Raw genomic sequence first — 144,179 nt, 5'->3', positions numbered from 1 at the left:
AAAGATCTCGCCATTTTGCCCCTGCTGACTTCGAAGACGTGAGACAGCACCTACAAGACCTGCAGAGTAGTGGCGTTATATCCGAGTCCCGTAGCCCCTACGCATCGCCCATTGTCGTGGTCCGCAAAAAGTCAGGGAAAGTTAGGATGTGTGTGGACTATCGGACTCTCAACCAACGGACTATACCAGACCAATATACTGTGCCCCGCATTGAGGACGCCCTCCATAGTCTTTCTGGAAGTAGATGGTTCACTGTTCTTGACTTAACAAGTGGGTACTATCAGATACCCCTGAGTGATGCTGACAAGGAGAAGACTGCGTTCATTTGTCCAGTGGGGTTCTATGAATTTGAGCGTATGCCGCAGGGAATCAGTGGGGCCCCAGCCACTTTTCAAAGAGTCATGGAACGCACTGTAGGGGATATGAACTTTTTGGAAGTGCTCGTATGCTTGGATGATCTAATCATTTTTGGACAAACTGTAGAGGAACATGAAGAACGCCTTTTGAAAGTTCTTGACAGATTGAGGGATGAGGGACTAAAGATTTTCCTAGACAAGTGTAAATTTGGCAGGACTTCCGTAAAATATGTAGGGCATATTGTGTCAAAGGATGGAATATCCACTGATCCTTCAAAGATTGAAGCTGTGGTATCCTGGCCTAAGCCCCAGACAGTGACAGAGCTCAGATCTTTTCTGGGGTTTTGTGGATATTACAGGCGTTTTGTAAGGGATTTCGCAAAATTGTGCCAACCTCTAAATGAATTGCTGCAGGGGTACCCCTCTTCTGCTGCAAAGAAGAGAAACCGAAATTCACCTGTGAGTAACCCACAGCCCTGTTTTAAGCCATCTGAACCATTTGGATCTCGATGGACTGCTCAGTGTGATAAAGCCTAAGGAGTTCTGTATCAAGAACATCAAGAAGGATTTCGCCCAGTAGCTTTCATCAGTCGTAGCCTTTCCCCTTCCGAGAGGAACTATCCAGCTCATAAGCTGGAGTTTTTGGCTTTGAAATGGGCTGTTGTGGATCGACTGCACGATTATCTTTACGGGGTTCCTTTTGAGGTTAGAACTGACAACAATCCTCTAACATATATATTAAAATCAGCAAAACTTGATGCTGCTGGTCACCGTTGGTTTTCTGCCTTGTCAACTTACAACTTTAATTTGAAATACAGACCTGGGCGCCGGAATGTTGATGCAGATGCATTGTCTAGGCGTCCACATTCTTGTCTAAGTACTGATAATGAGTGGCAGGAAATTCCAGCTGCAGGGGTGAGAGCTCTTTGTCAGGCTTTGTCTGTGGAGAGGAGGACAGGGGATAGGTTTTCTCCGGGTGTAGTGCAACAGGCAGGGGCACATATGTCCGCGGTTCCCAGGGCTTACTCTCATGCTGCTGAAGTGACTGCAGATCACTTACCCGCACTTAGTTCAAAAGACCTTCAAATGGCCCAGAGAAATGATTCCTTCCTTGGAGAAGTGTGGAGGGCAATTTGTGATAAGAAACTAGCTAGTGATCTCCAAAGTAAGCATCCTGACATGAAAATCATAAAACGAGAGTGGGAAAAATTATCCGTAGATAATGGATTACTTTCCAGAACAGTTCGACAGAGTGATCACAAGGTGAGGCGACAGCTTGTACTACCAAAACAGTTCCACAATGTAGTGTTGAAGTCATTGCATGACGAGATGGGGCATTTAGGGTTCGAAAAATCTTATGGCCTAGTTCGTGATCGATTTTATTGGCCATGCATGAAGCGTGATGTAGAAGCTTACTGTCAGACATGCGAGCGCTGCATAAAAAGGAAAACGTTACATCAACGAGCTGCTTCGTTGTCTCGCATGCAGAGTACAGGACCCATGGACCTGGTATGTATCGATTTTCTCTATATTGAAGCTGATTCCCGCAATGTGTGTAATGTTTTGGTAGTCACTGACCATTATACACGTTATGCGCAGGCTTTTCCTACAAAAAGCTTCTACCGTGGCAAAGACTTTGTGGGAAAAGTATTTAATTCATTATGGTCTTCCAAATCGCATACACTCAGATCAAGGCAGGGATTTTGAGAGCCAGTTGGTGGTTGACATGCTGACTATGCTAGGAGTGAAGAAATCTAGAACCTCACCTTATCACCACCAAGGTGATCCCCAACCAGATAGATTTAACAGGACCCTGTTGAATATGCTGGGCACTTTTGAGCCTAGTCAGAAAATTAGATTCAGCACATAGCCCAGTTGGTGCATGCGTACAACTGTACTTCCAATGAAGCTACTGGTTTCTCCCCCTATTTTCTGATGTTCGGCAGAGAGGCTAGATTGCCTGTTGAGGTTTCTTTTGGTGTCTCTGCTGATAATACATCACCTGAGTCATACTCTAAGTATGTGTTCAAAATGAAGCAGGAATTACAGACCGCCTATCAGTTAGCTCGAGATGTCTCTGAAAAGATGAATCAGAGTAATAAAGCAAGGTATGATCAAAAAGTTCGCTATCATACCTTAAATGTGGGTGACAAGGTTCTGATTCGAAACCTAGGCCTCAAGGGAAAACACAAGCTCGCAGATAGATGGAGCTCAAATCCTTATGTAGTGGAGAGTAAATTGTCTGGTATTCCAGTGTATCGCTTAAAGCCTGTTGATGGTAATGGACCAGTCAAAGTCATGCACCGCAATAATCTCTTGCCTTTGGGACAGGAAGCGAGGTTAAGTGCTCAGGTAGATATTAGCCCTACTCCATCACCTCGAGCTTTGAGGCGTAGGAGAGCAAAAGAGGAGCGTAAAGCTGCGCAGTCAGATAACTCACTGCTTGTAATTGAGGCCCTTCCAAAAGAAGGTAATTCTTCAGATTCAGAGTCTGAATTTGGGTTTTATGCTGAGGACGTCTCGAACCTTCCTTCTCAAAGGACAGAGGAGATGCAGAATGAATATCCCGTACAAAATGAAGAAGGTTTAGGAACTGGTGAAGCTCACACTGTTACAGAAATTATGGTACAATCTGATGTTCAGCTGGTGGCTGAAGATAGCGATACTGAAGTAGTTGATGATGTGGTTGAAGTTCATCACAGCACCTTACAGACTGCGGTTCCTACTAATAATGAAACTCAGGCAGAGGTTGTACCTCCTGAAGTACGTAGATCAGGTAGGGAGAGAAGAACTAATACCAGATTTAACTATGATAAGATGGGTGTGCCATGCATACGGTCTGTATCCTCTCAATACTGTGGTATTCAAGTAGCAGATTCTGGAATACCAAAAGTTTCTGGGGGTTATAATAGCTCTCATGTTTGGTGGTATAAACCTAAAAATGTAACAATCTGCCTCTACTGATGCCTTGTAAATAATGTTGTAACCAGCATGGGGACATACTGGATATTATTTTTGGTGCGGGGAGTGTGTAGGAACCCCAGGAAGCACTATCCAATGAGATAATAAAGGGGAAGTTCGTGCGATATGGGGTGACTGATGCGGGCCAATCACTGTTGAACTTGAGGTGGCCTGATTTTGGTCACGAGATGGGGCGGGATTGAGTCTAGCTGGTTAAGAGGGTGTGTAACCAGCGATAGGGGTTTCTCTTGTCGTGACAAGGGTTAAGAATAGGGTTACATATAACAGACAATAACTTTGTATAATGTTAACGTTTACCCCCTGGGTGGAACTGAAGAGTCGCATAGTGTGGGGTCTCCTCAGTCTGTCAGTGGAGCAGGACGGTGACAGCAGTCTGTGGCTGAAGCTGCTCCTCTGTCTGGAGATGATCCTGTTCAGTGGATTCTCCATGATTGACAGGAGTCTGCTCAGCGCCCGTCGCTCTGCCACGGATGTCAAACTGTCCAGCTCCATGCCTACAATCGAGCCTGCCTTCCTCACCAGTTTGTCCAGGCGTGAAGCGTCCATCTTCTTTATGCTGCCTCCCCAGCACACCACCGTGTAGAAGAGGGCACTCACCACAACCGTCTGATAGAACATCTGCAGCATCTTATTGGAGATGTTGAAGGATGTCAGCTTTCTAAGGAAGTATAGTCGGTTCTGTCCTTTCTTGCACAGAACATCAGTATTGGCAGTCCAGTCCAATTTATCATCCAGCTGCACTCCCAGGTATTTATAGGTCTGCACCCTCTGCACAGTCACCTCTGATGATCACGGGGTCCAGGAGGGGCCTGGGCCTCCTAAAATCCACCACCAGCTCCCTGATTTTGCTGGTGTTCAGGTGTAGGTGGTTTAAATCGTACCATTCAACAAAGTCCTTGATTAGATTTCTATACTCCTCCTCCTGCCCACTCCTGATGCAGCCCAAGGCCTATCTATCTATCTATCTATCTATCTATCTATCTATCTATCTATCTATCTATCTATCTATCTAAGAGTGCAGTTTGCCAGGCATTAAGTAAAGTCTGTTTTGCTCTGAAATATTTCCTGGACACCTGCGTGTGTAGACAATAAAAGAGGCATTTCATGCCATTGCAGGTAGGTAATACACAGGCAAAAACACCCACAGTTCTATAAAGAATCTCACAATCAGCCTAACATTCTCATTACCCAGGATTTCCAAATGTGATTGGGGCACATGGGACTGTTTAGAGTGGAGTTTGTTCAAACATTTGGAAAATATACCTCTCCTCCTGATGAATAATCAGACACAGTGTCTTCATCAAATATTTGACCTTCATCAATATCTCATTGGTCAGACACAGATTCTAGGGATATGACATTCCCTACAACTGACCCAACAAAAAAAAGAGGGCTATATGGAACATACCTATGGCACACATGGAGCACATATATATGCAATGACCATCCTTTACCTGAAATGAAGTAACCACTGCATCCTGCCACTGGTTCTGAGGAGGAGCGTTCCCCTGGAATGCCCTCAGAAACAGGGTGATAGGCATTTTGCTGGAGAGCCAACTCTTCTGCAGGGGTTAGGTTTGGACCGCGTGGACCTCCACCTGTTTTTTGCTTGTCTGCCTTCTTATTAGCTTTAAAATTAATGTTTTTTTTATATTATATATGATTCTTTATGTCAACAATTCATTAAATAATCATATACCAATATTTACCAGTTTGAAGTATATTCTTTTACTTCATTTTAACCTGTTCCCATTTTCTCCTTATGCTCACGTTTGATCTGGAATTATGACATATTAAATAACAATGAATCTGACACATAGGAAATGAAACGCTGCATTCAGTTAAGTACAATGCACACTACTTACACGTTTAATTTGTCGGCAACTTTTTGCCAGCCATCTTTTCTGGTTTGGGCTGCTTTTGCAGTATTACCCCTTGTGCATATTAAATCTTGAAATTCTTCATATCCTTCGAGTAAAAGGTCCTGCTCCGCGTGTGTGAAAAAAATTCGCCCGTTCTTTCGTCATTTTGTTACAGCCTATCAAAGACTTGCTGATCGTGTTTTCTAGACTCAATATATATGGGGCCCTGCGGTGGACTGACGGCCTACCCGGGGTTTGTTTCCTGCCTTGCGCCCTGTGTTGGCTGGGATTGGCTCCAGCAAACCCCCATGACCCTGTAGTTAGGATATAGCAGGTTGGATAATGGATGGATGAATATATATGGGCTTTTCAATCAGCGCGGGCACGCGCATTCATGTACATGGCTGCGTTTGAAAATCCGACTTATCCCAGATGAGTTTCACTGGTGTTGTGATGTGAGATTTTGCATATAAATTGATAAATGTTTTGTATGTCTTTATTTGTAATCTAGGCGAAGCAATGTAATTTAATGTTATTTTAGTGAGAGGCATTCTTGTTTACCCCCGTCCCCCGTTTACGACTTTTCTTTGTAATTTTACGACAGGATTTGGGGGATGTGTCTTAAACCAGTTTGATGAGTATTTCTTTGCTAAAGTCTTTTCTCCCATTCCCCACACAAAGCCAGGTTAGCTTAATATATGGTCTTGGGGGGTTGCAGGTGTTAAGGTGTACTATTTCCCCCCATTGGTCTGAGATATGGCTGTCTGGATTGGCTGGAGGGGTTGGACAGAAAACCTATACATTTGCTTGCTCAACCACATTCTCTCTCTCTCTCTAACCAACATATGATGAAGAAGCATCTCTCTTGCTAACCTGTGATGATGTAGAAGTATCTTTCTCTTGTTAACAACTGATGAAGACCATCACACCATGAACTGAAGACAACACAATGAAGAGTACAGCTTCAGCCATTTTGAACAGACATGTGGCTGAAAGCTGAGCACCAATGATGCCGACATTTTAAGTAACTGCAAGTCTGTGTGCCACCTGAATTACACACCACCATTTTATCAGGTTGTATGGTTGCCAATATTCAAATGTACTTTGCATTCTGTTATTATTTATGAATATTATCAGTAATACATTATTTTATGTGTAACTTAACCCCTGCTTGTCTTTTTACTACATCTAATTGCCTGAGGTTATAGATATAGAGGGGAAGGTGGGGATAAGTTACAGTGTATACAGTGGTAAGTCTGTGAGATTAGGCATTCTAAGGCTACATATTAATAATGCAATAGGGGAAAGTAGAGCAATATATATATATATATTACTCTACCAAGATAAAACAACCAGCATTGACTCATCCAAGATGATACATCTGATCTCAGATGATTTAAGCGACATACGGAAAATACCCCCCTGGTGTCGAAAGTACAATATCTGAAAATAAAGAAAGATGACGGTATCAGGAATGTCGATCTCCTCAGGTCCCCAAAACATTTTAACAGAGCTCTTAGAAAGAGAAAATCAACAATTTCAGAAATGTCTGCTAATGGACCACGAAGCAGCAACAAAGCCACAAAATGAAAGAATGAGTTTGATTAACAACAAGAATTGGCCCCTCATTAATCAGCTGGTCGGTGTGAAATTGGAGTTTGAAGCCCTCACTTAGTTGGTCTTCTGTTGGCTCCCTCACATCACATTCATTTCTGTTTGGGTACCATTTAAATGTAGAGAAAAGCCAAGCAAAATGACCCCTTTTATTGGCCAACTAAAAAGATTACAATATGCAAGCTTTCGAGGCAACTCAGGCCCCTTCTTCAAGCAAAGATGTAATACAGAAACTGGAGTTCCCTGTGTTTATATACACACTAGGACAAGAAACAACAATGGTAAATCTTTAAATGAGAAATTTTTAATGTAAAAAATTAATAGATTAATTCAGGCTGGGGTTAATTTAACAAGAGAGAGTAGAACAATGTCTGGTCAAGATCTTTGGATAAGACAACTGTCCAACAAAGTCTTTTGACGTTTCTGATGAGTTTTTCAAAACAATGTGGGTCTGTAGTCAGGTTGTCTGTCAGTTTGAGAGATGCAAACAATCCTCATACCTGGCCATAAGACCCATGTCTCTATTTACACCATATTGTCATGTGTTCAGTTTTAGCCTGAGTTTGACTTTGCATTTTTTTCTCTCTTGTCGTGTTCTGAAGTTGCCCATAAACCTGGTGACTTTAAAGTCGCTCTCAGTGTCCATGGCTGGTTAAAGTGGGCCACTACAGGAATATCTGTGTTTCCATGTTTAATGTGGACCCTGTGGAAATTCATTCTCTGGTGAAGTGTTTGTCCAGTTTCTCCCACATAGAGTGCAGTGTCAGGACATTTCATGCAGAGAATTAAGTAGACCACATTAGATGATCTGCAGGAAAATGATCCCCTTATGTGATGTTCAAGTCAGCAGTGTGGCATAACTACATGGTCAGTACTATAAATGTGGGCACACGTTTTACATCTTTTCTGTTGGCAGGGAGATGTGCCATATTCTGTTGGTTCACTTAGGGAGCTTCGGACAATTACTTGCTGAAGGTTTGTTGGTTGTCTATATGCCAGGAGAGGAGGTTCAGGAAATACATTTTTCAGTTTTTGTTCTTGTTTAGCATTGGCTGGAGTTAATTTTTCAAAGTGTTTCAAGATGTGGTACCATTTAAAGAAAGAAATGAAGTAATTCAGAGGAACGAGGAAGAAATTCAGGAGAGCAAATCTTAAAAAGGCAATTAAATTAAAATGAATTCACAAGAAGATAATTAGCAGCACAAACAGGGCACTCATTAAAAAAACTTGTTAGAATGAAAATCTGCAAAAATTCCCTGGCATTGGAAACAATTGCAGAGCACATGCGGCCGTCTCAGTTCATGAAATGAGCCCAGTGGATTGGGCGTAACGCATTTTTATTTCAGTTCTAATTACAGTGGAACCTCGGGTCACAAACATCTCTGAACACATACAAATCGGGTTAGGACCAAAAAGTTTGCCAAACTTTTGCATCTGCTCACGACCACACACTCGGGTGACAAACAAACCAGTTTCCCTTCCAGTTCATACATGCTGATGATTTCCGCACATGTTCAGTCTCTTCCTGTACAGTACGTTGTTCTCGGTCAGACGTGCATCACGCAGAGGGACTTTACCTCAAAACTGTAATCTCCTCTCCACTCAGTTCCTCCTCACTTCCTTCATGCCTGAACTCGACTTATGCACGGTTAGTTTTCTTGGTTGTTTATGGTTAGTTTTTATATAAATTACGGATTTTTCAAATGTTCATTTTTTTTCCTGTGCTTAAAACTTGTTAAAAAAAAGTGTTTATAATGAGCGGTTCGTAAGTGTTATTCAATGTATTTACATTTAGTTTACTATTACATTGTGCAATCTATAGTAAAATTAACTATTTTTGTGCTTAACAATTTAAAAAATATATATATATTTACATACAGTTTGTGCGGTCTGGAATGGATTAATTGTATTTACATACAATCCAATGGGGGAAATTAGTTTGGGTCACGACCAAATCAGGTGGTAAACAGAGTTTTGGAACGAATTACGGTCGTGACCCGAGGTTCCACTGTACTGTATATTAAAAAAAATAAAGTTTACCTCTCAAAAAATGTACAGAGGCACATAGAAATCTCTGTGGAGTACAAAAATGCAAAAAGATGTTGCCTGAAAGGCTTAGGCAAATCCAAAATAATCAAGCCTCAGTACAGATCTTCCAAGAATAGTCAAAGAAGGGAGGAAAAGTTTGAAAATAAATAAATAAGTCACAAAAAAAAACCACAAGCAAAGCCACTAAAATTCATTAAACTCCCAACCACTTTGAACTGTGGGAAGTCCCTGATGGTAATGGGCAGGTGGTCCCGCGTCCTGGGGGACAACACACAAGGCGCACGAGAAAGGAATTGATACAGAGACAAACTTAAATGCAAAGAAAAATGCAAATAAACATAAATGAATGAAATACAAATAAAAGAATCAAAAATGAATGAAGAAGACAGAAAACAAAGATACCCCTCCCAGCGGAAGAACCCTGGCTCAAACATAATGTCTGGCCTCTTTCATTGGTTAAATGGGTTTTCTTTCCCACCTCCCAGACATGTGCAGGGAAAACCCTTATTACTGGATTGTGGTGGGGTCTATTAGTTGTTGGCCGGTCAGGGAGTTTTCCTCCTGATATACTCTGTCCACCCACAAACCCAAATTATACACATTAAAAAATGGGTGAATAACATAAATGAAGCACAGATTTTTGAGGTAAATGTGCTTCATCTCATTAGCACCATAAACACAAAGACACCTTCCCAGTGTATGCATAAAATGCAATTAACATGGGAATTGTTTTCGGTTTACAGATTACATTGCAAGCTTTGTACAGAACTCTCTGAATGAGGAGTGCATTTCAGTGTCCATTGTGTAAATCTGGGATTGTCAAAAATTTACAAAAAAACTCAACAAATCAAAGTTTAAATGTTTCCGCTCTTCTCGTGCTGCTGCCTTGTGCCGGCCAGCTTTTGGAGTCTCTCGTGATTTGTAACATGATCAGACCAAAAATTTGATTTTCCTTATGCAAAGGACCTTGCCTCACTTGTTAACATGGATTCTCTATGGTGATAGTGCCCAAGATTTTAACAGGGGCTCTGTTTGTTTTGTGTTTAAAGTTTAAGCTTTGTATCCGATTTCTGATAAAGGTGTGACTACATAAAGACTTAGGTATCCTGACAAGTGTAGGATTTCTATGTCCTGATATGCTCTTGACATCTCTTTGTTCTCCCACCCTCATCCCAAGTCATAAATCATCTGACCCAGCGTTTATCAACCTTTCAGTATTTGCGACCCGAGTTTTCATAACAGTTTTAATCGCGCCCCCCTAACGTTTTTTTGAAACCCTAATAAAATTTATTCCTATATTTTTTGCTGCTGATACACCGCTACAAGTTTTATTATACTTACTTAACTTTTATCGACATTCATCTAACTCTATATTTATTTTCCCAGTATCAGAAAGTAGTTTAAGTAAATTTGTTTTGGTTTCAATAGAAGTGATTTTCGTATTTTCAATTCTTGTTTTCTTTTTTTCACATCTCCGCTGACATAACCCTTGTACTCGACACCTTATCAGGTAATCTGCACTTTCTCGTTTTGTTTTTTTAACAAATTTGCAGAACCTGCTCCTGTTTGTGCTTAGAATAACTCATCCAAGCTATTTTCTCTAAAGGCATCAGTTAGAATTGTTTGTAGTTGATTTAACGTGACAAGATCTCGTGGAACAAAGCAGCTACACACAAAGGATTAACAGAAAGTGAAAGAAGAGTGTCACAATACACACATTTTTGTACCAATAATAATAAGAAGGTTAATAGCAATCTAATAATAATAAGGTTATGGCTGTAGATGGGCCCTTAAAGGGTTGGGCTTCCATGCCCTCAACCCATGGCCCCCAAAAAAACCTGGGTGGCGGCCCCCACATGATCCAAGGTGGGTGCACGCTCTCTTCCGGTCCCTCAAGGCGTCCCGGCCGGGTTGTCGCCCCTGGAATCCCTGACAATATATATATGTAAAAGAAAGCACAAACACAATCTTTAAGAGTTGAGAAATCCATCACCACATACTGTAAGAACCGATTTGTTTTAGTTATCTGGTCAGTCATGAAATACAACACAGACAGTGAATATGATGATCAGTGGATATTTTATGCTGTGAGGTTGGAAATGGAAAGGGAATGCTGGGAAAGGAGCCGCTGAGGTAGATGGGATGTGATGACCTCATCATTGGGGGACTAGAGGGAAGGAAGGAACCCGGAAGTGGCTTGTTTTGCTGTCTAGGGTTTTTAGGTGAATTCATGGCGGCGTTTTCTCATCTCTTCCTGTCGGAACAAAAAGAGAGCAGTTAGTACACTGCCATCGTCCCCTGAAGTGCAATATTGTGCTGCTCGTTGGGTCTTTAAGCTGCTCCCTAAACGCTTGCGTGTGACAATAGTGACTGTCACACTATCTATCTATCTATCTATCTATCTATCTATCTATCTATCTATCTATCTATCTATCTATCTATCTATCTATCTATCTATCTATCTATCTATCTATCATATAGTGCCTTTCATCTATCTATCTATCTATCTATCTATCTATCTATCTATCTATCTATCTATCTATCTATCTATCTATCTATTATATAGTGCCTTTCATATCTATCTATCTATCTATTATATAGTGCCTTTCATATCTATCTATCTATCTATCTATCTATCTATCTATCTATCTATCTATCTAGGCTGTTTTACAGTCAACAACACCATTAGAACACAAGTTAAATGTTTGAAAACACCAAATATGATCAGGCTTCCATTGTATTTTAGTACCAGTACAAGTGTGGTAGTGTGACATAATACACAATGTGACTCCCTTGTGGCACAGTTAGTGTTTTTTTTTTCATGTTTAATTTCACATTTACTCCTTTTTTATTAGCCTGTTATTGTTGCGTTTTTGGGATGAATCTTGTTAGGCTGATAAAAATTGGAATTGTTTGAAGGAGGTGATTCTCATTTATAGAGCAGGTCTGTCTTCATTGGCTTTCTTAAAGAAGTGCTCTGTGTATCGTAACTGAACTCAGGTTAGTCATTTTAATCTTGTACACATACCTGTGACATTGTGTTTACAGATCCCAAGGGGTCACCTATACAATGTGGACATGGGTTCCCAAGGTATGCTTCATTCTTTTCAGTCAGTCAGTCAGTCATTGTCCAGGACAAAGGAAGCAAACCCAGGTCTCCTTACTGCGAGGCAGCAGCGCTACCACTGTACCACCATGCCACCCACCATTCTTTTCATTCATACCAATTTACTGACAAAAATATGTTAAAGTAGTTTATAATTATTTTATTATGATAATTTATTTACAGGATCGCTAGTGACCCCAAATGCATTAAAGTGTTAGGATTGTTACATGCACATTTTAAGGGCTACTTTTGTAAAGAACACAACATGCTTGATTCAGGATTTCTTTGTGTCTTTATATGATCATTCCAGTTGTGTCTCTCTCGTTGCTTATTATTTAGGTATTTACAAGTTTAGAGAGGTGAGAGATAAGAAAAGGAATGCCATCATGCTTATCAGCGCAGCAATTCCTTGAAACAGTCCTGTCGTTGACAGCAGATGATAAATTAGAGGCAGGTAGCAGGGAGACAAACAAAGAATGAAAAGGTATGGCAGAGAGAGATTTCTGATTTCATTATGTCCTTGTTTTGTTTGGGCAGAGAATTGTAGAAGGACAAAGCTTCAACGAGGAGGACGAACTTGAAGAGGAGGATGAAGCTGAAGGGGAGCAAGTAGCTGCACACAGTGGTGATACTACACAGACGCTTCACCTGAAACAGAAGCAAAAGTAGACAAAAATACACAGAAAGTGCCACACATATGTTTAATATCATTGGACTAAAATACAGTGTGTATTACAAAATAAATAAATAATAAACACAGCAGTTTGTGGTGCCATGTTGCAGTGATCACAATGACATAACTTTGATCTGCGATTATTGTACTGAGTGGCACAATATAATTGTGTTTAATTCATTCTTTGAAAGAAATACTAAAATATTGATAACTAACCGATGCCTGCCGTAGCATACGGTGGTGTAAGAATAGGAATGGAAAACGGTGAGAAAGGAATTCAGAAATTAAGAAGAAAGAAATACTTCTTGAAGGACGCTGTTGTGAGTAGGTGTTTCTCTGGAGACGACAGATAATGAGTCGAAAGATCTAACCCTAGAAAAAGCCACGTACAACTGACCGTGCCTGAAGACAGGTTGTTGTACGGTAGATTAATGCAAATCTTTGCAAATGTTTCTCCTTGGGACTTGTTGATAGTCATGGAGAAGGCGAGTCTGAGTGGGAATTGTGTGCGTTTAAATTTAAAAGGGAGATTGGTGTCAGAAGGAAGGAGAGAGATTCTGGGAATGAAGATTGTTTCAGAATTATGGATAGCAATCAGTTTGCGCTGAATAATATTTGTATGTATTCGGGTAACGATGAGTCTTGTTCCGTTGCAAAGACCTTTTGATGGCATAATAGTCTTTGGGTATCCGACGGTGCATGTAGAATTTCCGGCCAAGCAGGATTACATGTGAAAGTGATAAATAAATCAGGCTTTCTGAATTTACATATTATGGCCATGGCATCGTGATAGTTTTGTTGCATGTATCTTGGACTTCCTGGAAATGTGGAATGGTAATACGATCATTTTTGCCTACAGGTACATTGTTATTTTCAGCCTTTGCTTGCAGTGCGTCTGATAGTCCTTTGTATTATTCTATCCGCAGATCTTTTTGATGTAATCCAAGATAGTTTTGAAGAAGAGCCGCAGGCAGCTTGGGGAAGGGTTTGGAAGAGGACGAATAGGAATCGAGAAATGCCATGTCGGCTGCGTGTGGGTGGGACCGGTTTTGAAGTGGAAGCAGGACGAACCAATCGAGAAATATATATAAGTCTAAAAAGATGTATAGTGTGCAGGGAAGGGCAGGGTATTCAATGAACACTTTCACAATTTTCGCTGTTCGTGGCTTGATTTTTATGTGTTGCTATGCCGGGTCTCTAAAGACCTGAGGTACGTACAGTAACAGTGTTTCCTTAAAGTCCCACACATACAAAGGTTAATTAACATCATTTTACCTTCAATGGTCACTTTCCAAAGCACAAGGTTACTCTCAAGTGCTTTACTACTTTACATATATTAGGTGAGTTAAACCTTTACAGTTTAAGCCAACAGAGATTAAGAGGGAACATGACTGAAGTGTATAAAATTATGAAAGAAATTAGCACAGTAGATAGAACTTTTTAGATAGAACTTTAATTGTCCTGTATGGGACATTTAGTTATTTATAGAAGCTCTTTAACTAATGTGGAAGAAATACCACAAACGAAAAGGAATCTTCTTCACAAGATAAAGGTTTGGGGAGCGTCCCCGTATATTGTGCTGCGGACAAATAAAAGCAAGAGATGCAAAAAAGGTTGATCAAAAGTTACATATATTGTACCAGATGACAATGTGGCATTGACAAAATGGCATTTTTATAGAATGGTGGATGATGGGAACAGGAAATGTTTGTCAGGTAACGGCATCATGGGGGAGGAACCAGAAGTGATGTTCAAGGTGAGAGTCAGAGGTGATGCCATATGGAGCTGCCGGAAGAGACATCACGGCGGCCATTTTGAAGCCCGGAAATAGCCACAATTATTTTTCTTCGGTTCTCCTGTGAAGACAAGAGGTTCAGGTAAGCACCAGGTGACAATCCTTCCTCTCGCGATATTTCACTCACCTTCGAGCTTTATGACTGCCTCCTAATCGCACGTGTGTGACACTAAATAAACGCATAAATAGACAGATAAATAAATAAATATACACATACCAGAATGACTAAGAATTGTAAAAATGTAAGAAAACATCAGACTTGGCAGTCCCAGTCCCAGTGAGGTGCTATACAGGCATATTGATCTATACTAATAAAAGGCAAAGCCCTCACTCACTCACTGACTCATCACTAATTCTCCAACTTCCCGTGTAGGTAGAAGTCTGAAATTTGGCAGGCTCTTTCTTTACAGCTTACTTACAAAGGTTAAGCAGGTTTCATTTCGAAATTCTACACGTAACGGTCATAACGGTCGATAACGGTCGACAACATCCGCTATGTTGAACTTTCTTATTTATGGCCCCACCTTCACGAAATTTGGTAGGTGGCTTCCCTGTGCTAACCAAAACCAATGTACGTACTTATTTCAGTGGTATGATGCCACTGTCGGCCTCCATATTGAACTTTCTAACATCACTAATTCTCCAACTTCCCGTGTAGGTAGAAGGCTGAAATTTGGCAGGCTCATTCCTTACAGCTTACTTACAAAAGTTAAGCAGGTTTCATTTCGAAATTCTACGCGTACCGGTCATAACGGTTGACAACGTTTGCCATGTTGAACTTCTTATTTATGGCCCCATCTTCACGAAATTTGGTAGGTGGCTTCCCTGCGCTAACCGAAACCAATATACGTACTTATTTCAGTGGTATGATGCCACTGTTGGCCGCCATATTGAAGTTTCCAACGTCACTAATTCTCCAACTTCCCGTGTAGGTAGAAGGCTGAAATTTGGTACTTATTTCGGTGGTATGATGCCACTGTTGGCCGCCATATTGAGCTTTTCAACGGTATTTGTTACTTATGGGCCCATCTTCAAGAAATTTGGTATGCGGGTTCCCAATGCTAACTGAATCCTACTTACGTACATATATACGTCCATAGCTTGCAGCCCGGTCTCCGTGTGAGGCGGCGTTGGATCCCCCATCCCAACGCCTCTCACGTTGTTGGCTGCCTGCCTATATAGGGCCGTCCGTCGCTCCAGTCTCTACATTCCCTTTATTTAATCCACGGCTTCTCTGCTGTTCTATTGTTCATTTATTACGATTATAGTTATTGTGTAGGTATTTTAGACTTACTTTACATTGTTCAGGTACCCATTTCCTTTATCATTCCAACCGTACCCCCATTAACATGTCTATTGAGGTGATCACCATCGATCAAAGAACTGTCACTTACCGAGTGGTTTTCATGCCCAGAGATGGCACCTGCCTTTTCCGTTCTCTTTCTTATGTATTGCACGGCCATATCAGGCTCACTCTTGATATCCGGAGGAACATTGTGTCTTATGTATTGAATGACTGGGACAGGTTCAAGGTGTGGACTGATGACGTACAGGAGATAATTAGACTACACAGGAGCACTAGAAGAGTGAAATGCTTAAGCCCTTCACCTATGGATCTGCATGTGAGTTGATGGCTGCCGCTGAATTGTTCGGTTGTCACTTTCAAGTGTACCGAAATGGCCAAATATTTTACACCTTTGGACAACCGCCAATGCCTCTTAAACATCTTAGATTGACAGGTGACAATTTGAGTAGTGGACACTTTGATGTTTATGAATGTTTAAACTCTCAAAAGCTGGATGTGAAGTTATCGATGAAGCCAGTTGTATGCTTACAATGCTTGACAGATGCCGAATGTCACTTCAACACAAGTCCTACAAATACTGTCGTAATTGAAACAAACCATGAAACTCAAACCGATTATGACAGCAGCAATCCAAGCTGTGAGATTTGAAGCAAGATTACTGTTCACATGGCCAACTGTACATTGTATGCTCAAGAGTAAGCTCAGCACACAGCTTGGTCAGATTACAACCGAAGGGCCGAACTCAAAACGACAAGTGCGATGAGCAGCTAAACTGGGGCTTCAAACTCCAACCAATTTCACTCCAATCACTTTCTTAACGAGAAGCCGATTCTTACTGTTAATTAAAGCCGTTCTTTAATTCCCCGGCTTGTTGCTGCTCTCATTCTGCCACGGCACACATTTTGAAAACTGTTGTTTTTCTGTTCTTTCTAAGAGCACCGTCAAGATGTTTTGGTGACCTGAGAGATCAGCCTTACCGAGACCACCACCTCTCTTTAATTTCAGATACTGCTGTGTGATGGGCACAGGGGAGCTGGTCACGTGGTGGCTTGTTTTGTGTCTTATTATTGTTTGGCTGCTACTTAAAGAAAAAGAAACAACTATGGGGCCTTTTGCAATTTCATTTTTAAACTCTATGTACAAGAATGCTGTATAAATTTAGAATAAAATGAAATAACAGATTTTGCAATTTCATTTATAGCCTGTACAGCAATGAAGCACCAAAAAAAATGAAAAGCAAACCATAAATAAGCACTGGAGCCACTAGCAGCTCACTGAATTTGTATGTTTCACTTTGCATTTTCCACTTTGCATTTTTGTTTTCAAGTTCTCAGCAGACAAATAGCATGAATCAATGGGGGATTTGTTTGGCTTGGTGTTTTGTTTCTTTGTCCTTAGTAGCTGGAGGTACTTTCACTTCCATACTGCAAGCTTTAAATCAAGACCATCTTGCAAAATCTGAAGACCACCCATAATTGTAGTTCAGAAGTAATTAATCCATCCATCCATTATCCAACTACAGGGTCACAGGGGTCTGCTGGAGCCAATACCAGCCACCACAGGGCGCAAGGCAGGAAACAAACCCTGGGCAAGGCACCAGCCCACCAGAGGGCACACACTAGGGCCAATTTGGAATCGCCAATCCACCTAACCTGCATGTCTTTGGAGTGTGGGAGGAAATCCACGCAGACACGGGGAGAACATGCAAACTCCACGCAGGGAGGACCAGGGAAGCGAACCTGCGGGTCTCCTAACTGCAAGGCAGCAGCACTACCCACTGCGCCACCTTGCCACCCCAGAAGTAATTAATGAGATATATAATTACAATGTTTAACAAGACATAAATAAGCCTTTATTATACCACAATGTACATTTATTTATACTGAAGTGGAAACAAGACATTTTGTATTTTTGTAGCGTTGTAAAATAAATTTACCCCTTTATAGTTTCCACCACCTCCTCCTCCTCCATCCCATTCTCCTGTAGTTGATTGACAACTCAATTGGACTCTTTATTGTTGTAACCTTTTAAAATAAGGTGATATGGTAGTGATTATTTTATTTACTATGAAGACCTTCCATAATCTCTAATTTTCATTCAATTCATGCTTCTTATTCCATCATATGATATACGATTTTTTTATAATCCACCTCATTAAGAAATACATGAGCAACAAATATATATATTTGTATGTATAACTGTATTATCTATCATGGCGGTTCTCAACCTGTGGTTCGCGTAACAAAAAGTAACAAAAAAGGGGGCGTGAAGATGTGAAAAAAAGAAAACAAGAATCAAAAATATGAAAAAGTTAGAGTTACATAAATGTTGATAAAAGTTAAGTAGATATAATAAAACTTGTAGTGGTGTATCGGCAGCAAAAAATATTGGAATAAACTTTACTGGGGCTTCAAGAAACGTTAGGGGGGCGGATTAACACTGTTATGAAAACTCGGGTCGCAAATACTTAAAGGTTGAGAAATGCTGATCTATCAATTAATTTCATCTCTATGAACTAAAATAATGAAATTTAAACAAACAGTTTTCTGGCTATTCTAGAAAGTGCTGAACATATCATTCCAAAAATATAATTCCAAAATATGCTTGAATACGTGCAAAAATGTTTGCATTTTTTTTGTATAATTGTTTCATATTATATTTATACTTGTAGATAGAAAGATAGATAGATAGATACTTTATTAATCCCAAGGGAAAATTCACATAATCCAGCAGCAGCATACTGATAATAACAATATTAAATTAAAGAGTGATAACAATGCAGGTATAACAGACAATAACTTTGTATAATGTTAACGTTTACCCCCCCTGGTGAAACTGAAGAGTCACATAGTATGGGGTCTCCTCAGTCTGTCAGTGGAGCAGGACGGTGACAGCAGTCTGTCGCTGAAGCTGCTCCTCTGTCTGGAGATGATCCTGTTCAGTGGACTCTCCATGATTGACAGGAGTCTGCTCAGCGCCCGTCACTCTGCCACGGATGTCAAACTGTCCAGCTCCATGCCTACAATAGAGCCTGCCTTCCTCACCAGCTTGTCCCTCTTCTTTATGCTGCCTCCCCAGCACACCACCGCGTAGAAGAGGGCGCTCGCCACAACCATCTGATAGAACATCTGCAGCATCTTATAGCAGATGTTGAAGGATGCCAGCCTTCTAATGAAGTATAGTCGTCTCTGTCCTCTCTTACACAGACCATCAGTATTAGCAGTCCAGTCCAGTTTATCATCCAGCTGCACTCCCAGGTATTTATAGGTCTGCACCCTCTGCACGGTCACCTCTGATGAACATGAGGCCCATGAGGGGCCTGGGCCTCCTAAATTCCACCACCAGTTCCTCAGTTTTGCTGGTGTTCAGGTGTAGGTGGTTTGAGTCGCACCATTTAACAAAGTCCTTGATTAGGTTCCTATACTCCTCCTCCTGCCCACTCCTGATGCAGCCCATGATAGCAGTGTCGTCAGCAAACATTTGCACGTGGCAGGACTCCGAGTTGTATTGGAAGTCTGATGTATGTTGGCTGAACAGGACCAGAGAAAGTCCAGTCCCCTGTGGCGCTTCTTTGTTCCTGGCCACAATGTCAGACCTGCACATACTGAGGTCTGTCTGTAAAATAGTCCACAATCCATGGCACCAGGTGTGATTCTACTCCCATCTCTGTCAGCTTGTCTCTAAGCAGCAGAGGTTGGATGGTGTTGAAGGTGCTAGAGAAGTCCAGAAACATAATTCTTACAGCACCACTGCCTCTTTCCAAGTGGGAGAGGGATCGGTGTAGCATACAGATGATGGCATCCTCCACTCCCACATTCTTCTGCTATCCGAACTGCAGAGGGTCGAGGGCATGGTGGACCTGTGGCCTCAGGTGGTGAAGCAGCAGTCCCTCCATGGTCTTCATAACATGTGATGTCAGAGCGACAGGCCAAAAGTCATTCAGCTCACTAGGATGTGATACCTTTGGGATTGGGGTGATACAAGATGTTTTCCAAAGCCTCGGGACTCTCCCCTGTTCCAGGCTCAGGTTGAAGATGCGCTGTCGAGGACTCCCCAGTTCCAACGCACAGGCCTTCAGCAGTCGTGGCGATACACCATCTGGACCCACCGCTTTGCTGGCACAAAGTCTCCTCAGCTCTCTGTTTACCTGGGCTGCTGTAATTGTGGGTGGGGATGTTTCTCCTATGCTGGTATCAGCAGAAGGATGGGTGGAGGGTGCAGTACCCTGAGGTGAGAGTGGGTTAGGTTGGTCAAACCTGTTGAAGAAGTTGAGCAGGTTTTCTCTCTCCACGTCTCTCTCGATGGTGGCACCCTGCTTCGAGCTGCAGCCAGTGATGATCTTCATCCCATCCCACACTTCCTTCATGCTGTTATTCTGCAACTTCTTCTCCAGCTTTATCCTGTACTGCTCCTTTGCCGCCCTGAGCTGGACTCGGAGTTCCTTCTGCACGCACTTCAGCTCATGCTTATCACCACCTTTAAAAGCCCTTTTCTTCTGGTTCAAAAGGCCCTTGATGTCACTTGTAATCTATGGCTTGTTGTTAGCATAGCAGCGTACTGTTCTTACTGGAACTACAATGTCCATACAGAAGTTGATGTAATCAGTTGTGCATTCAACAGCCTCCTCAATGTTCTCACTATGTGACCCCTGCAGGATATTCCAGTCCGTAGGTCCAGTCACTCAGGGCCTGCTCTGCCTCAGGGGACCACTTCCTGAATGAGCGTGTGGTTGTCGGTCACTCCGTCACTCTCGGTTTGTAGTGAGGCTGAAACAGAACCAGGTTATGATCTGCGGTGTGGCGTTGTATGCGTCTTTAACGTTTGCATACAGTAAGTCAATAGTCCTATTTCTCTGGGTGTAACAGTTCACATACTGAGAGAAGGCAGGTAATGTTTTGTCCAGCGTTACATGGCTGTGGGTTATATGTGTTGTGTATTTGATCAGATAATTATGGCGGACCCAGGTAGAAGGACACTTGAAGTGACATCAGTGGTGTTATTAGCTGTCAATCTTCCGGTCTGCAAAGGGAGGAAGAGAACAGATATTAGAACACGTCACCAATCCCCGGAGCGGAGGGGAATTACAATCATAAGAGCCCTTAAATATCCCCTATGTGCACAATGTTAGTCAGTCAGTCATTTTCCAACCCGCTGCATCCTAACTACAGGGTCACTGGGGTCTGCTGGAACCAAACCCAGCCAACACAGGGCGCAAGGCAGGAAACAAACCCTGGGCAGGGCGCCACACCCACACACCAAGCACACACTAGGGACAATTTTTAGGACTGCCAATGCACCTAACCTGCATATCTTTGGACTGTGGGAGGAAACTGGAGCACCCGTAGGAAACCCACACAGACACGGGGAGAACATGCAAACTCCACGCGGGGAGGACCCGGGAAGCAAACCCAGGCCTCCTAACTGTGAGGCAGCAGCGCTACCCAATGCCCCACCGTGCCGACCATGCACAATATTTAAAGTCTCAATATTCTATATTGTAATGGAATTTTGTCATTTGTCACTCTCTGATAGAGGACCATAGATGCCTATTAAAGGATCAGAAATCAAATATAACCACATATTCGTCATCAGTGACCCTGTTGTAGTGCTGGGCGGTATGACCAAAATTCTATATCACGGTATTTTTCAAAATTGTACCGGTTTAACGGTATTCGACGGTATTTTTTTCCCCCATGCATGAGTTAACCACATTTAACACTTCAATTACTGCAGTAGACTAGCTAAGAATAATTTATTCCTCTGTCATAAGAACTGTGGATTGTACAAAAAAAAAAACATTTAAATGTGCACACAAGTATTAATACTGGTTTGCATGGCCCCATAAATTGAAAGTTTTCAAGGAGGAGGGCCACTAATGAAAAGAAGGAATCACATTGCATGACAGTTTGCAGTCAAAATATAGAACCTTTTTATTGAACAACTTTTGCAAACAACTTAAACTAAAATTTTGGCAACATATTGTCAACCATTCAAAGAGGCATTTAGACGTAGTAAAATATCCAGAGGTGCTTGTTAAAAGTTGTATTGCACTGAACAGGTTCTCAAACTATGGGGCGCGCTGAAGCTGTACAAGGGGGGCATCCAAACAAGACATCAAAATTGTTTTTTTACATTTTTATTTCAAATTTAAATTTCCAAGCATACAATCACAACAAATGCATTATAACTAATATTAAAATAAAACATTTCTAAGGCAGAGATCTAATGACTAATATGTGCCTGCTTTAAAGTACACAGCCTGTCCAGGTTTTGGTTTTATTCGAGATACGACACTCTGAGCTCCTTTTCTTTTTGAAGTTTGAGTTTCTATGACGAACGGCGCCGCCGCTGCTGCTGCTTTTATAGTCGCGTATTTTCAATCCAGAAAGTTCGAGACGTATCGGTGTCTGACGCGAACATTCAGGTAACAGCAGATCAGGTGATAATGCGGCACGACTGCAGCACATTGGCAGCGTAGCCAATATTGCCAACTTGAGTTAAATGATTTACTGCCTATTGGGTTATTTTCATGATACAACTAACAGCGGCATAATATTTGTCGGACGAAAATACGTTTGTCTCGAGCAGACTGACTTCATCGGTGTCCTCATTTACGAGATTTTTAAAAATTAAAACATATTTAATCGTTTCATTACATTAAAAAAATAATTAAATAAGAATAAATAATTCTTTGTTTTTGGGATCTGAATTACTTTCAAGGCATTTTAACAGTTATTAAACCACTTTAAAAAAAAATAAATTGCAAGTATTTCATCGAAGTTAGCCAAACACATGCAAATCTTATGGAAATAAAAATGATAGGATACCGCGACACCGCACGAGTATCACACTTTTGTTGGTTGTATCAGGGGTTATTCTCATCTATCTTATGTTATGCAGAATTATTCCAGGTAGAAAAAGGATGGGGGACTCGAAATACGAAAGTTTGAGAATCACTGTGTTAGAAAAGGAATAAATAGTAAATATTTTTTTGTAAACCTCCTACACTTTCTGTTAATGTTAATCAATCGCTGTCCACTGACACGTTAAAGTGACTTTTTAAACAACTCCACCATCATTAAACTGCATAATATTTAAACTAATAAATAATAACAATAAAATAAATAATAGTGCAACTTCCAGTAACAATACTATTACTTCAAAACTTCAAACTCAGGTACATTACATAGTATTATAAAAATAAAATAAAGCAAGTGCAACTTGGTGATGACATCTTTACCAACTGAACCGTCATTAAGGCAAGTTGTATTAATATGCCCCTGGCTTCAAGCTAAGCTATATACATAAATATTAAAACTGAAACTTGTATTTTTAATACTATTTATGGTGGGTCCGCGGCTTAAAAAAATAAATGTGGTCCATTTTTCAATCCAGTTCGCCGTGTCCGTCTCCGTGCTTCATCAGCTTACTGCGGCGTGTGAATAAGGCGCTGCGCCCACAGAGACGTGTATTTATGGGCCGGAAGAATAGGGGGAAGGAAAAAAGAAAAGACAGAACACAAGGAGGTTATAGAAGGGAAAAGGCAGTCATGGGCGACAATCCAGATACCAAGAAGGAGAAGGCAGCACGAGCTGGGGCTGCGTGAGGGAGCGCAGGCTGAGGCGATCTAGGGGCTTCTGGTTCACCCCACTGACATAGCGTGTAGAGTGGGGCGAGCGAAATGTAAGACCTCCCAAAGCACGGGTGTCGAACTCCAGGGCCGCTGTGGCTGCAGGTTTTCATTCTAACCCTCTTCTTCATTAGTGACCAGTTTTTACTGCTAATTAACTTCTTTTGCTTTAGTTTTAATTAACTTGACTGAGACCCCTTAGTTGTCTCTTTTTCCTTAATTAGCAGCCAAACAATAACGAGACCTAAAACATGAGCAGCTCACCTCTGCCAATCACACAATATCTGAAAATAAAGAAAGGTGACGGTCTCAGTAAGGTTCATCTCTCAGGACACCAAACCATTTTGACGGTGTGATTAGAAAAAAACAGAAAATCAAGAGTTTGGGAAATGTCTGCTGTGGCAGAATGACAGCAGCAACAGGACACAGAATTAAATAACAGACTTAATTAACAGCAAGAATCAGCTTCTCATTAAGAAGCTGGTTGGAGTGAAATTGCTTGGAGTTTGAAGCCCCAGTTTAGCTGGTCACCTGTTGGCTCGTTTCACATCTCCTGTCATTTAATGAATAAATGAATCAATGCAGAGGACTGTATCCTTAAAAACAGTGATTAGGAAAAAGTGGGGTGGCACAGTGGCACAGTGGGTAGCGCTGCTGCCTTACAGTAAGGAGACCTCGGTTCGCTTCCTTTGTGCTCGCTGCGTGAAGTTTGCATGTTCTCGCCGTGTCTGCGTGGGTTTCTTCCCACAGTCCAAAGACATGCAGGCTAGGTGGATTGGTGATCCTAAATTGTCCCTAGTGTGTGCTTGGTGATTGGGTGTGTGTGTGTGCGCCCTGCGGTGGGTTGGTGCCCTGCCTGGGGTTTGTTTCCTGCCTTGTGCCCTGTGTTGGCTGGGATTGGCTCCAGCAGACCCCCGTGACCCTGTAGTTAGGATATAGCAGGTTGGATAATTAATGGATGGATGGATGGATAGGAAAAAGTGTTCGAATGAAAACCTGCAGCCCACCAGGCCTGGAGTTCGACACCCCTGTCCCAATGAATCTGAGGAGTGACTGAGTGAGTGCGAAGGATGACGGGAGGTGTGCCGACCTCGGATGGTCTGGTTGCGCAGTGTGTGTGGCGGCAGCCAAGACAGGGGTTGGCAGAAAGCAAAGCTCCGCCAGCAACGCCAGTGAAGGGTGAGCCGGGGAGACAGATGGTGGTGTGCTGCGATCGGGCAAGGAGAGAGACTGCATTTTATCCTCTATTTTAACGGATTTGTTAATATTGGATTTTATCCCCACGTTTCACTGGTTTTATGGATTTGCTATTTATTTGGGTACTGTATTTTTTCTGAATACTACACAACGGACACTTTTGGTTTTACTTTTGTTTTTAAGAAAAGCACTTGAGCACTTTCCACCATCCAACGGGCTTCAATGAGATTTCTCAGCTCATCGCGGTCATATACCTATCGACGGTGTTGGTTCAACAGACTCCCATGTGGGAAGAAGGAGTTTGTAGGGGACTGGCATCGTCACACTGTTACACAGTAACCAGGTAAATCACAAAGTATTAAAAAAAAATAAAATAAAACAAGTACAACTTGGCTTGCAGTATTATCCAGTAGTATAGAAACAGTATTCACAGATTTAAACATAATGGTCCATATCCAACCTTTTAAAACCAAAGTATCTCCAGACAACAGACACGGCTCCTTTTTTCGTCAAAAGTTCTTCTGTGTCATCATGTTCAACTTTATCGTCTGCTACAGCTTCAGTTTCAGAATGTTCTCTGTCCATTTTCTCCGCTCAATACCTCCATTAACGCATGTACTCCGTTGCATGCGTGTTTAGCGGTGCAGCAGTGAAAAAGGTCCCCCCTTGGACAGTTTCCTGCTCCGCCACATTCCGAACGTTGTTTAGGCTCTTGTGTTCTGTTATAAGAAAACTCCATATCATAACAAAAATAAAAATCAGTTTTTTGGTATGAACCGGTATACCGCCCAGCACTACCCCGAAGTTGTCTAAAACAAATCCCCACATGCGTGTGTCTAAAGTTTGTCATTTTAAACCTTTGGAGAGTGGCTTTAAGAGGGTTAGGACCACCAGTAAAGAGTCAAATATTAAAAATATGATCATTTTCTTGATCAGCAATCTTGAAGTAGCATAAAATGACCCTCTACATGTCAGTGCTCAAGCTTTATAACACACTGGTAAGGCCTCATCTGGAGTGCAGCTAATCATAAAGCTGGGATATTTGAAATGGCAACACCCCATGACCTGCTGTCATCTCCATCCAAGCACCTTCCAGTTGCCAGTTTGTTTCATCTGAATACTTCATCACCATGTGATCAACTCACTTTCTTCTGACGAGTCAATATTAAATTAAAAAAAAAATAAATGGTGTCCGAGATTTTCTGGGGTGGCGATCCGGCTGGGATGACAAGGAGGACCGGAGAAGGGCTTGAGCCTTTCCCAGACCATGTTGGGGTGACCACCCTGGTTGCTTTGAGAACCACGGGTATGGAGCTTTGAAGCTCAACCCTGTAGGGGCCTGTGCTCACCGCCAGGGGGCGCCCCAATGCCCAGAGAGCCCTGGACCTCAGCACTTCCGTCACACCCGGAAGTGCTGGGGTGAAGAGGAACGGGGACACCCGGAGTGCTTTCGGGGATACAGCTGGCACTTCCGCCACACAGGGGAGTGTCGGCGAAGGAGTGTCGGGAAGCACCTGGAGCTCGTCCAGGTGTGGATATAAGGGGCTGCTTCCATCCATTCGACGGCTGGAGTCGGGTGGAAGAAGAACAAAGTCTTGGAGGAGAGGAGTGGGGGCGGACCTGAGAGAAAGGCATTGGACGGTGAGGCCTGGACTTAAAGGGGTGATTGGTACTGCGGCACTGGGTTGTGCTCACTTATTTGTGTAATTATTGTGAATAAACATGTGTGTGGTGAAACCATCATGTCTACCTGTCTGTGTCTGGGCTGTACCCCACAATTGTTTTAAGAAAAAAATAACAATGCAAAAATACAGGCTGAGTCTGATGTAATTGGGTCTTTGTTTTCTTTGCACACACTTCTCCTGGGTCTTGTTCAGAAAGCGGATGCCATCTTCTTGTTGTTTGTTTTAGACTGGCTCACCCCTACTACAAACCCTAAACTTAAGGTTCATGCGGGTAAGGCCAGGTACACCAGGGTCCCTAATCTTAAAAATTTAGAGTAGGTGCCTAATCTTAAAAACAACTGGCATATTAGGCGTCCGCTTTCTGAATAAGAGCTGGATCAAACACGTGTATCTTCTTAGGTTACAACTACGCAATAAATGGCCGCGGTTTGGTCGAGTGAGGTCTGTTCCTGCCTGTTGACAGCTGTCTCCCAGTATCCGGGTGATTTCTCCCAAAACTCCCACAACATGCACCTGCTTCTGCTTCTCGCGACTCTGAGTGAGGAAACACACTGGCAGAGAGAGGGTCCTGAGTGGGTCTGTGGGGCTGGAGCCCTGAAGCTTTGTTGATTTGACCTCGATTCCCTGCGTGTGCATGAGTAGTGAAGTGCAAACAGCCTCTAAAATGGCATTGACATCTGGCAAGACTAAAGCAAATGTGCAAAGCAAAATTCTCCATGGACGTTTTACATATTATCACTGAATTGGACTCTGACGTTTCGAACACCAAGTTTGATGCAAGTGATCTGGATGAAAGTGAGGTACTAGCATCAGCCTTTCGATCCACAGCTGATCATGGTGCTGAACACGTTCGTGTAGCTGATACGCCTATAACTGCGTTCACCTCGGAGGACCACCACTTATGATGACAAGAGGTACAAACCATATTGCGTCACACTGTGACTGTTGTGCGAAAACAGAGAGGTAGCCGGCCCACCGTGCATTTCTACTGGCCATCGAGCCGCCCCTGCGCAGCCTCTGCTGCCAGAGATGCCAAACAGGCGCCAACAGCAGCCACACCACATAGCAACAGATATTTTATGTTGATTTATGTGTGACACCAGTGCATTGCGTGCTTTTCAGAAAACTGAGTTTTGTGGAAAAAATATTCAGACCTCAAAGAGTTAAATTTAAAAAATATATAATAGTCTTAAGAAAAAAATAACAATGCAAAAATACAGGCTCAGTCGGATGTAATTGTGTCTTTGTTTTCTTTGCACACACTTCTCCTGGGTGTTGTTCAGAAAGCTGACACCATCTCTTTCTTGTTGTTTGTTTTAAATAGATAGATAGATAGATAGATAGATAGATAGATAGATAGATAGATAGATAGATAGATAGATAGATAGATAGATAGATAGATAGATACTTTATTAATCCCAAGGGGAAATTCACATAATCCAGCAGCAGTATACTGATACAAAAAACAAAATGAAATTAAATAGTAATAAAAATGCATGTAAAAGCAGACAATAACTTTGAGTAATGTTAGCATTTACTCACCCGGGTGGAATTGAAGAGTCGCATAGTGTGGGGGAGGAACGATCTCCTCAGTCTGTCGCTGAAGCTGCTCCTCTGTCTGGAGATGATCCTGTTCAGTGGACGCAGTGGATTCTCCATGATTGACAGGAGTCAGCTTAATGCTCTGTCACGGATGTTAAAATGTCCAACTTTACTCCTACAATAGAACCTGCCTTCTTAACAAGTTTGTCCAGGCGTGAGGTGTTTTTCATCTTTATGTAGCCTCCCCAGCACACCACCGCGTAGAAGAGGGCACTCGCCACAACCATCTGGTAGAACATCTGCAGCATCTTATTGAAGATGTTGAAGGACGCCAACCTTCTAAGAAAGTATAGTCGGCTCTGTCCTCTCTTGCACAGATCATCAGTATTGACAGTCCAGTCCAATTTATCATCCAGCTGCACTCCAAGGTATTTAAAGGTCTGCACCCTCTGCACAGTCACCTCTGATGATCACAGGGTCCATGAGGGGCCTGGGCCTGCTAAAATCCACCACCAGCTCCTTGGTCTTGCTGGTGTTCAGCTGGCTCACCCCTACTACAAACTCTGAACTTAAGGTTCATACGGGTAAGGCCAGGTACACCAGGGTCCCTAATCTTAAAAATTTAGAGTAGGTGCCTAATTTTAAAAACAACTGGCATATTAGGCGTCCGCTTTCTGAACAAGATCTGGATCAAACACGTGTATCTTCTTAGGTTACTTCTACACAATAAATGACCGGGGTTTGGTCGAGTGAGGTCTGTTTCTGCCTGTTGACAGCTGTCTCCCAGTATCCGGGTGATTTCTCCTGAGACTCCCACAACATGCACCTGCTTCTGCTTCTCGCGACTCTGAGTGAGGAAACACACTGGCAGAGAGAGGGTCCTGAGTGGGTCTGTGGGGCTGGAGCCCTGAACGAAAGTCTGACGAGTGCTCGGGATTGCAAGGAAATCACATCAAGTTTGAAATGTTAGCCTTTGGCCCCCGTGTTGTTCAACATTATTATTATTATTAATATTATTGACGTCAATATGGAGCATAAATAAAATTGTTCACTGCTTAACCTTCAACTCAGCCAGCGCCGGATTAAGGTGGGTGCTGTTGATGCTGCAGCATTAGGCCCATTCCTGAAATCGGCCCAGATGAAAACAGACGAGAATTTTCCCGAAGCTGAACAGTTTTCCTTGGCTATATTAACCTCAAAATAATTCTTATAATGAAATTTGGAATCCGACTTTCGAACACCTAGACACAGCATTACTTATTATATAGTTACTATTGTTCTTTGCGCCATGATGTAAGTATAACGTCATTGTGTTTATTGTTAACCAAAGATATCAAGTTAATGCTATCAATTTTACGTTAAACAGTTTACTTAGTAATTTAGTTGCGTTTTTTGCAATATCTTGGGCATTCTTGCCATTTTATTATTGTTCGGTAAGTGCGACGTAGTAAATTTTTCACCTTGGAAGTTAGTTGTACAGTAAAAATCGATTTCTATTTAAATGGTTATCTGTAAAGGTAAAAATAAAAGACGGCCTGCGGGCCCGGTGTGGATGTTTAGAATTTTTTAAAATCCTCGACAGGATTCTGGTCTATTATAAAATTAAAATCGTGGACAAATTTTGACCCTCAAGAGCCTGAACTGAGTCACTTTGACCCAATGTCTCTGCAAATTCATTTTTTCTCACTCTGTTTCATAAGAGAATTGTGAAAATTTGTGTATTTCATTGTTAAGTTTTCGCAGTTTTCAGACAATTGCTATTGAATGTTGATGTTACATAGTTTGATGTCCATCTCGAGTTGTTACAATACTACGTCGTTATTATTATTCATGTTCAATAAAGGCTGACTGGTTGAGTCACAAGCAATTAAGGCTCGTTGCTCAGTCTGAGTGCGCGTGTACGGTGAGTGTTGAATGCACAGGCGCCAATGGCGAGAACAAATAGGCCATTTTTGCGCTGCAGCATCAGGTCCAATTTCGTCTTAATCCGGCCCTGAACTCAGTCCCAGATGATTCCACTCAGTTCACCAAGAGGGACCACAGCCCCCTTACCTTAGTCTCATCAATCAATCAATCAACATTTATTTATATAGCACATATTCATACAAAAAAATGTAGCTCAAAGTGCTTTACAAAATGAATAGAAAAATAGAAGACACAATAAAAGATAAACATAAGTCAACATTAATTAACATAGAATAAGAGTAAGGTCCGATGGCCAGGGTGGACAGAAAAAACAAAAAAACTCCAAAGGCTGGAGAAAAAATAAGATCTGTAGGGGTTCCGTCCCCTCTGGGCAATCTACCTAACATAAATCAAACAGTCCTCTTTGTATTTAGGGTTTTCATGGAAGGACCTGATGATGATGGTCACGTAGACTTCTGGCTTTCAGTCCATCAATGTTGGAGCATCATGATGCTTTGAGTAGGTGGTGGTGGCGCAGGCCGCCACCACAAAGAAACCGGAAAAAGAAACAGAAGAGAGAGTAGGGGTCAGTACGGATTTTAGAGCCACCATGAATAGTTATTATGAAGAATTGAACATACAGAGTATCAGTATTAAGTTAAAGTGAAGTTATAAAAGGCCATGTTAAAGTAATGTGTTTTCAGCAGTGTTTTAAAGTGCTCTACTGTATTTGCCTGGCGAATTCCTATTGGCAGGCTATTCCAGATTTTAGGTGCATAACAGCAGAAGGCCGCCTCACCACTTCTTTTAAGTTTAGCTTTTGGAATTATAAGGAGACACTCATTTGAAGATCTAAGGTTACGATTTGGAATATAACGTGTCAGGCATTCCGATATATAAGATGGAGCGAGATTATTTAAGGCTTTATAAACCATAAGCAGTATTTTAAAGTCAATCCTGAATGACACAGGCAACCAGTGTAGTGACATCAAAACTGGAGAAATGTGTTCGGATTTTCTTTTCCCAGTTAGGATTCTAGCAGCTGCATTCTGCACTCGTTGCAAATGATTTATGTCTTTTTTGGGTAGTCCTGAGAGGAGTGCGTTACAGTAATCTAGTCTACTGAAAACAAAAGCGTGAATTAATTTCTCAGCATCTTTCAATGATATAAGAGGTCTAACTTTAGCTATGTTTCTTAAGTGAAAAAATGCTGTCCTAGTGGTCTGATGAATATGTGATTTAAAATTCAGATTACAGTCAACGGTTACCCCTAAATTTTTTACTTCCGTCTTAACTTTTAATCCTAGTGCATTAAGTTTATTTCTGATAACCTCGCTGAATCCATTATTGCCAATTACCAAAATTTCAGTTTTCTCTTTATTTAGTTTGAGAAAATTACTATTCATCCATTCAGAAATACCAGTAAGACATTGTGTTAGTGTATCGAAAGAGTCGGAGTCATCAGGTGCTATTGATAAGTACAGCTGTGTGTCATCAGCATAGCTGTGGTAGCTCACGTTGTAACCTGAGATAATCTGACCTAACGGAAGCATGTAGATTGAGAAAACAGCGGACCCAGGATAGAGCCTTGTGGAACACCATATCGGATATCATGTGTCTTTGAGATTTGATTACCACAACTCACAAAGAATTTTCTCCTGCCAGGTAGGATTCAAACCAATTTAAGACACTGCCAGAGAGGCCCACCCATTGACTAAGGCGATTTCTAAGAATATTGTGATCAATGGTGTCAAATGCAGCACTCAGATCTAAGAGGATGAGAACAGATAAATGGCCTCTGTCTGCATTTACCCATAAGTCATTTACTACTTTAACAAGTGCAGTTTCTGTACTGTGATTTGTTCTGAAGCCTGACTGAAAGTATCAAGAATAGCATGTTTATTGAGGTGGTCATTTAACTGCATAATGACTGCCTTCTCTAGAATTTTACTTAAGAAGGGCAGGTTAGAAATGGGTCTAAAATTTTCAAAGGCAGAGGGGTCAAGATTATGTTTCTTAAGAAGGGGTTTAACTACAGCAGTCTTAAGACAGTCTGGAAAGACCCCCGTATCTAATGACGAATTTACTATGTCCAGAATATTGTCAATTAGCACGCCTGATATTTCTTTGAAAAACCTGGTTGGTATTGGGTCAAGGACGCAGGTGGAGGGTTTCAGTTGAGAGATTATACTATGTAATTCAGGTAAATCTATCCTGGTGAAAGCATTTAATTTGTTTATAATGGAGTACCGGGGCTTTGGAGGTTCTGCAGTGTTGGGGAGATATACTATGTTATCTCTAATATCATTAATTTTTTGAGTGAAAAATACAGCAATGTTCTCACAGGTTTCACTGGAAGTATTCTGGGGGCATTCCTTTGTGTTACCTGGGTTTAACAGACGATCAATTGTAAAAAATAAGACTCTGGGATTACTAGCATTGTTATTTATAATATTAGAGAAATAGCAGCGTCTCTCAAGACGGACAGTGTTATTGTATTCTGTTATTTTAGCCTTCAATATATCATAGTGGATAGTTAGTTTAGTTTTCCTCCATTTACGCTCAGCTCTACGACATGTTCTTTTTAAATCAGACACTCTTTGGGTCTTCCATGGAATAACAGTACTAGAGGATTTTTTAACTGTCTTTTCAGGTGCAACTATGTCAACAGCAGTTCTTACTTTAGAATTAAAGTTTTCCACTTTACTATTTACATTATCCTCGCTATTATAGCTGGCATTATAAACGAACTGATTGCTTAGAATAGTTGTAAGCTTTAAAGTAGCTGATGAGTCAAAGAAGCGTTTTTTAACAAAATGCTTCTCATGAGCGTTTTCTATCTTGATTTCTATATTAAATAGTAGAAGGAAATGGTCTGATAGACCGATATCAGTGACCTGCTTTATATCAACTTTAAGTCCTCATGTCACCAAGGGGGATCAAACTTCTGATGTTTATGTTCAAGATGGACAGCACAATGACAATCACACTTGTGCTTGAGTCACCAATGATACATTTTACTCATACTGTGCCTTTCCCATTCAAGGGGGAGCCCCTCTCCCCATGACGATCTGAAGTTTGTGCTAAATTCACCAAGTGGGACCCCACCATTCTGTTCCGACAATCGTGTTTGTGCATGATTGACCAACGAGGAGCCTTCTCCCACCCTGCAATGACTGCTTTCGATTCACCAAAGGGGATAACCGTCACCCGCTCTGATGATCACACTCTGTTCAACAAGGGGGGACGGACGTAACCTCGAATGTTTCTGCTTGTTTCACCAAGGGGTGAGGGTCTCTGACTAACCACTGCACCATCATGCTGCTAGTGACTGTGGAAAAAAAAGATCAGTTAATCTTTTTTAATGTATTCATTGGAACATTTGCAAAACATAAAAGAGTTTTTTTTATTCATCAGCAAGTAGTACATCTTTAACAATCCTGTGTCTTTAATGGCTCTTTACTGGGTTGTGGGGTTCCAAGTAGCTCTGCTGCTCGATAACAAAAAACATTTAATTCCTTACAGGGTTCTTTGATTATAAAGTTGCTTTTTTGGGCTTTAAAACAGATCCTCATCTGAGGATAAAACAGAAATCTTGACTAATAAGATACTTAATACCAAGAAAGAAAGCTTGAGCTTCACCTGCGTTATTATCTGTCAAAAGAGTCCTTTTCAAATCCGGATGCCTATCATATTTCATAAAATTGGAACTTGTTACATACTAATTGAAGTTTTTGTTTTTTTCCTAAGAAAATGGTGTCTCTCTAGCATTACTCTGAGCAACAAGCTTTTCTTTTTAACGAAACCTTGAGGAAGTCTTTATAGACCTGTGAAGATTGTGCAATTCATAAAGCGTGCGCTGCTTCCTTGTTGACGTCTGTGTTTACATTGATTGATGGCTTCGAGTATCAACTCCACTTGCCTTTGCCACTAATTACAAGACCTTCATTTTGTTTGGTTGATGTTTTCATCCATTTAAATAAAATACATGATAATGTTCTCATAAAAGTCAATATTAAATTAAAAAAATATTTAATAGTCTTAAGAAAAAAATAACAATGCAAAAATACAGGCTCAGTCGGATGTAATTGTGTCTTTGTTTTCTTTGCACACACTTCCCCAGGGTCTTGTTCAGAAAGCTGACACCATCTCTTTCTTGTTGTTTGTTTTAAATAGATAGATAGATAGATAGATAGATAGATAGATAGATAGATAGATAGATAGATAGATAGATAGATAGATAGATAGATAGATAGATACTTTATTAATCCCAAGGGGAAATTCACATAATCCAGCAGCAGTATACTGATACAAAAAACAAAATGAAATTAAATAGTAATAAAAATGCATGTAAAAGCAGACAATAACTTTGAGTAATGTTAGCATTTACTCACCCGGGTGGAATTGAAGAGTCGCATAGTGTGGGGGAGGAACGATCTCCTCAGTCTGTCGCTGAAGCTGCTCCTCTGTCTGGAGATGATCCTGTTCAGTGGACGCAGTGGATTCTCCATGATTGACAGGAGTCTGCTTAATGCCCGTCGCTCTGTCACGGATGTTAAACTGTCCAACTTTACTCCTACAATAGAGCCTGCCTTCTTAACAAGTTTGTCCAGGCCTGAGGCGTCTTTCATCTTTATGTAGCCTCTCCAGCACACCACCGTGTAGATGAGGGCGCTCGCCACAACCGTCTGGTAGAACATCTGCAGCATCTTATTGTAGATGTTGAAGGACACCAGCCTTCTAAGGAAGTATAGTCGGCTCTGTCCTCTCTTGCACAGAGCATCAGTATTGGCAGTCCAGTGCAATTTATCATCCAGCTGCACTCCCAGGTATTTATAGGTCTGCACCCTCTGCACAGTCACCTCTGATGATCACAGGGTCCATGAGGGGCCTGGGCCTGCTAAAATCCACCACCAGCTCCTTGGTCTTGCTGGTGTTCAGCTGGCTCACCCCTACTACAAACTCTGAACTTAAGGTTCATACGGGTAAGGCCAGGTACACCAGGGTACCTAATCTTAAAAATTTAGAGTAGGTGCCTAATTTTAAAAACAACTTGCATATTAGGCGTCCGCTTTCTGAACAAGATCTGGATCAAACACGTGTATCTTCTTAGGTTACTTCTACACAATAAATGGTCGCGGTTTGGTCGAGTGAGGTCTGTTCCTGCCTGTTGACAGCTGTCTCCCAGTATCCGTATGATTTCTCCCGAGACTCCCACAACATGCACCTGCTTCTGCTTCTCGCGACTCTGAGTGAGGAAACACACTGGCAGAGAGAGGGTCCTGAGTGGGTCTGTGGGGCTGGAGCCCTGAATGAGTCTGACGAGTGCTCGGGTTTGGAAGGAAATCAAATCAAGTTTGAAATGTTAGCCTTTGGCCCCCGTGTTGTTCAACATTATCCATCCATCCATATTCCAACCTGCTATATCCTAACTACAGGGTCTCTGGGGTCTGTTGGAGCCAATCCCATCCAACCAAGGGCGCAAGGCAGGAAACAAACCCCGGTTTGTTTCACTGCACACACACACCAGGGACAATTTAGGATTGCCAATGCAACCTGACCTGCATGTCATTGGACTGTGGGAGGAAACAGACACGGGGAGAACATGCAAATTCCAAACAGGGAGGACCCGGGAAGCAAACCCAGGTCTCCTAACTGCGAGGCAACAGCATTACCCACTGCACCACCGTGCAGCCCTTCAACATTATTATTATTATTATTATTATTGAAGTCAATATGGAGCATAAATAAAATTCTTCACTACTAAGCCTTCAATGACCTCTTGGGCACTGCCATCAGCAGTGTGTCTGTCTACAGAGAGAGTGTCGACCTTTTCAAGAGGTTTACTACCTCAGCTTTACTAAAATGAAAAATATTGCAATATACCTAAAAAATATGTAGGCATTTCTTACACTATGATATAAAAACAAGCAGTTCATATACTTTTTTTCGCTTTTTTAATTTATATAATCCAACATACATTTCCATTAATATATTTTAACAGACATATTTGCAACTGCATTGTGTATGACACATACAATTTACTGTGCATTCGGTTCTTTCTGAACGATCATCCACTGCTTATACTCTTCCCTGGACAATTTTAAACACAGGCTTCCTAATAATCCCTGTTATTGCTGTCAGCACCTTTAATCCACGCTGAAACATTTACCGTATATGCTTGATGTGTTTTGGGAAGTCAGGAAGAATTTTTAACAGAGTTATAGGCAGTCAGTCATCTTCTAACCTAACACAGGGTCACGGGGGTCTGCTGGAGCCATTCCCAGCCAGCAGAGGGCGCAAGGCTGGAAAAAAATCCACCAATCCAACTGCAGGCTACACACCCACACACCAAGGACACACTACGGAAAATTATAGGATCGCCAATGTACCTTTGGACTCTGGGAGGAAACCCACGCAGACACGGGGAGAACAAGCAAACCCAAGTCTCCTTACTGCGCGGCAGAAGAGCTACCACTGCGCCATCATGCCATAACACCATAATAGAGTTATAACCCTTGTGAAATGTATATTTCTTCAATATTAGTTTTAATCAGTTTTACCCAGAAATACTGCATATCTGGAATATAGAGAAACCATTCTGAAGCAATTTTTCTAGTGGAAAATTACAAGAACAACAAAAAAAGCATATTAAAATATATTGAAATGCCTGTATATACTCTAAAATATATTTTATAGTATAACTATTGACAGTATTTTTAAAAAAAAAATACTTTGTAATATATATGTTTTACAGTATATTATTCCAAATATTTTTAAACATTGAGAAATACATTTTTATATTTTGAAACATGCATGCATTATGCAAAAACAGCAATAATGTACACATTTCACAGTGTATTTAAGTACACTGCAAAATTTTGTAATCCATATTTATCCTTGAAGTATTTTGTAACGTATTTTAAAATATGTTCAAAATATAATAAACGTTTATTTCAATTACGTTTAGTTTTGTAAACACGACTGGCGATTTTCCTGTGCAGCGGTGCACATCATTGGTTTTAATGCACCCAACAAAAACCGTGTGGCTCTTTCATCCTCACTCTTTGACTTTTCCATAGACATTTTTGCCTATTTATTTATTTATTTATTTATTTATTTATTTATTTTCACGCCAAGAAACCTCTGTTGTAAAGGTTCGCCTCACCTTAAACTTTCTGTTTGTTATGGAAAAGATATAACAGACATACATTTTCTTGTTGGATTTGTTGGCTAAACCGTGCTTAAAAGTGGAAAATGTCTGTCATGGAATTCAAATATACAATTCTGATTCCTTTTTTCCCTATATAATAGCTATAATAATAAATTCTACTTCAAAATATAGAACTAGTGAGATTTGATTCCCGAACTGATCATTACTTTTGTTTTATGTATTTCCAGCAATCCGTCCACTTTCTATACCAGCTTTACTTTGAGCAGGATCGTTTGAGCCTAACCCGGGCTGCAAGGTGGGAACAACAAGTTCTGAACACACACACACACAGATGAGCTTCGCCGATCAACGAGCTACACGTCTTTTGATTGTGGGAAGAAACCTACTAGACACTGGAAGAACACGCAAACTCCACATATATAAGTCCAGCGATGTGAAAACCCTGAATCTCCGGAGGCCGAAGCTCCACCACGGCGTCACCTCGCTCAATGTTGCTAAGATACCAGCAACCTTAATAAGCGGCCCATGCAGAAAGCGAAACATGAGGCCGCTAGAATGCGTGAACTCCAGCAGACATACTAACCTCCAGAAGAGCACCGCAACTGTAAAAAGGAAATAAAAACAAGAGAACTCACTCAACCACAATCGTGTAGCATTAAAGAAATATTACATAAGAACGTGCGGTTTCGAAGCCGTTCTGCAATATTTCTGTTTTTACATTAGCTTTTTTTATTATTATTTTTTTTATATATATATATTCCCTGGGCGTTACCGCTGCACCTCCACCGAACTGTTGCCGCCTCCCCTTAACGCTCCGTGGTTAAATGAGCTTAGTCGTTCACATCTTCAGTCTACCGTCACATCCAATATCATCCTTCTCATAGGGAGTCACGGACCTTCCAAGTGACACGCGGGAACGCCCATGTTGGCATAACCAACAAAGGCATCAGGAAGGAGCCTCGGGGCCGTTGCACCTGTCCTACTTTTTTCAGTGTCGATCTGGGTTATTTGCAAAGGGCACCAACACACCTTCTGCCGCGTCCCGGGTGAGTTTCTCATTATATATTTTCTTCCATTATATTTGACAACGCGCTGAGTCCTAACAGGTGCTACAGGATACATGAACCAAACCTCGGAACATTTAGAAAAATAAAAGAGGTCAGCCATTACCTGGAGGCTCTGAATTGGCTATGTCGGAGTGATGTATGCGGCAACGTCCAATCGTAAACGATAAATCTGAATTACTGGGGGGCAGGGGGTCTAGGGGAGCGGGTGTTGTGGAAGGTGGATTGGGGTTAAAGTCTTCACGCCCACATGCTCAATAAGATCAAAGTTATTACCCTACTGGAAATATCATCTGCAATTTGGCCCTTTACTGGAAATATCACCTGCAATGACCGCAATAGTCGGACCATAATAATGAAGCAGAACAGAACGGAACGCGCCAGTACACGGTGCAGATCTCCGAGAACTAATAGGAATCATTTCATTTTTAACATTTTAGAATAAGATATTCAAGTCGACAGGACTGATATGATGAGAATTTAGCAAACGGGTTGATGTGTTTAATTACTTTGATTATTATTATTGACTTTCTGTTGGAGTTACTTGTTTTTGGAGCAGGCTCTCCCAGTTATGCTTTTAAATAAGTTGTTAAAAAATTCTAACTTTGTTTAATTCTCTTCAAACGTTCTGCTGAAGAGAGTGAGTAAGATGCACATACAGGACAATCGTTTATAAACATTAAGGCTTTCTCTAGTGCTCGATGCAGTAAGATTACCCGCCTGGTTATCTCAGGCGACACTTTCCTTGATGACAAACAGATAATTGAGGACATTTAGGTTCGTCTTTATGGATCCAGTGGTTTCATTGAGATTACAAAATGAAAATATTCAGACGTCATCCCTATAATAGTGCATCTTCTCAGTGGCAGGCAGTATAATGTAATGATTAAGGCTTTGGAATTTAAACGCTGAGGTCGTGGGTTCAAATTCCACCATGACACTGTGTGATCCTGAGCAGGTCACTTGACCCGACTGTTCGCCAATTGGAAAACCAAAAGGAATGTAACCAGTTGTATGGTAAATGTTGTAAGTCGCCTTGGTTAATGGCGTCGGCCAAAATAAGTAAATGTACAAATCTAAAGTGATTTGAGCGAAGGGCCAACGGTCAAATCGGTTATATAGTGCCTTTCATATCTAACTTTATCAGTTTTAGTCAGGGTGGAAATGTTAAGCTCAATGTTTTAAGACATCCATCAATTTCCTGCCTGCTCCGCGATCTGACGAGATGTTGTTCTAATTGGTAATAATCAACGGACAGGGCTCCGCTCCCTGGACGTCTCAAAAATGGCATTTTGCTGTTATATAGATTAGCGAAATATATCGAAAGATATATATGTTGAAAATATATCAAACGATAAAGTTTATCCATCCATTCATCTATTCATTATCCAAACCGCTAAATCCTAACTACAGGGTCACGGGGGTCTGCTGGAGCCAATCCCAGCCTACACAGGGCACAAGGCAGGAAACAAACCCCGGGCAGGGCACACATACAGACACACACACACATCAAGCACACATAGGGACCATTTAGAATCGCCAGTGCACCTAACCTGCATGTCTTTGGACTGTGAGAGTAAACCGGAGCAACCGGAGGAAACCCAACTTTTCCCAGATTCAAAATACATAACACACAATAGCGGAATCTAAAATGTGTCGGAATTGCATTAAATCAGTTAAACGCGTTTCAATAAAAAAGTTAAAGCAGGCGGCTGTTTCATTTGAATGTATATCAGAAAGCGCATAAATGTCGTATTAATTGCTGTACCTGTCCTTATAGCGGCACCTCCAAGGGACCCCAAAACATTTGTTCCGCGCAGTTGGATTTACAGATAAGGCGGCTAATGAGGCTTAAACCGGACCAGCTGGAATCGGTGGCTATTTTCTCCTTCAAGATGACATTCTAGACCCAGTTTCGCAATGAACATGAAGCCTTTAATGGAAGAAATGGGTGAAATATTCAGATGCTTCTTTTTGAACGAAAGGAAAAAAAATCGCCATCCTTCTTTGTTAAAACTCGATGACTTTGTTCCTCGTCTTGTTCCAGACTTTTAGTGCGGCTTCCATCCCACACAGCTAACTTTATTCTGTCAGGAAAAAAAAAACTTGAACGTACACATACGTGTAAAATGTGCATGATAATAATGGGTTCCAATATTTATATAACTATTGTGAATGTCTTAATTTCTTTTTTTTTATTTTTAATCGATATGACCAATAAAGGTGCTAGTGTTTTGATTTTGTCACACTGGTTACACAACGCATACTCAGTTATGGCTCGCTTGATTTTCTTCACGCGTTTGGCTTCAATATGCGGTGTTCAGAAAGATCCTTGGGGTCTGAGACTTGGAGGTGACATGTTCGTTTTTAGAGGGGCGATGCACGAGTTCATCTCCCCTTCTTAATAACGTGAGGGTTGTGATTAAATTTAGGAGTTTTTGTTGAGGCCTTGAACAGTGGCGTATACAGTAGCTATAGGGTCGAGCGGAGGGGGCGGTCCGCCCCGAACGGCACAGTTTTGGGGGCGGCGTTATTGGCCAAAACGCTCGGTGCAATTCTTTTGTAAGCAGCAGGGTTCGGAAAAATATCGCTCATGAATGAAAAAAAAAAAAATTCTCTGATTTATATCCACAAATGCTTCAGAAATCATTTTCAGACTGTCCTTCTGTGACGGCATCAGACACAGCAGTTGAAATTTATGAGTTACAGTAATAACAAAAATAAACTTAAACATTACACAGATAAGAATTTCTAAGAAGATAAACAGCTAATTTATAATTTCGTTTCCTTATCAATCCGAATGCGTTCTTGATCTGCGCAGAAAACATCCCCACCTATCACTTGTACACAACACTGGTTCTGGTTTTCGCAGCGTAATTATATTAAACTAATAATTAGAACGCGGTTTATATTCTTGTCTTGTTGATGCCTAAATAATTGTATGTGAAAAATTATTGTTGTTTCTCTATATATGAATACATCTATGCAAATTATTTTTTCTCTATGCGTTATTTTCATTTTCTATTTAAATAGGTTAACATATTCAGAGCGGCATGAACTATACGCCTCTGGCTTTGAATGACTTTACTGATCCCAGTTGGCCTAACTTAAATACGAGCGACGTATAAAACGTTTTCTGCACTTTTTTTTATCAGTTTATTAACAAATTACGATCACATTTCTAGTCACCATCGTTTGCGATGCAGGTTTTCCAGCTTCGTACTATACTTTTTAATGCCCAATTAGTACTCCTCCCGTCTTCACCGTTCCCAACGAAAATGTTAAAGTGCGGAAACTTTGAAAGCCCCTCGTACTTGACTGATCGTGTCTGTATCGCTTAAACGAGCTGCTAATGAATAATGTGCCGGGGGCGTTCGCAGAAAATAAGTAACCAAATAAGTAAGTAAATTAATTCTTCATTTTGGCAGAATTTTCTTTGAACCATGAAACTTGTTCAGAGGGCAATAGAGCTATTAAGAATTATTGGTAAAACGTACGCCCTACGATGGGCAGGTGCACTGCCAGGGGTTTGTTTCCTGCCTTGCGCCCTGTGCTGGCTGGGATTGGCTCCAGCAGACCCCTGTGACCCTGTAGTTTAGGATATAGCGGGTTGGATAATGGATGGATGGTAAAACGTACATCTGGCTAATATTAAATAGCGATATTTGATTCTTAAAAATGAAGGTGCCAGAGTGGTGACTATGTAGAAAAGTATTTGTTTTTGAAATTCTTAATAAATGTAATTTTAAAAAGTGCAGAAACCTTTTCAATCTCCCAACAGCAAATAAATATACGCGTATTTTGGTATAATTATCCTCAAATCTTTCGTAATTCTTTGAATTTAGCTGAGAATGGAATATTTAAGGGATGTTAATAAAAAAGTGAGATGCAGTTTAGATTATACTCTGTGAACCCGAACCATTTCCTCTAATAAAAACAACTTAAACAAACCAAATAAAATCAATTAAGCCCCAAGTAGCTTTATTGTTTCAGATTTAAGAAATATATTTACTTTACCCAGCGGATTCGTTTAAATAAAAAGCAGTACCCGGCATGTGGGCAGCACTGCGTTATCTCCCTGGTCATCCATCCCGGCCCCTGCCAGTGCACGGTACGTCTTTTTCTCGTGGACGCGCAAGTCGGAGTATCCACAGACGTGCCGCTGAGGTGCGCGTTAACCGGCGGGCGTGGGTTTGGCTGCGTGACTGTATCACTCAAAAAATATTTCTGCTCAAAATTTCAACTTTATATTTTTTAATTTTATGTACATTTTCCATCGACATCATTCACAGAACCCTAATGTAAAAATGCCTTTTCGCTCGACATATCTCAATAGTGTTCACTGAACATTTCAGAACTGAAAAACTTGAGTTTATGCAAGTATGATACATAGATGTTTTCTATTTCCAAAGTATTATCGCTGCTACTTTCAAATATTATGTTTTTTTTTTTTTTTTAAATATCGCATCAGTCAAAAAATAAACCTTTAAATTCAAAGAATTTCTCTATTATGTTAGGCTTTTCCACCTATTTTAAGTCAATCTTACAAAAAATCATGCTTTGTTAAAGCACACGTCAATGATTTTGTGAAGGTTAGGAACAAGTTACGTAAAAAATATCGGGTCTAATTAATATTCAAGCTACGGTGTTCCCCTGACTAATTGCGCAGTAATTCATGTATTATACTACACGAGGTAAACCAGTTATATTTAAGTTGTTTGCATTGCTTCATGAAATCTAAGAACATTATTGAACTGAAAACAAAGAGAAAGGGTGGGCGATGTTTAAAAAGGTAGTATAAATCTACCTTATATTATACTTTATTGTAAAGGAATTTGGCTTCACTGGTGAGGAGGTATGAGCAGGACCGAGTTGTCTGGAGAAGATTGATCAAGCACATCGACATCCCAGAGAAGTGGGGAAACATAAGGAGAAAGAACAAGAAGAAGCAGACTATAAATCGGCTTTCACAATTCCATTAAACTCATAACATTTGGAAGAAGAAACCGGCTTTAAACTTCCTGAACTTTATTTACAAAGGTGTGGCGATTTCACAGAATTTGCTTCCTCAAAAAGGTCAGGGCGTTATGTAAATATTGGAGAGCTCTAGATATAAAGCTTCATTATTTTAAGTTAAATCAGCTTACCTGTGTGTCATATACCGCATGGTCAACCTGTATATATGAGGTTTGCAGTCTGTGAGAACAGGAAATCAAGAAGATGATTTACTGTAAAATAAATTCCAGAAACCAGTAACACGGACGTCTTATCACACACACCCACAATGTATATATAGAGAGAAAAAAATAAATAAATACAAATTTGAATCAGCTTCATCATTCACACAACCCCAATGTAAAAATGTCTTTTCGCTCGACTTATCTCAATAGTGTTCACTGAATGTTTCAAAACTGAAAAGCTTGAGTTTATGCAAGTATGATACATAGATGTATTTTATTTTAAATGTATTATCGAGACTACTTTCAAATGTTATGTGTTTTTTTTTTTTGTTTTTTTTTTTTCATTTCGCATAGTCAAACAAATAAACCTTTGAATTTAAAGAATGTCTCTATTATGTCTGGTCTTTCCACCTATTTAAAGTCAATCTTACAAAAAAACATGCTTTGTTAAAGCACACGTCAAAGATTTTGTGAAGGTTACGGACAAGTTACGTAAAAATATCGGGTCTAATTAATATTCAAGCTACGCGGTTCCCCTTACCAATTGCGCGGTAATTCATGTATTATATTACACGAGGCAAACCAGTTATGTTTAAGTTATTTGCATTTCTTCATGTAATCTAAGAACATTATTGAACTGAAAACAAAGAGAAAGGATGGGCGATGTTTAAAAAGCTAGTATAAATCTAGCTTATATTATACGTTATTGTAAAGGAATTTGGCTTCACTGGTGAGGAGGTATGAGCAGGACCGAGTTGTCTGGAGAAGATTGATCAAGCACAGCGACATCGCATAGAAGTGGGGAAACATAAGAAGAAGAAGAAGATGATGATGATGATGATGATGAAGACTGTAAATCGGCTTTCACAATTCCATTAAACCCATAGCATTTGGAAGAAGATGACGATTTTAGACTTCCTGAACTTTCTTTCCAACTTTACAAAGGTGTGGCGATTCCACAGAATTTGCTGCCTCAAAAATGTCAGGGCGTTATGTAAATATTGGAGAGCTCTGGATATAAAGCTTCATTATTTTAAGTTAAATCAGCTTACCTGTGTGTTATATACTGCATGGTCAACCTGTATATATGAGGTTTGCAGTCTGTGAGAACAGGAAATCAAGAAGATGATTTACTGTAAAATAAATTCCAGAAACCAGTAACATGGACGTCTTATCACACACACCCACAATGTATATATAGAGAGAAAAAAATAAATAAATACATAAATAAATACAAATTTGAATCAGCTTCATCATTCACACAACCCCAATGTAAAAATGCCTTTTCGCTCGACTTATCTCAATAGTGTTCACTGAATGTTTCAAAATTGAAAAGCTTGAGTTTATGCAAGTATGATACATAGATGTATTTTATTTTAAATGTATTATCGAGGCTACTTCACAGACACACCCGCAATGTATAGAGAGAGAGAAAAGAAACAATAAAAATGTGAATCAGCTTGAACCAAGAGGTCCCAAACTTTATTCGGCCGCAAACCCCTGTACCAAAAACCTTTAAAACCGTCGACCACCTAGTCATTTACTTTACTTACTCAAATGAATACATTTGTTCAGTACTCGATATTAAATATTTCACTAGATATCAAACTTTTCATTTTAATCACTTGTAATGAATGATTGAAAAAGTTGAAAGGACTACGGAATATATCGCATTATCTTGTGCAACATTTACGAAAATTACATTTTTTTACATTTATGACATAAATATGTAAATTCAAAATAAGTACAAATAGTCCAAGCTGTACTGTCTGCGTTTTTTTATTTTTTTTTTTTTTTTTGGTCCAGTCATATTATTATCTGAAGAAATAAAAACTTTTATTAACAAACCCCTGTGACAAAAAAAAAAAAAACAAAGTATGTACTCACTTCAAACAGAAGATTTTTGTTCAAACTCGAATAAATAAACTGTGTCCTCTGATTTTCTTTTTCATAGTACTGCTCCTCAATAAATAATTATGCTCAAAGTTCAAATCACAAATAAGTACATGTCACATCAAACAAACCAATTTGTAGTGCTTTATGAAAGCATGACCGTACAAGACTGATCGATTCTGCTAATATTGAATATCCGTCGTTGCAATCACGTGCGGACATGCAATGGTTTTTCATGTCCGCACTTGCTTTGATACGATCGATAAGACTAGTGGTTCTCAAACTGTGGGGTTAGGGGGGCAAAAAGTAACAAAAAGGGGGTGCGAAGATGTGAAAAAAAGAAAACAAGAATCAAAAATATAAAAAATACATTTATTGAAACCAAAACAAATGAACTCAAACTACATTCTGATACTAGAACAATAAATATAGAGTTCGATAAATGTCGATAAAAGTTAAGTAGGTATAATAAAATTTGCATCTATGATATATCATTAATTTAAAAAGAAGAAATTAGTATTAGTGGGCTCCTTTCAAAAAAACGTTAGGGGGGGCGATTAAAACTTTTATGAAAACTCGGGTCACAAGTAAAGGTTGAGAGACGCTGGATAAGACAATGCGCAGACATGTTTGTATTTTCGTGCATTCTTACGTGTGAATCTTTTAATGACACATTTTACCTTTTCGTTCTCACGTTTGGTATGTAATGTGTTTTTATCAAAAAAGAGATTTTTTTTTTAATTATTTTACTTCTTAATTTAGGATATTTTGAAGTAAGAAACAAATAGCAGTAGTAAGGGGGTCTATTTTTGCTGTCGTCGACCCCCAAATCTTTTCATTGAAACTATCGACCACTTTGGGAACTCTTGGCTTAAACCCACCGTAATTCAGGGTTCTCCTAAGAAATGTACCGATTCACTTAATGTGACGGAAGTACAAAATTAACAATAAGAGTTGTACCAAATATTTGAAACATTAAAAAGTGTGCCTCTATAGTTTAGAAGTTTAATAAATGCTGAATACACAGGCTTCAAAACTGCCAAATCCACTGTTTTGAGATCAGGAACTAAAAGGAATTGAAACAGACCTGATGGGCTGTGTAATGTAGGCGCCAATACACCGGAGAAACAAGAGACGGCTTCCTGAAAAGTGTGCGGAGACAAAAGAGATGCTGCTGACTGGGGTGTCAGCTTATGGGCCTCAGAATGTCTCAGGTTGCTGAATCTGTCTTACCTGCAGCCGGACTCTATTGGATTAATCCTGTAAGCTTGGCAATGATTTCAAATGACATGCCCGTATTAAGCATTTCATTTCCCTAAACTTCTGACAGCATTGGAATACAAAGAAAAACAAAATGATGTTCAAGCTGGATATTGTTGGCAGCAAACGTACCTAATGAGCTTTGACACAAGTGCTGCAGGTAGCCCAGACTCACTGCCCAGGCCGGACCGTAGGTCAGAGGGTTGAAGCAAATGATTTGACAGAGAGCGTCGTAAAGTGTGATTATTAAAATTAAGTCGGGGTGAGAAGAGTTACTAGGGGAGCAAAATATATATCTTTTCTGCATATATATTGTGGACTATGAACGGCCATTCATTCCAGCCAATACCCCAGGCCGCCAGATGGAGCCCTCCCTGCAGCATGGAGGTGCCCCGAATACCAGCAGGGAATCATGGACTATGGACTTTTAATGCACAGCCCTGCTGGATAACGTCGGGGCCACCAGGGAACGCTGCAGGGAGGCACAAAGATGTCTATTTTCCTTACAGCCCGGAAGTATGTTCCAATCACATGTACAGAAGAAATGACGTACTTCCGGATTGAAGAAAAGGAGTTTTCACCTGACCTGGGTCATGAACTATAAAGGACTGTGGGAGATCCCAGACAGGTAAGCGGAGTTGGGAGGAAGGCAACAACGCGTCTGGGAGAGGAGGATTATTGTATTGATTATTGTTTGTGAGTATTGTGGAGTGGAGGGTGCTTTGTGCACTTATTTATCATAAAAAGTCAACATTTTGGACTTTTATCTGGTGTCTGGCGTCTGGTCTGAGGGTTCCAGGGGATGACAGCGCCCCCTATCTGTCACAATATAAAATCCTAAGCCTAAAAAGTGCAACAATTTTGTGTAGCGATTTTATGTGTCACTTTTTTGTCACGCTTATTTTAAAACCTACATATATATGTTTGGTATCATTTTTTTCAGAATTTATGAAACTTTAATGTGATGTTGTTAGATTTTCAGATTCTTATTTCCTTTTTGAATTATAAAGTAAAAAATATGAAGAACTCACATCCCGGGAGACGATACTGTGCCAAAAGATTTAACCACACCAAGGGCTGGAAATAAAAGACAAAGAGTAGGACAGCTGCTGTGCAGGCTTTTAAATGTTTGAAGCACCATATGAGATGCAGATCATGTGGCAAGGCAGCAGCTGATCAAGCAAAGAGAAGGTAAAAAAATACTGTATTTGTTTCCCATTGTATCACCGTTAAAGAAGGGGTTTCGGAGGAGCGACCGCGTCTCCTTGGGGGGCACTCAGTCCCCCTCTTCACAACACGAGCGGCAGAGAGGTATAGTGTTTGGCACCTAGCTCAAGCCGGTGGGGTTGGTGAGCGAAGCAAGCAGGGGGTGAACCCCCTAGTGTATGTATAAATATATATGTGGCAAGCAGCTGGGGATGGTACCCAGCCGGGAGGCCCAGAAGGACCAAAGGAGGGATTATGTCTCCTCCAGACCATAAAGGGGTGACTGCCCTGGTGGCTTTGGGGACCACGGGAGACAGGGCTTCGAAGCGCAACCCTATAGGGGCCTGTGGTCACCGCCAGGGGGTGCCCAGATGCCTGAGGAGCCCTGGCCCTCAGCACTTCCGCCACACCTAGAAGTGCTGGGGGGAAGACGCCCAGAGACACCCGGAGTGCTTCCGGGTGCACAGCTGGCACTTCCACAACACCTGGGAGGGCTGCCGGAAGGTTATTGGGAGGCACCTGAAGCACGTCCAGATGGATTTAAAAGGGGCCGCCTCCCTCCATTCGAGGGCTGGAGTCGGGAGGAAGAGGATGGAGCTCGGAGGAGAGGAGTGGCGGTGGTCAGAAGAGAGAAGAGAGGCATTGGAAAGAGGCCTGGACTTTGGGCTGAAAGTGGGTTGTGTGCACTGAAAATAATAGTTAACATATGAATAAACCCTGTGTGGTACTTGAACCATCGGTGTCCGCCTGTCTGTGTCCGGGCTGTTCCCCACTATATATATATATATATATATATATAAATACAACCTATCTCCTGTGGCTTCACCTGCGTAGAAGTGAAACAGGACAGTGCCTGCCACCTCACTCCTGATGTCAAACTTCCCCCTCCCCTCGGCCCGCAGCCTCTCTTTTGGAGTATCAAGAATATATCACTCCTGCAAGCGATTCAGAATTCTTAGTGTGATGAGAGAAGTTGCAACATCAACCAGAAGTTTCAAGCAAATTACAGAAAAAAGCCCAATCTAAATCTGTTAAAGTAGTTCTCTCGTTTGCTAGCTAAGTGGATGTAAGATATGCCCCGAGGCTGGCATGTGAGTGAGGAGGATTCTGTCCCCCTCTCCTCTGCCTGCTGCACCTCTCTCGGATTCAAGTAAATAAATCGGTACTGCAAGTGAACTATGATACTTAGCGCAATGAGAGAGGCTGCAAAATCAACCAGAATGTTTGAGGAAATTATAGAAAAAAAACCCAAACTAAATCCATTAAGTAGTTCTCTCGTGAAAAACGGACAGACATACAGACAGGCAGACGTTGATTTTGTATATATGGAGATAAACTTGTTTGAATATTTTAGCAACTCGAAACACAAAGCTTATGATTTATTAAGGTGAAACCCAAAATAAAGTGGAAGAACGGGTTCATTACTCAATTAAAGTGGAACTTCTTTCACTTGATAACTGTCAAATCAAACATTATAAGCTGAAAGTCACTGTAGAATGCAGAATGAGGAATGACTAAACTAGCCTGGGGAGAAAAGTTTCAGGAGTGAAAAAATGACAAAAAAAAGCTGGTGACATATGGGAACACATCACTACAATGCAGTCAGAATGACAGGGGACACAAATGGGACACTTTTAAGAGATTTGAAAAACCAGGAAAGGAGAAGAAGAACATGAGTTTTGACAGAAACAGATGTAGATGAGACACCAGAAGGTATTAGTGTCACAGATATTAATCCTTAACGCCTCCAATTCATACAAGAATCCCACAAAACCCGTTCTGTAACAATTACAGTTACACACCTCAAACCGCTGTGGTGATCATCCTCCCTTCAAACGCCTCTAAAATGACAGGCTTTAATTAATGCAATTTTGTTTTCATTAGCCTTAAACATGCTAAAACAGGCTAACATAGTAAGATGAGTTTAGGGGTCATTGTTTCATTTATTTAATTAATTTCCCCACCGGTGCAAATAAACTGGTTGAAGGTTTTCTGAAGCCTATTTCCTATGTCAGAGCACTAATTTTGGATTTTTCTTCAGCACTCCATCCCATCCAACCTCACAAACTGATTGAAGAACTGAATAGTATGAACGGTAACCCATTTATCACATTATTGATTGAGGACGTTCGTTCAATTCACTCACATTAGAACATTAGAACACTCTAGACGAGAACAGGCCATTTAGCCCAACAAAGCTCGCCAGTCCTCTCCACTTGTTTCCTCCAAGAAAACATCAAGTCGAGTTTTGAAAGTCCCTAACGTTTTACTGTCTACCACACTACTTGGTCGCTTATTCCAAGTGTCTATCGTTCTTTGTGTAAAGAAAAACTTCCTAATGTTTGTGCGAAATTTCCCCTTAACAAGTTTCCAACTGTGTCCCCGTGTTCTTGATGAGCTCATTTTAAAATACAAGTCTCGATCCACTGCACTAATTCCCTTCATAATTTTAAACACTTCAGTCATGTCAACTCTTAATCTTCTTTTGTTTAAACTCTAAAGGCTCAGCTCTTTTAATCTTTCCTCATAACTCATCCCTTGTAGCTCTGAATCAGCCTAGTCGCTCTTCTCTGGACCTTCTCTAGTGCTGCTATGTCCTTTTTGTAGCCTGGAGACCAAAACTGCACACAGGATTCCAGATGAGGTCTCACCAGTGTGTTATAAAGGTTGAGCAGAACCTCCTGTGACTTGTACTCCACACATCAAGGCGCTATATAACCTGACAGTCTGTTAGCCTTTTTAATGGCTTCTGAACACTGTTGAGAAGTCGATAGCATAGAGTCCACCATGACTCCTAAATCCTTCTCATAAGGTGGACTCTCGATTTTCCAACCGCCCATTGTGTATTCAAACCTAACATTTTGACTTCCTATGTGTAATACTTTACATTTACTGACATTAAATTTCATTTGCCACAAATCTGCCCAGTTCTGTATGCTATCCAAGTCCTTCTGTGATGATATAACGGATTCCAAATTATCTGCTAATCCACCTATCTTGGTATCATCTGCAAACAGAACTAGATTATTACTTATATTCCTATATAAATCATTTATATATATTAGAAATAGCAGCAGCCCTAGCACTGACCCCTGCTGGTCACCATTCTTAACATCGGCCAGTTCTGATGAGGTTCCTCGCACCATCACCCTCTGCTTCCTGTGTCTGAGCCAATTCTGCACCCATCTAAAAACATCACCCTGAACTCACACTTCTTTTAATTTGATGCCCAACCTCTCATGTGGCACCTCATCAAATGCTTTCTGAAAGTCCAGATAAATAATATCATAAGCTCCACTTTGATCGTATGCTTTTGTTGCCTCCTCATAGAATTCCAACATGTTAGTAAAACACGACCTCCCTCTTCTGACCCCATGCTGACTGTTCCTCATAATTCCTGTCCTTGCAATGTGTTGCTCAATCTTCTCCTTAATAATTCCTTCCATTAATTTTCCTGTGATGTTTCATGTTAAGCTTACTGGCCTATAGTTGCTTGGATCTGCTCTGTCACCCTTTTTATATAATGGGATAATATTTGACATTTTCCAGTCCTTCAGAATCTCTCCAGTGCTCAGTGACTTCCTAAAATAAGTGTCAACGGTTTATGTCTGAACTCACTAGCCTCCTTAAGAACACGAGGATAAATATGATCTGGTCCTGGTGATTTGTTTGATTTCATCTTATTTAATCATCACAGCTCTTCTCCCTCTTTAATTTCCAAATCCCTCAGCACCTCCTTAGTAGTCCCTGTTACTGCTCTGAGGTTATCCACTTGCTCACTTGTGAACACCTCAGAAAAATGTAAGTTTAGGGCATCTGCTATTTCACTGTCTGTATCTTTTAATTCTCTTTACTATTCCTGATGAACTTGACCTCCTCCTTAACTGTTCTTTTACTACTAAAATACTGAAAGAATCTCTTAGGGTCGTCTCTCTCCTTATCTGCTCTATTCCTCTCCAACTGTCTGTTAGCCTCTCTGATATGCTTCTTAATGGTTGCCCTCATGTTCTCATACGCTCTATGATTCACTTTGCAGTCATTAGTCTTATATGCCTTATACAGCAGTTTTTTCCTTTGAAACTTCTTTTTTAAATCTTTATTAATGAACTGTGGATTTTTTTTTAGTTTCCTATTAATTCCAAATTTAGGTCTGTATCTGTCCTGCATTACATTTTTAAACCTGCTCCACTGCTCCTCGACTGTCTCCACATTTAAAAGCTTATCCCAGTCTATCCTACTTAGACTTTGTCGCATCTGCTCAAAATTAGCTCTACCAAAGTTCAACTTAACAATTTTAGTCTTTGCATCTGCACTCTAACTAAATACTGGGAATTGTATTACATTCCTGTCACGTGACCCTAGTGGTCCAATCACCTCTACACCCTCAAGTCTATCCTGATTATTACAGAATACTAAATCCAGACAGGCTTCACCCCGTGTTGGCTCTTTAACATGCTGTGTTAACAAACAGTCGCTGATTACTTCTAAGAACTCCTGCTCTTGTGCTCCTCCATCTGCAAGGTTATCCCAGTTAATATTTGGATAATTAAAGCCCCCATGACTATAATATCTCCCTGTAAACTTGCCTTTTTGATATTACTAAAAAGATGTGTGTTGAAATTACTGTCTGAATTGGGTGGTCTCTAACACACTCCTAAAATAAGACCTCTTTCCCTAATATTTTCCAGACAAAGCCACACGTCCTCACTAAGATGGGGCTCATCATCCAACTAAAGATGACTTTCATTTAAATCCTGTTTGGCATGAACAGCAACCCCACCTCCTTTTCTGTTCTGCCTATCCTTCCTAATAATGTGTATCCCTCCCCAATCCATTGGTGCCCCTCTGGTTCAGATGTAACCCGTCACAGCAGAACAGGTCCCATCTGTTCCAACAGGAGTCTCAATGCCCCATAAACCTATACCCTTCTACCCTGCACCAAGATTTGAGCCACGCCTTCTAATCTCCTCAATCTTACCTGGACTGGCGCGTGGCACCGGCAGAACTTCAAAGAAGACTACCTTGTCAGTTCTGCTCCTCAGCTTGGCACCTAACTCTTTGAATTTGGATTGCAGAACTGACAGACTACCCTCATGTATGTCATTTGTTCCAACATGGGCAATGACAACTGGAGCCACCCCCGCTCTGGCCAAGAGCCTATCCACCCTTTCATGGAGGTCTTCCACCTGAGCTCCCAGAAGGCAACACACCGTGCGAGACTCTCTCTCTCTGGAGCACACCTGCTCTTCAATCCCCCTAATGATTGAGTCCCCAACTTTCACTACCTCTCTCTTTTTGGGAACTGGTTTTGAGGCGGTCCGTAGGGGCTCCTCAACCCTGCCTACCACCTCAGAATTATCAGAGTCACCGTCCAGCTCCGCCAGGACATGATAACGGTTAGACACCTAATTCTGGGGTTGACACCCCCGGACAATGTGCACCCTTTACCTTACGCCTTGTGACCGTGACCCACCTATTCCTACCTGTCTGGTTTGGAATCTCCTCCTGTGCCACCTTGGACACCTAAAGGACACCAGGGCCAAGTCTGCCAATTCTCTACTACAACGCAGGTCAGCCAACTCCTCCTCCAGTTCAGCGACCCTGAGCTCGAGGTGCTGGATCAGCTGGCATCTCTTGCAGATGTAGTCCTCATAGACAACTGGCTCTTCCAAACCTTCATCTAAAAAGTCCAACATCCAACAGGACTTGCATTGCACTGGCCTCATTATTAAAATTTGATTTGGGATTACTAAGCTGCCTTAACTTTTTTTTATCTTAAAATTTCTTCTTCCTTCAGCTGCTCCTTAACTTAGATGGTAACACTAAGATCTGCTACAGATATTTTACACCTTTTCCCCGTAAGCTCCTGTCCTGTTCTCCCTCTCAACTTCCTGCTATTTGTCTTTCTATGAAGTTAACTTTACTTTTCTCTCTCTCTCTTCTCCTAACTTTGCGCTCCTCTTACTTATAAGCGCTTCACACGCACTGTTTGTATTCCCCGTATTAATGAACCCTTACGCTGCCGTCCACTTAACTGTTCTACCTCTGGACCGCTAAGGACAGTTTAATCTAAATTAAACAAATACATAAAACTTTACCACCTTATTTGCTCCTACAGCCCCTTGTACCTGATCGGCGTCTTAACGCTGGCCGCTTACCTGCGCACTGCTGAGTTTCCACCTTTTACTGCTTTGAAGTCAGCCGCGGCCATTTTTCCCTTTTCCTTTAAACTAAGGAATCGCAGTTACGACAACGCGGTTATTTACTTATCAGTTACTGCTGCTTTCTACCCTGCCTCCTCGATGCTAATTCAAATACAAATAACAAGAACAAGAACAGGTACAGGTACAGGTACAAGTAACTTTTCCAAGATACTTTTGCTCTTGTGTGGGCAAAAAAAAACCTTCTAAAGGGAAAAAAGCTTTAAAAATTCCCACACGGCTCCTTAGCGGCAACCAAAACCCAAGTTTTTAAGAGAAAAATGTATTTTATTTTTATTTAAATCTCACAATACAGAACAGACCAAAAACTCTCAACAGCCTCTAGCGTTTGCAAAGTGAAGAGGGATTTCATGTGTTATCCCAGTCAATCATCACTTTCAGCTTTATTGCCTGCTTCAGTACTCCGACAAAGCAAAATATACAAAAAAGCACCAGCAGATGACCAAACAAGCAGCTAAAGTGATTGGGGCTGACCAATAGAGTCCAGCTGCAGTCAAGACAGTCTGAAGTCTCAGACAGATTCAGTGACCTGAGACATTCTGAGGCCACCCCTGTCAGCAGCATCTCTTTTGACTCCTCCCACTTCTCAGAAGCCACACCCCTGTTTCGCTGGTATACTGATGCCAACATTACACACCTCTCATGTCTATTTTAAATCCTTTTTGTTCCTGCTCTCAAACCAGTGGACTCGGTAGTTTTGAGGCCTGTGTATTCAGCAGTTATTAAACTTCTAAACTATCGTGGTCACTCAGTTCTGCATCGGACGCAAAACCACAGAATGGATGTGTCTTTTGTTATTTGGTTTATAATTACTGTATACAGTGGAACTTCGGGTCACGAACATCTCCGAACACGTACAAATCGGGTTACGACCAAAAAGTTTTCCAAACTTTTGCATCCGTTCATGAATACACACTCAGGTGACAAGCATGCCAGTTTCCCTTCCGGTTCGTACGCACCGATGATTTCCGCTTGTGTTCAGTACCTCCCTGTACATTGTTCTCGGTCAGATGTGCGTGCATGTGTTACCGACCTCAGGCCTAGGGGAACCTGGGCCAGGTACAAGCCACTGTTGCTACAGGGTGTAGCCACAGCGATATGGTGTAAAGCATAAAAGAAACAGACAGCAGTCCCGAGTCTCAGACCATACTTCTCTGTTTTTTTTTTTTTATTCTCCTTTTTCCAGAAATATATATATACTTCAATTTCTACATAGATCAATATGGCAATCAGTGAAAACAATGGTGCAAGCCAATTTCCTCTGCATAACAAACAGTGTAAACACATTTACTTTGAGTCCTTGATTAGAAACCAACTTTCCAAGGAAGCAGACAGTTCTGTATTCCCACATTGTATGTAGATGAGTTACTAAATCAAAGCAGTCTGACTATTCGAAGCATGTGACTCTTTAGCAAGACAGGTAAATATTTATGTCCTGTAGATAGCCATCGGCAATAACCTGTAGCAGAATTTTCCAGACATTCTGTCTTTTCTGTAAAACACTGGTTTATAGCCCATTACTCTGAGCAACACACCAAAATGTTATTTTCTTTATAATACTGAGATCTAGCCCATTACACATGCAAGGTTAGTTTTCTTGGTTATTTGTGGTTAGTTTTTGTATAAATTAAGGATTTTTCAAATTTTCTTTTTGTTCCCTGTGCTTAAAACTCATTAAAAAAAAGTGTTTACAGCGAGGGGTTCATAAGGCTAACAATGTTAGTTTTCTCTGTTCAAGATTTTTTTCAGTCTTGTTCAATGTTTTTACATTTAGTGTACTATTACACTGTGCATTCTATGGTATAATTAACTATTTTTGTGCTTAAAAACCTTTAAAAATAAATATTTAAATACAGTTTGTATGGTCCGGAATGGATTAATTGTATTTACATACAATTCTATGGGGGAAATTAGAGTTTTGGAACAAATTTCGGTCTTGACCCGAGGTTCCACTGTATATATGCAAAGGCCTGATCACAATCTGATATTTAGGTGGTTACCTACCAGGCAACACTTGCGGTTAGTCAGCCAGTCAGCTGCCGTGTCCTTCCAGTTGCGAGAAGCAGATCATAGACATCTTACATAGTACCTTCTAAATAATACAAAGAGTACACAACACGTGTTTTGCACTAATTGGGCATCATCAGGTGTACACAATTTTTTGTTTCCCCTTCGGTGGACTGAACCTCAAATGTCAGCCTGCGAGGCAAAGCCTCAGATTTTGCACCACAGTAGCTGGTTTGCTTACTTGACGGGAGTAGATCAGAGTATTACATTGTGAGGGAAGGCCAGCGACTCAACCCAGCCGGGACCCCCAAAGGATGGAAGGATGGGGTAAGGCAGATATTTTGGACACTGCGTTCCCCAGAATGCTAGATGGCAGCTTCCCTGGAATGTAGCGGTGCCCTGGATTCCCGTGGGGCATCCTGGGACTTGGAGTTTGGTTGCTCAGCCCTGTTGGGTGGCGTGGGTGGTGCCAGGGGTAGCTGTAAAGGCACAGGAGGAGTCGTGCCTCATCTATTTCCAGGAAGTACTCCCCGGTCATAAGGATGTAAGCTCCAAAGTACTTCTAGGCTAAAGAAAAGACCAGTTCTCCATCTGACCTGGAAGTGCTAGCAAGTCATGTGGGCGTAAGGACAGAAGCACTTACGGGCCAAGAACTATAAAATGGACTACTGGAGACACAGCAAGTGAGCCGGAGTCGGGAGGAGTGTGACAGAGCTTGCTGGGAGATGTGGAGTATTTCCCTGTACATTGTGACTGGGGTGATTAGGAGACACTGTTTTCCAAGAAGAAACATTAAAATACTTTTTAGTGCTTTTACCCTGTGTCTACATCTGTCTGTGGGTGTAATGGGGCAACAGTGCCCGCAAGCATTTGACAACATGTAAAGGTCTAATCACAATCTGATATTTGGGTGGTGTGGACACTAGGGGTCACTGTTTCCCCGTTGAACCCACCAGACAGATGTCCAAGACACACATGTAAAAGTACAAGAAGAATTCTTTAATAATTTTCTTCCAATAAAGTGCCCAAAGCACCGCACCTTCCACAATTGTCAATAATTAATACAATAATCAATAATAAACAATAAACACAATCCTCCACTCCCAGCAGCTCTGTCCCCTACCATCCAACTCTGGCTGAATCTGCTGGAATTCCCCACAATCCTTTATAGTCCATGACCCGGAAGTATTCTGTCTCCGGGTCAAACACCTTCTTCAGGTGCCCTGGAAGTACTGCGGGTTTCCATCCTCGTGACTCCTACGTTCTTCCAGGTTACCATCATGATAATATCCCCCCGGTTCCTAGTGAGCTCCCCCTGGCGGCACTCACGGCACCCAGTAGGGCTGAAGAATCAGACTCCATGTCCCATGCTGCCCTGCGGGAATCCGGGGAACCATTTCCATCCAGAGGAGCCACCATCTAGCATCCCAGGGGGATTTAGTGCCCTAAAAGGGCTCTTTCTTCTAGTTGAGGGACGTCCCGGCCAGCCTGAAACACCGGCCATCCATCACAGTGGTTACCTACCAGGTAACACTTGTGGTTGATTGGCCAGTCAGCAGACATCCTCCACGTCCTCTCAGTTGCGAGAAGCCCTAATTTTGTTGTGTATTCTTTGTATTATTTGGCAGGCACTATATAAGTGTGTTCAAGTTGGAACGTGATGTCAAAGTCTCTGTTTAATATCAACATGTGACAGCAAGCCCCTCTGTAGATCCTACAGGATCAATGTGCACACTTCGATGTTTGATGAATGGTTCGATGTGGTGATGGAAATCATCAAACTTAAATGCTGACATTCAAAAGTACTTCTCGTACTTTTCTTCATCTATTTCTTGCCTAGGCAATACAAGTGTTGCATATCCCCATCGTAAAGACGCAATTCATTTTTAAGGTCTCACATACAATCTTCTGTGCTGTCTTTGTCTTTTATTTTATTCTTTGTTTGCACATTCGCAACAACATCAGAAGGTACACAAGCGTATTTGAGCCACAGAAAAGACACAAGGGTTCACAAAAAAGACACAAAAAAGGGTATATTTTGTGATTAAAACAGAACCTGTTGTATTGTTCTTGAACCTTTTGTGAAAGTGTTTATTTGATGTTTGGACTTCAGGCTTCACACATTTTATAGTTTATGCCTACATTTTGTAACATTTATTACTAAAATATGAAAAACGTTTCTGTTTTAAACAATGTGTTTACACAGATTACTGTAGAAACGGAACACACATGAAATGCGTGTGTTCCAAATAACGATCTATTATTTCCACTCTGAAACTCCACTTCACTCCCAGATAATCAATCAAGGCGTGAGCTGGGAGAAGTTTGAGTACTTTCTAAGTCGGTGGGGGGCTGGAATAGCCAGCTGCTTGCAGCTTGTCTTTAATCGGCACATTTACACGACAAAGGACGCTGGCGGAGAGGTGCGAACGATTTTAAAGCTGGCCGGATCTATGAATTTTTTCGTAGACTCTAGTAATTCTAGTGTTAAAGTGGAAATTTCACCTTTAATCTCATAGTTTATTTTGTAATGAAAGTAGGTCGTAAACGTCATCTTAAAACCAACCCAGCTGTTAATCGTTAAGTGCTTCTGGGGCTTCCTCCTGTGCTGACATTTGTGCCAGGCAGCGATTGCCACACATAACACATTAAATTTGTAGCGGTCCAGTGCCGCTAAGATTCACACCGTCAAGATGACGGTGATTTATTTATTTTTTATAGAGGATACCAGGGATGCTCCCAGCCTTGGCCCGCCCGCACACACTCACAAATAGAGACAAAATAAAGCACACTGGGGAATAACAACAATTAAAGAATCTAATGAAATTAAATAATATAAATGAAAACAATACCACCCCGTACCCCTACAGTGATATTACATTAAACACAAAAACACAACTCCACACAGCAAAGTCCATGGAATACCACACCGGATGTAACGAGAGATGACGAGAGTAAGTCCAGAGATCTGTATGTTGAAAGGGAATGAAAAATCAATCCTACCAGTAGACACTGTAAGGGCGAAGACAGATGGATGGTTCAGGAGAGCTCCTACATTTGCGGTGAAGCCATGAATCCACAATCAGTTCTCAGCACACAGGTAGACAGAAGACGATCCAGACCCCAACAACGAATACAATCCAGGACACAGCGACTAAATATGGCTTAATTAACAGAAGGCAGTCCGACAGGTAAATGAAACACAAATGTTATGCTTTACAGATAAATTGTTAACTTCATTTAAATAATTAATACTGTTAAAAATTACACATGTGGGGGCAGCATGGTGGCGGAGTGGTAGCGTTGCTGTCTCGCAGTCCAGAGTCACTTCTCTGGTGTTCCCTGCCTATAGTCTGAATGTTTTCCTGGTGGGTTTTCACAGTGTTCTGCAGTTTCCTTCAAAGGACATGAAAGTTTGGGGATTTGGCGGTGCTAAAATGATGCTAGTGTATGTGTGCGCTTGTATTCACTTTGTGATGAGCTGATGTCCCATCCAGGGATTGCTTCTGCCTCACGCCCGATGCATGCTGGAGTGGGCGCATTCCTGGATTGATGGATGTAATCAAGAAACATGCATCATTTTCAGAGATAATGTGGCAAGGTGTCCTGGTAATTTAATGGATGATTTGGGAAGTTCACAACACAGCAAAGCCAAGCATTGTTTTCTCACCGTGATAATCCAGTTGAGAGTATGCTGTGTGCATTTCAGCTGCCACTTCTCACCGATGTCGTTGTTTCTGTTTTGCTTTATTTTGTCCCATCTGACTTTTTTAACTTTCACTTTCATATCTGACTACTCTTTCTGGATCTCTGAACTCTGCAGCCACACAAAGCGTTCTGCTCACGTCTCCCCTGTTCTCTCCTAACTACACTGTTTTCCAGTTCCATCAAGGATTAAATTCAAGATTCTGCTTCTCATCACCCAAGCCCTACATAACCTTGCCCCTCATTACCTTACTCATCTCCTAGCTCCATTCACTCCTTGTCACTCTTTCAGGTTCTCAAGCAGTAATCTCCTTACTGACCCACACACCAGACTCTCCACCCTGGTCCTGTTAGGACCTTCAGTGTTATGGCTCCTCAACTCTGGAACTCTCTTGCTCAGTCTCTCCAAGATTGTTCCTCTTTCTAAACTTTCTCCACTTAAATCTCAACTCAAAACTTTCCTCGTCGACAAACTTTTATCTTCTGTGTGATCATTTTCTTTTCCCGTCTATATGTAAAATGACCTTTGGTTTGTGAAAAGCGCTCTATAAATTCAAATTCTTCTTCTTCTTCTTCTTCTATCTCTAACTGCCACCCGGTGGAATCCCCCAGATTTATATAAAGTATGCATGCGAGTTTAAACAATACACTGCTTGTGTAGCAGCAGCGTCTGAAGGCACACACGTCGCGTTGTGTGAAATATAAACCCAGTCTTAGAGTAAATAGATGCTTAAGTCAAACCAATGATATCCAAGGATTTTCCGGAGTGACACAGTACCAAAGGAGTCCAGTCTTCGTCTCAGGTCACTGGTTAGCAACCATATAGCAAGACAGGAAGCACCAGGACTATAAAGACTTGGACCTTAGTCCTTTTGCATAGATATCGGGGCGCACCACACACCCCTTTCCAGATACCTCATGACCCCCCAATGCTCTCCCAATCCATCTACTGACTTCATAGGAAGAGTCACCAGAAATATGAATGTCACTGCCAAGGTAAGAAAACCTCTCAACAAGGTTAACACTCTCTCCGCAAACAGACACACTGCTGATGGTCGTGACCAAGAGGTCATTAAAGGCCTGATGTTGGTTTTTATCAGGACACTCGCAAGCCCAGACACTCAGACTCCTCACTCAGTCTCTCAAGTGCCCCGATCAGAGTCTCCATTGACTCCGTGAAGAAAAACACAGAGGTCCTGCCTCCACTCTGCACAGCACTCACAGTACCAGTGGACAGGCCAGCCATGATATCCAGCAACCTCGAGGGGAATCCCACGAATCCTCAAGATGTTCCACAGGGCAGCTCGATCAACTGAGTCGAACGCTTTGCGAAAATCGATAAAAGCTGCAAAGAAACTCTGCCGATATCCGCGTTTGTGCTCCATGAGAACCCTCAGTGCCAGTATGCGGTCGATGGTAAATTTCTTAGGGGTAAGTGTGAGTGTGTTTCAGCGTTCATTCTGTAAATTTGGTTTTGTCAAAAAATGACCAAGAACTCAACAAATCACAGATTTTAATGTCTTTACTCTTCTTGTACTGCTGCTTTGCTCAGACCAACTTTCCGAGTCCCTTTCTGAGCCATGAACTGTGCCTCGTCTTTCAACAGGGACTCAGTATGGTGGGCTGTGACAACGCAGCTTTCAACAGGGGCTGTCTTTACTTTGCATTTAAATATTAAGCTTAGTATCCAATTTCTGACAAAGGTGTGACTACATAAAGACTTGGGTATCCTGACAAGTGTAGGATTTCTACATACCAGGAAGCTTGTGACAGATCTTTGTTTTCTCACCCTGTTCCCAAGACGCAGATCATCTAATCCTTGTACTTGATACCTTGTCAGATGATCATTTTTCATTTTTGTGATAATTTTGCAGAACCTACTTATGCCTGTGCTTAGGATAACTCACCTCAACATATTTTTAACACAGGGTAGCAATTTTGGCAAATCTAAGAACTGTCTGCAAATTAGTTAATGTGATCTCAAAGAACAAAACTGCTAAACACAAAAAGAAGAATAACATGAAGGGACAGAAGAGTGCCACAATACAGAGCCGATTGCAACACCTGTTAATTAGATCTTATCTTACGGCTGTGGACAGTCAGTTTAGTAAGAGGAAACTCCAGCCGCAGAGTCAGAAATGAGCATAAAATAGCAGCAGCCAGTCTCGCCCCATCCTGGATTGTACGGCGCTAATATAAACTTTAGGCACGGTCAGTTAAAGGAGCAGTCAGGTGTTTAAAAGACCCTCAGGGGTATCAAGTGTAAGTTAGTAAAGGTTTATCCATCCTGCTGAATCCAAACACAGGGTCACAGGGGTCTGCTGAAGCCAATCCCAGGCAACACAGGGCACAAGGCAGAAACAAATCCTTGGCAGGGTGCCAAACCACACCAGGGACAATTTAGAATTGCCAATCCACCTCACCTGCATGTCTTTAGACTGTGGGAGAAAACCCACACAGACACGGGGAGAACATGGGAAGTGAACCCAGGTCTCCTAACTGAGAGGCAGCAGCACTACTCACTGCGCCACCATGCTGCCCTAGTAAAAGTTCAGTTATTTATAAATTAAATTCAGTACATTGATGGTAGCTCAAGGTGTTTTATAAAAAAAAAAAAATTACAAAATCTTCAGAAAGGAAAAAAGTTACAGTTGTGAGCAAAACACTGAAAACATATATATATATATGTGTGTGCTACACTAGAGTCTGTTGAGAGTTGGTTTGTTCTGTGGTGTGAGATTTAAATAAAAAAAAATACATTTTGCTTTTAAAAACTTGGGTTTTGGTTGCCGCTAAGGAGCCGTGTGGGAATTTTTAAAGCTTTTTTTCCCTTTAGAAAGTTTTTTTTTTTGCTTTTTACTTCGCCGCACAAGAGCAGAAGTAGCTGGGTGTTTGGAAGTGCACTTGGAAAAGTTATTTGTACTTGTACCTGTTCTTGTTATCTATATTTGAATTAGCATTAAGGAGGCAGGGTAGAAAGCAGCAGTAACTGATAAGTAAATAACCGCGTTGTCGTAATTGCAATTCATTAGTTTAAAGGAAAAGGAAAAAAAGGCCGCGGCTGACTTCAAAGCATTAAAAGGTGAAGGCTCAGCAGTGCGCAGGTAAGCGGCCAGCGTTAAGACGCCGATCAGGTACAAGGGGCTGTAGGAGCAAATAAAGTAGTAAAGTTTTATTTATTGGTTTATTTTAGATTAAACTGTCCTTAGCGGTCCAGAGGTAAAACAGTTAAGTGGGCGACTGCGTACACAGGTGTGCTCCAGAGAGAGAGAGTCTCGCACGGTGTGTTGCCTTCTGGGAGCTCAGGTGGGAGACCTCCCTGAAAGGGTGGATAGGCTCTTGGCCAGAGCGGGGGTGGATCCAGTTGTCATTGTCCATGTTGGAACAAATGACATACATAAGGGTAGTCTGTCAGTTCTGCGATCCAAATTCAAAGAGTTAGGTGCCAAGCTGAGGAGCAGAACTGACAAGGTAGTCGTCTCCGACTCTGACGCGCCAGTCTGACTGAGGAGATTAGAAGGCTTAACGTGTGGCTCAAATCTTGGCGCAGGGTAGAAGGGTATAGGTTTATGGGGCATTGAGACTCCTGTTGGAACAGATGGGACCTGTTCTGCTGTGATGGGTTACATCTGAACCAGAGGGGCACCAATGGATTGGGGAGGCGTATGTGTAGGCTAGTCGAGGATTGGGGGGGGGCAGGGAGTTTAGGACAGGCCAGATTTAGATCTATACATGGAAGAACAAACAATGGTGTAGAAATAAAAATGCATAGTAATGTAAATTTAAGCAAACACGTAAATGTAGAAGGATTAACACATTAAAAATAGCTTGCCTTAATGCTAGAAGTATCAAAAATAAGGTAAGTGAGTTGGAGTTGTATGTAGCAGAGCATAATTATGATATTATAGCAATAACGGAAACCTGGCTAAATAACAAAGATGGGGATGAGTGTAACATAGAGGGATACACATTATTAGGAAGGATAGACAGAACAGAAAAGGAGGTGGGGTTGCTGTTTATGCCAAACAGGATTTAAATGTAAGTCATCTTCAGTTGGATGATGAGCCCCATCTTAGTGAGGACATGTGGCTTCGCCTGGAAAATATTAGGGAAAAGGTCTTATTTTAGGAGTGTGTTATAGACCACCCAATTCAGACAGTAATTTCAACGCACATCTTTTTAGTAATATCAAAAGAGCAAGTTTACAGGGAGATATTATAGTTATGGGGGGCTTTAATTATCCAAATATTAACTGGGATAACCTTACAAATGGAGGAGCAGAAGAGCAGGAGTTCTTAGAAGTAATCAGCGACTGTTTTTTAACACAGGTGAAGCCTGTCTGGATTTAGTATTCTGTAATAATCAGGATAGAATTGAGGGTGTAGAGGTGATTGAACCACTAGGGTCAAGTGACCATAATGTAATACAATTCTCAGTATTTTGTAAGAGTACAGATGCAAAGACTAAAATTGTTAAGTTGAACTTTGGTAGGGCTAATTTTGAGCAGATGCGACAAAGTCTAAGTAGGATAGACTGGGATAAGCTTTTAAATGTGGAGACAGTCGAGGAGCAGTGGAACAGGTTTAAAATGTAATGCAGGACAGATACATACCTTAATTTGGAAGTAATAGGAAACTAAAAAAATCCACGATGGATTAATAAAGATTTAAAAAGAAGTTGCAAAGGAAAAAACTGCTGTATAAGGCATATAAGACTAATGACTGCAAAGAGAATCGTAGAGCGTATGAGAACATGAGGGCAACCATTAAGAAGGATATCAGAGAGGCTAAAAGAGAGTTGGAGAGGAATACTGTATAGCAGATAAGGTGAAGAAGACCCCAAGAGATTCTTTCAGTATTTTAGTAGTAAAAGAACAGTTAAGGAGGAGGTCAAGTTCATCAGGAATAGTAAAGGGGAATTAAAAGATACAGACAATGAAATAGCAGATGCCCTAAACTTACATTTTCTGAGGTGTTTACAAGTGAGCAAGTGGATAACCTCAGAGGTAACAGGACTACTAAGGAGGTACTGAGGGATTTGGAAATTGTAGAGGAGAAGTGCTGCTCAGATTAAATAAGATGAAATCAAACAAATCACCAGGCCCAGATAATATTTATCCTCGTGTTCTTAAGGAGGCTAGTGAGTACATATATAAACCCTTGACACATATTTTAGGAAGTCACTGTGCACTGGAGAGATTCCAAAGGACTGGAAAATGGCAAATATCATCCCATTATATAAAAAGGGTGACAGGGCAGATCCAAGCAACTATAGGCCAGTAAGCTTAACAAGCATCACAGGAAAATTAATGGAAGGAATTATTAAGGATAAGATTGAGCAACACATGGCAAGGACAGGAGGAACAGTCAGCATGGGTTCAGAAGGGGGAGGTCGTGTTTTACTAACATGTTGGAATTCTATGAGGCAACAAAAGGATACGATCAAAGTGGAGCTTATGATATTATTTATCTGGACTTTCAGAAAGCATTTGATAAGGTGCCACATGAGAGGTTGGGCATCAAGTTAAAAGAAGTGGGAGTTCAGGGTGATGTTTTTAGATGGGTGCAGAATTGGCTCAGACACAGGAAGCAGAGGGTGATGGTGCGAGGAACCTCATCAGAACTGGCTGATGTTAAGAGTGGTGTTCACAGGGGGAGTGCTAGGGCTCCTGCTATTTTTAATATATATAAATGATTTAGATAGGAATATAAGTAACAAGCTGGTTAAGTTTGCAGATGATACCAAGATAGGTGGATTAGCAGATAATTTGGAATCCGTTATATCATTACAGAAGGACTTGGATAGCATACAGGCTTGGGCAGATTTGTGGCAGATGAAATTTAATGTCAGTAAATGTAAAGTATTACACATAGGAAGTAAAAATATTAGGTTTGAATACACAATGGGCGGTCGGAAAATCGAGAGTACACCTTATGAGAAGGATTTAGGAGTCATAGTGGACTCAAGCTATCAACTTCCAACAGTGTTCAGAAGCCATTAAGAAGGCTAACAGAATGTTAGGTTATATAGCGCCTTGATGTGAGTACAAGTCCAAGGAGGTTCTGCTCAACCTTTATAATGCACTGGTGAGGCCTCATCTTGAGTACTGTGTGCAGTTTTGGTCTCCAGGCTACAAAAAGGACATAGCAGCACTAGAAAGGTCCAGAGAAGAGCGACTAGGCTGATTCCAGGTCTACAGGGGTTGAATTATGAGGAAAGATTAAAAGAGCTGAGCCTTTACAGTTTAAGCAAAAGAAGATTAAGAGGTGACATGATTGAAGTGTTTAAAATTATGAAGGGAATTAGTACAGTGGATCGAGACTTGTATTTTAAAATGAGTTCAACAAGAACACGGGGACACAGTTGGAAACTTGTTAAGGGTAAATTTCGCACAAACATTAGGAAGTTTTTCTTTACACAAAGAACGATAGACACTTGGAATAAGCGACCAAGTAGTGTGGTAGACAATAAGACTTGCGGGACTTTCAAAACTCGACTTGATGTTTTCTTGGAGGAAACAAGTGGAGAGGACTGGCGAGCTTTGTTGGGCTGAATGGTCTGTTCTCGTCTAGATTGTTCTAATGTTCTAATATTGTAATGGATGGCACCCTTGGACTGGTATTCCAGCCAGGATTAGACAAGGATCCATACCTGGCCAGGTGCAATGGAAGGTCTGGGGGGATATGAGCAGCCCTAAATATTTTCAGCCACAGTATGCTAGATGGTAGCATACGTCAGTTAAGATTTCCACACAGACTCCTGCAGGGCATGCTGGGGCCTATACTATCTTGTGGTAACTCTGTTGGGTTCCTTGGGTACTCATCTGGGGGAGCTGCTGGGATTCACAATGCCTACCTTCTGGGACTTCCGTTCAACCTGGAAGTGCTTCAACGGTCTATACCCTAGCACCTGATGTACTCCTGGGTCATTGATCTCAACCAATTGAGTTGGAGACATGTGTGGAGGAGAAGAAAAGAGACAGAAGAAGAATTGTATTGTGTATGTGTTACTTTTGAAGCCGGTTATAAAAGTATTTCTGCAAATAAACCTTTTATTTAAACCGGGGACCTCTTTCGGTGAGATTTGGGATGTCTGGGGTTTGGGGTGCTGCGATGCCCTTTAGTGGTCACAATATATACATGTACAGTATATAGTGATTCTATCTATCTATCTATCTATCTATCTATCTATCTATCTATCTATCTATTATATAGTGCCTTTCACATCTATCTATCTATCTATCTATCTATCTATCTATCTATCTATCTATCTATCTATCTATCTGTTATATTGTGCCTCCATCCATAATCCAACCCACTATATCCTAACTAAAGGGTCACGGGGGTCTGCTGGAGCCAATCCCAGCCAACACAAGGCATAAGGCAGGAAACAAACCCAGGCAGGGCATCAGCCCACCACAGGAATTTGTTCGTCACAATGTCAAATTGCAGCCCTACTTTGAGTTTTGCCCAAAAAATAATATGAGATTTTTCAAAATCATTTGTGAGCTCATAAAGTCACACATTGTATGCCTGCTTCTGATCAGTACGAATGAATCATTAAGTGTAAGATCTCCCAGTCTTCCAATGTCATAATATAAGAGAAGATTGCACCAGCCCTTACTGAAAAACAAATACACTGTTATTGAGTTATTTCTGTGGAAATCTCGCACTCATTAGACTCAAGAGCTGAGTAGGCTTTGGGAGAATTCCAACTATCATCTTCAAGGTTGGAAGCTCAATAGTTTGCATGTTGATACCATCAACAGCCAAACCACGGCTCAGAACTTAAAAAAATTAGGAATACGCTTTCAGGACTTTGAAAGAATTTGTTTTGTGAACTTTGTGTTCTATCCAAATTTGGAATTTAAGCTTTTAATGTTCAGAGTGGGTGGCACGGTGGCGCAGTGGGTAGTGCTGCTGCCTCACAGTTAGGATACCCGGTTCGCTTCCTGGGTCCTCCCTATGTGGAGTTTGCATCTTCTCTCTGTGTCTGCGTGGGTTTCCTCCCACAGTCCAAAGACATGCAGGTCAGGTGCATTGGCAATTCTAAATTGTGCTTGGTGTGTGTGTGTGTGCCCTGTGGTGGGCTGGCTCCCTGCCTGGGGTGTATTTCCTGCCCTGTGTTGGCTGGGATTGGCTCAAGCAGCCCCCTGTGACCCTTTAGTTAGGATATAGCGGGTTGGATAATGGATGGATGTTCAGAGTTTTCAGAAAACAACATCATTTATTTAAATAGCACATTTTCATACAAAAACTGTAGCTCAAAGTACTTTACATAATGAAAAATAGAAAAATGAAAGACACAGTAAGAAAATAAAATAAGTCAACATTAATTAACATAGAATAAGAGTAAGGTCCGATGGCCAGGGAGGACAGAAAAAAACTCCAGATGGCTGGAGAAAAAAAATAAAATCTGCAGGGATTCCAGACCATGAGACCGCCCAGTACCCTCTGGGCATGCAGTAGTGGTTTTTCTCATTGCCACTACTTTGGGAAATGCACAGCATGTACAGAACAAGTCAAATCAAGTTGGGGAGCATGCACTAATACAGTGTGTTGCCGCACCAACAACACCAACAACTTGGGATCCCATTTCGCAAACCCCATGGCAGACACGCGGTCCAGAATAGAAATGACCCTCTATCTGCCTCAGCCAGCTGTTACGTGGGCGACCCCTTGACCTGGTCCTGCCACACGGGTCCCCAACAATGAGGATCTTACGAGCTGGATCACCCTCGGGGAAATGTGCCACATGGACGTAGTGCCATAAATGACGCTCCCTCACAATGCAGGTCATGTGCCTCATTCGGGACTCCATGAGCAACACAAAGTCACACAAACGGGACCCAAGGATTTTCCAGAGAGACACAGTACCAAAGGACTCCAGTCTTCGTCTCACGTCACTGGATAGCGTCCATATCTCGCAACCATATAGCAAGACAGGAAGCACCAGGACTCCAAAGACTTGGACCTTCGTCCCTTTGCTGACATATCGGGAGCGCCACACACCCCTTTCCAGCGACCTCATGACCCCCCATGCTCTCCCAATCCATCTACTCACTTCATAGGAAGAGTCACTAGAGACATGAATGTCACTGCCAAGGTAAGAAAACCTCTCGTCAAGGTTAACACTCTCTCCGCAAACAGACACACTGCTGATGGCCGTGACCAAGAGGACATTAAAGGCCTGATGTTGGTTTTTATCAGGACATTCGCAAGCCCAGACACTCAGACTCCTCACTCAGTCTCTCAAGTGCCCCGATCAGAGTCTCCATTGAATCCGTGAAGATCACAGCATCATCAGCAAAGTCAAGATCTGTGAATCTTTCTTCATCAACAGATGTTCCACAGCCACTGGACCCCACGACTCTGCCCACCACCGAGTCCATACAAGCACTGAACAGAGTAGGAGCAGAAAACACACACCTGACAAACCCCAGAATCAACTGGGAAAAACACAGAGGGTCCTGCCTCCACTCTACACAGCACTCACAGTACCAGTGGACAGGCCAACCATGATATCCAGCAACCTCGAGGGGATCCCACGAATCCTCAGGATGTCCCACAGGGCAACTCGATCAACTGAGTCGAATGCTTTGCAAAAATCGATAAAGGCTGCAAAGAAACTCTGCCGATATCCGCGTTTGTGCTCCATGAGAACCCTCAGTGCCAGTATGCGGTCGATGGTAGACTTCTTAGGGGTAAGTGTGAGTGTGTTTCAGCGTTCATTCTGTAAATGTGGTTTTGTCAAAAAATGACCAAGAACTCGACAAATCACAGATTTTAAAGTCTTTACTCTTCTTGTACTGCTGCTTTGCTCAGACCAACTTTCCGAGTCCCTTTCTGAGCCATGAACTGTGCCTCGTCTTTCAACAGGGACTCAGTATGGTGGGCTGTGCCAACGCAGCTTTCAACAGGGGCTGTCTTTTCTTTGCATTTAAATATTAAGCTTAGTATCCAATTTCTGACAAAGGTGTGACTACATAAAGACTTGGGTATCCTGACAAGTGTAGGATTTCTACATACCAGGAAGCTTGTGACAGTTCTTTGTTTTCTCACCCTGTTCCCAAGACGCAGATCATCTAATCCGTGTACTTGATACCTTGTCAGATGATCATTTTTCATTTTTGTGATAATTTTGCAGAACCTACTTATGCCTGTGCTTAGGATAACTCACCTCAACATATTTTTAACACAGGGTAGCAATTTTGGCAAATCTAAGAACTGTCTGCAAATTAGTTAATGTGATCTCAAAGAACAAAACTGCTAAACACAAAAAGAAGAATAACATGAAGGGACAGAAGAGTGCCACAATACAGAGCCGATTGCAACACCTGTTTATTAGATCTTATCTTACGGCTGTGGACAGTCAGTTTAGTAAGAGGAAACTCCAGCCACAGAGTCAGAAATGAGCATAAAATAGCAGCAGCCAGTCTCACCCCTTCCTGGATTGTACGGCGCTAATAAAAACTTTAGGCACGGTCAGGTAAAGGAGCAGTCAGGTGTTTAAAAGACCCTCAGGGGTATCAAGTGTATGTTAGTAAAGGTTTATCCATCCTGCTGAATCCAATCCCAGGCAACACAGGGCACAAGGCAGAAACAAATCCTAGGCAGGGTGCCAACCCACACCAGGGACAATTTAGAATTGCCAATCCACCTCACCTGCATGTCTTTGGACTGTGGGAGAAAACCCACACAGACACGGGGAGAACATGGGAAGTGAACCCAGGTCTCGTAACTGAGAGGCAGCAGCACTACCCACTGCACCACCATGCTGCCATAGTAAAAGATTAGTTATTTATAAATTAAATTCAGTACATTGATGTTAGCTCAAGGTGTTTTATAAAAAAAAAAAATTACAAAATCTTCAGAAAGGGAAAAAGTTACAGTTGTGAGCAAAACACTGAAAACATATATACTGTATATATATATATATATATATATATATATATATATATATATATATATATATATATATATATGTGTGTGTGTGTGTGTGTGTGTGTGTGTGTGTGTGTGCTACACTAGAGTCTGTTGAGAGTTGGTTTGTTCTGTGGTGTGAGATTTAAATAAAAAAAAATACATTTTGCTTTTAAAAACTTGGGTTTTGGTTGCCTCTAAGGAGCCGTGTAGGAATTTTAAAGCTTTTTTCCCTTTAGAAGGGTTTTTTTTTTTTTTTGCTTTTTTTCGCCCGCACAAGAGCAAAAGTAGCTGGGTGTTTGGAAGTGCGCTTGGAAAAGTTATTTGTACTTGTAGCTGTACCTGTTCTTGTTCTTGTTCTTGTTATTTGTATTAGCATCGAGGAGGCAGGGTAGAAAGCAGCAGTAACTGATATCGGCATTTGTAAATAAATAACCGCGTTGTCGTAACAGCGATTCCTTAGTTTAAAGGAAAAGAAAAAAAGGCCGCGGCTGACTTCAAAGCAGTAAAAGGTGGAAACTCAGTAGTGCGCAGGTAAGCGGCCAGCGTTAAGACACCGATCAGGCACAAGGAGCAGTAGGAGCAAATAAGGTAGTAAAGTTTTATTTATTTGTTTATTTTAGATTAAACTGTCCTTAGCGGTCCAGAGGTAGAACAGTTAAGTGGGCGACAGCTTAAGAGTTCATTAATACGGGGAATGCAAACAGTGCGGGTGAAGAGCTTATAAGTAAGAGGATCGCAGAGTTAGGAGAAGAGAGAGAGAAAAGTAAAGTTATAGAAAGACAAATGGCAGGAAGTTGAGAGGGAGAACAGGACAGGAGCTTACGGGGAAAAGGTGTAAAATATCTGTAGCAGATCTTAGTGTTACCATTTAAGTTAAGGAGCAGCTGAAAGAAGAAGAAATTTAATTTTAAGAAAAAAAAAAATAGTTAAGGCAGCTTAGTAATCCCAAGTCAAATTTTAATAATGAGGCCAGTGCAATGCAAGTCCTGTTGGATGTTGGACTTTTAGATGATGGTTTGGAAGAGCCAGTTGTCTATGAGGGCTACATCTGCAAGAGATGCCAGCTGATCCAGCACCTCGAGCTCAGGGTCGCTGAACTGGAGGAGGAGTTGGCTGACCTGCGTTGTAATAGAGAATTGGCGGACTTGGCCCAGGTGTCCTTTAGAAAGATAGTGTGCACCCCTAAGGTGACGCGGGAGGAGATTCCAGACCAGACAGGTAGGAATAGGTGGGTCACGGTCACAAGGCGTAAGGTAAAGGGTGCACACTGTCCGGGGGCATCAACCCCAGAATTAGAAGTGTCTAACCGTTATCATGTCGTTGACTCTGATAATTCTGAGGTGGTAGGCAGGGTTGAGGAGCCCCAACGGGCCACCTCAAAACCAGTTCCCAAAAAGAGAGAGGTAGTGATAGTTGGGGACTCAATCATTAGGGGATTGAAGCGCAGGTGTGCTCCAGAGAGAGAGTCTCACGGTGTGCTGCCTTCCGGGAGCACAGGTGGGAGACCTCCCTGGAAGGGTGGATAGGCTCTTGGCCAGAGCGGGGGTGGATCCAGTTGTCATTGTCCACGTTGGAACAAATGACATACATAAGGGTAGTCTGTCAGTTCTGCGATCCAAATTCAAAGAGTTAGGTACCAAGCTGAGGAGCAGAACTGACAAGGTAGTCTTCTCCGCTGCCTGTGCCACGCCAGTCCAGGTAAGATTGAGGAGATTAGAAGGCTTAAGCGTGGCTCAAATCTTGGTGCAGGGTAGAAGGGTATAGGTTTATGGGGCATTGGGACTCCTTTTGGAACAGATGGGACCTGTTCGCGTGACGGGTTACATCTGAACCGAGGGGCACCAATGTATTGGGGAGGCGTATGTGTAGGCTAGTCGAGGAATGGGGGGGGCAGGGAGTTTAGGACAGGCCAGATTTAGATCTATACATGGAAGAACAAACAATGGTGTAGAAATAAAAATGCATAGTAATGTAAATTTTAAGCAAACACGTAAAGATAGAAGGATTAACACATTAAAAATAGCTTGCCTTAATGCTAGAAGTATCAAAAATAAGGTAAGTGAGTTGGAGTTGTATGTAGCAGAGCATAATTATGATATTATAGCAATAACGGAAACCTGGCTAAATAACAAAGATGGGGATGAGTGTAACATAGAGGGATACACATTTTTAGGAAGGATAGACAGAACAGAAAAGGAGGTGGGGTTGCTGTTTATGCCAAACAGGAATTAAATGTAAGTCATCTTCAGTTGGATGATGAGCCCCATCTTAGTGAGGACATGTGGCTTCGCCTGGAAAATATTAGGGAAAAGGTCTCATTTTAGGAGTGTGTTATAGACCACCCAATTCAGACAGTAATTTCAACACACATCTTTTAGTAATATCAAAAGGCAAGTTTACAGGGGATATTATAGTCATGGGGGACTTTAATTATCCAAATATTAACTGGGATAACCTTACAGATGGAGGAGCACAAGAGCAGGAGTTTTAAGAAGTAATCAGTGACTGTTTTTAACACAGCATGTTAAAGCACCAACAAGGGGTGAAGCCTGTCTGGATTTAGTATTCTGTAATAATCAGGATAGAATTGAGGGTGTAGAGGTGATTGAACCACTAGGGTCAAGTGACCATAATGTAATACAATTCTCAGTATTTTGTAAGAGTACAGATGCAAAGACTAAAATTGTTAAGTTGAACTTTAGTAGGGCTAATTTTGAGCAGATGCACAAAGTCTAAGTAGGATAGACTGGGATAAGCTTTTAAATGTGGAGACAGTCGAGGAGCAGTGGAACAGGTTTAAAAACATGTAATGCAGGACAGATACATACCTAAATTTGGAAGTAATAGGAAACTAAAAAAATATCCACGATGGATTAATAAAGATTTAAAAAAGAAGTTGCAAAGGAAAAAACTGCTGTATAAGGCATATAAGACTAATGACTGCAAAGAGAACCGTAGAGCGTATGAGAACATGAGGGCAACCATTAAGAAGGATATCAGAGAGGCTAAAAGACAGTTGGAGAGGAATATAGCAGATAAGGTAAAGAAGACCCCAAGAGATTCTTTCAGTATTTTAGTAGTAAAAGAACAGTTAAGGAGGAGGTCAAGTTCATCAGGAATAGTAAAGGGGAATTAAAAGATACAGACAATGAAATAGCAGATGCCCTAAACTTACATTTTTCTGAGGTGTTTACAAGTGAGCAAGTGGATAACCTCCAGAGGTAAACAACTACTAAGGAGGTACTGAGGGATTTGGAAATTGTAGAGGAGAAGTGCTGCTCAGATTAAATAAGATGAAATCAAACAAATCACCAGGCCCAGATAATATTTATCCTCGTGTTCTTAAGGAGGCTAGTGAGTACATATATAAACCCTTGACACATATTTTTAGGAAGTCACTGTGCACTGGAGAGATTCCAAAGGACTGGAAAATGGCAAATATCATCCCATTATATAAAAGGGTGACAGGGCAGATCCAAGCAACTATAGGCCAGTAAGCTTAACAAGCATCACAGGAAAATTAATGGAAGGAATTATTAAGGATAAGATTGAGCAACACATGACAAGGACAGGAGTTATTCTGAACAGTCAGCATGGGTTCAGAAGAGGGAGGTCGTTTTTACTAACATGTTGGAATTCTATGAGGAGGCAACAAAAGGATACGATCAAAGTGGAGCTTATGATATTATTTATCTGGACTTTCAGAAAGCATTTGATAAGGTGCCACATGAGAGGTTGGGCATCAAGTTAAAAGAAGTGGGAGTTCAGGGTGATGTTTTTAGATGGGTGCAGAATTGGCTCAGACACAGGAAGCAGAGGGTGATGGTGCGAGGAACCTCATCAGAACTGGCCGATGTTAAGAGTGGTGTTCCACAGGGGTCAGTGCTAGGGCCGCTGCTATTTTTAATATATATAAATGATTTAGATAGGAATATAAGTAACAAGCTGGTTAAGTTTGCAGATGATACCAAGATAGGTGGATTAGCAGATAATTTGGAATCCGTTATATCATTACAGAAGGACTTGGATAGCATACAGGCTTGGGCAGATTTGTGGCAGATGAAATTTAATGTCAGTAAATGTAAAGTATTACACATAGGAAGTAAAAATATTAGGTTTGAATACACAATGGGCGGTCGGAAAATCGAGAGTACACCTTATGAGAAGGATTTAGGAGTCATAGTGGACTCCAAGCTATCAACTTCCAAACAGTGTTCAGAAGCCATTAAGAAGGCTAACAGAATGTTAGGTTATATAGCACGATCTGTGGAGTACAAGTCCAAGGAGGTTATGCTCAACCTTTATAATGCACTGGTGAGGCCTCATCTTGAGTACTGTGTGCAGTTTTGGTCTCCAGGCTACAAAAGGACATAGCAGCACTAGAAAAGGTCCAGAGAAGAGCGACTAGGCTGATTCCAGGTCTACAGGGGTTGAATTATGAGGAAAGATTAAAAGAGCTGAGCCTTTACAGTTTAAGCAAAAGAAGATTAAGAGGTGACATGATTGAAATGTTTAAAATGATGAAGGGAATTAGTGCAGTGGATCGAGACTTGTTATTTTAAAATGAGCTCATCAAGAACACGGGACACAGTTGGCAACTTGTGAAGGGTAAATTTCACACAAACATTAGGAAGTTTTTCTTAACACAAAAAACGATAGACACTTGGAATAAGAGACCAAGTAATGTGGTAGACAGTAAGACGTTAGGGACTTTCAAAACTCGACTTGATGTTTTCTTGGAGGACATAAGTGGAAAGGACTAGCGAGCTTTGTTGGGCTGAATGGTCTGTTCTCGTCTAGAGTGTTCTAATGTTCTAATATTGTAATGGATGGCACACATGGACTGGTATTCCAGCCAGGATTAGACAAGGATCCATACCTGACCAGGTGCAATGGAAGGTCTGGGGGGATATGAGCAGCCCTAACTATTTTCTGCCCCAGTATGCTAGATGGTAGCATAACTCAGTTAGGATTTCCACACAGACTCCTGCAGGGCATGCTGGGGCCTATACTATCATGTGGTAACCCTGTTGGGTTCCATGGGTGCCCATCTGGGGGAGCTGATGGGAATCACAATGCCTACCTTCTGGGACTTCCGTTCAACCTGGAAGTGCTTCAACGGTCTATACCCTAGCACCGGATGTACTCCTCGGTCATTGATCTCAACCAATTGAGTTGGAGACAGGTGTGGAGGAGAAGAAAAGAGACAGAAGAAGAATTGTATTGTGTATGTGTTACTTTTGAAGCCGGTTATAAAAGTATTTCTGCAAATAAACCTTTTATTTAAACCGGGGACCTCTTTTGGTGAGATTTGGGATGTCTGGGGTTTGGGTTTTGTTCTGTTTTATTGTGCCTCCATCCATAATCTAACCCACTATATCCTAACTAAAGGGTCACGGGGTTCTGCTGGAGCCAATCCCAGCCAACACAGGGCATAAGGCAGGAAACAAACCCCAGGCAGGGCATCAGCCCACCACAGGAATTTGTTCTTCACAATGTCAAATTGCAGCCCTACTTTGAGTTTTGCCCAAAAAATATGAGATTTTTCAAAATCATTTGTGAGCTCATAAAGTCACACATTGTATGCCTGCTTCTGATCAGTACGAATGAATCATTAAGTGTAAGATCTCCCAGTCTTCCAATGTCATAATATAAGAGAAGATTGCACCAGCCCTTACTGAAAAACAAATACACTGTTATTGATTTATTTCTGTGGAAATCTCGCACTCATTAGACTCAAGAGCTGAGTAGGCTTTGGGAGAATTCCAACTATCATCTTCAAGGTTGGAAGCTCAATAGTTTGCATGTTGATACCATCAACAGCCAAACCACGGCTCAGAACTTAAAAAAATTAGGAATACGCTTTCAGGACTTTGAAAGAATTTGTTTTGTGAACTTTGTGTTCTATCCAAATTTGGAATTTAAGCTTTTAATGTTCAGAGTGGGTGGCACGGTGGCGCAGTGGGTAGTGCTGCTGCCTCACAGTTAGGATACCCGGTTCGCTTCCTGGGTCCTCCCTATGTGGAGTTTGCATCTTCTCTCCGTGTCTGCGTGGGTTTCCTCCCACAGTCCAAAGACATGCAGGTCAGGTGCATTGGCAATTCTAAATTGTGCTTGGTGTGTGTGTGTGTGTGTGTGCCCTGTGGTGGGCTGGCTCCCTGCCTGGGGTGTATTTCCTGCCCTGTGTTGGCTGGGATTGGCTCAAGCAGCCCCCTGTGACCCGTTAGTTAGGATATAGCGGGTTGGATAATGGATGGATGTTCAGAGTTTTCAGAAAACAACATCATTTATTTAAATAGCACATTTTCATACAAAAACTGTAGCTCAAAGTACTTTACATAATGAAAAATAGAAAAATGAAAGACACAGTAAGAAAATAAAATAAGTCAACAATAATTAACATAGAATAAGACTAAGGTCCGATGAAAAAAACTCCAGATGGCTGGAGAAAAAAAATAAAATCTGCAGGGATTCCAGACCATGAGACCGCCCAGTACCCTCTGGGCATGCAGTAGTGGTTTTTCACATTGCCACTACTTTGGGAAATGCACAGCATGTACAGAACAAGTCAAATCAAGTTGGGGAGCATGCACTAATACAGTGTGTTGCCGCACCAACAACACCAACAACTTGGGATCCCATTTCGCAAACCCCCATGGCAGACACGCGGTCCAGAATAGAAATGACCCTCTATCTGCCGCAGCCAGGTGTTACGTGGGTGACCCCTTGACCTGGTCCAGCCACACGGGTCCCCAACAATGAGGATCTTACGAGTTGGATCACCCTCGGGGAAATGTGCCACATGGACGTAGTGCCATAAATGATGCTCCCTCACAATGCAGGTCATGTGCCTCATTTGGGACTCCATGAGCAACACAAAGTCACACCAACGGGACCCAAGGATTTTTCGGAGAGACACAGTACCAAAGGAGTCCAGTCTTCGTCTCAGGCCACTGGATAGCGTCCATGTCTCGCAACCTTATAGCAAGACAGGAAGCACCAGGACTCCAAAGACTTGGACCTTCGTCCTTTTGTATTGATATTGGGAGCGCCACACACCCCTTTCCAGCGACCCCATGACCCCCCATGCTCTCCCAATCCATCTACTGACTTCATAGGAAGAGTCACCATAGTCACATGAATGTCACTGCCAAGGTAAGTAAACCTCTCGACAAGGTCGACACTCTCTCCGCAGGCAGACACACTGCTGATGGCCGTGCCCCTCTTGTTTTAAATATGGAGATTGTCTTACATTATAAAATGTGGTATCATGCAATTATCAGCTTCAAGTGAAGTATCTCTGATACCTGCTGCTAGCAACTTTCCCGCCTGTCTCAAACATGAAGGCTTTGGAGTTTTCATCCAGCACTTGTGCGACTTGCTGCTGACTTGACCTTTTCTTCTGTTTCTCCTTCTTCTAGGCGTCTTCTTTCTTCATCAGCAGATTTTCGATCAAAATCATGTCCTTGCCAGATGTGACTAAGAAGAAGTGGAAAACCTGCCAAAAGGCTTGCGGGGTCTTCTTTCTTTTTATTGTTGCGTTTTCTTACATACAATCTTCAGAGATTTCATCTTACTTCCAACACATTTATCATCATTGGTATAAGTCAAAAGGCCATTCACAATACCCCCAAGCTCCAGCAGTGTTGGCCCATTTTCATGAAAGGATTCAAGCAACGGTCAACTCCATTGAAAGTGTTATTCGACTTACGGCCATTGTGAAGCTGAGTGCAGATTTGGAGTACCGTTGCCATATTGATTGTAATGGCACCATGTTCTCTAATGAAGCCCAGGTGGAAGCTCACTCCTCAGATTACAGTTTCACTTACCAGTTGGTGGACCTACTCTGCCAGAACCCATGCGCCTTGGCTGACACTTTAGTAAGCGTTGACGCTAGTGCACTAGGTAAGGAGGTGTGGTCTGTTCCTGCTATTCACATCTGTGCTCTCAATGACGCAGAACCTCCTCAGGACTTCACCGCATGTATTTCAGCATTTAGTGAGTATAAGGAAGCACAGGTCATTCGAGACATTGAGATGTACCAGTTCCTGGGAGCTGAAAAAATCTTAATTTATGGAGGTGACTCCTTTGCAGAGATGCACAAGCAGCTGGAAACATTAATTAATAAAGGATGTGTGGAAGTTGTGGACTGGAGTGCTGGTTCTTTTCTTTATGAATCCAATAGGCAGGACTTCAAAAGAGATTTACAGGTCGCTGCTTGGATAGATTGCTTTTATAGAAACCTGCACAGGAGCAGAAAGTTGGCTCTGTCTGACTCACAGGAAATCAGTCTTTACAGTAAGAACAGTGCCTGGACGAAAATGCTACATTTCCTCATAAAGAAGAATTTCACCCTCAATGACTTCAACTTTCAGGACCGCGAGAAATGTACAGTGTTCTCTTCAGAGATGGAGTGTCCAGGAGGAGAACAAGAAGAGAAGTGCGGCTGCCACTCCAGCAAGCAACTTCAAGGAATGAACTCCACCTTTGCCTACATTACTCTAAGCACGGAACCTGGCGCTGAAGAACAGCTATCTCCTTTGGCTCAGTGTTTTGCCATGAAGCCCCCCCAGGAGACGGTGACGTTTGTTGGGATGACAATTAAAGAGAAAGGTGAGGACCTTCTTGTTTTAGATAGACACTCTATTAAACCCAAAGGGAAAATGTCAAGTTACAGCCACTGACGCACAAAGACTAAAGATGAAAGAATGAGGTAAAAAACAATCAAATACAGCCATAATCCAATGAATATCTTATTAAAAGGATAAAAACTTAGTCTAGCTAGAGGTTATGGTGTGACAGCTAATTCAGGGGTCCTCAAGTTTGGTTCTGTGCCTGTTGTGAAATGAACAGCCTCGACACACATAAAAAGGTTTGGGGAAGCCAACTATACAGTTAGGCCCATACATATTTGGACAGAGACAACTTTTTTCTCATTTTGGTTCTGTACATGAACACAATGAATTTCAAATGAAACAACTCAGATGAAGTTGAAGTGCAGACTTTCAGCTTTAATTCAGTGGGTTGAACAAAACGATTGCATAAAAATGTGAGGCAACTAAAGCATTTATTAACACAATCCCTTCATTTCAGGGGCTCAAAAGTAATTGGACAAATGAAATAACTGGAAATAAAATGTTCATTTCCAATACTTGGTTGAAAACCAATGCCAGCCTGAAGTCTTGAACTCCTGGACATCACCAGACGCTGGGTTTCCTCCTTTTTAATGCTCTGCCGGGCCTTTACTTTCAGTTGCTGTTTGTTTGTGGGCCTTTCTGTCTGAAGTTTAGTCTTCAACAAGTGAAATTCACGCTCAGTTGGGTTAAGATCAGGTGACTGACTTGGCCATTCAAGAATTTTGCACTTCTTTGCTTTAATAAACTCCTGGGTTGCTTTGGCTGTATGTTTTGGGTCATTTTGGGTCCATCTGTATCAAGAATCAATTTGACGTCATTTAGCTGGATTTGAGCAGACAGTATGTCTCTGAACACCTCAGAATTCATTCGGCTGCTTCTGTCCTGTGTCACATCATCAATAAACACGAGTGTCCCAGTGCCACTGCCAGCCATGCACACCCAAGCCATCACACTGCCTGACTCCACCGTGTTTTACAGATGATGTGGCATGCTTTGGATGATGAGCTGTTCCACGCCTTCTCCATACTTTTTTCTTGCCCTCATTCTGGTAGAAGTTGATCTTGGTTTCTTCTGTCCAAAGAATGTTTTTCCAAAACTGTGCTGGCTTTTTTAGATGTTCTTTAGCAAAGTCCTATCTAGCCTTTCTATTCTTGAGGCTTATGAGTGGCTTGTACCTTACAGTGCACCCTCTGTATTTACTGTCATGCAGTCTTCTCTTTATGGTAGACTTGGATATCGATACGCCTGCCAAGCCCAGAAGAGTGTTGTTCACTTGGCTGGCTGTCGTGAAGGGGTTTCTCTTCACCATGGAAATAATTCTGCGATCATCCACCACTATTGTCTTCCGTGGACATTCAGGTCTTTTTGCGTTGCCAAGTTCCCCAGTGCTTGCTTTCTTTCTCACGATGTACCAAACTGTAGATTGTGCCACCCGTAATATTGTAGCAATTTCTCGGATGGGTTTTTTCTGTTTTCACAGCTTAAGGATGGCTTCTTTCACCTTCTTTCACCTGAATGGAGAGCTCCTTTGACCGCATGTTGTCTGTTCACAGCAAAATCTTCCACATGCAAGCACCACACCTCAGATCAACTCAAGGCCTTTTATCTGCTTAATTGATAAGACATCACGACGGACTTGAACACACCTGCCCATCAAATAGCCTTTGAGTCAATTGTCCAATTACTTTTTTAGCCCCTGAAATGAAGGGGTTGTGTTCAAAAAATACTTTAGTTGCCTGACATTTTTATGCAATCGTTTTGTTCAACCCGCTGAATTAAAGCTAAAAGTCTGCACTTCAACTGCACCGGAGTGGTTTCATTTAAAATTCATTGTGTTCATGTACAGAACCAAAATTAGAAAAAAGTTGTATCTGTCCAAATATTTATGGACCTAACTTTACTCTAGTAAACCCAAAGGGAGAATGTCATGTTCCAGCCACTGATGCACAAAGACTAAAGATGAAAGACAGAAGTAAAAAGCAATAAAATCCAGCCATAATACAATACAATACAATACAGTTTATTTTTGTATAGCCAAAATCACACAGGAAGTGCCGCAATGGGCTTTAACAGGCCCTGCCTCTTGACAGCCCCCCAGCCTTGACTCTCTGAGAAGACAAGGAAAAACTCCCAAAAAAACGTGTAGGGAAAAATGGAAGAAACCCTGGGTAAGGCAGTTCAAAGAGAGACCCCTTTCAAAGTAGGTTGGGCGTGCAGTGGGTGTCAAAAGAAGGGGGTCAATACAATACAATACACAGAACAGAACAGAACAAATCCTTAATACAGCATAATAATAAAAATGTTAGACGTACGGAGCAGAATTTAACTGTAGATGATATCACATAATAAGATTTGGATATTTTTAGAGTCCTGGAGACCTCATCCATCAAGCTGCCTCCCAATTTGGCCATTCCACGGCTGAAACGTTGCTCAGCCAGCCAATCCAATGAAAGGACCCCTTTTTCCCATGATTCCTGTGATCCTCCATCAGGGATGACTTTACCATAGGCAGGTGGGCCGTGGCACCAATTGCCACATTTGAGTACCGAGAACAGAAACAGAACAGGTGAGGGTTAGTAACAAATTATAACAATCATGTTACTTTTGTTTTAGTGCTAATGACAAACAACAGAGATGCAGTCTGTACAGTAAATCAGCAGCTCTAGTCAGGGTGTGCTAAACTGAAGTAGTGAGTCTTCAGCCGGGATTTAAAGGCTGAGACCGAGGGGGCATCTCTTATAGAAGCAGGAAGACCATTCCACAATTTAGGGGTCCTGTAACTAAAAGCTTGACCTCTCACTGTTATTTTATTAACCCTTGGAATCATAAGCATACCGGCATCTTGAGATCTTAATGTGCGCTCAGGTTTGTAAGTCATGATAAGTTCAGACAAGTAAGCCGGACCTTGGCCATTTAATGCTTTATAATCAAATTAACATCTTATTAAAATGTTAAAAACTTAGTCTAGCTAGAGGTTGTGGTGTGACAGCTTGTTCAGGGGTCCTCAAGGTTGGTCCTGTGCCTTTTGTGAAATGAACAGCCTCGACACACAAAAAAAAAGTTTGGGGCAGCCACCTATATATTGTTCCTGGCTGCAAAATGGGTTTGGAAATGGCACACATGTGCATACAGGGTGGTCCAGATCTAATTATGCAATTTTCATTACGCTATAACTCGAACTCGAAATCTCGAACCATTGAGAAGTGTGCAAACTGACGACATGAAGAATCGACTTCGTGCCGAATTGGAATCGTCCCCACATAAATCAAAGTCATCCAGAAGATCTGGATCTGCATAATTAGATCTGGACCACCCTGTAGAATGGAATCCTGAACTGAACTGCCATTTAGCAGGAAAGATGGTGACTTTAAAGGGTCCACACTGGAAGTGACGTCATCATGGCACCAGACCCGGAAAGTGACTTGGTCTTTGGTGCCAGAACTGGAAGTGACGTCGTCAATGTGGAATCAGCCCTGATTTCCTGTGTTTGGTCTGCAGAGATAACACAATGAGGTTATTATTAAACTGCCACCCCATGGCCTGGCATTGAATTACCTTCACATAGTCACTTCAGCTCCCTCCAATAGGCAGAACTTCAAAAGAGATTAACAGGTTGCTGCTTGGAGAGACTGCTTTTATAGAAACCTGCACAGTAGCAGGACGTTGGCTCTGTCTGACTCACAGGAAATCAATATTTACAATAAGAACAGTGCCTGGACGGGAATGCTACATTTCCTCATAAAGAAGAAATTCACCTTCAATGACCTCAACATTTAGGGCTGCGTGACACTGAATTTATTACACATCTTTTTATTATCATGAAGTTTATGAGACCAGGAATGTTTATTGGGTTTATCTACTCCAGCCCTTGATTATTTACACATCACATGGCAATCCTAGACAGACAACGTCATGGGTGGTGCCAGTTGCCAGACATCCTGCAATATTCCCACACACATACCTGCAGAAATCCTATGCAGATAAACTCTCGAGTGGTGCCAATTGTCAATCACTCTGCATTATTCTTCTTGAGATCCTCTACAACATTAACAATATTTATTTCTGTAGCACATTTTCATACAACAATGCAGCATATAGTTCTTTACAACATGACAAAGAAAAAGCAATTAAGGTAATCTAATAATATTAAAGAATAAGTAACAATAAAACAAGGTAAGGTCCAGTGGCTAGAAGTACAGAAAAAATAACAAAAAAAAAAATCCAAGTCCAGTTACACTGGAGACAAAACTAAACCTGCTGGGGTTCCAAGGCCATCCAGTCTCCACTGGACATTCTCCCTGCCATAAAATGTACTAAACAATTCTCTTAGTTTTCATGCTTCACGTAATATGATTCTGATGAAGCTGCCCTTGTGGACAGCCAAGACAACTGTCTTCATTCTATCATATTAGGGGGCTGCATGGTACTTTAATCTGTTTGTGATGATGCAGATCTCCGCCACAAACGAATCAGAAAAGACAGCAGAGAATAGTGGGGATTAGTACAGGTGTGATAATTCTATACCCATACAGCCTATTACGAATACAACTGAAATGTAGTTACGAAAAGACCAAATTTAAATAATGGGTTTATAGAAATTTTTAAAAGTATGCTACAGTATTAGCCTGGCAAATTTTTATAGGTAAAGTATGTATTCCAGATTTTATGTGCATAATAGCAAAAGGCCACCTCACCATTTCTTTTAATCCTGACTCTTAGAATTAAAAGCAGACCTCCATTTGAAGAAACCAATATTTCTTCCCAGCTTTGCTTACTCAATGTCACCTCTAACATCCAAGTGAAAGATATCACAGCTACAGTTCAGAAGAATTTAAAAAAATCAAAAACAAGAAATACTGAGATTAATAAAGGATCACCAACAACAATATTTGTAAGCTTACTCAGGTGTAAGTGCCCACCATTTCCATTGAGGTTACGGGCTTCCTTCCACCTGTGATCATTTGTAATCCGTGTGATTAGTGAAGCTGTTCCTGGTCCATTCATTCCCTTGCTTGGCAGTGCAACTGATGGCAAACAACTGACTATGGGTGGCAAGCCACTTTCAAAAGACCTCAGGGATAGAGTTGTGGACTGACATAAGGCAGGAGATGGAGACAAAAACATCTCAAAGGCTTTATCAATCCCAAGGAACTCAGTAAAGTCCATCATAAAGAAGTGGCAAGTGTTTGGTACTACTAGGACAATTCCTGGATCTGGCCGCTCCTCCAAACTGGATGGAAGATCAAGGGGAAAACTGGTAAGAGAGGCTACCAAGAGGCCAATGGCCACTTTGAAGGAGTTACAGGATTTAATGGTAAAGAGCGGTCATGGTGTGCATGTGACAACATTTCCATGACCGCTCCACAATTGTGGCTTGTTCAGGAGGGTCACAAAGAAAAAGCCACTTCTCAAGTAAAGGCCACCTTGAAGATTCTGATGCCAAGGTTGTATGGTCAGATGAGACCAAAATCGAACGATTTGGCCTCAATACTAAACGGTACACCTGGAGGAAATCCAATGCAGTTCACCCTCCAAAACACACCATACCTACAGTAAAGCATGGATGTGGCAGCATCCTGTTTTGGGGGTGTTTCTCTGCCGCACGACCTGGGGCTCTCGTTAGGGTAGAAGGTAAAATGGATGGGGCAAAATACCGTCGAATTCTTGAGGAAAACCTGCTACCCTCTGCCAGAAAGTTGAAGATGGACAGAATGTTCACCTTTCAACACGACAACGACCTGAAGCACAGAGCAAAACTGACCACACAGTGGCTGAAGGAGAAAAAAGTGAATGTCCTGGTGTGGCCAGTCAGAGCTCAGAGCTAAATCACAGTGAAAATCTGTGGAAAGATCTGAAGATAGCAGACCACCAACACTCACCGTCCAATTTGACCGAACTTGAACAGCTCTGTAAAGAAGAGTCAGGGCAAATATTACACAATCAGATGTGCAGGGCTGATAGAGAAGAATCCCAACAGACTCAAGGCAGTCATTAAAGCAAAAGGTGGTCCAACAAAACAACACTGACATTGGGGGAGTGATCCTTTTGTTAATCTCAGTAGGTCTTGTTTTGGATTTTTTATCTTTTTTATCATTTTTCTGAACTGTAGTTGTGATATCTTTCACTTGGATGTTATAGGTTACATTGAGTAAGTAAAGCTGGGAAGATCTATTTTGTGTGTGTTTTCATTTAAGGCTGTAAAGCAAAAAAAAAAATGGGAATATTTCAAAGGGGGGATTCTTTTCTATACTCACTGTAAGTAACATTCTAGTTAGGTTTTGCAGATGATACCAAGATGGTGGATTGGCAGGTAATCGAGAATCCATTCAATCATCATAGAGGGACTTGGGCAGCAGACAGGCTAAGCAGATTTGTGGGCGATGAAATTTAATGTAAGTAAATGTAATGTATTTGTAAATGTGAGGTTTAAATGCACAATGGGAAGTCTGAAAATCAAAAGTACACCTGATGAGAAGGATTTAGAAGTCGTAGTGAACTCAAAGCTATCAACTTCCCAACAGTGTTCAGAAGCCATTAAGAAGGCTAACAGACTGTCAGGTTATATAGCGCCTTGATGTGTGGAGTACAAGTCCCAGGAGGTTCTGCTCAGTCTTTATAACACACTGGTGAGGCCTCATCTGGAGTACGGTGTGCAGTTTTGGTCTCCAGGCTACAAAAAGGACATAACAGCATAAGAGAAGGTCCAGAGAAGAGCGACTAGGCTGATTCAGGGCTACAGGGGATGAGTTAGGAGGAAAAATTAAAAGAGCTGACCCTTTACAGATTAAGCAAAAGGAGGTAAAGAAGAGACCTGACTGAAATGTTTAAAATTATGAAAGGAATTAATGCAGTGACTGCGATTTTAAAAATGAGTTCATCAAGAACACAGGGACACCTTTGAAAACGTGTTAAGGGTAAATTTCACACAAACATTAGGACGTTTCTCATGACGAAGAGAAAATCGGCGGAGCAAAAGAAGCACCGAAAGGTCATCACCCGGAATGAAGGCTCTTAGGAGTCAGAGGATGGGCAAACAGAGTATACTGTTTTATTGCAAAGAAACAATAACACGGACTCAACCCAATTTGGCCAAACTGAGCCCCGAACAGTTAAAAAATCACAGTTTAAATATTATTTCGCTAGAAGCAGCCTATTCACTACTTTCCCCCCCGACTCCTTTTTCTACAGCTGGCCTAATTAACTTTTATTTGAACCACCAATATTTCTTATTTTCTGTCAATTATCTTTACTTTCCTGCTTCACTTATTTTTAAGTTTGCTGAGAGCCAACAGGTGTTTTCCCTTCTTCCCTCCTTGAGCTGCCGTTATCTCATCGTTCTCCCTTCCTGGGTCCTCTCGTTAGGTTTTATTGGCAGCTAAAGCTAAGCTGTAATTAAAAAAGACATATGGCATGAGCCTTTATTTAACCATTTGTTTAGCAGGCCTAACCTGTATTAATATTTGCTTTTATATTTTCCTATATTTATGTATGCTAATACATGAATATACTCATTTGTATTTTCCATATTCATCACATAGAGAACTACAGACACATGGAATATGTGACTAAGCAGTTTGGTAGACAGTAGGACTTTAACTCAACTTGATGTTATTTTAAGAAGAGTTAAGTGGATTGGACTAGCAGGCTTTGTTAGGCTAAAAACCTGCTCTCATCTTGATAGTCCTGATGTTGAAATGTAGCATGTACTTCCTTGTAAACTTTTTAGCTTCCATTCTAATTAGTTTCTGGTTTGCAATTAGGCTTTGGTGCAAACAAGTTTTGTCGTTAAGGTTTCAATCCATTCCTAGTTTTTGACTATGGTTCATTTCCTGATCCTCTTCCCATCTTTGGGCAGAATAATGCAGAGAATCCATGTGCTGTCTTCCAGCATGAAAGTATTGGCAATATTACACTTTTTGGCCACAGGAAAAATACAGCTTTGCAATATCAATGATTTGGGTGCGTCTCGACCAAGCATTTTTCAAATGTTGCACCAAACTTTGAACTCTCTTACAACACATTAGATAATATACAGGTGTGTTTATTTGTCCATGTCTCCATGTGAGGTCATTTTTTAATGCAAGCTGCATTCATGGAAATCAGTATGCATATTAAGATCATTGTCCCAAATGTGGATAAGAAACATATATGAGAATTGCAAAGTCTTGAAGTCCAAGTGTATTGTAGTAGCCAGCATATTACCATGAAGATAGGCGGGTCTGAATGTGTGACGGGCATCGAAATGTCACACAGGTACGCTGAGCTCTACATTTCGTGATCCTCTGGAACATTCCTGTTAGTCCTGGGAAGGATCAAAAGGCAGGCAGAGATTCCCGAGGCTTTGGATAAATAAATCCTTGCAGAAGATAAAGGGAGAGCATGTAGAGGAACATGGCACACAAATCTTGAAGGTGATCGGGGACACTAGAAGAGTGCATCTCCAATAGCAGTGCAGGAGTAGCCATGGAAAGTTTCAGTTAGACTCTTACTTTATGAAGTTTTTCCCATGACCGTAGCAGCAAAAAGGTGATTGTTCTGAATATACGGCTGTGGATCCTTCATTGTTAAATAAACATGCCCATCATTGAGCTTAACTGTCATTCAGTGAGCATTTCTTGGTCTTTCCTTCTGAGTGTTCATTACAGTGGCAGCAATTACATACAGCTTAGTGCAATAGCCTACCTTTGTATGCTGTTCTTCTTCTACTTTGAATATTATTATTATTATTATTATTATTATTATTATTATTATTATTATTATTATTATTATCATCATCATCATCACCACCCCCCTCAACTCAACACTCTGCATTTGCCAGTAGTCAAGAGTCAAGCAGACCTCTCAGGCTTTGAACTCAGCTCGTTGTTCAGTTGAGGACTCCTCTATGAATGCCAAGGAGTGTGATCTTCAGGATTTCCTTAGCACTGACTCTAAACATAAGTTTGTCCAGATGCTCATGGAACTCAGTCTTGATGGTTCCCAGTGTGCCTACAACTACTTGAGCCACTCTTGTTCTTGTGTTCTCCACACATCTGACTTTGATCTGCAGGTCTTTATATTTGACGATCTTCTCAGCCTCCTTGCTCAGGATGATGTTGTTACCTTATGGGATGATCCCAGCAGTGAAGACGCACAACTTGCTCTTATTGTTGTGGAATACAACATCTGGCCTGTTGGCGAGGATGGTACGATCTATGGGAACAGTCTTGTCAAACATTACGGCACAGTTTTCAGTGTCAATTACCACTTATTGTGTTTGCTTGTACCACTTGTCTACCAACAGAACACCTAGCTGTTAATAATAATAATAATAATAATAATAATAATAATAATAATAATACATATTATTTATTCATATGTGCCTTTCTAAACACTCAAGTACACCATTATAAACAAAACTAAAATGCAACATTTAAAATCAGACAGAGCAATTATAGTCAAAGAGAAAAAGTCGTCCTAAACAAATGAGTTTTAAGTTTAGATTTGAAAAGTGAGAATGAATCAATACTTCTAAGTTCAGATGGTAGTGAGTTCCAGAGCCGGGGAGCAGAGCAACTGAATGGTGGTAAGACAGCCGAAGGGGACAGTTAAGTGGATGGAGGAAGAAGATCTGAGGATGCAGGAGGGAATGGCAACATGGAGGAGGTCAGACAGATATGGAGGGGTGATGTTATGGAGAGCCTTAAAAGTTAGTAGGAGAATTTTGCATTGAATTCGGAACTGAACTGGAAGCCAATGAAGCTGCTGCAAAGCAGGAGTGATATGGTGAATGTGAGGGGGTTCTAGTAATGATGCGGGTGGGCAGCTGAATTCTGGATCTGTTGAAGCTTAAAATGAGATTTGTGAGAAAGACCAAAGAAAAGGGAATTGCAATAATCCAGACGAGAAGTGATGAGGCTATGAACGAGGATAGCAGTGGTGTGAGGAGTGAGGGACGGGGGGTGAATACGATTAAAGTTACACAGGTGGAAATATGGAGTCAGGGAGATGTTACTGATGTGGGACTGAAAAGATAAAGTACTGTCAAGGATGACACCTGTGGGGAAGGGGAGACAGAGAAATTATCAATGACAAATGAAAAATTGTCAGTTCTGGATGATGTTGATTTTGTACCAATGATGAGAACCTCAGTTTTTTCACTTGTTATTTCATTTAAGAAAATCTGAAGAAAACCAGGATTTAATTTCTGCTATGCAATCAATAAGTGAGGAGGGTGGAAAGGAAGCAGTAGGTTTGCTAGTGAGAGAGAGCTGGGTGTCATCAGCATAACAGTGGAAGCTATTGTTATATTTACGAAAGATGTTACCAAGGGGGCGACACGGTGGCGCAGTGGTAGCGCTGCTGCCTCGCAGTTAGGAGACCCGGGTTCGCTTCCCAGGTCCTCCCTGCGTGGAGTTTGCATGTTCTCGCCGTGTCTGCGTGGGTTTCCTCCGGGCACTCTGGTTTCCTCCCACAATCCAAAGACATGCAGGTTAGGTGGATTGGCGATTCTAAATTGGCCCTAGTGTGTGCTTGGTGTGTGGGTGTTTGTGTGTGTCCTGCGGTGGGTTGGCACCCTGCTCAGGATTGGTTCCTGCCTTGTGCCCTGTGTTGGCTGGGATTGGCTCCAGCAGACCCCCGTGACCCTGTATTTGGATTCAGCGGGTTAGAAAATGGATGGATGGATGGATGTTACCAAGGGGAAAGAGGTAAATAATGAAAAGGAGAGGCCCCAGGACGGAGCCCACCTGAAGTAACAGCGGTGGGTTGGGATGTGAAATTTTTAAACTGAACAAATTGAGTGCGGCCTGAGAGGTAGGATCAGCGTTGGCTCCAGCGTCCAGTGTACATACATACTGACCTTGTTGTGGCATTCAGGATATTCCTTCTGAGCCAGTACACAGAATTCAGACACTATGAGGCTTCACCACACAGACACCACCTGCTGTTGACTGTGCCCATGACATACTTCTTGTGGTACTGAGTGTTCAAGGCCTGATCTTGACCATCTGTGATGAGGCTGTTGGTTTCCCCCATGAGACCTGCACTTTGGGGTTGTGCATTATTATTATTATTATTATTATTATATATTATTATTATTATTATTATTATTTATTTTTTTTTCAGTATTTCTTTCCTTTTGTATGATGTGGTTGTAGCTGGTAAATCCAGGCTTCAACAAGAAGCCAAAGTGATTTACCTCTAACACTTTTCTAAGGATGTGTGCAGTGCCCATAAGTATGATCTTTGGCACTTCAATAGCTGATTGATGGCCCAGCAGCATCTTCAAGTTTTCATTATGATCTTTCTTTAATGAACCTAATGCTCCAACTATAACTGGCACGGTTCTAGTTTTACATTTCCAAATCCTTGTATTTATTGATCTTCTGTTTCTTTTAACATGATGTTCAAGTCGTCTGGGATGGCTATATCGATTTACATGCAGGTTCTCTCTTTCTGATTATGCAGTATAATATCATGACGATTCGCTAAGATTGTTCTATCTGTTCTTATTGGAACATCCCACGTGATGGTGATATCGTTAATGTTCACGACCTTTTCTTGCTGGTGTTCGTAATACTTGTCTGGCACTTGTACCCCTAGATTCTTGCACATAGTCCAGTGTACATAACTGGCTACTTTATTATGTCTGTGTGTTTATTTAGTAGGTGCAAGTGTTATACAGCCAGCAACATTACGACTAATATGCTCTTCTGCCTTGTTGCATAGTCTACATTTACTATCTACTGGCTGTTTTATGGTGATGATGATTATTATTATTATTGTTGTTGTTGTTGTGTCAGAATTTTATGTTACTATCAAAAAACTACTAAACAAGAGTGCCAGTTTGCAGCAAGGGGTACCATAAAATTGTGTCATTCATTCTCAAATGTGGCCTCCTATTCCTTGCCGGGAATGTGATGACACTTCATAACTACTTCTCATTTCCTTCTCTGAGGTCGAACGAATTCCTATCCTGGTTGGACTGGAAGTGCAATTACTAGGAGTAATTGTGAGTAATTATGAGATGCTTGATGCAGGCACAGAACATGGTGTCTTTAGTTATACTTATGCAATTGTGTGTATTAGTGAGCACAGGGTCATAAAATTCATATTTTCACCTGCATGCAGTCACACATAATTATTTGGCCTTGCTTGAATTAAGAAGTACCCCGTTTTGGGTGAAAATAGTGCTTAACAAAGACAAAATGCAACACGTTTGTTGTTTCAGCTCTAGAAGTAAATGGAAAGTCAAACAGCTAAGAATTATAACTGTATTGTGTTCTTTTTTGTTTCATGCAGAGATATTACCCACATTGGTCACTCCAGTTAAGGATGCCCAAGCTTTTGTTCTTTCAGCATTTTATGATGACCGACAGAACCAGAACCGTATTCGAATTATTGGAATTGCAAAGCGAGATCACTACGGAAACCAGGGAGGAAAGCTCTATTGCCACGTGCAGTGTGAAGATGGTGTTCACGTCGAGCCCATTTCAGCTGAAGTGCACAACGATCATTTCTCCTTTCCTTACGGGGCAACAACATTTGTCTGTACAAACCCATGCAGTTCAGCAGCTCTGTCCAATGTGACTGTGAGCACAAGTAGTGATGGCACATCACCAGGGGTCACACTAATAATTCAAAACACAAAGGACTCTCGACCCCCTGAGCCCCAGCAGGAATTCACCGTCTGCACTTCCACAATGTTTAATAAGTTCAGTAATGTCCTGCAGCTCCTCCAGTCTCTAGAGATGTACCGACTGCTAGGGGCCGGAAAGGTGGTCATCTACAAGACGAGCTGCTCTGACCAGGTACAGGAGGTGCTGGACTACTACGTCAAAGAAGGGTTTGTCCAGATGTTTGACTGGACAGCAAATTTGTACCTTACAGTATCTAAAAGCTGGAGTTTTGCTCTGGACAAGGCAGACTTGCACTATCAGGGCCAGATTGTTGCACTAAATGACTGTTTGTATAGGCACATGTACTCCAGCAGGCATCTGGTTTTTATTGACCAGGATGAGATCATTGTACCCTATAAACATGACAACTGGAGAGACCTGATAGATTATCTAGGGAAGATGACACCTGGTGCCAACATCTTCAGGTTCTCAAACCGCGTATTTCCAACTGATACGTATGGCAAAGACCCTAATGCCATTCAATGGAATGATGTCCCAGGAGTCAATATTATGCAATATGTCAACAGGGAGACAGAATTAGAAAGCTATGACCCAAAAAAGATGATCCTTGATCCCAGAATTGTCTACAAAACCTCTGTTCATTTACCGCTGGATCATTTTGGAAGTGAGAAAGACGTTGACGAGCAGGATGCCCTGATGTTCCATTTTAAAGAGCACAAAGTGATCTCAGAACCATGGAAAGACTTGAGGCTCTCACATTATGAAGCTCAGCTCAGACTAAATGTCAATAAAGTTTTAAGCCAGACTCTAAGAAGGTAAGCTGCACAGATTAAAATGCCAGGTTCTTTCACACTGTGGGACAAATGAGACATGAACCTGCTCTGTCTGATGGCAAAACTGTGACTTTGAGATGAATTTTGAATATTCTGGGCTAATGAAACTGCAACCATTTAAAGGTAGAGGCTAATTAACACGTCTACTTTGTCCTGGCAAATATCCAAACTGCATTTTGATTAAGTATGGGACATTTTAATGTTTATATCAGTGTTTCTCAGCCTTTACGTATTTGTGACCCGAGTTTTCATAAGTTTTAATCGCGTCCCCCTAACGTTTTTTTGAAAGGAGCCCACTAAGACCAATTTGTTCTTTTTTAATTAATGATGTATCATAGATGCATATTTTATTATACCTACTTAACTTTTATTGACATTTATCTAACTCTATATTTATTTTTCTAGTATCAGAATGCAGTTTATGTTCATTTGTTTTGGTTTCAATAGATGTATTTTTTATATTTTTGATTCTTGTTTTCTTTTTTCACATCTTCGCACCCCCCTTTTTGTTAATTTTTGCCCCCCTAACCCCACAGTTTGAGAACCACTAGTCTTATCGATTGTATCAAAGCAAGTGCGGACATGAAAAACCATTGCATGTCCACACGTGATTGCAACGGCGGATATTCAATATTAGCAGAATCGATCAGTCTTGTACGGTCATGCTTTCATAAATAATACACACACACACACACACACACACACACACACAGAGCCAGTTTAACGTCCACATTCTGGATTTACCAAGGCTAGTCTGTTGCCCTCCAAATCTTTTCCCTCTTTTTCCCTTTTTCCCTCACTCTCTATGGCACTGAACATCCTCCCTTTTGATCATTATTTCGTGAAATAGGAGTCTCAAGTGCTAAAGAGTTCCAAAGTACATAATCCCAAACATGTGCAATAATGCCTACTAGAGGAGGATATCACTCAAAAAACTGTAATAAGAGCAAGCACAGAATCTTTATAAAATAAAAGATCTGCTCCTCACAAGTAAGGTTTTTCAATCACAACAAAGCTCCATGGAACACAAATGTTAAAAGGAAATTGCCTGTACCAAGAAGGCCATCCAAGTCAACAAGTTCCAATACCAATCCCAACAGCAAGGTCAATACACAGACCAGAAGATCCAAAAAATCCAGAAAAAGGCATTTCACAAGAATTTACAAAAGCACAAAAACTCCACAGCACATTCGCAATGAACCGCCAGGAACTGTGGAAGACCCTCCAGGTTTACAGGGTGAAGAGATTGACAGGTGGCCCCTCCTCTTGGGGGACCACCCACAAAACACATGGAACATACAGAGGGCAGATAATATACAAAATCAAAAACAAAGACAGCTGCACATAATCAACATAAAATGAATCAAAAAAGACAAAAAGAACCCCAGCCAGAGGAGGAATCCTGACTGAGACATGACATAATTCCTTTTGGATCATCTAAAACCACCTGCGACCCCATCTTCTTGAGTGCCATCTTTTCCTCCTCTGTCTCTGTGCCCCTCTTCTTCTTCTAGTCATCCTCTGTCTTTTTGCTCCATATACTTGACCCAACATCTCCTCAGCACAACACTTCTCTCTTTCACACCACATCTTTTTCTTAACTCCACATTCATTTTCCTTCCACTCTGTGACATTCCACACATCCATCCGATCATTCTCATCTTCTTTCTTTCTTTGCTTGATCTTCCTTTTTCATCATTTATGTCCCACTCCAATTCTGTAATCATTCCTGCAGCACACAAATGACTAAATGGTAAGGCCTTCAAAAAAAGATCCACCAAATACAGGCCAGAATACTAAATCAACTACCCCCAAAACAGGTCTCATTTCACGGGAGCCTGGCCCTAGAAAAGTGGGATGCTGTGGGGCTTGTCTAGGCCTCAAAATGGAGAACAGGCTTTTAAGGTTCAAAATGCAAAAGATGGACTTAAATATCTCAAAATATGTCGCACAAGAGATGTTGTGAAACTGAGGGAGTCCCAAAAACACCAGTTCAAAAAACACTTTCCAAAGTTTCCCACTAGAGGGGGTAAACACCATTAAAAAAAAAAACAAAAAAGGCTGAGAAAGATCTTTATAAAATAAAAGGTTTATTTTAACAAAGGCTAGGAAAGCATAAAGCTCCAAAGAGCACAAAGAATTAGCACGGCAATCCACAAAGCAGAATTCAGAATGTGTGATCAAAGAACAGAGCAGAGGTTCAAAAAATTAATACACACAATCACAATATGTTATGTCGAGGTGAGGTTGAAACAAAGCAGTGGTCCAAAAGTGCAAAAAAAAAGAAGTGGTAACAAAGACGCAGATACTCACAAAACTCTCCACTCCCTAGCGCGTTAGAATGAACCGCCTGAAACAACAGCAGTGATTGGCAGGTGACTCCGCCTCTTGGGGAACCACCCTCAAAACACAAGGGAAATAACCAAGGCCGCATTCACTTACAAATGAAGACAAAGAAAAATGTACATGATATTTTAATGAAACAAACGTAATGGCACAAAGCAGACAAAACAAACAAGAAATATAACTCTGAAACCAAGCCATGCTGGCTGAAACATACAGTAACAAGAGGGCGTACCATAAACAGGGACAAGCCCAACCAGAATATTTATAAATGCAATATAGAGTTATAACAAAAATTGGAAAGTAGAAAAATGCTGAAAAATATCAAAAAGGAGACAACAGGTTATATCTCTATTATAAAAAAAAATCCTGGAAAAGAAAAGCAGGATGACGAGACGTGATCTTCTCGGAAGACACTCAAAAGACCTGCGAGACGCAAACAATATCAAATTAGAGCACAGCCAGCAAAACACTCAGTCGTGTAAAGGCACGTAGCACACACAGATCCTGAGCTCTCAGCACATATATAGCGCATAAGGACAATACGTTCGAGATGAAACGTCAACGACTAAGAGCAGCGCGGAGAAAACAGACCCAAAAGCGTTGGAGAGAAAAAAAAGGCAGATAAGAGATTATGAAAGCAGTGGAATTCGAAAGGTTCAAACAAACGATGGTGCGAGACACTGGCAGAGAAAGGTAAAGAATATGAAAGCAGTAAAATTCGAAAGTATTGTAGCGTCCCAGCCAGGTTGAAGGCTTTTTTGTTTTAAGTGACTGTTAGGTCCGATTGAGGGAGGGCGGAGTACAGCACAGAAGACTGATTGCGGGGTATTGATTGATGTGGTAAGGGCGGGGGGGGGCGAGACCTGGGGGATGAGGAGTTGGAGAAGGTGCTAGAAAGTTGTGTTTGGAGTAATGAAGTCGGCGATTGTTCAAGTATAACTTTTGTGACGCTTTATTACGGCAGTCGCTACAGTATCAAAAAAAAGATAGTAAAGATCGCATTAAAGGAAATTAATCTTTGGGACCAGGTGTAATTGAAAAAATAGCAGGAAAAAGTCAGAAATAAAAGGCAAAGAGCAGAAATCAAAGTCTTTTCACCTTCGCTTCAATGCACAAAACGTAGATCTACACAATAATGGACCATACGCTATGAGAATCTGTTGTCCCGCAACATTTAAAGCGACGACAGGTTTAATTTCAAAGAAAACACAATTCAGTCAGGTGTATATTTATTTATGATGACGGAGAAGCGATCACAACTCGAGCAGCAGAGACACGAAGTTGATAAAAGGACAGCGGCGGTACAGGCTTTAAAATGATCAATGGGCAGCGCGATAGCAGCTGCTAAATGCAAGCAGCATTATACGTCCTGGAAGAAAGAGATTTAGCCACGCCCAGGGCTGGAAATAAAGGACAAGCATTGTTTTAACAACGTCACGCGAGACAAGGCAGTGAGCCATCATTTTAAAACAAGTCCACAGACATCTGACCTAGCAGTTGTTGGATTGCTTTTGGCAGACACACATCATGTGCTCCCAGCTCTTAAAACAACGACATGCGACAAGCAGAACACGCAGCTCCCGAGCAGCAGCAAGACAGCAGATGATCCGACCGCTTCTCCTTAGCGTGTGTTCAGCCACCCCCCCTTCACAACGTGAGCAGCGTTATACATCCTGCGAGAAAGAGATGTAACCACGCCCGGAGCTGGAAATAAAGGACAAGCACTGTTTTTACAAAAGTTTTTAAAGTAAAAGTGAAAATAATGCACATGTAACAATTCCCATGAAAAATTGTATATCCTGTAAACCAAACGTGGGAATGGGCGAGCAAAGTGAGCAGGGGGCAAAGCAAAAGCCCCCTGGTCACCGTAAAGGAAATTTTCAGCAAACAAGTTCCAACACACAAAAACACAGACATACAGACAGAACACGCTTGGACCACAAAATTTTTAAAACCATTTCTGGTGAGCACCTATGGGCCAAGGGTAACCTACATTTTAAATTTCAAGTCCCAACTCCTCATGGTTCGGGAGATTTTGTGATGAATGAGTCAGTGGTATTTGGCTTTTATATATATGGATTAAAAAGATATGAAATATTTTTTACTAGCTGTACCCCGTGGCTCCGCCCGCATAGTAGTGAAATCGGACAACCTTTAAAAATCAATGAGTAAAATGGTATTGCTAGCTAAGCAGAGGTAAGGTACACTCCAAAACACAGAGTTAGACCGACTCACCACTCCTGATGTTACGCTTCTCCCTCCCCTCGGCCCACAGCCTCTGTCTCGGATTAGCACAAATGTATCGCTCCTGCAAGCAAATTGTGATTCTCAGTGCAATGAGAGAAGTCGCATAATCAACCAAAATGTTCAACCAAATTATAGAAAAAAACCCAATCTAAATCCGTTAAGTAGCTCTCAAATTCGCTAGCTAAGTGGAGGTAATGAACGTCCTGAGGCTGGTGCGTGAGTGAGGAGGGCCCAACTCCGTCCCCTCAGTCAGCTGCATCTCTCTTGGATTCATGCAAATAAATCAGTACCAGAAGCAAACTCTGATACTTAGCGCAATGAGAGAAGTCGCAAAATCAACCAGAATGTTCAAGCAAATTATAAAAAAAAAACAGATCTAAATCCATTAAGTAGTTCTCTCGTGAAAAGCAGACAGACACACAGACAGATGTTGGATTTTACATTTATAGTAATAACATCTCGACTGGTAGCAGCTGATGTAATGGAAACTGTTAAAAGTCCAGCTGTGCATAGGAGTGGAGGGCCTGGAGAAAGTCCAGCTTGATGTCTCATCTGTTGTGGAAGGGTCCTCTGGTGGTCCTATTGTCCTCTTTATACTCTTTTTTACATCATTTTTAACAGAATGCACCAAATCCCATCCTCTTACCACACTATCAGGATGGACTGCCTGATGGGTTTTCATTTTTCTCCTTTTATTTTCCATTCTATAACCCTGGGCAATTAGTGAAAGTACCAGAACAGGTAAGAGATAAAGTCACACGTTTATTAGATAGATAGATAGATAGATAGATAGATAGATAGATAGATAGATAGATAGATAGATACAAAGGCACTATATAATAGATAGATAGATAGATAGATAGATAGATAGATAGATAGATAGATAGAGTGAAAGGCACTATATAATAGATAGATAGATAGATAGATAGATAGATAGATAGATAGATAGATAGATAGATAGATAGATAGATAGATAGAGTGAAAGGCACTACATAATAGATAGATAGATAGATAGATAGATAGATAGATAGATAGATAGATAGATAGATAGATAGATAGATAGATAGATACAAAGGCACTATATGATAGATTGATAGATTAAGGCATTGTGATTACTTTCCGCCCACAAAAAAACTTACAGCAGCTCCTTTGAAGTCACTGTCAAAATTTTGCCCTTCACGTGTTATTCGCTTGCCCCAATGCTTCTTCCACTTTTCCCATACACATCTTTTGTTACCGTCTCCGGAGCCTCTTATGATTTTTTTCTGGATTTTGTATTTCACCACAAATGAGTTTCATCAATTATGTGAAGGATCAATTATGAGCTTGGTCTTGGAATTGATTTATCATTAACATCTTTAATACTCGGGGATAAGTCATTTCAGTACTTTTCTATTATCGTGATGCTTTTCTATTATCGTGACAGAAACACTGGCCTACCCCAACCACAAATACTAACCTTAAAGTTAGTGGGGCTGGAGCGTAGTTACCTATAGGTCCCTAATGTTAATGTCCCCTTTGGGTTCCTAATCTTAAAATTCCTACTGGCTGCCTAATCATAGGTTTTCCGTCTTCCAATACAATTTGCATCAATATAATAGAAAAGCACCGTCATTTTTACCTGGAACTGAGGATACTGCTTAGATAAGCCCTGAAATGTTTTCCGTGTGACCAGAATAAGTAAACCCTTGAGTCTGGTCAAGTTGTCTAGCTCTGAGTGACACTTCTTAGTGGATGGCAATCGATCATCATTCATAGCTATCCATCGATCCAATGATGATGCTGTCCATCCATTTCCCCATTTCCATCACTCCCCCTCCTCTGTGTACACTGGTGGGAGAGCGGGCTAATTTAGGAAAGGCAGACCCGGGGGGGCACGATGACCAAGGAAATTGCCCTCCAAGCACAGTGGGTTGTTTTCAATGGTGATGTCTGCTATTTTCTTCTCCTCTTGTTTATGGGTCCATTGTTGTTCAAAGTGATGGACTTCATCACTTCAAATATTGTCTGACTCCAAAGCACACGGTCCCCGGTCTCAAGCTGCATTATTCTGTATAAGTTTCACAATCAGCTTTCATTTGCTGTTTCCTGAAGATGTGTGCTTTAGGTTGATTTTATATGTGTCTGTAGCTCTGGGATGGACTTGCACCCAATCCAGGTTTGATCCCTGCCTTGTCCCTAATGCTGCCAGGACAGCCTCTGATTTGAATAAGAGAGCATGAAAATGTTTGGTTCTGCTAATTTAAGGTAATTTCTCAGGCAGTTTATCACACTGTTTTCTTATCTTTTGATGTGCAGGTCTTACCCTCTTGTGGTCACACCTGTGGATGGTGCCGACGTCTTCATTATTTCTGCCTTTTGTGATGACAGAAAATTGTACCAGCTGTCACATGATGTGATCCACATTATTGGAATTGTAAAGCGGGATCAGTTTGAAAATCAGCACACGGCACTTCACTGTCACATTGAGTGTGAAAGTGTTGTTCTTCACCGTCATGTTCATGTTCAGCTCCACGATGATCACCATGACTTTCCATATGGTACAGCAGACTTCCTCTGCCAAAACCCATGTGGCTCCGCTGCTTTCATCCGAGTGGCAGTGAGTACCAGTGATGTAAGCAGCTCATCTGATGTCTATTTGAATGTCCACAATTCAAAGGTCACCCAATCCACCCAACCTCAAAGGAACTTCACTGTGTGTATTTCAGCAATGGCCGAAAATAACGACAACGTGTTGCAGCTTGTCCAGTCCATTGAGATGTACCGCCGCTTGGGGGCTGAGAAGGTCTTCATATACAAAACTAACTGCTCTGCTGAGGTACAAAAGGTGCTGGATTACTACACAGCAGAGGGATTTTTGGTTGTCTTCAACTGGACTGTGGACTCCTATTTAAAATCATCTGAGATACTAAACCACGGACAAGATACGGCCCTCCATGATTGTCTCTACAGAAACATGTACGCCAGCAGGTACCTGGTTATAAATGATATCGGGGAAATAATTCTTCCTTACAGGCATGATAACTGGCAGGATCTGCTCGACTCCCTCCAAAGTCAGAACTCCAGGCACAGAATTTTTATGTTTTCAAGTCGCATCTTTCACCGTAATGACAGCCCGGAGATTTCAGGTGTTTCTGAATGGCAAAATATCCCTGGTGTGAACATTTTTCAGTATGTCTACAGAGAGAAAGAGGTACAAAAGTCTGAGTCTAAGAAGATAATTTTAGACCCACAATCAGTGCCAGGGGTGTTTATTCCACACTTCCTGGAACGTACTGAAGAGGTGAAGGAGGTGGATGAAGATGATGCTGTGTTATTCCTCTGTGAAGATCGTACAGCCAACTCAATGGTGATAAATGACTCAAGAATAGCATATTTTGATTACAAACTGAAAGAAAAGGTGAACACAGTGCTTAATGGTGTCATTTAATGCTGCACTCCGTACATATGGCAATATTGGCCTTTATAAACCTACAATGGAAGGCCTTTACTGGTTGTCCCAAACCAGACGAACAAACATAATTATCAAGTTATTTGCATATAACACCATTATGGTCAAGTGTATCGCGTAAAGTGAAATCAAAATGCAACATGTCACCACTGTGCCATAGTTAGTGAGTATAACAACCTGAATTTAATTATGTGATTAAACTGTACACAAATGTAAATGGTCAAAACAAAATTGGGAGATACCAACAACAGCAACAACAACATGTATTTATTAAGCACATTTCCATTCGACATAAAGTGCTTTACAAGATGGTATGAAGAAAGTAGGATGAAATGAGAAACAAATAAGATTAGGCAATAATATTAAAGAACTAGCGACTGGGAGCCCGATCGAATCGGGCTACAAATTCTACGTTTGTGAAATCCATACTTTCTCTGCAAAGAAGTATTTGTTTTTTTAAGTACTTGAAATGATTTGCACTTAAATAGGTGCTTAAAATTGACCTTTATGGCCAATGAAATGAAGAGCTTCCTGTTTTAACGGGGCTGCGACTCGTGAACTCAGCTCGTCGGCGCACCTCATTTGATTTTTTCCGGCAAAGAAATTTTCAAAACAAACCGTATTTTATGACTCTAATCGGAGTCGGAGTAATAATTATGTTGCTGTGGTCATTTTTGATCTGAGATCGGCTAAAATTTAAACAATGACCGTTGTTAATACCCAGCCGTCATTACTCAGTTTGCCAACAGATGTCAGAAGGGCAGATGCCAAAACCGAACTGCCCAAAGATAGATTTCGACGTACCAAGCAAATGGCGATACGTTGTAAATTACTTACGGTTCCGGAGCTGTCGAAGGGTTTAAGTCAGTCGACGATGTTAGTCCTGGAAAGTACGCCCCACCTAACCAATGTTGCAAAAACCAACTGAATACAATACAAAACAATACAGTTTATTTTTGTATAGCCCAAAATCACACAGGAAGTGCCGCAATGGGCTTTAACAGGCCCCCTGCCTTTTGACAGCCCCCCAACCTTGACTCTCTGAGAAGACAAGGAAAAACTCTCAATAAAAACCTTGTAGGGAAAAATGGAAGAAACCTTGGGAAAGGCAGTTCAAAGAGAGACCCCTTTCCAGGTAGGTTGGGCGTGCAGTGGGTGTCAAAAGTAGGGGGTCAATACAATACAATACACAGAACAGAACAATTCGTTAATACAGCATAATAATAAAAATTTTAGAAGTACAGTTTAACAGTAGATATGATGACATAATTAGGTTTGGATATTTTAAGAGTCCTGGAGACCTCATCCATCTAGCTGCCTCCCCATTTGACCATGCCACGGCTGAAACGTTGCTCCGATGAAAGGACCCCTCTTTCCCATGATTCCTGTGATCCTCCATCAGGGATGACTTTACCATAGGCAGGCAAACAACTTGGCAGGTGGGCCGTGGCACCATTTGCCACATTTGGGTACCGAGAAAAGAAACAGAATAGGTGAGGGTTAGTATTCAAATATAATTATCATGTTACTTATGTTTTAGTGCTCATGACCAACAACAGAGATGCAGTCTGCACAGTTAATCAGCAACTAAATCATCTGAACTGAACAATCAACTGAACTTACTGTTATCTGCTCGAACCAACACCGACTTAGTATACTCGGCCGTCCAGCGGCGTCACTGAAGCATTCGAACATTATTAGCCAATCATGCAATACTGCGTCCGCATTTGCCACATTATGTTCTAACTACAGAGGCAGAGTCCCATTGGATGGTTTTAACTTGTATTGAGTCGAGGTATTGACGCGAACACCATACATACGGATAGTATCAAATTATATAGAAGGATAAGAAAAGCAAATAGGTAAGGACAGGAAAAACAAAAACAAAATCTGCAGGGGTTTCAAGGCCAAAAGACCACCCATTCAGCCCCCTCTGAGCATTCTACCTAACATAAATATTCTTAAATCAGTCCTCCTTGTTTGTAGGCTTCACATGATAGGATTTGATGAAGTTGGTCTTGTGGAGAGCTGACACACCTGTCTTCATTCCATCATTTCCGTGGGCTGCAAGGTGCTTTGATCAGGTGGTGTTGACGCAGATCGCCACCACTGGAGAAGACAGCAGAAAAAAGTGTGGATTAGTACAGATTGCGGATCCCTGAAAAATAATCATTCGATTCCCCTGTAGTTTATTACGAAAGGAACTGAAATATAGCTACGAAAAAGCCATATTAAAACCTGAGCGCATCACACCACTCTTAGCGTCGCTACATTTTTTACCTGTGTCATTTACAATTGACTTTAAAATACTACTAATGGTGCATGAAGCCATTAATAATAATAATAATAATAATAATAATAATAATCTGCCCCTCCTTTATTTTGGAATGCCTGTCCCCCTACACTCCAAGTCGTAACCTTGGATCTTCTAATGAGGATCAGCTTATAATTCCAAGAGCCAAGCGTAAAAGAAGTGGTGAGGCAGCCTTTTGCTGTTATGCACCTAAAATTTGGAATACTTTACCAATAGAAATTCACCAGGTTAATACTGTGGAAGATTTTTTTTAATACTACTAAAAATCATTATTTTAATTTGACTTTTTTGTAGCTGCATTTCAGTTGTATTCTTAATAGATTATAGGTATAGAATTATCATAATCTTCAGGGATCCACAATCTGTACTAATCCCCACTATTGTCTGCTGTCTGTTCCGGTTCTTCTGTGGTGGTGATCTGTGTAACCACCACCTGATCAAAGCACCATGCAGCTCCCTCAAATGATGGAATGAAGGCGGGCACCCCAGCTGTCCACAAGATAATTTCCCAGATCCCAGTTAAATGATGCGGAGATGAGAAGGGGTGGGATGAGGTGGGCTTATTCTATGTACACACTACCACATTTTCGTTTAGAAAAATGGCAATGTTAGTTTCCATTTTTGCCCTTTGTCCACATTACGCTGACATTTTTAACACCTGAAACAGAGACTAAAATGCTCTGCAAAGCCGCAAACTTCTGAAAATACCAGCTTGTCACTGCATTTCAGATGATTGAAAGCGTAGACTTTAATTGCATTCTGATTTTGTTTGTCCTTAATTACATCGCTCTATTCTGATTGGATTACAACATCTCATTCCCTAATTCAGGGGTGCCTAATGTGTCGATCGCGATCAACCGGTAGATTACAAAGGGAGTGCTGGTAGATCGCATTGCATTCAAAAACATTTTTTTTAAACATTACTCTATCATATATCCTCCCTATGGCATTTGCCACTTGATTGACATACAGGGCGGCCAGTCTGGGATCTCTTTTCTTCTAACACACTGGTCATCCCGCACACACAATCAAACGCGCGAGCTACTGCAAAACTCCGGCTATCTAAGTGATCTAGTTAGTCTTCCGATTTATAGCGACTAAAAATTGTTGTTTATGGGCTGGATGTGGAATTGGAAGAGGATTTTTTTTCTCACAATGTCACAATCGAAGTGTGTTTGTCTGGTCTGTCAATCTATCATTGCTATTCCAAAGAAGGAAAATGTGGAGTGGCACTTTCAAACCGTTCATAAAAACTACGAAACTGACTTCCTTCAGAAAAGCGATCTGAGAAAGAGAAAGGAGAGGGAACTAAAATCGCAGTTAATCGGACAGCCGTCATTTTTCAGTTGGCTGAATTCAAAAGCTCCTTGACTGCATTATTCGGCTCTACTTATTTATGTGAGTCATCCTTTTCCCACATGAAGATTATTAAATGCAAATACTGTAGTGACCATACATGTATTAAATTGTTATTGTGCCATAAAGGTTACGACAACATATATTTTATGTGTAAAGTATACTCAGTATATATACAGACACAGACAGGCAGACACGTTCATTTTTCCCACCACACGTTTATTTACAATATGTACAAGTCCATAAGTGCACCACAAAGCCCCAAAGTCCTGGCCACACAATGCCTTACTTCCTTCAGGCCGCCTCCTTGCCTCCTTTCTTCCAGCTCAGTCCTCTCCGCTCCCGACTCTCGCCTCTAATGAAGGGATGTGCCCCAGGTGGGACACACCCCCGTGTGGCGGAAGTGCCGGCTGCATCCCCGGAAGCACTCCGGGTGTCCCTGCTCCTCTTCCCCCCAGCACTTCCAGGTGTGGCGGAAGTGCTGAGGTTCAGGGTTCCAAAGGCATGGGGGCAGCCCCTGGCGGCGACCACTGGACCCTACAGGGTTGAGCTTCAAAGCTCTGTACCCGTGGCCCCTAAAGGAACCAGGGCGGTCACCCCCAGATGGTCTGGGGAAGGTGCAAGCCCTCCTCCGGCCACCTCTGACAATATGTAGCATTTTTAATGCAGGTAGATCATTTCGACCTGGTAATTTTAAAAGTAGCTCGCAAGCCAGAAAAGTATGGGCATCCCTGCCCTAATTGGTTGCCCTTCACAGAAGAAAAGCATATTCCAGCATAGTGGGAATAGAGAAGTTATAGGGGTACTTGAAAGTTAGTGAACCCCTCAGGATTTTCTATATTTCTGTATATATATATATATATGATTTAAAATATCAGCAGATTTTCACACAAGTCCTAAAAGTAGATATGGAGAACCCAGTTAAGCAAAAGAGACAAAGATATCACACTTGGTCATGTATTTATTGAGGAAAATGATCCAATGTCACAAATCAGCGAGTGGCCAAAGTATGTGAACCTTTGCTTTTACGGTTTGGTGTGACCCCCTTTTGCAGCAATAACTGCAACTTAACATTCCCGGTAGATCTTGATCAGTCCCACGCATCGGCTTGTAGGAGTTTTAGCCCCCAGTCCACCATACGGAATTGCCTCAACTCAGGGATGTTGCTGGGTTTTCTGAAATGAACTGCACACTTCAGGTTCTTCCACTACATTTCTATTGGCTTAAGGTCAGGACTGTGACTTGGCCATTCTAAACCCTTTATATTATTCTTCTTCAACACATGCTTTGGTAGAATGACCTGTGTGTTTCAGTGAGAATTTGCTTTGTAAATGACTGGCTGCATGGAGCGTCAACTTGCTGTATGTGTTATTTAAACTGTTATACTAAGAAATGACTAATGGTGCTGCAAAACTGAATTACCTTGCACTACTGCTCTGTGGTACTGCATCTAATGAAAAGTTCAAAGACAAGCAAAGAAGACAGGGAGAAGGTGGGACATCCCTGAGCGCGCACACACACACACACACACAAATGGAATTAATAAGCTACTTTGCTGTATCTGTGAAAATGTTTTACAATCCTTTTGTAATGTGTGTGTTTATGTCCTTGTGTACTGTTACATATGTATTGTACATATTAAATTCCTTATTTTAGTAATGTATGATCCTTTTTGTATTTCATGAAGTACTATTTTTGATTTTTGGAATCAATAAATTTTAAATAATTATTAAACAAAGATTCTCTGTATGTCTGGAGAGGATGATGATGTTTAGGGATCACCTTTTTGATAATAATGGTTCTACTGTCCAGAAGGTCCACGTGTCCTTCATGGACTCACACTTGCTCAATGTACAGATGGATCCTTCGCAGCGTGCCATTTGAAAAACTCAGCCGGGCCCATCCAAGGCTCCAATTAACAGAAGGTTCCCCTGATTTCTTGTGACTTCATAAAGCAATGGCAGGAAGGTTCTGTTGTAGCTTTAAAGTAATGAGCACTTCTTTCCTGTGCAACCAAAAGACTATAAAAGTTAACTCATTCATTTATTTTCCACCACTTATTCAAAGTCGGGTCGCATGTGAGGCCCAAATGTCCTTTTCCCCAGCCACACTTGCCAACTCAAACTGTGGGATCCCAAGGTGTTACAGGTCATCTGGGATAAATAATCCTCCCAGCGAGCCCGGAGTCTTCTCCGGGGTCTCCTCCCAGCTAGTCATACCCATAAAAACTCCACAGTGAGGCGTCCAAGAGGCATCCATGTCAGACGCCTGAACCACCTCAATTGGCTTCTTTCGATGAGGAGGGTCGGTGGCTCTACAATGTAAAAAATGCTCGACTCCCCTAACTTAAAATTATCAAGCAACTAATTTCATCACTCTTTTTAAGTTTTTAGCAATTTGTTCTCTTTAAATAAAAAAAATAATTGACCCAACTTGTGTTAGGGCTTAAAAAACCCTTGTTAAAAAAACAAGTTGGACAACCCAACTTAAAATGAGTGATGTAATTTGTTACTTTATTTTTTTAAATTGATATGTGATACAAAAATATACTGCTCAAAAGAATTAAAGGAACACTTTTTAATCAGAGTATAGCATTAAGTCAATGAAACTTCTGGGATATTAATCTGGTCAGTTACGTAGCAGAGGGGGTTGTTAATCAGTTTCAGCTGCTGTGGTGTTAATGAAATTAACAACAGATGCACTAGAGGGGCAACAATGAGATGACCCCCAAAACAGGAATGGTTTAACAGGTGGAGGCCACTGACATTTTTCCCTCCTCATCTTTTCTGACTGTTTCTTCACTAGTTTCACATTTGGCTACAGTCAGTGTCACTACTGGTAGCATGAGGCGATACCTGGACCCTACAGAGGTTGCACAGGTAGTCCAACTTCTCCAGGATGGCACATCAATACGTGTCATTGCCAGAAGGTTTGCTGTGTCTCCCTGCACAGTCTCAAGGGCATGGAGGAGATTCTAGGAGACAAGCAGTTACTCTAGGAGAGCTGGAGAAGGCCATAGAAGGTCCATATCCCATCAGCAGGACCAGTATCTGCTCCTTTGGGCAAGGAGGAACAGGATGAGCACTGCCAGAGCCCTACAAAATGACCTCCAGCAGGCCACTGGTGTGAATGTCTCTGACCAAACAACCAGAAAGACTTCATGAGGGTGACCCAAGGGCCCCATGTCCTCTAATGGGCCCTGAGCTCACTGCCCAGCAGCATGCAGCTCGATTGGCATTCGCCATAGAATACCAGAATTGGCAGATGCACCACTGGTGCCCTGTGCTTTTTACAGATGAGAGCAGGTTCACCCTGAGCACGTGACAGAAGTGAAAAGGTCTGGAGAAGCCATGGAGAACATTATGCTGCCTGTAACATCATTCAGCATGAGCAGTTTGGTGGTGGGTTAATGATTGTCTGGGGAGGCATATCCATGGAGGGTCACACAGACCGCTACAGGCTTGACAAAGGCACCTTGGCTGCCATTAGGTATCAGGATGAAATCCTTGGACCCATTGTCAGACCCTATGCTGGTACAGTGGCTCCTGGTGCACGACAATTCCTGGCCTCATGTGGTGAGAGTATGCAGGCAGTTCCTGGAGGATGAAGGAATTGATACCATTGACTGGCCACCACACTTTCCTGACCTAAATCCAATAGAACACCTCTGGGACATTATGTTTTGGTCCATCCAATGCCACCAGGTTACACCTCAGACTGTCCAGGAGCTCAGTGATGCCCTGGTCCAGATCTGGGAGGAGATCCCCCACAACACCATCTGTCATCTCATTAGAAGCATGCACCGATGTTGTCAGGCATGTATACAAGAACACAGGGGCCATACAAAGTGCTGCGGACAATTTGGAGTTGCTGCAATTCAATTTTGGCAAAATGGAGTAGCCTGCCACGTAATTTTTTCACTCTGATTTTTGGGGCGTCTTTGAATTCAGGGCTCTGTAGGTTGATCATTTTCATTTCCATCAAACGATGTGGCATCCTTTCGTTCCTAACACATTACCCAGTCTATATCAGTATAAATATCCAGGAGGATTTCTTTTTCCCATTGAGATCTGATGTGTTTTCAAAGTGTTCCTTTAATTTTTTTGAGCAGTTTATATTACTTGCATGGATTAACTAAAAAAAGCTCGTTAAATAAATGAAAAACTGCATTTATTTAGCAAAACTGTTTATTATTGTCTCTCAACAGACACCGATGAAAAACATCTCTGTTAAAATTTGTGAAAAACATTAGTGTTAAGTAAACCACTGGTATTGAACAATGTTCAACAAGAGCAAATTAAATCATCTGTTTAACAGAGGCACCTAATAAGCATTTTTCGTTTCATGTTAAAACAATTTAAACACAATAAAACAAAACATTTTCCATATAACAGACACTAAGACAATATTTTTGTACCTGAGAAGAGATGTTTTACGCCATTCTTTCAAGACCTAAACCAATAAAATGTCAAAGATTTTAAACATCTCAAATTAAATAAAGATATCCAAAAACATTAAATATTTACAAATTGCAAAAAAGACAAAACTAATAAAGGTTTGCACATCATTTACCCTCAATCAACAGATTCTACTTATATATAATTACTAATCCTGCAAAATGAATATCAACATAATTGATACACCAGGTTCAAGCTTTAGAACTTGCAACAACTTATTTTTTAAGGACAGGGTGCGTGCTGAACATTGCTCTCCAAGATTAGGTCTCCAGGTCTACAGGGGTTGAATTATGAGGAAAGGTTAAAAGAGCTGAGCCTTTACAGTTTAACAAAAGAAGATTAAGAGGTGACATGATTGAAGTGTTTAAAATTATGAAGTGAATTAGTGCAGTGGATTGAGACTTGTATTTTAAAATGAGTTCATCAAGAACACGGGGACACAGTTGGAAACTTGTTAAGGGTAAATTTCACACAAACATTAGGAAGTTTTTTTTTACACAAAGAACGATAGACACTTGGAATAAGCGACCAAGTAGTGTGGTAGACAGTAAGACGTTAAAAGGCAGAAGTCTACGTGACCATCATCATCATCAAGCCCTTCCGTGAGAACCCTAAATCCAAAGAGGACTGTTTCATTTATGTTAGGTAGAATGTCCAGAGTTGACTGGGTGGTCTCATGGTCTGGAATCCCTACAGATTTTATTTTTTTCTCCAGCCGTCTGGAGTTTTTGTTTTTCTGTCCCCCCTGGCCATTGAACCTTACTCTTATTCGATGTTAATGTTGATTTATTTTGTTTTATAATTGTGTCTTTCGTTTTTCTATTCTTTAATATGTAAAGCACTTTGAGCTACTGTTTGTATGAAAATGTGCTATAGAAATAAATGTTGTTGTTGTTGTTGTTGTTAGGGATTTTCAAAACTCGACTTGATGTTTTCTTGGAGGAAACAAGTGGATAGGACTGGCGAGCTTTGTTGGGCTGAATGGCCTGTTCTCGTCTAGAGTGTTCTAATGTTCTAATGTTCTAATTAAGAAAGACCTTCTGAATGGTCTCAGATGTGTACTTCCATTCTTTGGGATACTCCATATTTAAGGCATAAATCAGCCCAAATAGTACACAAAAAGCAGTGGGATAATCTGGCAGTCCTTCAACCACAACAGTGTCCTCAATCACAACTGCCATGCTGTCTAGTGTCCCGGAATCTTTTTCATATCTGACCGTTTCAATCATCATGATTTTCACACCTTGAGTGTCCAATTCCTTTGACTTAGTTACCTTAAAAACATATAAAAACAAATGTTGTAATATATCACTGTGAAAAACAGTTGTTAGTTTTATGATGATTGGGGGGGTGGGGGAACTTACCAAACAAGTCTTCAATAGTGGCGTGTGCTCTCTCAGGTAACGTGGAAGGCCTTTCAATGCAACTGATCTACGGTGTTCAGTTATGTCTGTAGTCTGGAAAGATGAAAGATTCATGGTATTATAAAACAATAAAAAGGAGAGACAAGCTTTCTTATATTGATATCACAACATATATTTACATTTCAATACAATGTTAATGAATACATTTCTTAATTGCATAAATACACTTCAGTAGCCGCTCATGCTGGTCAACATCACTGTTAATCGGAGCCTTATTCTGGGAGCACAGAGGACTCAACAAGAGGCACAATGGGGTGCCAGTTTACCAGAGGGTACACACAGACAAACCCCCACAATTCTCATACACTCACACCTGGACAATTTAGTCAGACCTAAGCGGTCTTTCATTGGTTTGTGGGAGGAAACTCACTTCCCATTTAATTTAATGTTTTTGTAGCTGTGTTTTCCCAAAATTACCAAAGTTCTGCAACTTCAACTCAAAAAAAAAAATGGGATTCAACAAAAGCCTGACGCGCAGAAATGATTCCACAGACAAAATATCTTGGATTTTGAAAGTTTAGTTAAGATTTGAAGTAAAAACAGTTCACACAAAAAAGGGAGAAAATAATGTTAAGAAAAGTTCAGTTCTAAACTACAGTAATCTTGTTACATCTCAAATCGTTACTTCTTACTTAACATTTCTGAACCATTTCAAAACGGTCAGAAAACTGTATGCTTATCCCATTTCTAAGCTTAAATGGGTCTTTCAAGTCCTTTTTTACTGGGACTTGTTCCAAACAAACTGAGCTTCTTATCACACTGTTATTCAGTTATAGTAAGAAGGTTCTATCTCTTGTTAACTTATAGGGGGAAAAGACTATACCATAAGCTATGACTATGAAAGACATTAATATTCTCATCAAAATGAGTTTAACTCAAAAACTTTAACTTTCTAAGATTGGCTCTTACAGTTTTCCATTTTTCAAATCACCATTAGAAGTATACTGGGTCATCTTTCTGCTTCTAAATTATTGGAAGTTAAAACATCACTTCTTAAAGATGTAGAATTAGATGTTGAAGTTCTACACTGTTCAAAAAAATTCACATATGAAACCTAGTCTACCCATGGATGAAAACATAAATGGAAAGTAAGGATCACATAACAGGGTGGGAACACGTGAACACACTGAATATGTATTTTACATGAATAAAATACAACTATAATTTTTATGAACAAAATTTACTTTGGCTTAAATTGTCTGAGTGTGAGTGTGTCCGTGCTTGTGTGTGTTTATAATACAGTATCTGAACTGGTGCTTCATCCAGAGTGTCCATTTGAAAACATTTCTACTGAACACATGGCATCAACATGGTGTACAATGTCTACTGTAAGGTACAGTATGTAATGTAACAAGAATTATTGACAACTAAATTGACAGACACAATAGACATGAATGAATGCAAGGCAGCCTCAAACACATTTGTCAATAACCAGGATGACAAAAAAAAACAAAACACCCTACAATAATAAGTAGAAATCTTGAGAGGAAACAAAGTTTACAATCCACATGAACCCTGAAAGCTTAGTTAAAATATAATTAAACATAATTACAGAAAAAAAAACCATTGAACTATTTCTTTAAATGACTGGCACTAACTAACCAGAACTTGATTATCACCTGCTGATCAAGTCTTTCCAAAAGGGTCCCGATTTCATCACCTCCTTTTGTTCTGAACAAGCGAATAAACCCATTTGCATACGTTTCCAAAGCAAACAGGAAGGTTTTATACAGGTCGATTCCCGTTATTCGTTTGAATTCTCCATACACCTGAAAGATGCATCCAGAAATGACCAATATTTATAAAATCCCATATTAAAAAATGAAGTCAAATTCACATATGACATTACCTGATGCTGTAAGAAGAGGCCTGGCCATTTCTCTTTTACAAGTGACACTAAAGGTCGTTCTTGAACAATTTCTTGTCGTCTCATGGAGAATGTAATGTCCATTTTTTCATTTAGAAGGGTCATGTTGAAATTTTTCTTCTTAAGTTCATCTACCTCTCCTTTTACATTCCAGTACTTCTTCATTGATACCTGGTGGATGGATAGGCAGGAAGTTTATCTCCGCATGCTTTGGTTTTTTTTAACACCTTTCTTTTTCTTTTGGTTTACCGTGACTTCAAAGCAATTTTTGACGATAGTTGCCCATCTTGTGCTTTAGGCTCATTTTCCATGCCTGCCACCCCTTCTCAGGTCCAGGCTCAGACAAACAAGGGTGCTTAGAAACAAGTTCCCTTGCAACACTTTCAAACTCTTTGTCAGTGGGGTAAGCTTTGAAAGAATACATTAGCTCGGCTAATTTGTCTAATATTTCCATTTTCATACCACGGGGCACATTCAAAGTTGTTTGTTCTTTCTCATATTGTTCATTGCCTTTTCTGAGGTGGATCTCTACGTCAAATGAAAAACTTGGTATGAGAAATTTTGATGGCCACTGACTTACACAGTGACAAGATCTGGATGAGCTTGGGCTGGACTCTACTGATACCAGACTTGCTGTATCTAAAGTGTCAAAAGAAACATCTGATGAGTCTTTGTCAGGTTGTTCTATTGGGCTCATCATTAGTACCCAAAAAATTCTTATAGTGGCTTTTTCGGGTAGAAGTTCCTCCACATTATGTAGATTGCAAAGCCGATAATCAAAGTCAGGATCTTCATATTGCATTGAAAATCCTTTCTCAATCTGTAGCTTTTTCGAAAGCATTTCTTTGCGGTCTTCAAGTGAAGAAGGGTTGGGAATGGATACTTTTTGTATAGATAGATAGATAGATAGATAGATAGATAGATAGATAGATAGATAGATAGATAGATAGATAGATAGATAGATAGATAGATAAACATGAAAGGCACTATATAAAATAGATAGATAGATAGATAGATAGATAGATAGATAGATAGATAGATAGATAGATAGATAGATAGATAGATAGATAGATAGATAGATAGATAGATAGATAGATACTTTATTGTCAGGTCCAAGAATAACTCAAAGTAGCATAGTGACAGATGTTACTAAAAAAGATAAAAAAGATGTTCAATATAAATACAATAAGTGGCTAACAAATGATAAATCTCTTGAGAGAAATTAAAAGCTTTCCTCTTATTTTGTATGGTGTAAGAGGATAAAAGTCATTCAGCTGTTCTGGACGAACAAGAATTACATCCCCATAGTTACACTTCACAATTTTATATGACTGAAGATGTTCAATGTACCATGAGCTCTGTTTTTCAACAACAAATGAAACTTCACCATTTATTATTAAAATATTCTGAATGAAGGCAAAGTCAGGTAGACCAGAACAAGAACCCACAGATATTACCATACCGTTTGAGTAAGTAGTTCCACGCAAACATACAGTACGTGTGACAGACACCATGTTTTGGCCTGGATACCCTTTACTGATAATATCCTTAAGCTTTGGTTCAAGGAACTGGGTTTGGACCACCTTTACTTTTCCAGGTTGCAATAAAGGCTTATAAAAACTGGGCGAGTCCAAAACATATGCCAACAATAACTGATGTTGTCTTGCCAAAGTAACTACAATGTTTTTAAAACTGCGTGAATCATTAACTACCCTCTTGAAAAAACTACGCTTAGATTCAAACCTCATGCTCCACAGATCAACTAAGGGGCCAAAACATCTTCTCATATTTGGATAATGCTCTATGAAATGGTGTTTGGGTTTTAGTTTTTCATTTGGAAACACTTCTTGAAACAGCTGTCTGTGTCCTGAGAGTTTTGACTCCAAATAGCACAATGTTTCCTCGGAAACTTTTTTGGAAAATGCAAGTTCCACAATATCCTTCAGGTCCATTAAAATTTCCCAAGTTTTCTCTTTTTCTGGCACTAAACTACCAATCATCAAAGATAAGAGTCTTAACAGTGTCCAATTCTCATGCCCAGTACCACCAGTTGTTTTTTTTTTTTTTTGGAATGGAAGGCTTGTGAAATTTGTTTGTGGCCGATTTAACTTTATCAGAGTGGTCATATGGAAAATTCTGGATAATAGTGTTAAGGCAGTCAAGTGTGAAATAATTATCTTTAATCAACTTGTGCAAACAAGCACTTAATTCAAATGGCACAACACCCTCAAGAAAATCACGAAGAAGGTCAGGTGGAAACCCAGTTACAGAGTGGAAAAAAGTCAAATGCTTACTCAACACCCATTCAGCTTTCACACCACTGGCAGACTCAAGACTGGGGTCTGTTTTAAGCTGAGTGATTAAATCATTGTGCCCCTGTTGTGCTCTTATTTGAAATAATCCTTGTCGTACATCTATGCTCTGAATGGCACTCAGCGATGCTCAACAGAAACGACAGAATTTGCCTACCTTGACACTCTACTGCAAGACTATGTGCAGCAAGATTATCGGCAGAAACAGCAAACACAGTCCCTCTGATGTTTCCAGAAAGTTTACTGATGTACAAACCTTCTTGTTCAAGCATCTTTAAATCTTTGACTAATGGATCAAAAAAAGCTTCATAACCAAACTCTTTTACATCCACACTTTTGCTTATAAGTGCTAACTGCATTGCATTGAGATTGCTTCGAAATTCTGATGGCCAGTTAAGAAGAACCCAGTATACTGCAGTTAACTTGTGTTTCTTGCGTGAAGCGCCAAGTGGATTGGCAACTTCAAAATCATCAATGTACAAACAAATAGCAATTCTGAACTCTCTGGAACCAAGAAGCTTATTTTCTTTATAAAACTACTGTCAGGGATGCCAGGGGCCATGACCCGGCCGGGACGCCAGGATCTGGATCACGTGGGGTTCGCCTTCCGGGTTGCTTTGGGGGCCACGGGTCAAGAGCATGGAAGCCTTTCCCTGTAGGGGCCCGTGGCCCGAGGCGCCCCGATGTCTTAGAGACCTGTTGTCCCAGCACTTCCGCCACACCAGGAAGTGCTGGGGGGAAGACCTTGGGTGTTACCCGGAGGGCTGTCAGGAGGACAGCCGGCACTTCCGCCACGCTGGGGCGTGGCCAACGGAGGCATGCCGGGAACACCTGCTGCTCCTCCGGGCACTGTATAAAAGGGGCCGTCCTTCATACATTCGAGGCTGGAGTCGGGTGGAAGTAGGACAAGGCAGGAGCAGAGAGGATGAAGGCGGCCCGAAGCAAGGCATCGTGAGGCCATGACTTTGGGAAGGGGTTTGTGCACTTGTGTGGGTCTTTGTGACCAAACAATTGTCCATCCATCCATCCATTTTCTAACCCGCTGAATCCAAACACAGGGTCACGGGGGTCTGCTGGAGCCAATCCCAGCCAACACAGGGCACAAGGCAGGAACCAATCCTGGGCAGGGTGCCAACCCACCGCAGGACCCAAACAATTGTATATAGTGTAAAAAAACGTGTGGTGGTTGTGCAAAACAAGATGTCTGCCTGTCTGTGCCCGGGTGCCGTTGACACTTCCCATCAAAATATGACATATACTATCCTGGTATCTCCACTGGAGTATTCAATGTGTTCTCCAAAACATCAACTCGACCCAGCAAAGTTGTTAAGACTTTCAGTATGGGAACATAAACAAATGACTTGTTTTTTATTCGGCTGAACACAAACTCAACTGGTTCAACTACAGCAAAGTTTTTCTTAAAATAAGCCTTTCTTTTTGTGACCAGTAGCAAGTGTTCCTCCTTCACAAGCTTTTAAAAATGGGTTGCTTTTGTGAATGGTGTCTGAAATATTTGCAAGACCAGAGTTACCAAGAGTGCAGCCATTTTTCTTCAAAGTGTCCACAATAATATTTAAGGTTTGGGATTCTGAAAGTTCTGAGATCTCTTTTAAATTTTCAATAATCTGTTGCACTGCATTTTGTGAAATTGCAGCACAGTTTGCATGCACAAAAAGAAAGCAGCAAGGTTATGTTCAATTGCTAAATCTAAATTTTCTCCTTTTCGGCAACAATACTTGTTAAAATGTTACTGCTACACGCCTCTGTGGTATCTTCACCATCATCAGAGTCCTCTAAAGTACAGCAAGCTTCACCTAATTCATCCTCTACAAGCACCGCAGACGTTCTAAAATCCTTCAACGAGTGATTTTTGTGTTTTCTATTAATGTGCACTCGGAATGTGGAAAGAGTGTTGGTTTTAATTAGAATATGGACATTTCACAGTTTCATAGTTTTTCAAGTGTCTGCTCAAATGAATAATGTAAGTCCTTTCTTTGCAAATGTCTCTGAAATGACAGTCTTCACAGTTAAATGTCGCACACTCCGATTTATCACTTTTATAATGCACGGTGCGTTTTTAAACCTCCTATTGTATTAAATAAAGCTAAACAGTCCAAGTACAAACACTGCACTCTTCTGTTGGTTAATAAATGCCAGTGTTTTAATCGATAGTGCTTAATCAGAATGTGGTGTTTTTCATGTGAACATTTGCAATAACGACAAGGTATTGATGGCGTGGACATTCTTTTGTTATTTAAACTCGACTCCCTTAAACGTTAAAATTGGCACATTTCTGATATAACAAGACTATATGAACTAGGACAATTCTGAATTTTTGGCAGAAAAATAAACAAGTGCAACTTAAGTGAAACGAAGTAAACTGCTTAGCTATGCAAACAATTCACGGCTCACGCTTTTAGACTTCCTCCTTTACGGCCGGTTAATTATTCGCGAATTATTATGAAGCTGGCCGCTTTCCTTAACTCACACTGTCAATGTCAGAGAATATCACGTACCTCAGAACTAAACAAAACCTTCACAAAATACCGCATGCAATGAAAATGGAGTCACTTTCCTGAATCTGCCGGAAGTGTAAGTCAAACAAAGATTTAGACATGTGTGAATTAAACAAAACGTTTTTTACCTTGTCGTAACTTAAAGTTTTACGTTCACTTTAAATGCAATACTTGAAATGTGAAAAACTTGATTTAATATTTTTCTCAACTTCGTTTCCTACAAAAAGTTGAAGCAACTTATTTTTATAGCATTCCAGAACGATTTTTAGATTTCTTTTTTTTACAGTGTATAGCTGAGATTGGCTCCAGCAGACCCCAGTGACCCTGTAGTTCGGATATGGCGGGTTTTGGATAATGGATGGATGGATGGATCGATGGATAAATAATTCATTCTTTGTTTTTGGGACAAGGCATTTTTAACATTATTATAAATTGCAAATATTTCATCGAAGTTAGCCGAACACATGCAAATCTTATAGAAGTAAAAATGATAGGATCCCGCGACACCGCACGAATATCATAGCTTTGTTAGTTGTATCAGGGGTTATTCTCATCTATCTTCTATTATGCAGGGGGCGCTGAATTATTGCAGGTAATGTGGGGGGCGCGAAATACGAACGTTTGACAACCGCTGACTTAATAGTACATTTACTGACTTGTGACGGTAGTTAGTGAGCATAGTCTGATAAAACATTAAAAGAGAATGCAAAGAAAATGGAAAACGGAGTAACGTTAACGTTGGTCTGTGTGGTGAAATGTTTTAAATGAATATCTGAATATTTCTCGTGTGTGTGTGTTTTTAACTCAAACCCACAACCTGTTGCTTCTTTGAAAGTCCTCCCATTTCCCTTCATTTTTCAGTGAACAAACTTTCAGAAAATAATCTGCGGACTTGCTTTGAACGTCGGCAGCACAGTATGCAGTTGTCTCTCAACTCAGAAGGGAACTGTTTTGAAGGCGATCGCAGTTGATTCCTTAATTTGTTCAATAAAAAGACTTACAGGCACAGTCTCATTTTTGTTTTTGTGTGTCAGACCTCCTGCCTATATCCATCTTGTATTCGTTATAAATAAAATAAACGGTGTTATTTTGTTTATTACAGAAAGCATTTTGGGCGATTAGTTGAAAAACAGTCCATCGCTGTTTTTATTTGAACTCCTGGGCTAATTAACTGAACTGATATTTCCCAAGTTCTGTGTTTAGGGAACAATATAGAAATTAGAAAACTAAGTTTGCTTAAAAAAAAAAAAAAAAAGTAAAATGTACCAAACAGTTAAATAGGAATAACGTATTTTTTTTTCTTTTTAACAATATTTTCATCTTGATTTTCATCCTACTTTTCAAGGTGTTCAAATTGTTTAATTAATCCATTATTTACTTATTAGTAGGTCTGACTCTAAAGTAGTTGCACCCTTTGATTATTCCCTGTTGTTTTCCTGCGTGTCTGATCTGCTCGTTTTAAATTGTCATTAATAAGATACAACAAAGGGGAAAATCTGCACAGAGAAAAGGCAAAGTAATGAAATCAACAAATGAGAGTTAAGCATTTAAATCGATAGCAAAAGCAGAATATTTCTAAATGTCTTATAAATGTAAAAATTCTGCTGCTGTGCTTTACTGAATGTCGAATAAAAAAAAAACAGCTAATTCAGCGTTTCTCAACCTTTAAGTATCTGCGACCCGAATTTTCATAACAGTTTTAATCGCGCCCCCCTAACATTTTTTTAGAAAGATCCCAGCAATACCAATTTGTTCTTTTTAAATTAATGATATATCATAGATGCAAATTTTATTAACTTTTATCGACATTTATCTAACTTTATATTTATTTTTCTAGTATCAGAATGTAGTTTAAGTTAATTTGCTTTGGTTTCAGTAGATGTACTATTCATATTTTCGATTCTTGTTTTCTTTTTTCACGTCTTCGCGCCCCTCTTATTGTTACTTCGTGCCCCTCTAAGGGGGGCCGCCCCACAGTTTGAGAACCGCTGAGCAGGTGTTGTCATTGATTAGGAATGTGGTTGGAACAAAAACTTGCAGCCAGAGGGGTTCCCCAGGACCAAGTTTGGGAGCCACATTAGAGAAAGTGTTTAAGGTAGACTTTTAGCGATCAAAGGATCTTGTTCATAAATTATACAAATCTCTTCGCCTTTCTGGCAACCGGTTGGAAAGTGAAGAAGAGAACACCACTCCCCGGCCAGGGGCCCTCGGGCAACGAAGCTACAATAGCTGTGTTTCTTGTTGGTGGGTATTGAGGATATGCGGTGCGCTGTTGGTCAAGTGCGAACATACAGGAAGCGCAGATTTCTATTGCGATTGGGCATTGTGGCGACTCCTTCGTTTTTTTTTTTGTACATCTTTACCTTTCGACTGCCAAGAATGAACGAGTCGAATGAATGACAGCTAATCTCCAGTACTTAAGTGAACTAGTAAACTTAAGTTCTATTGTGAACTTCCTGAAAACGTCAAGTATCGGGTATACATCGCGCAGACTCCACTGTGAAAAGATTTATTTGTTTCTGGATTGCCTTTGACAGTCACACTTCAAATAACTAAACAGACATAATACCTAATATAAAAGGTATTATAACACATTCCTTCACATAAGCACCTGAGTAGCAAGGAGTTGCACAAGTTCGCTTGCTCTTAAAAAACCCGATATGAAAAAATGCTTTCTGTAATAAACAAAATAACACAATTTATTTATAACTAATACAAGATGGATATGTGCAGGAGGTCTGACACAAAAGAAAAAAAAAACCGAGACTGTTCCTGTAAGTACGTTGTGTATTTTTTTTCTTGGGATTTTTCGGGTGCGCACCACATACTTTCAGGTGAGAACTAAATATTTTCATGTGTGCAGATACAGAGCCCTCCGTGAACAGAATATCGATAACACAGGTACAGTACACAAAAATAAAATGGTTCGGATTATTTAATGTGAGTTTTATATATTTTTGGGCACTAAGTTCAAGAGTGAAAAATGTTTTTCTGCATCACGTTCTTTACAAAACACATTTTTAGCTGTCAATCAGTTTTTATTGTATTCACACAATCATTTATTAAACATCAGTATTTTATTTTAATGATAATGTGCTTAAATTTAATATTTTTCTAATTTCTTAATCTATTTTTAAAAGAAAACGGTTATTTGATTCGATAAAAAGGTCCGAATACAGCTGTAATTGAACATGGCGATGACTCCTAACACACAGTCATGGCTTTCAGAATTCCCAGGTCTCCTTTGTGAGTGGAGCAGCAGAGCCAAGAATGGACATCAGGGTCAGAAAGAACAAAATTCCACAGAATTGTGCTAAGAACATCGTCAGACCTTGCTCGGTGGATGCACATAAAGCAAGTACTCGCCCCTGAGCTACAGACTGCGGGTGTGACGGTTAACCGCAGAGCAAATCTTTGAACTAAAGGAAATATTTCTTCGTCGCCACAACATTTCTTCTTTGAGCTTAGCCTGAACTAAATACACACGTCCTTTGGTCAGACGCGCAGAGACCGTCTCAGAACTGTGATCGGTGCGCCACCTGGTGTCGTCAGTTGATACAATACAATACAATACAATACAGTTTATTTTTGTATAGCCCAAAATCACACAGGAAGTGCCGCAATGGGCTTTAACAGGCCCTGCCTTTTGACAGCCCCCCAGCCTTGACTCTCTGAGAAGACAAGGAAAACTCCCAAAAAACCTTGTAGGGAAAAATGGAAGAAACCTCGGGAAAGGCAGTTCAAAGAGAGACCCCTTTCCAGGTAGGTTGGGCGTGCAGTGGGTGTCAAAAGTAGGGGGTCAATACAATACAACACACAGAACAGAACAATTCCTTAATACAGCATAATAATAAAAATTTTAAAAGTACGGTTTAACAGTAGATGATCGCTCTCTGTGTCAGCCAAGTGTCATGTCTCAAAATGTTTAGCCAATTAGCAAATGGAATTTCATTTTCTTTTATTTATTTATTTATTTCTTTTAATGGCGCAGTCAAGATCTGTCGGACTGAGAGGAAAATACGAGAAACTGTCATGTGAATACAGCCCGAAATGTGGGAACGCTGATACGGACAAATCGGAGGAAACAATGCTACCCACATTTTCCCAGTTGTGGCGTAACGCTGACGTCCCATCTCAGACAATAATATAAAATAAAAATAGTAACTTAGCCTGTCAGAAATTGCATTTTTGCTGATTAATTTTATTTTTGAGTGACGCACTGCTCTTCACTTTATAGTCAAAAGAAATTAGGCTTACATATAAAGGCACAGTGGTCGGAGCAGGTTACACTTCAGCAGCGGCTGATTTCAGGAAAATTCACACACACGTAGACGGGGCGGGAAGACAACAACAACAAGAACAACATTTATTTCTATAGCACATTTTCATACACACAGTAGCTCAAAGTGCATTATATAATAAAGAATAGAAAAATGAAAGACACAATAAGAAAACAAAATAAGTCAACATTAATTAACATAGAATAAGAGTAAGGTCCAATGGCCAGGGGGGACAAAAAAAAACTCCAGACGGCTGGAGAAAAAAATAAAATCTGTAGGGATTCCAGACCATGAGACCACCAGTCCCCTCTGGACATTCTACCTAACATAAATGAAACAGTCCTCTTTGGATTTAGGATTCTCATGGAAGTGCTTGATGATGACGGTCATGTAGACTTCTGCCTTTTAATCCATCCATCACTGTTGGAGCATCATGAAGCTTTGAGTAGGTGGAGGTGGCGCAGGCCACCACCATGAAGAAACCGGAAAAAGAAACAGAAAAGAGAGAGTAGGGGTCAGTACGGATTTTAGAGCCACCATGAATAGTTATTATGAAGAATTGAACATACAGAGTATCAGGATTAAGTTAAAGTGAAGTTATAGAAAGGCCATGTTAAAGTCATGTGTTTTCAGCCGTGTTTTAAAGTGCTCTGCTGTATCAGCCTGGTGAATTCCTATTGGCAGGCTATTCCAGATTTGAGGTGCCTAGCAGCAGAATGCCGCCTGCCCGCCTCACCACTTCTTTTAAGTTTTGTTCTTGGAATTCTAAGGAGACACTCATTTGAGGATCTGAGGTTACGATTTGGAATATAAGGTGTCAGACACTGCGATATATAAGATGGGGCAGATTATTTAAGGCTTTATAAACCATAAGCAGAATTTTAAAGTCAATCCTGAATGACACAGGTAACCAGTGTAGTGACATCAAAACTGGAGAAATGTGTTCGGATGAGTCGTCTGAAAACAGACACGGTGCGCGAGCGGCTACAGCTGGCAAACAGAGGGGCACCACAGCGAAGGGAAACCACATCTGTTTGGCAACATAACAAATTAAACTTATTATTATTATTATTATTATTATTATTATTATTTTTACCATTGATGTCTTGGCAAAAGAGGCGCTGATTGACTCTGGTCTGGAGTTTGAGTAGCCCGTATTGTTTTTAAATGTCACATTGAAGTCTTTTAATTTGAAAAGCATTTATAACTAAAGAATATTTCCAAATACTCAAGGAAAACAAACTGAAATGTCCGATTTGGCCCATCTTAATCCACTCAAGGGCTCAAAGGAGACAGTGCCACCTACAGTAATGCAGATAGCACCTGGGATCTTTCTTTTTCGCTTTCATGCTATTTAAAATTACATGACTTTAGATAATTGGGCAAAGCTATGTTGTTCATGCTTACGGTTTTCATTTGCCTATATTTGCATATATATTTGCATACACCAATCAATGCATATATTTTATGCTTGTTGGTTCTTGGTTTACAGCTAAATATTTATATAGAAAAAAAGTTTAATATACACTGCTCAAAAAAATTAAAGGAACACTTTAAAGAAACACATTAGATACATCAGATCTCAATATGAAGTTGGATATCTATACAAATAACGACAGGGCAATGTCTTAGGAACAAAAGGATGCCAAGTCTTTTAATGGAAATAAAAGTTTTCTGCCTACAGAGGGCTCAATTGTGTAGACACCCTAAAATCAGAGTGAAATGAAGATGTGGCAGGCTAGTCCATTTTTTCAAAAACTTAATATCTGCTACTCAAAATGCTTTTCAGTATCTTGTGTGGCCCCCACGAGCTTGTATGCATGCTTGGCAACGTCGGGGCATGCTCCTAATGAGACGACGGATGGTGTCTTGTGGCATTTCCTCCCAGATCTGTATGAGGGCATCCCTGAGCTGTTGTACAGTCTGAGGAGCAACCTGGCGGCACCTAATGGACCGAAACATAATGTCCCACAGATGTTCTATTGGGTTTAAGTCAGGGGATCGTGAAGGCCATTCAATTGTTTCAATTCCTTCATCCTCCAGGTACTGCCTGCATACTCTTGCCACATGAGGCCGGGCATTGTCGTGCATTAGGAGGAAACCAGGACCTACTGCACCAGCGTAGGGTCTGACAATGGGTTCAAGGATTTCATCTCGATACCTTATGGCAGTCAGAGCACCATTTCCTACGCAGTAGATGTCTGTGCGTCCCTCCATGGATATGCCTCCCCAGACCATCACTGACCCACCACCAAACCTGTCATGTTGAACGACGTTGCAGGCAGCATATCGTTCTCCTTGTCTTCTCCAGACTCTTTCACGTCTATCACAGCTGCTCAGGGTGAACCTGCTCTCGTCTGTAAAAGTACAGGGCCAGTGGCGGACTTGCCAATTCTGGTGTTCTTGAGCAAATGCCAGTCGAGCTCCACGGTGCTGGGCAGTGAGCACAGGGCCCAGTACAGGACGTCGGGCCCTCAGGCCATCTTCATGAAGTCTGTTCCTGATTGTTTGGGTAGAGACATTCACACCAGTGGCCCTCTGGAGGTCATTCTGTAGGGCACGAGCAGTGCTCAGCCTGTTCCGCCTTGCACAAAGGAGCAGGTATCGGTCCTGCTGATGGGTTGAGGACCTTCTACGGCCCTGTCCAGCTCTCCGAGAATAACAGCCAGTCTCCTGAAATCTCCTCCATGTTCTGGAGATTGTGCTGGGAGACACATTAAACCTTCTTGCTGCAGCACATGTGGATGTGCCATCCTGGAGAAGTTGGACAACCTGTGCAACTTCTGTAGGGTTAAGGAATCGCCTCATACTGCCAGTAGAGATAATTACTCAAGCCAAAACTACCACGAGTGGAAAACCAGCCAAAAAAGATCAAGAGGGAGAAACTTGAAATGACCTCCACATGTAAAACCAGTCCTGTTTTGAGGGTTTTCTAATTGTTGCCACTTTAGTGCACCTGTCGTTAAGTCCATGAACACCAATACAGCTGAAAGTGATTAACAATGACCTCAGCTGCTTAACCAACCAGAAAATTATCAGACAGGTTTAATTGATTTCATGCCAGGCACAATAAAAAAAGTGTTCCTTTAATTTTTGTGAGCAGTGTATTATATTCTAGTTCTTCTTATACCTTTTGAGATGAGATACCACCCTTGAAATATCTGTGCATATAACAACTGTCCATTCTCATTTATAGGACACCTGCTGATTCCTTAGTCATCCTTCAGTACATTTTGTATGTTACATCAACTTTTCTTCTGGTACATTCTTTATTTACTTGACCATCTCAGTCTTCTTCTTCTTCTTCTTTCGGCTGCTCCCATTTAGGGGTCACCACAGCGTATCATCTTCTTCCATATCTTTCTGTCCTCATCATCTTGTTCTGTTACACCCATCACCTGCATGTCCTCTCTCACCACATCCATAAACCTTCTCTTAGGCTTTTCTCTTTTTCTCTTCCCTGTCAGCTCTTTCCTTAGTACCTTTCTCCCAATATACTCAGCATCTCACCTCTGCACATGTCCAAACCAACGCAATCTCGCCTCTCTGACTTTGTCTCCCAACCGTCCAACTTGAGCTGACCCTCTAATGTCCTCATTTCTAATCCTCTCCATCCTCATCACACCCAATGCAAATCTTAGCATCTTTAACTCTGCCACTTCCAGCTCTGTCTCCTGTGCCACCGTCTCCAGCCCATATAACATAGCTGGTCTCACTACCGTCTTGTAGACCTTCCCTTTCACTCTTGCTGATACCCGTCTGTCACCAATCACTCCTGACACTCTTCTCCACCCATTCCACTCTGCCAGCACTCTCTTCTTCACCTCTCTTCCACACTACCCATTACTCTGTACTGTTGATCCCAAGTATTTAAACTCCTCCACCTTCACCAACTCTACTCCCCTCATCCTCACCATTCTACTGACCTCCCTCTCATTCACACACATGTCTTCTTCCTACTGACCTTCATTCCTCTCCTCTCCTCTCATATCTCCACCACTCCAGGGTCTCCTCAACCTGCTCCCTACTCTCGCTACAGATCACAATGTCATCAGCAAACATCACAGTTCACGGGGACTCCTGTCTGATCTCGTCTGTCAACCTGTCCATCACCATTATGATTAAGAAAGGGCTCAGAGCCGATCCCTGATATAATCCCACCTCTGTCACTCCTACTGCAGACCTCCCCACGGTCACACTCCACTTGTTCATATCCTGTACAACTCTTACATACTTCTCTGCCACTCCCGACTTCCTCATACAACACCACAGCTCCTTTTAGTCACCCTGTCAGTTGCTTTCTCCAGGTCCACAAAGACGCAATGCAACTCCTTCTGGCTTTCTCTAAACTTCTCCATCAACATCCTCAGAGCAAACATCACATCTGTGGTGTTCTTTCTTGGCATGAAACCATCCTGCTGCTCACTAATCATCACCTCACTTCTTAACTGAGCTTCCTATACTCTTTCCCATAGCTTCATGCAGTGGCTCATCAATTGTATCCCCCTGTAGTTACTGCAGTCCTGCACATCCCCATTATTCTTAAATACCGGCACCAGTACGCTTCTTCTCTACTTCTCAGTCATCCATAATAAAACTATTTGAGAACCCAGTGTTCCTATAATATATTTCTGTTCAAATGCACTCTTGAAAATGATGGTGCCAGAGAGGTTCTTAAGAGTGTTGCAAAAGGGGAACCATTTTTAGTTCTCAAAAGACCCCTCTGCATGATGGTTCCAGAAAGATCTGTTGTTTATTTGGATTGATAACACGCTCCGTAGATATGCATGACTGGGTTTTAATAGATTTATTAAATCTCAATGGGTTTGTGATTATTAAAGGTCTCTCACTACACACAATCACACGGGCTCACTTTATGTATCCTGCCAACTATACTTTAAAGACTTCTCTTCTGTCCACATATTGAGAACGTTTCCAAAGCCCAAAGAACCAACTTCAAATGCAAAGACCCCTTTTCAGAATTAAGGAATTCCTTATCAAGAAATGACTCAGCCAAGTAACATGTCCTTACAGAACCAGGACTTTTAAGTGTGGACCGTTATTTCTGTCTGGGTCTGAGAGTGGCATGTCCCAGCTGGGCACCTTCATCAATAGTCTTTTGGTCACCTGTAAAGGAGAAGAAGCCTCTTCTGTTGAGATGGTGACAATGCTCGATTCGCCTGCTGTGATCTGCTCTGTTGAGGGGGGCCATTGGGCATGGAGGTCACCCTTCCTTGTTGAGGTTTCTGGGGCACCCCTTACACTACTGCTTGCTTAACTATGCAGACTATTTTTGTTTTGATTCATTTAATTTTACTTTTGTTTGTACAACTGAGAGATCAACATGCAAGCATTTACATTGTTCTTGAAGGCTCTTTTTTCATCAGATCCATTTTACTTTTCCTTGCTGAAAGTCTAATGTGCATGAAGGAATGGATGGTAAACACAATACAAAAAGATACCAGGTGATAACTTTTAGTGGATTTATGAATATTTTTCCCACAATAGACACTTTTTGAGAAATGTTTTCTCTTATTTGTAAAATAGAGAGATATCTTGTTCAGTGTTGAATGTAAGTAGATGGGAAGTCCTTATTTTGCTCTGTCCTCTTGTTGAGTTGTGTTATATCATGAAATAATTTTATTAGAAGAAGGGGGCACTGGTAGTGTTGCTGCCTCCCAGAAAGACCAGGGTTCATGTCATGGGTCCTCAATGCATTGAACTTGTGTGTTCTCCCCATATGTGTATGGCTTCCTCCTTGTGCTGCAGCTTCTTTAGGTGAATTGGTGAAGATAAATTGGCTCTTGGGGTGTGTTTGCCATGTGATGGACTGGTGCCCACTCCATGGTTTGTTTCAGCCTGGCACAATATGCTATCTGGGATAGGGTTGACATACAAGTGTAAAATGCTCTCAATTGAAAGAGGCGTTCCCCATGTTAAGTGCTCGCGTGTGTATGGTGCACGGTGGTGTGCATGTGCATGTAAAAGATTTTTTTTTTTGGTTATTAAAGGAGATGGCGTGACCAGTGCAGGATTTACGTATAAGCTACACAAGCTATAGCTTAGGGCCCCCGCCTTCTTGGGGGCCCCCAAAACAAATTGTCCGAGTGAGCAATTGTCATATATACTTAAAAAGGGCCCCATGTCTCAAATAGCTTAGGGCCTTATCAAGTCTAAATCCGGCACTGGGCCTGACCCGTGTACTTTGACCCTGGTCAAGAAGCTTTAAAGAGAGTCGTTATCCTTCTGACGTCTGTGTATTTATGCTGTTAATAATGTTCTTGTCATCACAAAGACATTTAGTGTACATGTCAACAGGCTATGGGCCCAGGACATGCGTGAGTTAATTGGCAAGAAATTTCGAGTCAAACAGCATGGCGCGTATTGCAGAGAGAACAGAGTAACCACAGGTATGTCAAACACGCAGCCCACATGACAGATTCTGTTGGCACTAAATTTGTACAAAATTACCACTATTGTTTGAGATTAAATCATTCTGCATCATGTCTATCTATCTATCATCGGCGTGACTTATTGACTTTTCTTACTGCTGCCTTCTGATAAAAGCGCATTTTCCCACGGCATTAATATACCGGAAACGTCATCTGCTAGACTAGCCACGAACTTTGACCAAAGTTAATGAGCCGCGACGTCGCAACTGATATGCTAGGATGCAGCAGCCTGCAGGGGCGGACTTAGGCATGTGCAAACTGTGCACCTGCACAGGGCCGCTAAATCCCAAGGGCCGCCACGCCAATATATATAAAACAGGAAGAGAAAATAACGACACAGCTGACAGCAATGTGGCCGAAAAACATTGTGTTTCTTGTTAATTAGTACGCTGTATTTACTGATGTCGCTAGAGTCGGAGCAGTAAGCTATATGTAGTATTATAACGTTCTGCCGTAATGAGAATATCACGGGCCGCCACTTGGTTTCCAAGTTACAGACACACGCATACAGAAGCGTGTCATGCGCACCAGGCGGCTGTGCAGTGTCCGCAACGGACGTGGCATCCGCCGTGCATAAGATACCATATTGACATTGGTGTGCGAAGGGGCCACCGATTCTTTCTTTGCCCAGGACCGCCATGAGCCTAGAGCCGCCCCTGCTAGGCTAAACTACTGGCTGGGCTGCTGGGACTGGCAACTGGGCAGAACTGACCATCATGAGTAATAATAGCTCGCATATTTTCACATTTTCTAGCTCTAGTTTTATGTAATTGTGTGCTAGTATTGAAACGAACAGTTAGTGCAGACTGCAGCTGAAGATCTGATGTGGACGCGAGAAGTTGGTGAGTTGTTTATTAACATTTTTTTGTGATTTTGAGTTTGTAAAATTAGTGTTGGTCAGGGGGCTTCTTGCATATCGGCATATTTTACAATATAAACTTTGAAGTAAACTTAGTAAAGTAAAATTTGATTTTTGGAGGATTTGTTTTCCAAGTTGAATTACTGAGCAATGAATTCAGTGAGCGTTTTCGTGATTTCAGTTCACACGAACAGGACTTTCCTCTGTTCTCTTACAACGTGCGCCAAGAATGGAATTGATTGAACTGCAGTCAGATTCTGAAGGCAAAATACAATGAAGTTGGTGTGCCAGGCTTGTATGCTTACCTGCCACCCTCGTATGTGCAGATCCGTAAGTTGGCATCGAGAGTACTGTCTATGTTCGGAAGCACTTATCTTTGTGAGCAACTGTTTTTGTTAATGAAAGCTACCAAAACCCCACATCGCTCAAGACTTACTGTCGAGCACCTTACATCCCTCATAAAAGTTGCAGCTGCGCAAGATTTCAAGCCTGATATTGACGAACTGGTTACTAACAAGAGATGCCAAGTGTCGGGACAAAAAAAAAAATAGATCTCACACTGTAAGACTCCTATATAAGCAATGAATATAATATAATGAATATAATATAATAATATAAGGACCTAGCTAAGAGGCTAAGACTGTAATTGTACGCTGTTGTACGGAGATTGTATGGAAATAAATTGCTTTTCTTTAAACTTTAAGTAATACAATTTTTTAAGTTTTCAGTATTGGAAAGAAAGCAACGGTAACTTTGTATAATAGTATTTGTTACAGTGCGGCCCGCTGACGCACGTATGGCAGTCGAAGTGGCCCACCAATGGTAGTGAGTTTGAAATGCTTGGCCAGTAACTGATGGAGTAGGTTAGTGTTCGATGGAGAAGAGAAGAACTGTGGGAAACAAACTTTTTGGGCCATCTGCAGTTACAAGGGTTAAAAGAGACGATACTGCATGAGCCAAGTGAAGATGAAGAAAGAGCGAAAGACGCTGAAAGAAATGGTGAAGCATACAGTGGTGTGAAAAACTATTTTCCCCCTTCCTGATTTCTTATTCTTTTGCATGTTTGTCACACAAAATGTTTCTGATCATCAAACACATTTAACTATTAGTCAAATATAACACAAGTAAACACAAAATGCAGTTTTTAAATGATGGTTTTTATTATTTAGGGAGAAAAAAAAATCCAAACCTACATGGCCCTGTGTGAAAAAGTAATTGCCCCTGAACCTAATAACTGGTTGGGCCACCCTTAGCAGCAATAACTGCAATCAAGCGTTTACGATAACTTGCAATGAGTCTGTTACAGCGCTCTGGAGGAATTTTGGCCCACTCATCTTTGCAGAATTGTTGTCATTCAGCTTTATTTGAGGGTTTTCTAGCATGAAGCGCCTTTTTAAGGTCATGCCATAGCATCTCAATTGGATTCAGGTCAGGACTTTGACTAGGCCACTCCAAAGTCTTCATTTTGTTTTTCTTCAGCCATTCAGAGGTGGATTTGCTGGTGTGTTTTGGGTCATTGTCCTGTTGCAGCACCCAAGATCGCTTCAGCTTGAGTTGACGAACAGATGGCCGGACATTCTCCTTCAGGATTTTTGGTAGACAGTAGAATTCATGGTTCCATCTATCACAGCAAGCCTTCCAGGTCCTGAAGCAGCAAAACAACCCCAGACCATCACACTACCACCACCATATTTTACTGTTGGTATGATGTTCTTTTCTGAAATGCTGTGTTCCTTTTACGCCAGATGTAACGGGACATTTGCCTTCCAAAAGTTCAACTTTTGTCTCATCAGTCCACAAGGTATTTTCCCAAAAGTCTTGGCAATCATTGAGATTTTTCTTAGTAAAATTGAGACGAGCCCTAATGTTCTTTTGTTTAACAGTGGTTTGCGTCTTGGAAATCTGCCATGCAGGCCGTTTCTGCCCAGTCTCTTTCTTATGGTGGAGTCGTGAACACTGACTTTAATTGAGGCAAGTGAGGCCTGCAGTTCTTTAGACGTTGTCCTGGGGTCTTTGTGACCTCTCGGATGAGTCGTCTCTGCGCTCTTGGGTAATTTTGGTCAGCCAGCCGGCCACTCCTGGGAAGGTTCACCACTGTTCCATGTTTTTGCCATTTGTGGATAATGGCTCTCACTGTGGTTCGCTGGAGTCCCAAAGCTTTAGAAATGGCTTTATAACCTTTACCAGACTGATAGATCTCAATTACTTCTGTTCTCATTTGTTCCTGAATTTCTTTGGATCTTGGCATGATGTCTAGCTTTTGAGGTGCTTTTGGTCTACTTCTCTGTGTCAGGCAGCTCCTATTGAAGTGATTTCTTGATTGAAACAGGTGTGGCAGTAATCAGGAAATTGAACTCAGGTGTGATACACCACAGTTAGGTTATTGTTGAACAAGGGGGCAATTACTTTTCACACAGGGCCATGTAGGGTTTGGATTTTTTCTCCCTAAATAATAAAAACCATCATTTAAAAACTGCATTTTGTGTTTACTTGTGTTATATTTGACTAATGGTTAAATGTGTTTGATGATCAGAAACATTTTGTGTGACAAACATGCAAAAGAATAAGAAATCAGGAAGGGGGCAAATATTTTTTCACACCACTGTATGCTGAATTAATACAGTTTCTAGACGATAAGAGCCTCTCCCTTATTATGCGAGATGCTGCAGATGACGGCAGAAAAGCACTAATAATCTTAAGAGACTATTACGCTGGCAACGAATAATTAGTTTGTACACTGAGTTGACCTCATTACAGAAGGCACGTGGAGAAAGCGTAACCCAGTGGTTCTCAATCTGTCGGGAAGACACCCCTAGAGGGGCGCGAATTAACAAAAAGGGGGGCGCAAAGATGTGAAAAAAAGAAAACAAGAATCGAAAATATGAAAAATACGGAAGCGTATTAGGGCCACGGTGAATAATAATAATAAAAAAAAATACGAACACTGAAGAAAAAAAAATGCAAATGTGGGGATTAAAGTCGACATGTTGAATTTATTCTCGACATTCCCACTTCCCCGATACCCATTCATATATCCAGTTTTTTGGAGCATCGTCACACCTGCCATAACTCTACACTGAACGTACACCTGGGGACCCCTTAATGCAAGGGAGCAGCACTACAGCCACGCCAATGTGCCCTCCGCCACCCATGTTTAATACATGCTTTAATAATGCATTTCATCGTGAAAAACATATCAAGTATTTATCTTAGCATTCTGAATGTTCATAAAGCAGGAATATCATGAAGTCAATTTCAGCGGCGATCGCTGCCGGCGCTTCCTCAGTGCAAGAGAAGTCAGTTTAAGAAGCGCTTAGAGATTAACAACTGGGTCGGGGAACACTTAATATAAAGCATTTAATGTGCTGCATTAATTTATGGCGGGGTTTGAGAAAATCTATTAAATTAAACATTCATTTTGAGATGAAATTTAGTTTGCGACATTCTACTGACAAAATAAACTACGAAGGATAGGAACTGGAGGTTTAGTACGTCAGATAGAGACAACACATGCAATAACGAAAGCCCGCTCAGAAGAACATCCATTGGATTCTGCGTTCGTGTCTCCGACCACCACATCACGAACCCAGCACTTACACAATATTTCAGTTAAACCTGTGCCATACCCATTCATATATCCAGTTTTTTGGAGCCTCGTCACAAAGTTCTCTACACTGAAGACCTGGGACACCCTAATGCAAGCGAGCAGCACTACAGCCACGCCACAGTGTCCCCCCAAACACACCACCACCACCACCCATGTTTAATACAGGCATAATGTATTTCATCGTGAAAATGATATCAAGTATTTATCTTAGCATTCTGAATGTTCATAGAGCAGGAATATCATGAAGTCAATCAGCGGCGATCGCTGCCGGCGCTTCCTCAGTGCAAGAGAAGTCAGTTTAAGAAGCGCTTAGAGATTAACAACTGGGTCGGGGAACACTTAATATAAAGCATTTAATGTGCTACATTAATTTATGGCGGGGTTTGAGAAAATCTATTAAATTAAACATTCATTTTAAGATGAAGTTTAGTTTGCGACATTCTACTGACAAAATAAACTACGAGAATAAAGTGGGAATGTCGAGAATAAATTCAACATGTCGACTTTAATCTTGGCATTTAGGTTTTTTCTTTTTTCACCGTGGCCCTAATACGCTTCCGTATAAGAATACATCTATTGAAACCAAAACAAATGAACTTAAACTACATTTTGATACTAGAAAAAATATATATAATGTTAGATAAATGTCGATAAAAGTTAATATAATAAAATATGCATTTATGATATATCATTAATTTAAAAAGAACAAATTGGTATTAGTGGGCTCCTTTAAAAAAAAAAAAACGTTATGGGTGCGCGATTGAAACTGTTATGAAAACTCGGGTCGCAAATACTTAAAAGGTTGAGAAACGCTGGCGTAACCGATTATGTAAGACGCGCAGAGAACGCCATTACTGCGCTAAGAAGTGCAGGGAAAACATTAAGTGACGGTCTCCTGATAGCAATGATTTTGAAGGGCCTTCCAGAAACATTGAACCGATGGAGTAGGTTAGTGTTCGATGGAGAAGAGAAGAACTGTGGGAAACAAAATTTTGGGCCATCTGCGGTTACAAGGGTTAAAAGAGACGATACTGCACGAGCCAAGTGACGATGAAAACAGAGAGGAAGACGCCGAAAGAAATTGTGAGGCAAATGTTGAATTAATGCAGTTTCTAAATACAGACGATAAGAGCCTCTCCCTTATTATGCGAGAAGCTGCAGATGACGGCAGAAAGGCACTGAAAATCTTAAGAGACTATTACGCTGGCAACGAATAATTAGTTTGTACACTGAGTTGACTTCATTACAGAAGCCACGTGGAGAAAGCGTAACTCAGTGGTTCTCAATCTGTGGGGCGCGGGGCGCATAGAAGCCCCCGGAGTAACAAAAAGGGAGGCGCAAAGATGTGAAAAAAATAAAACAATTCGAAAATATGAAAATTACGGAAGCGTATTAGGGCCACGGTGAATAAAAAAAAAAAACAAACATGCAGAAAAAAATGTAAATCTCGAGATTAAAGTCGACATGTTGAATTTATTCTCGACATTCCCACTTTATTCTCGTAGTTTATTTTGTCAGTAGAATGTCGCAAACTAAACTTCATCTTAAAATGAATGTTGAATTTACTAGATTTTTCTCAAACCCCGTCATAAATTAATGTAGCACATTAAATGCTTTATATTAAGTGTTCCCCGACCCAGTTGTTAATCTCTAAGCGCTTCTTAAACTGACTTCCTCTTGCACTGCGATCGCCGCTGATTGACTTCATGATATTCCTGCTCTATGAACATTCAGAATGCTAAGATAAATACTTGATATGTTTTTCACGATGAAATGCATTAAATCATGTATTAAACATGGGGGGCGTATACGGTGGCGTGGCTGTAGTGCTGCTCCCTCGCATTAAGGGGTCCCCAGGTCTATTATGTTCAGTGTAGAGTTATGGCAGGTGTGAGGAGGCTTCAACAAACTGAAAATATGAATGGGTATCGCACAGGTTTAACTGAAATACTGTGTTAGTGTTGGGTTCGTGATGTGGTGGTCGGAGGCACGAACGCAGAATTCAATGGATGTTCTTCTGAGCGGGCTTTCTTTATTGCATGCGTGCTGTCTCTATCTGAGGTACTAAATATCATAAAGTCAATGTGCGGCGATCGCTGCCGGGGCTTCCTCAGTGCAGGAGGAAGTCAGTTTAAGAAGTGTACATCTATTGAAACCAAAATAAATTAACTTAAACTACATTCTGATACTAGAAAAATAAATATAGAGTTAGTTAAATGTCGATAAAAGTTAATATAATAAAATATGCATCCATGATATATCATTAATTAAAAAATAACAAATTGGTATTAGTGGGCTCCTTTAAAAAGAACGTTAGGGGGGCGCAGTTAAAACTTTTATGTAAACTCGGGTTGCAAATACTTAAAGGTTGAGAAACGGTGGCGTAACCGATTATAGAATACGCACAGAGACCGCCATTACAGCGCTAAGAAGTGCGGGGGAAACATTAAGTGACAATCTCCTGATAGCAATGATTTTGAAGGGCCTTCCAGAAACATTTACGCCGTTTACTGAAGTATGTGACGCATAGCGATGAGACTCTGCAGACTTTAAAGTAAAATTGAGAAGTTACGAAGACACCGAGAAATACAGTGTTTGTGCAGTAGACGATCACGTGATGAGAGTACAGATAAAGGAAAGGCCCAGCAGCGCATGGACGGATATTATATGTTATAGTTGTGGTCAGAAAGGACATATTGCCAGAGCGTTCTGGACAGACCCAGTGGTGCAGCTACGGTAAAAGTAAGACACACAGATATGAGTAGTAAAGGTGTGTCACTATTATACATCATAAAATTTTGACAGGTGTATGTCCCGCCCCCCTGGCATTTTCGGTACCCACCTTCTGCCAGCTTGGTTAATGGGGACCGCTCTCTGGGGGTCTCTGCCCTGTTGTCGTGGGCGCGATGTTTGACCGGCATCGGACCTTTTGTCAGTCGTGCGTAAGGAAAATGGGTCTGCCAATCTTGGCCTTGGTCCTTCAAACGGGGTGATCGGTTTTGTAGGCCGAGACGGAGCTTCAGGGGCCTGTAATGTGTCAAAAAAAGGTAAGTCAGCAATGGGGCAGACATCCTGCTCCTATCTGCGTACAGAGCCGGGGGTGTGTACAGAGAGTGCAGAGAGCATGAGTGACAGACCCAGCGAGAGGATGTACAAGAAAGTTTTAGAGAGAATCTATTACACACCCAAGGAGCCTGGCAGTTTTGGTGGTATTAATAGCTTCTTGAGAAATGTATCAATTCGTCGTAAAAATGTTAAACGAAAAAACGTATTGGAATGGATGAGTGGAAAATATACTTACAGTGGGCACAAGCTAGCACGGCTCAGGTTCAAGAGAAACAGAACCATTGTTTCAACGATTGATGACTAGTGGCAGGCAGATTTGGTAGAGATGTCTTATTACTCAAAATTCAATGATGGGTATAAATTTATCCTTACGTGTATCGATGTGCTCTCAAAATATGCTTGGGCTGTGCCATTAAAGGCCAAGACAGGGAAATAAATTTCTCGGGGTTCTAGTTTGAACATTAGACAGGGTTGAGTTCCTATGAAGCTACAGACAGGCAAAGAATTTCATAGCACATTGGTACAAAAACTACCTAAACAGAACAATATTGTACATTTTGTCACAGACAGCAGTAGTTATAGGCGGGCGGCTACTGTCAAAATCGCAATTAGAGCTGTCAATCATAATGATTAATGACTTTTAAGCGCCGCCCCTCTGACGTCACACCGGAAGTGCCACCCTGCTGACGCAACACCGGAAGTCCCGCCCGTCGCCTCCTGATGACGTCACGTCGGAATTACCCGACCCTCCACGTGACCTCTCTCAAACCCCGTTGGCGCCACCCCCCCCGGCGTCGGATTGGTGTAAGGCTTCCCGTCCCCTCCCGACTCCTCCTTGAACCCTCCCTGGCCCCTGATTGGTTCCATAAACTGTCAAGGGTCCGTTTGACGGAGGCCTGACCGCTGGTTGAACCCGGATTGCACCTGCCGGGCGAAATAAACTGTCAACGGCCCGTGTGACGGATGTCTGCCCGCTGTTTGAACCCGCTCAGCCCCTCTCCCAAAAGACAAGCCCGGGCGTGTTACAGCCTTTACCTCGACAAGCTCGGGCATGCCCAGGGCCTGTCCTGACCAGCTCAGACTTGCCCGGGGGCTGCCTCGGCCCCCGCCCTTTCTCTGGCACAAGCCCAGACAGGCCCGGGGCCTGTCCTGACCGGCTCAGACCAGCCTAAAGTCGCCCCAGCACCGACCCAAGGATGTACCATACCCTGACGGCCTCAAGCGACTGCCTCGGCCTCTGGGTCCGAAGCAGCACCTAACGGACAGCCTCCCCACACTGCCCGGTCCCCCAGACTTCCCAGTCCCCCATACTTCCCTGCCAGTTCTGAAAGGCCATATAAAAAGCCAAGTATTTTGTTCTCATCTTGGCTTCAAAAACCTGCATTTTCCAGCTCACACACACACAGATAACAAACTGTCAGATCAAAGACACGGTCTGAGTCAGGCCGCATTTAACCATAGGCGCCCCACACTTCCCGGTCCCCCACACCTCCCAGTCCCCCACACTTCCCTGCCGAAAGCCTAAAAAGCTAAGCATTTTGTTCTATCTACGATTGTAAGATGAGCACACCATTAAAACATCTCATCTTTGCTTCAAACTAAGTCAAGCTGCTTTTTTTTCCATCTCACACACAGATAACAAACTGTGAGATCAAAGACACGGTCTGAGTCAGTCAGCGCAATCGCACCCTGTTTCTGGGCCCCCTGGGGTCAGGCCGCACCTAGCGGCCGGTCTCCCCACCACTTCCCAGCCACTTCTGAAAGTGCTGTATAAAAAAGCGAAGCATTTTCTTCGGTTCTATCTATGATTTTAATATGAACACGCCATTAAAATATCTATCTCATCTTTGCTTTATCACTTACAGGTCCATCCTTTTCCATCTCACAGAAATTCCTCAACCAACATTGAATCAGGTTTCCAGTGACAGACTCTGCAGTAAAAACATTCTTAGCAATGGAGCCAGTTTTCAAAAGAAATCAAGCAGCCCTCTTTTAGCAGACCCCCTTGCAAGCAGGCCTGTGTGCTCTGTCTCTCTCTTTCTCTCTCTCAGAGCGCAGACACAGGCTGAGACAGGCCCTGCTGCAGCGTGGAGCGCGGTCGCCTTCACATAGTTGTGTACTTCAAGCACCCATTCCCGCTGGGTGAGCCCCTGCGAGACCCCCCGCTTGTCAACAGCTGTCTGTAAACTCCCCTACCCCCATACGTCAGTGGGCTCGAGACCGCGCAGACCCTCGGCCGATGGATCTTTTAAAGTTAAGGGATTTTTACAGATTAGCTTGTAAAGTTTGAGATGACTGCTAGTTCAGCCCTTTAAAAATCACACCTAGTTAAATAATATGCCGCAGTTCCCTTTTAAATCACGTTTGAGACGTCTAGCCTGGGCTGATTGGTGGCTGATATCAAAAATGTTCACATATATACAGAGCTTAACCTTAGGGTTTATTTTCCGGAGACTGTCTAAAATCAGACAAAAGACACTTACTAAAAAAGAGCAAAACCCTAATTTCCTTAATTCCATTATCCTCTTGGCTGAGTAATGAACCATGTCCTGTACTTTCGAGAGGCCGGCCCATGCCTGTCATCCCTTACACTACATAGTATGTTTGGTTACTCTTTTTGTAAGTGTAATATAATGAAGTATCACTACACTGGTCAAGAGAGACGGATTCCACGTTTGTTTTTGCTTAGCTCATTTCTATCACCTAAGAGCCTTTTGACAAAAGAAACCTCTCTAAATACACTTGTGCATTTCAACGGAGATTTATAAGAAATCAGGTTTTCTACCTTATCCCAGTTTTGTACATGCATGTAAAAGCACAAAATTTTGATATTTTCTGTCTACTCAAAAAACTGAAAATATTTCTATGAACACAAATGATAATTAGAAATCATTTTACTATTTTTAATTAAAAAGTTAAAAACAGAAAAGCCCAATTATGATTTTTGTTTTGTCATGGGAGGGCCCTAGGGTGACACTTTCCCCCTTTATACTCTTACTTATGTAGACCTTAAAACATATTCTTACCAAAATAGTTCATCACTTCCCAATTCCTGTAACATCAGGTAATTAGACAGAGCTTCATTTCAGGCAAGAGATGATTGTAGGTCAAATACACAGTGTCATAAAATAAAATAAAGTGTGAACACCGCGCAGACCTCTGCCCATGACGGATGGATCTTTTAAAGTTAAGGGATTTTTAAAGATTAGCTTGTAAAGTTTGAGATAACTGCTAGTTCAGCCCTTTAAAAATCACACCTAGTTAAATAATATGCAGTAGTTCCCTTTTAAATCACGTTTGAGACATCTAAAAAATCTAGCCTGGGCTGTGTAATTTGTAATTATATTACTTAATATAATTTGTATAAAAATCGATCTAAAACAAGCCCTTTTTTCTCTTCAAACTCACCCCGCATTTTAAATACAGGTATCTTCAGCTGACCCTAAGGAAACATCTTGTGGAAGCAAGCGCCCGCATGGCTCAGGGAGGGGCTGATGGTTCCAGCAGGGGCCGATTTCAAACTTCAGCTAAATCAGGTTTCCCAGTGACGGACTCTGAGTAAAAAACAGTTTTAGCAATGAAGCTGATTTCCCAGAGAGAACGACCAAGTGGCAGACCCAGTCAGCTTTTAGCCGACCCCCTGCGAGCAGCCCCTGCTCTCTCTCTACACACAGAAAGTAAAGTCAGGCTTTGCAAGCACCTCAATCGGAGGAAGGACTCTGCGACTCTGACTCTCCGCCCGTTTCGAGCACCCACCCCCCCGCTGGGTGACCCTCAGAGAGCTCACCGGCTGGTAGTCTCAGGAATTTGTTAGGATTAGGTCATGTACAAACCTAAACTTTGATTTATCACCTTTAAAGACATGAAGCAGTCTCGTGCTACCAACGCCTTGTGCCTCTTTTTAACACTTCTGCCTGTAAAAGCTCTCTATTCCTTCTGTGGCCTCGGGTTTAATAGGGACTTGCACCCAGGCTAATGAACAAGGTCGAGATGCCGGCCCATACCTGCCATCCCTTACACTATATAACATGTTTGGTTATTCATTTTGTATGTATAATATAATGAAGTTATTTTTAAAAGTAACCCCACACCACACAAGAGAGACAGATTCCACGTGTGTTTTTGGATTTGCTGCGATCCGTGATTTTTAGTGTTTTGCTGAGCTCATTTCTATCACCTAGGAGCCTTTGGACAAAGGAAAACTCTGTAAATACACTTGTGCGTTTAATCGGAGATTTATAAGAATGCACAGGAGGCATCAGTGCCTTTCTGATCACATCCACCCCAAACATAGCAGAGAACTTAATTTCTGTACTAATTTTAAATGAGAATAGCCAGTATAAAGTCCCTAAAGGAACTGGAGACATCTGATATCTTCTGTCATATATGTTTTCTTGCCAGCCCAAGTCATTCAGATTCTGCTTACAACACAAATGTACGATTATTTTTTCTCAAATGGCCAGTTCTTTGGCCTGCTAATCATGAAAAAAAATCATATTTTATTCTCCTGACACTTTATTTGCATATTTTTTTATACCTACTTGTATCGACATTTATCTATCTCTATATTTATTTTTCTGTATCAGAAGGTAGTTTAAGTCAATTTGTTTTGGGTTCAATAGATGTATTTTTCATATTTTCGATTCTTGTTTTCTTTTTTTCACATCTTCGAGTCCCTTTTTGTTACTTCGCGCCCCCTAGCGTGGTCAGCCCAGAGTTTGAGAGCCACTGTGTAGGGTTTTATTTTGTAAAACACTCTGCGGCATTTCAAGCTAAGTTAGATACCCTTGTTCATTCAGCCGTCCATCGGTGTTCCATTTTTGTTATAAATTGTATTTAGTCTCTCTTTATTTACTAAGCCTTTTATATGATGATTATAAAACAGTTATATTGTTCAGGCTTTAATTTAAATTAGCATTTTCATCAACAGGTTATACACACTTTGGTACTCAGGGGGCTTTGTATAATACAACGTTTTAGAAATTCTGTGACCGTTTGGTAAGAGCCTTCCATTTTACATCAGTTATGAGACCCTGAAAATAAGAACGGTTATAGGAGGTTATAGGAGCAGATACACTACAGGGCTGAGGATTAGACTTTGGACACGTTAGGCCAATCAGGATGGAAAATGTTTTAGTGAATAGTTACATCATAGCTATTATAGGCGTCAGCACAAGGATTACAATTTTACTAAAACAAAGAGGGTTATTCTTTCTTTTGTTAGTCTAGGTGACATAGGACGGCGGTTATTGAAAACTGCTTTCTCCTCTGTTTGTGAAAAAGCATCCTTGGTTTAGTAGCATTCAGGGTCAAGGGACGTAAGTTTGAACTGTGATTCCAAGAGTCAACAAGTGTCTGCAATCTTCTTGAATACGAGTCCAAGGACCAGGGTTTGCGCAGGGATCATAGTCAGGGGCAGAGTTATGCTAGACATTATTATTCCAAAATGAAACATTGACTCGCCCCTATCACAAAGATAAGATAGTAAAAACTAAAATGTACAAATACTGAGTCGCAGAGGAGATTAGAAAACATCTTAAGACTGGATCACCCCAAGCTCACCGCACACTACAACAGAACCTCCGTGTTCTGCGGTATATTATCAGCTAAACTGTCATCTATGTAGGCAGTTCCACAGGATGGCAAAGAGTTGGGGAAAACATTATTGAACATCTGCTAGTATGAGGCTGATTAACATGAGCCGGTTATTGTTAGAATCTTATCTGGCACTAAAAGTCAGGGCTGTGTTCCCCATGATTCAGGAAGAACATTAAATATTGGAGTTTAGAATAGGAACTAGACTGATAAGGACATGTGTGCCAAAATTAATAAATAAAGTAAATAACCACATGAAAAAGTGGAGTGATTACAATTTGAAAAACTGCCGTGATGTCTAAAAAACATTTGAAATAAATAATAAGCTTTTTTGACATGCGCAGTCCAGAATAGTCTGAATGTGTCTTAAAGAGTTCATTTTTTAAATAAAACTTAAAAAGGCAAATTAAAAATATTAAATCTGAATAAAACCCAGAAGTATCATTTAATGATATCAATTAGTGTTAAGTATTATCAAGCACCAGGATATATTTATCAGGTTTATTTAATTTAGTTATAAACAAAATGATTGGTGGCACTTTGCTTTGAAATGAACAATAGTCTGATAGAGCTTTAAGAATTAGAATGCAAGGGCTGACAAAAAGTATCTCGGATGTCTGTTTTATTTTAATGTTTTGACAAGAAGCCCCTGGTCAGGGAAATATACCACCTATATTGAAAATGAACAGTGCCGACATATTAACTAAATAGATATAATCTAAGATATTTTAGAATATGAACTTAGGCGCTAACCCCATGATTCTGACCAACTAAAGGGTCTTCACTTCATTGTCCAACTTCCTGCGGGTGCTATGGATCTTTCTGGACCTGATTGGTTTGATGGAACTTTAAGATTTTACCAGGTATACGAACTGGAAAATCAGATGAAGTGTCTGAACTGAATGTTCTGGTGAGATCACATGTTTTTTGTCGGCTTTTAATCACGCTGTTTAGTTGTAATGTTTTGAAGTGGTTGGTAAAACCTCTCTGAATTTTTAGATTGTTTTTGAAAATGACCAATAAAGGACCGATTGATTTTAAACCCTAATTTCTTTCACCGTCGAGGATAGTGGGTCGTTGAAAACGTTTTTTATACTCTTTGAAAAGCGACTCCCGCCCCACCGGCCTGATTGGTTAAGGAAACTGTCAAGAGCCTTTTGATGGATGTCTCTCATTCGGGTCAGTGAAAGGTACTTCGGCATAAAAAACCTAAGGTCTCGGGGTTATGGTCGTTGTGAATAGTGAATACATTAAAGACAATACAGAACACACACCGCACTCGTCCTATCTCATTTGAAAAACCCGAGTTGAATTTTGAACATCATGTCCTATGACCGGTGAACACTGCGGACCCAGGCGCTAGATCTCCATCATATGGACCATTACAGAGTAAAGATTAGAGAATCTTTTGCAGTCTCCATTACAAGATCCATAGCACACGCAGGAAGTTGGACAATGAAGTGAAGACCCTTTAGTTGGCCAGAATCATGGGGTTAGTGCCCACGTCCATATTCTAAACTATCTTAGATTATATCTATTTAGTTAGTATGTCGGCACTGTTCATTTTCAATATAGGTGGTATATTTCCTGACCAGGGCTTCTTGTCAAAAGGTTAAAATAAAACAGACATCCGAGATACTTTTGTCAGCCCTTGCATTCTAATTCTTAAAGCTCTATCAGACTATTGTTCATTTCAAAGCAAAATGCCAACAATCATTTTGTTTATAACTAAATTAAATAAACCTGATAAATAGATCCCGGTGCTTGATAATACTTAACCCTAATTGATATCATTAAATGATACTTCTGTGTTTTATTCAGGTTTAATATTTTTAATTTGCCTTTTAAGTTTTATTTAAAAATGAACTCTTTAAGACACATTCAGACTATTCGACTGCATGTCAAAAAGCTTATTATTTATTTCAAATGTTTTGATACATCACGGCAGTTTTTCAAATTGTAATCACTCCACTTTTTCATGTGGTTATTTACTTTATTTATTATTTTGGCACACATGTCCTTATCAGTCTAGTTCATATTCTAAACTCCAATATTTAATGTTTTTCCTGAATCAGGAGGAACACAAGCCTGACTTTTAGTGCCAGATAAGATTCTAACAATAACCGCTCATGTTAATCAGCCTCATACTAGCAGATGTTCAATAATGTTTTCTCCAACTCTTTGCCATCCTGTGGAACTGCCTACATAGATGACAGTTTAGCTGATAATATACCGCAGAACACGAGGTTCTGTTGTAGTGTGCGGTGAGCTTGGGGTGATCCGGTCTTAAGATGTTTTTTAATCTCCTCTGTCACTTAGTATTTGTACATTTTAGTTTGTACTGTCTTATCTTTGTGATAGGGCGAGTCAATGTTTCATTTTGGAATAATAATGTCTAGTGTAACTCTGCCCCTGACTATGATCCCTGCGCAAACCCTGGTCCTTGGACTCGTATTCAAGAAGATTGCAGACACTTGTTGACTCTTGGAATCACAGTTCAAACTTACGTCCCTTGACCCTGAATGCTACTAAACCAAGGATGCTTTTTCACAAACAGAGGAGAAAGCAGTTTTCAATAACCGCCGTCCTATGTCACCTAGACTACCTAAAAGAAAGAATAAACCTCACTGTTTTAGTAAAATTTTAATCCTTGTGCTAACGCCTATAATAGATATGATGTAACTATTCACTAAAAACATTTTCCATCCTGATTGGCCTAACGTGTCCAAAGCCTAATCCTCAGCCCTGTAGTGTACAGGCTCCTATAACCTCCTATAACCGTTCTTATTTTCAGGGTCTCATAACTGCTGTAAAATGGAAGGCTATTACCAAGCATTCACAGAATTTCTAAAACGCTGTATTATACAAAGCCTCCTGAGTACCAAAGTGTTTATAACCTGTTGATGAAAATGCTGATTTAAAGTAAAGCCTGAACAAGATAACTGTTTTCTAATCATCATATAAAATGCTTAGTAAATAAAGAGAGACTAAATACAATTTATAACAAAATGGAACACCGATGGACGGCTGAATAAACAAGGGAATCTAACTTAGCTTGAAATGCCGCAGAGTGTTTTACCAATAAAACCCTACAACAGTGGTTCTCAAACTCTGGGCTGACCACGCTAGGGGCGCGAAGTAACAAAAAGGGGACTCAAGATGTGAAAAAAAGAAAACAAGTGTCAAAAATTTGAAAAATACATCTATTGAACCCAAAACAAATTGACTTAAACTACCTTCTGATACAGAAAAATAAATATAGAGATAGATAAATGTCGATACAAGTAGGTATAATAAAATATGCAAATAAAGTGTCAGGAGAATAAAATATGATTTTTTTTCATGATTAGCAGGCCAAAGAACTGGCCATTTGAGAAAAAATAATCGTACATTTGTGTTGTAAGCAGAATCTGAATGACTTGGGCGGCAAGAAAACATATATAGGGTAAAAGATATCAGATGTCTCGGTTCCTTTAGGGACTTTATACTGGCTATTACCATTTAAAATGAGTACAGAAATTAAGTTCTCTGCTATGTTTGGGGTGGATGTGATCAGAAAGGCACTGATGGTTCTTTTGGAAACAAGGCTTTTTCTTATAACGTT

At 41.1% G+C, this 144,179-nt stretch overlaps 1 protein-coding gene and 1 long non-coding RNA gene across 2 annotated transcripts; one reads left to right on the top strand and one right to left on the bottom strand.

Annotated features, from left to right (window-relative positions):
- The first annotated feature begins 37,700 nt into the window (after positions 1 to 37,700).
- LOC120536098 lies at positions 37,701 to 100,837 on the top strand. The gene is made up of 4 exons (XM_039764471.1): positions 37,701 to 37,922; positions 77,759 to 78,950; positions 91,256 to 92,408; positions 99,318 to 100,837. The coding sequence occupies exons 2-4, from the start codon at positions 77,798 to 77,800 to the stop codon at positions 100,447 to 100,449; spliced, it is 3,438 nt and encodes a 1,145-aa protein (XP_039620405.1). The 5' UTR covers positions 37,701 to 37,922; positions 77,759 to 77,797; the 3' UTR covers positions 100,450 to 100,837.
- Positions 100,838 to 109,983: 9,146 nt separating this feature from the next.
- Positions 109,984 to 111,925, bottom strand: LOC120536099. Its single transcript, XR_005635012.1, has 3 exons — positions 111,871 to 111,925; positions 111,641 to 111,790; positions 109,984 to 110,054 (listed from the first exon to the last, which is right to left on the bottom strand). It is a non-coding gene; the product is annotated as an uncharacterized LOC120536099 (long non-coding RNA).
- Between the last annotated feature and the right edge of the window lie 32,254 nt (positions 111,926 to 144,179).

This window comes from Polypterus senegalus, chromosome 9, assembly GCF_016835505.1.
Source record: "Polypterus senegalus isolate Bchr_013 chromosome 9, ASM1683550v1, whole genome shotgun sequence".
In the NCBI taxonomy this organism is placed as follows: Eukaryota; Metazoa; Chordata; class Cladistia; order Polypteriformes; family Polypteridae; genus Polypterus; species Polypterus senegalus.
The sequence above is the reverse complement of the archived record's forward strand: the minus strand, read 5'-3'. Positions and strand labels throughout refer to the sequence as shown.

Bases quoted from the DNA above. Each gene is read 5' to 3' on its own strand.
- LOC120536098 (XM_039764471.1), top strand. From the start codon at position 77,798: ATGTCCTTGCCAGATGTGACTAAGAAGAAGTGGAAAACCTGCCAAAAG. The intron at 78,951-91,255 runs GTGAGGACCTTC...TGTTTCATGCAG, and splicing joins GATGACAATTAAAGAGAAAG to AGATATTACCCACATTGGTC. The intron at 92,409-99,317 runs GTAAGCTGCACA...TTTGATGTGCAG, and splicing joins TTAAGCCAGACTCTAAGAAG to GTCTTACCCTCTTGTGGTCA.